Raw genomic sequence first — 144,179 nt, 5'->3', positions numbered from 1 at the left:
GCGCACTGCTGATAGGCTGAGAGATTGCACCGCCCCACTGTAAATGCGGGAAAGAAAAAAAAATGGAGGTCGGCGTTATTTCAGCACAGATCTATCCCCCGTCCCCCCCCGCCCACTATACACTGAAACAGTCTATTAACATTGATAAACAGTTTTAATGTGCAAATCAAGCGAGGCTTTTGGTGAACGAACAGTTATCGACAAGAAACTCGAACAGCCGAATTTTAAGCAAATTGTTCGGGTTCGTCGAACGACTTGAACACCGCCCAAAACAGCTCGAATTTGAAATTGGCGAACAGTTTGACTTGAACACCGCTCATCTCTATTCAATAGTTTTGTTCATAATCATTGAATCATGTTCAATTCATAAATTGTATGTAAGTGTCAACGTCAACATCGTGACTTTATGATGTAGTGAGATCTGGCCTGGATATGGCCTAAAGTCCTGGCATATAATGAAGAAGCTCAGGATGCGGCATGTGACGGCACAAAGAAGATGACCAGATGGCAAGCTGAGAGGCTTCCAGAGAGGTATTTTTTTTTATGAATGCTCACTTTTCCAGCCTTCCCACTACTTAATATTCTTATCAAAGAACTTGGCACTCAGCTATGTAGTACAAAGTCCAGACATTTCGGTCAAATAGTGACACTTCATCAGTGTTCTATAATATAAGTATAAAAAAAGAATGCAAATAAAATCAATAATAAAGTAAGACTTCTGGAAAATACGGAATAGTTTAACCCTTTCACAGAACATTTCACATGAAAAAAAATGATACAGTTAAAAAAAAAGGCCAGATTTTTCTGCGCACTCACATCTAATGCCTGGGACAATTTTTTTTTTTAATTGTTAGATTTTCACGCTCTTGTATTGCAAAGACCTTGCTGTAGTCTGCAGTGTGACCAAGCAAATAAATGTAGAAAAAATGGTGCTTTCTAATAAAATTAGCAGGTATAAGGTGCAAAAAAAAATTGCCACGGATGCCATTGCCTGCAGCTACATATATATAAAATACGCAGCAGCAGACAGGAATGGAGCTTTTGGATCGCCCTCCCAGGTGAGTATAATCTACCCTCTTTTTCTCATCTTTCAGGTTACATCGGGGGCTTATCTACAGCATTCCAGAATGCGGTAGATAAGCCCCTGATGCCAGCGGGCTTAGCTCACCTTCGATTTTGGGGGTGACAGGTTCCCTTTAAAAGCAAGACTGAGGGCCTCACCCAATAAGTATGGGATCAACCAATAGCACAACACAAGGAACTATATAGAAAAAATAAATAAATGTGCAAAAAAATTGGGATCACCAAAATATAATATAATAAAAGTTCAAACTAATGAACAATGAGAACATTTAAAACAAAAACTTTTAAAAAGAGGAAAGACTACTACACATAATGTATTTCACCAGATGTGTCCACAATAAAACTAACACCTCTCCTCCAGTGTTACCTTAAGCTTAAAATCCTATTTAGACCTTATATTAGGGAACCCGATGCTCTTGAAACTTGCACATATAGCTATATCTGTATAGGGAAAAAATCTGTAACAATATCAATATTCCCCTGTATGTCCATCTACTATATAATTGTCTATGGGTCACTTCCGTCTGTCTGTCCTTCTGTCACGGATATTCATTGGTCGCGGCATCTGTCTGTCATGGAAATCCAAGTCGCTGATTGGTCGTGGCAAAACAGCCACGACCAATCAGCGACAGGCACAGTCCGGAAGAAAATGGCTGCTCCTTCCTCTCCGCAGTCAGTGCCCAGCGCCTGCATACTCCTCTCCAGTCAGCACTCACACAGGGTTAATGGCAACGTTGACCGCGGTGTAACGCACTCGGTTAACGCTGCTATTAACCCTGTGTGACCAACTTTTTACTATTCATGCTGCCTATGCAGCATGAATAGTAAAAAGATCTAATGTTAAAAATAATTTAAAAAAAATGAAAAATAGTTATATACTCACCCTCCGGTGGCCCCCCGGACCGAAGCGGTTACCGACGCTCCTCGCGAGGCCCCGGTGACCGCTCCATGCATTGCGGTCTCACGAGATGATGACTTGCGGTCTCGCGAGACCGCTACATCATCATCTCGCGAGACCGCAATGCACTCTTCAGACCACTCCGCACGAGGAGCATCGGTAACCGCTTCGATCTGGGGGGCCAACGGAGGATGAGTATGTAACTATTTTTTATTTAAATTCTTTTTTTTAACAGGGATATGTTGCCCACATTGCTATAGGCTGTGCAATATACTATGTGGGCTGTGCAATATACAACGTGGGCTGCGCAATATACTACGTGGGCTGCGCAACATACAACGTGGGCTGCGCAATATACTATGTGGGCTGCGCAATATACAACGTGGGCTGTGCAATATACTACATGGGCTGCGCAATATACTACGTGGCTGTGCAATATACTATGTGGGCTGTGCAATATACAATGTGGGCTGCGCAATATACTAAGTGGGCTGCGCAACATACAACGTGGGCTGCGCAACATACAACGTGGTCTGCGCAATATACTACGTGGTCTGCGCAATATACAACGTGGGCTGTGCAATATACAACGTGGGCTGCGCAATATACTACGTGAGCTGCGCAATATACAATGTGGGCTGCGCAATTTACTAAGTGGGCTGCGCAATATAGTACGTGGGCTGCGCAATATGCTACGTGGGCTGTGCAATGTACACCGTGGGCTGGGCAATATACTACGTGGGCTGCACAATATACAACGTGGGCTGAGCAATATACAACGTGGGCTGCGTAATATACTACGTGGGCTGCCCAATAAACAACGTGGGCTGTGCAATATACTATGTGGGCTGGGCAATATACTACGTGGGCTGCGCAATATACTACGTGAGCTGCGCAATATACAATGTGGGCTGCGCAATATACTACATGGGCTGCGCAATATACAATGTGGACTGCGCAATGTAATACGTGGGCTGCGCAATATACAATGTGTACTGCGTGGGCTGCGCAATGTACTGCGTGGGCTGCGCAATGTACTGCGTGGGCTGCGCAATGTACTGCGTGGGCTGCAGAATGTACTGCATGGGCTGCAGAATGTACTGCGTGGGCTGTGCTATACACTATGCATACATATTCTAGAATACCCGATGCGTTAGAATCAGGCCACCATCTAGTTGATTTATAAGTGATCTGGACATCTTTGAAATATGTGCTTGTGCTTGACCCCATTTCACATGTATTATTTATTTACTTATATTTTGTTTATATTTTTCCACAGATTTCTTTCACCTGTATATTTTTTACCACAGTAGAATTATCACTCAATGACTGTGTCTTATCTTATCTCGCTTGGATGAACAACCCTCCTCACTTTTTATGAAGACCAAGCAGATCTTTGAAAAATGTCCAGATCACATATATATCAATGGACAGCATATATAGTTCTTTAGAAACTGCTAACATGCCTCTGCCTTGTTATTCCACTGAGCCCCTGCTGTCAGGTGAAAAAGAAATTAGTAGTTTTTCTACCATCGTGTGCTTGTATTCACACATTTTGCAATCCCTCTTCAGTGATGGAAGTATTGATGGTATGGTATCCATCAAGGTGGCCACCCAGTATTCTGAACTGGTAACAATACAGGCAGCTTGGTTGTCATTCCACTGGCACTGCAGCATGTATTGGCTGATATGTGTCAGGCTGCCCAGAGACCATGACAAACTGTCCTCCATGGGAGGTATATCGTCTGGGTACTCTGTATCCCCTAGCCATGCTCCAGTGATGCCTGTGAGCTGATCTGAGTGCCACCTTGCTGTGAACACAATTGTTCTTCTCCCTGCTTCCTGATCCTCCTTATCATCACCATCATCCTCCCAAACTGTCCCCTGGCTGTACAGTTGCGTACCTGGCTGAAGTTGGGACAGTAAGCCATCCTCTGAGACCTGTGTGAATAACAGACCTGATAATGGTGGAAATTGTTCCTCTTCCTCCTTATCCACCACCTCATCCATCATGACCTGAATTATTTTTACAAGCAGGTATATAAGTGGTATAGTAAGGCTGCTGATGGCATCATCAGCACTGGCCATATTTGTGCAATAGTTGAAGCAGCACAACACAGCACACACGTTCCGCATGGAGGCCCTGCCATTGAAGGAGAAGTGGTGTTGGTCTTCAGAATGACTTAGTTGTGCATGCTGCAGCTGAAACTCTCCAGCATATGCAAGTTGGACTTCTACCTTGTTGGTACGTTGCATATCAGCCGGTGACTGGGAAGACAAAAGTGACACTGCAGCGCAGGCAGCTGGGTGAGAATGACCAAAGTGCGCACACACTACCTGCACTTTCAGCAGCAACTCTAACATGTGTGAGTAGTTTTTCAGGATGCTCTGCACCACCAAGTTTAGTACATGCACCAAGAAAGCAGGCTAGGTCCAGAGCTGCTGTGAGATTTTGCCCATTATCGCACACTACAAGGCCAGGCTTGAGGCTCACTGGCACCAACCACTCATCTGTCTGCTGTTTGATCCCAGTCCACTGCTCCTGCCCTTTGTGTGATTTGTCCCATAAAACGAGGAGTTTAAGAACAGCCTGCTGTTGTTTCCCCTTGGCTGTGCTCAAGTTGGTTGTACAGATCTTCCTGTGACCAAATGAGGAGGCGGTGGATGAAGAAGTGGAGGAGGAGGAAGCAACCTGGACAGATAAACGTCCAGCAATACTAGATGATGGTAGGACATGAGCTAGAATGCCTTCCACCTTTGTCCCAGCCACCACTATATTACCCAGTGAACTGTAAGTGAGATGTGACATCCCTGACCATGTTTACTGGTCCCCGTAGCAGTGGTTATGTGAACATTGCCACTAGTGGGTTGCACAGTGCACATTTTTTTATTTCGTCCGCAACATGTTTGGGCAGGGCAGGGATGACCCGCCTGCAAAAGTAGTGGCAGCTGGAAACAACGTATTGCTGGACGGTCACCATTTTGTCATGCTAGGCAGCCAGTGTTCTTTCAGAATGTGTCTTTAGTGCTGCTGGGGTAGTACTGAAGGATAAGAGCATCCGGCGGTCCTCTGAAAGTGTAGACCACCCTAGCTTTCATCAAGATGAACAAGTCCTCGGTCTCTAATGACTTTTGCACCCCGGTCGCATACATGGCAGACTACATGATGGTGTAATTTTTAGAGTAATGCATAGATCTCACGCTATTGCAGTCTGTAACACTTTTGTGATGGCTTCTATGCCTGCTTTTTCTACTGCTGCTGATGTTACTAACAATTCTATGAAGTGTGGAGACTCCAAGTTAGGTCTCCATCTGGTGGGCTGCCTGTAGTGGAAGTAGTGTCAGAGCCCCATTTTACTATTTCTATTCTGGGTAAATTGTTAATGTCTGTAAAGTGCTGTGGTATTTATGGTGCAATATAAGTGAGTAAGAAAATAAATAAAATAAATAGATGCCATTTTAGTGGTGACTATGCCTAATTTTTGGAAATGTGTGAACTCAAAGTTGTCTCCTTCATGTGTGTTGCCCGAATTTGCCAGGGCTCTCAGACCAATAGGCCTACACTTGTTACTCATCCACCTGTTATTGATCAGTGTTTAACCCCTTTCTGACATCTGACGTACTATCCTGTCGAGGTGGGGTGGACCCGTATGACCACCGACGGGATAGTACGTCATAGCAATCGGCCGCGCTCACGGAGGGAGCACGGCCGATCGTGGCCGGGTGTCAGCTGCCTATCACAGCTGACATCCGGCACTATGTCCCAGGAGCGGTCACGAACCGCTCCCGGCACATTAACCCCCAGCTCGCCGCGATCAAACATGATCGAGGTGTGCCGGCGGTATAGGGAAGCATCGCGCAGGGAGGGGGCTCCCTGCGGGCTTCCCTGAGACCCCCACAGCAACGCGATGTGATCGCGTTGCTGCGAGGGTCTCTTACCTCCTCCTTCTCCTTGCAGGCCCAGGTCCAAGATGGCCGCGGCATCCGGGTCTTGCAGGGAGGGAGGTGGCTTCACATCGCCTGCTCAGAGCAGGCACTGTGAAGCCTGCAGCTGTGCATGTCAGATCGCTGATCTGACACACTGCATGGCAAAGTGTCAGATCAGCGATCTTACACTATAACATGATGCTCCCCCTGGTGCAATGTTATAGTGTAAAAAAAAAAATATTCACATGTGTAAAAAAATTTGAAAAAAATTCCCCCCAAAATCCCCCTCCCCCCCAAAAAAAATAATGTTCCTTTAAATACATTTCTTTATCTAAATAAAAAAAACAATAAAAGTACACCTATAAAACTGTCCCACTAGTTAACCCCTTCAGTGAACGCAGTAAAAAAAAAAACGAGGCAAAAAACAACGCTTTATTATCATACCGACAAACAAAAAGTGGAATAACACGCAATCAAAACGACCGAAATAAATAACCATGGTACCGCTGAAAACATCATCTTGTCCCGCAAAAAACGAGCCGCCAAACAGCATCATCAGCGAAAAATAAAAAAGTTGTAGTCCTCAGAATAAAGCGATGCAAAAAAAATTATTATTTCTAGAAAATAGTTTTTATCATATAAAAGCGCCAAAACATAAAAAAAATGATATAGATGAGGTATCGCTGTAATCGTACTGACCCGAAGAATAAAACTGCTTTATCCATTTTACCAAACGCTGAACGTTATAAACGCCTCCCCCAAAAGAAATTCATGAATAGCTGTTTTTTGGCCATTCTGCCTCACAAATATCGGAATAACAAGCGATAAAAAATTGTCACATGCCCGAAAATGATACCAATAAAAATGTCAACTCGTCCCGCAAAAAACAAGACCTCACATGACTCTGTGGACCAAAATATGAAAAAATTATAGCTCTCAAAATGTGGTAACGCAAAAAATATTTTTTGCAATAAAAAGCGTCTTTCAGTGTGTGACGGCTGCCAATCATAAAAATCCGCTAAATAACCCACTATGAAAGTAAATAATACCCCCCTTCATCACCCCTTAGTTAGGGAAAAATTAAATTTTTTTAAAAAATATATTTCCCTTTTCCCATTAGGGTTAGGGATAAGGCTAGGGTTATGGTTATGGCTAGTGTTAGGGTTAGGGTTAGGGCTAGGGTTAGAGTTAGGGCTAGGGTTAGGGCTAGGGTTAGGGTTTGGCTAGGGTTAGGGTTAGGGCTAAGGTTAGGGTTAGGGTTTGGGCTAGGGTTAAGGCTACAGTTAGGGTTGGAACTAAAGTTAGGGTTAGGGTTGGGGCTAATGTTAGGGTTAGGGTTGGGGCTAAAGTTAGGGTTAGGGTTTGGATTACATTTACAGTTGGGAATAGGGTTGGGATTAGGGTTAGGGGTGTGTTTAGGGTTACTGTTGAGATTAGGGTTAGGGGTGTGTTTGGATTAGGGTTTCAGTTATAATTGGGAGGTTTCCACTGTTTAGGTACATCAGGGGCTCTCCAAATGCGACATGGCATCCGATCTCAATTCCAGCTAATTCTGCGTTGAAAAAGTAAAACAGTGCTCCTTCCCTTCCGAGCTCTCACGTGTGCCCACACAGGGGTTTACCCCAACATATGGGATATCAGCGTACTCAGGACACATAGGTACATTAGGGGCTCTGCAAACGCAATGTGACGCCTGCAGACCATTCCATCTAAGTCTGCATTCCAAATGGCGCTCCTTCCCTTCTGAGCTCTCCCATGCGCCCAAACGGTGGTCCCCCCACATATGGGGTATCAGTGTATTCAGGACAAATTGGACAACAACTGCTGGGGTCCTATTTCTCCTGTTACCCTTGGGAAAATACAAAACGGGGGGCTAAAAAATAATTTTTGTGGGAAAAAAAGATTTCTTATTTTCACGGCTCTTCGTCATAAACTGTAGTGAAACACTTGGGGGTTCAAAGTTCTCACAACACATCTAGATAAGTTCCTTGGGGGGTCTAGTTTCCAATATGGGGTCACTTGTGGGGGGTTTCTACTGTTTAGGTACATTAGAGGCTCTGCAAATGCAATGTGACGCCTGCAGACCATTCCATCTAAGTCTGCATTCCAAATGGCGCTCCTTCCCTTCCGAGCTCTCCCATGCGCCCAAACGGTGGTCCCCCCACATATGGGGTAGCAGTGTACTCAGGACTAATTGGAAAACAACTTTTGGGGTCCTATTTTTCCTGTTACCCTTGGTAAAATACAAAACTGGGGGCTAAAAAATAATTTTTGTGGGAAAAAAAAGATTTTTTATTTTCACGGCTATGCGTTATAAACTGTAGTGAAACACTTGGGGGTTCAAAGCATTCACAACACACCTAGATGAGTTCCTTAGGGGGTCTACTTTCCAAAATGGTGTCACTTGTGTGGGGTTTCAATGTTTAGGCACATCAGTGGCTCTCCAAACGCAACATGACGTCCCATCTCAATTCCTGTCAATTTTGCATTGAAAAGTCAAATGGCGCTCCTTCCCTTCCGAGCTCTACCATGCGCCCAAACAGTGGTTTACCCCCAAATATAGGGTATCAGCGTACTCAGGACAAATTGTACAACAACTTTTGGTGTCCAATTTCTTCTCTTACCCTTGGGAAAATAAAAGATTGGGGGTGAAAATTCATTTTTGTGAAAAAATATGATTTTTTATTTTTACAACTCTGCATTATAAACTTCTGTGAAGCACTTGGTGGGTCAAAGTGCTCACCACACATCTAGATAAGTTCCTTAGGGGGTCTACTTTCCAAAATGGTGTCACTTGTGGGAGGTTTCAATGTTTAGGCACATCAGTGGCAATCCAAACGCAACATGGTGTCCCATCTCAATTCCTGTCAATTTTGCATGGAAAAGTCAAATGGCGCTCCTTCCCTTCCAAGCTCTGCAATGCGCCCAAACAGTGGTTTACCCCCACATATAGGGTATCAGCGTACTCAGGACAAATTGTACAACAACTTATGGTGTCCAATTTCTTCTCTTACCCTTTGGAAAATAAAAGATTGGGGGTGAAAAGATCATTTTTTGAAAAAATATGATTTTTTATTTTTACAGCTCTGCATTATAAACTTCTGTGAAGCACTTGGTGGGTCAATGTGCTCACCACACATCTAGATAAGTTCCTTAGGGGGTCTATTTTCCAAAATGGTGTCACGTGTGTGGAATTTTAATATTTAGGCACATCAGTGGCAATCCAAATGCAACATGGCGTCCCATCTCAATTCCTGTCAATTTTGCATGGAAAAGTCAAATGGCGCTCCTTCCCTTCCGAGCTCTGCCATGCGCCCAAACAGTGGTTTACACCCACATATAGGGTATCAGCGTACTCAGGACAAATTGTACAACAACTTTTGGTGTCCAATTTCTTCTCTTACCCTTTGGAAAATAAAAGATTGGGGGTGAAAAATCATTTTTTTGAAAAAATATGATTTTTTATTTTTACAGCTCTGCATTATAAACTTCTGTAAAGCACTTGGTGGGTCAAAGTGCTCACTACACATCTAGATAAGTTCCTTAGGGGGTCTACTTTCCAAAATGGTGTCACTTGTGGGGGGTTTCAATGTTTAGGCACATCAGTGGCTCTCCAAACGCAACATGGCGTCCCATCTCAATTCCTGTCAATTTTGCATTGAAAAGTCAAATGGCGCTCCTTCCCTTCCGAGCTCTGCCATGCGCCCAAACAGTGGTTTACCCCCACATATGGGGTATCAGCGTACTCAGGACAAATTTTTCAACAATGTTTGTGGTCCAATTTCTTCTCTTACCCATGGAAAAATGCAAAAATTGGGGGTGAAAAGATCATTTTTGTGAAAAAATATGATTTTTTTATTTTTACGGCTCTGCATTATAAACTTCTGTGAAGCCCTTGCTGTGTCAAAGTGCTCACCACACATCTAGATAAGTTCCTTAGGGGGTCTACTTTCCAAAATGGTGTCACTTGTGGGGGGTTTCAATGTTTAGGCACATCAGTGGCTCTCCAAACGCAACATGGCGCCCCATCTCAATTCCCGTCAATTTTGCATTGAAAAGTCAAATGGCGCTCCTTCCCTTCCAAGCTCTGCCATGCGCCCAAACAGTGGATTACCCCCACATATGGGATATCAGCCTACTCAGGACAAATTTTACAACAAAATTTGGGGTCCAATTTCTTCTCTTACCCATGGGAAAATAAAAAATTGGGAGCGAAAATATCATTTTTTGAAAAAATATGATTTTTTATTTTTACGGCTCTGCATTATAAACTTCTGTAAAGCACTTGGTGGGTAAAAGTGCTCACCACACATCTAGATAAGTTCCTTAGGGGGTCTACTTTCCAAAATGGTGTCACTTGTGGGGGGTTTCAATGTTCAGGCACATCAGGGGCTCTCCAAACGCAACATGGCGTCCCATCTCAATTCCTGTCAATTTTGCATTGAAAAGTCAAATGGCGCTCCTTTGCTTCCGAGCTCTGCCATGCACCCAAACAGTGGTTTATCCCCACATGTCGGGTATCAGCGTACTCAGGACAAATTGTACAATAACCTTTGGGGTCCATTTTCTCCTGTTACCCTTGGTAAAATAAAACAAATTGGAGCTGAATTAATTTTTTTGTGAAAAAAAGTTAAATGTTCATTTTTATTTAAACATTCTAAAAATTCCTGTGAAACACCTGAAGGGTTAATAAGCTTATTGAATGTGGTTTTGAGCACCTTGAGGGGTGCAGTTTTTAGAATGGTGTCACACTTGGTTATTTTCTATCATATAGACCCCTCAAAATGACTTCAAATGAGATGTGGTCCCTAATAAAAAATGGTGTTGTAAAAATGAGAAATTGCTGGTCAACTTTTAACCCTTATAACTCCCTAACAAAAAAAAATTTTGGTTCCAAAATTGTGCTGATGTAAAGTAGACATGTGGGGAATGTTACTTATTAAGTATTTTGTGTGACATATCTCTGTGATTTAATTGCATTAAAATTCAAAGTTGGAAAATTGCAAAATTTTCAAAATTTTCGCCAAATTTCCGTTTTTTTTCATAAATAAACGCAGGTAATATCAAAGACATTTTATCACTATCATGAAGTACAATATGTCATGAGAAAACAATGTCAGAATCACTGGGATCGGTTCAAGTGTTCCAGAGTTATAACCTCATAAATGGACAGTGGTCAGATTTGTAAAAATTGGCCTGGTCATTAACATGCAAACCACCCTTGGGGGTAAAGGGGTTAAGCTATAAATGCTGGTATAAGCCCTGGACAAAAATATTTATCAAGTAATGGTAAACTGACTGAACAGAGAACTAGTCTGAACTGGTGCATAACCAAAAACAACTTACATAGCAAATAGATAAATGGCTGCACTCAATTGTGCTAAAGCAAAGGGATGTGTGATACATGAAATGTGAATAGCGCAATGGCTTGTGAAATCTATGAAAAAACACATGAGATGCTTAGCACAAAATTTGGCCAAAAAATGTGAGCCCATCCACCAATGTCAAGGTATTCTCATGGATCGGATGGGTCGCACATTCCCTTGCTTTAGTACAATTGAGTGCAGCCATTTATCTATTTGCTATATACGGTAAGTTGTTTTTGGTTATGCACCAGTTCAGACTAGTTGTCTGTTCAGTCAGTTTACCATTACTTGCTATGTACTATTTTTTTCTGACTTGAACACCCCACCCTTTACCATGTTGTGATTTTAATTATATCCAAACACATTTGGTTCCGACCTTCCTATAAATGCAGGCTTTACCACAATATTAACCAGAGGTAAGTGTTCACACTAGGCAGTCAGGTCAGGGACCCATTCGATCCATGAGATTACTTTGACCTTGGTGGATGGGCTCACATTTTTTGGCCAAATTTTGTGCTAAGCATCTCATGTGTTTTTTTCATAAATTTCACAAGCCATTATGCTATTCACATTTCTTGTATCACACATTCCTTTGCTTTAGTACTATTGAGTGCAGCCATTTATCTGTTGGCCAAAAATATTACCAGCACAATATATTTTTATGCAAAAATGTGGTCTTGTTTCAGGACCACTGAATTAGCACAAAGGCTTTACATGTTCAAATGTGGACGTCTTCCTGGCCCAAAATTTTACCAGCACCACATATTTTTATACTGAAATGTGACCTTGTTTCGGGACCAAGCTATTAGCACAAATAATTTTTATTTTCAATTGTGGACTCCTGCCTAGTCCATTATATTACCAGTAAAAATATTTTTCTTAAGAAATGTGGCATGCTTTCTATAGCACGCTATTAGTACAAATAATCTAGATTCTCAAATGTGGACTCCTGGACAGAGAAAACATATGACCACAAAATTATTAAATACTGAAATGTGGCCTGCTTTCTGGAGCACGATATTAGAACAAGCAATTTAGATTCTCAAATGTTGGCTCCTGGCTCAAGCACAATATTAGCAGCACAAAAGAGTTATATGCTAAAATGTGCCCTGTTTCTTGACCACGCAATGAGCAAAAACGATTGATCTATTGGAAATTCGATTTAACATCCACACAGAATCCTATGTATCTGAATGAGATGACTGACTTTCAACCGCCTAGATAACGATCCAGCAGCAACAGGAGCTGTCTCTCTGTGCTATTACACTGACAAAATGGTGCCAAAACAACATCTCTGCTCTTTATATGGTGAAGGACATGTGACTTCAGCAGCCAATGACACAATCCCTTGTGTCTGGACATTGTAAATGTTTTATGTGCCCTGATTGGCTGCAGGAATCTCCACACATTAAATTAAGGAAAAAAATAAAAAGTTAAGAATAACAGTCCACTGCTCTTCCAACCTCTCCCCACGCACTCTCCTCATCAAACGTTCCCCCAGCTTATCATACAACATCACTATCCTAAACAAAATCGAAAAAAGTGTTAAGGCCCGTCACACTTAGCGACGCTACAGCGATCCCGACAACGATACGACCTGTCAGGGATCGTTACTGCGTCGCTATGTGGTCGCTGGTGAGATGTCAAACTGTGAGATCTCCCCAACGACGCAGCAGCGATGCGGCGACCTGTAGCGACCTGTACAACGATGTCACATGGCAGCTATTTCATGACGATTAACAGACCTCAATGAGGGACGTCCTGTCATGAGGTCGTTGGTAAGATGTCAAACACAGCGATGTGTGCTACCCAGCGGGACCTCAACGATCAAAAAAAGGTCCAGGCCATTCCGACACGACCAGCGATCTCACAGCAGGGGCCTGGTCGCTGCTACGTGTCACACATAGCGAGATCGCTACTGAGGTCGCTGTTGCGTCACAAAACTTGTGACTCAGCAGCGATCTCGCTAGCGATCTCGCTTTGTGTGACGGGGGCTTTAGTGGAAAAGTGATCATGTAACACATTTTGGCGGAATTTTGCTGATTTTTAGTGAAAATGCTAGTGGGTCTGAACACAAATCCAGATGTGCAATGTTCGTGACAATTTGAGATAAGCAAATGTTTTCCGAACAAATTTGCTCATCTCTATACATAACTTTCTAATAGCACCGAACTGTCTGGCTGCAGATATAACGTTTCCTTTCAACTCAGGATGTGCTTCCTGGGGACAAAAGAGACTTTTCCACTTCTTCATCTATGGGTAAATATCACTGGTTTACCATGACAAAGAGGAGCCAGAAGACTTCACCATCATATTAAGCTGTGCAAGTTTAGTTTAGCACTGCAGGGGTTAATCTGCTCAGTTGAGAGCTCCTGTAAATTTTCCTGCTTAAGACTCAGCTGTGAACTGTTAGTCGCTCATGTTTCCTAATGTATATAATTGGGGGTCCTGGTCAGATATAGCTTAAGCTGCATGGCTAGACATTGTTGGTGGTTGTTAATGGAAAAGCGTTGGGTGGATTTATTTGTGACTGTTGCTAGGTTTAGCGTGTGTGTGATAATTCCCTTTCTTCTCCAACTTTGGTTTAACATCGTCCTCCACTCCCCGGTGCATTCCTCTCTTGTATGTATGAGTATATTTGTATGTTTGGTATTTTTCGTTACCATGTTTGTATTACCTTGTTAGTCTGATTTATGTATTACTGTACACTAGGGTTGAGCGAAACGGGTAGGCAATTTTCAGAAGTCGCCGACCTTTGGCAAAGTCGGGTTTCATGAAACCCGACCCGATCCCTGTGTGGGGTCGGCGATCTTCGCGCAAAAGTCGCGTTTCATTCCGATACTGCAAGTATCGGATATCGGCCGATATTTGCGGTATCGGAATCCTTATTTATGTGTAAAATAAAGAATAAAAATAAAAAATAGGGATATACTCACCCTCGGACGCGCGCTGGTACTAACCGCTGTAACCGGCAGCTTCCATTCCTAAGTATGAGCACGTGAAGGACCTTCGATGACGTCGCGGCTTGTGATTGGTCGCATGAGCGGTCACATGAGCGGTCACGCGACCAATCACAAGCCGCGACGTCATCGAAGGTCCTTCACGCGCTCATTCTTAGGAAGGAAGGCTGCCGATTAGTACCAGGGCGCGTCCGAGGGTGAGTATATCCCTATTTTTTATTTGTATTTTTTATTTTACACATAAATATGGATCCCAGGGCCTGAAGGAGAGTTTCCTCTCCTTCAGACCCTGGGAACCATTAGTATCCCATTGCACTACATTGGGTTTCGTATTTCGGCCGACCCCGACTTTTTAATAGGATCGGCCAATTTCACTCGACCCGACTTTTGAGAAAGTCGGGTTTCGTGAAACCCGACCCGACCCTAAAAAAACAAAAGTTGCTCAACCCTACTGTACACCACTATTCCCCTCTTCCCTGAATGGGGGAAAGGTATACAGGTCCTTCTCAAAAAATTAGCATATAGTGTCAAATTTCATTATTTACCATAATGTAATGATTACAATTAAACTTTCATATATTATAGATTCATTATCCACCAACTGAAATTTGTCAGGCCTTTTATTGTTTTAATACTGATGATTTTGGCATACAACTCCTGATAACCCAAAAAACCTGTCTCAATAAATTAGCATATTTCACCCATCCAATCAAATAAAAGTGTTTTTTAATAACAAACAAAAAAACCAACAAATAATAATGTTCAGTTATGCAAGCAATACTTGGTCGGGAATCCTTTGGCAGAAATGACTGCTTCAATGCGTCGTGGCATGGAGGCAATCAGCCTGTGACACTGCTGAGATGTTATGGAGGCCCAGGATGCTTCAATAGCGGCCTTAAGCTCATCCAGAGTGTTGGGTCTTGCGTCTCTCAACTTTCTCTTCACAATATCCCACAGATTCTCTATGGGGTTCAGGTCAGGAGAGTTGGCAGGCCAATTGAGCACAGTAATACCATGGTCAGTAAACCATTTACCAGTGGTTTTGGCACTGTGAGCAGGTGCCAGGTCGTGCTGAAAAATGAAATCTTCATCTCCATAAAGCATTTCAGCCGATGGAAGCATGAAGTGCTCCAAAATCTCCTGATAGCTAGCTGCATTGACCCTGCCCTTGATGAAACACAGTGGACCAACACCAGCAGCTGACATGGCACCCCACACCATCACTGACTGTGGGTACTTGACACTGGACTTCAGGCATTTTGGCATTTCCTTCTCCCCAGTCTTCCTCCAGACTCTGGCACCTTGATTTCCGAATGACATGCAAAATTTGCTTTCATCAGAAAAAAGTACTTGGGACCACTTAGCAACAGTCCAGTGCTGCTTCTCTGTAGCCCAGGTCAGGCGCCTCTGCCGCTGTTTATGGTTCAAAAGTGGCTTTACCTGGGGAATGCGGCACCTGTAGCCCATTTCCTGCACACGCCTGTGCACGGTGGCTCTGGATGTTTCCACACCAGACTCAGTCCACTGCTTCCTCAGGTTCCCCAAGGTCTGGAATCGGTCCTTCTCCACAATCTTCCTCAGGGTCCGGTCTCCTCTTCTCGTTGTACAGCGTTTTCTGCCACATTGTTTCCTTCCAACAGACTTACCATTGAGGTGCCTTGATACAGCACTCTGGGAACAGCCTATTTGTTGAGAAATTTCTTTCTGGGTCTTACCCTCTTGCTTGAGGGTGTCAATGATGGCCTTCTTGACATCTGTCAGGTCGCTAGTCTTAAGGTACCTTCACACATAACGATATTGTTAACGATATCGTTGCTATTTGTGACGTAGCAACGATATCGTTAATGAAATCGTTCTGTGTGACAGCGACCAACGATCAGGCCCCTGCTGGGAGATCGTTGGTCGCTGAACAAAGTCCAGAACTTTATTTGGTCGCTGGACTCCCTGGAGACATCGCTGGATCGGCGTGTGTGACACCGATCCAGCGATGTCTTCACTGGTAACCAGGGTAAACATCGGGTAACTAAGCGCAGGGCCGCGCTTAGTAACCCGATGTTTACCCTGGATACCATGCTAAAAGTTAAAAAAAACAAACACTACATACTTACCTACCGCTGTCTGTCCTCCAGCGCTGCGCTCTGCACTCCTCCTGTACTGTCTGTGAGCCGGAAAGCAGAGCGGTGACGTCACCGCTCTGCTTTCCGGCTCACAGACAGTACAGGAGGAGAGCAGAGAAGCAGAGCGCAGCGCTGGAGGACAGACGGCTGTAGGTAAGTATCTAGTGTTTGTTTTTTTTAACTTTTAGCATGGTATCCAGGGTAAACATCGGGTTACTAAGCACGGCCCTGCGCTTAGTTACCCGATGTTTACCCTGGTTACCGGCATAGTTGGTCGCTGGAGAGCGGTCTGTGTGACAGCTCTCCAGCGACCAAACAGCGACGCTGCAGCGATCCGGATCGTTGTCGGTATCGCTGCAGCGTCGCTTAATGTGAAGGGGCCTTTACCCATGATGGGGGTTTTGAGTAATGAACCAGGCAGGGAGTTTATAAAAGCCTCAGGTATCTTTTGCATGTGTTTAGAGTTAATTAGTTGATTCAGAAGATTAGGGTAATAGGTCGTTTAGAGAACCTTTTCTTGATATGCTAATTTATTGAGACAGGTTTTTTGGGTTATCAGGAGTTGTATGTCAGTATTAAAACAATAAAAGACCTGACAAATTTCAGTTGGTGGATAATGAATCTATAATATATGAAAGTTTAATTGTAATCATTACATTATGGTAAATAATGAAATTTAACACTATATGCTAATTTTTTGAGAAGGACCTGTATACTGAGGTTGGATTCAGGAGCTAAGGGTACCGTCACACTATAACATTTCGATCGCTACGACGGTACGATTCGTGACGTTCCAGCGATATCGTTACGATATCGCTGTGTCTGACACGCAGCAGCGATCAGGGATCATGCTGAGAATCGTACGTCGTAGCAGATCGTTTAGAACTTTCTTTCATCGCTGGATCTCCCGCTGTCATCGCTAGATCGGTGTGTGTGACACCGATCTAGCGATCTAGCGATGCGATCCAGCGATGCGTTCGCTTGTAGCCAGGGTAAACATCGGGTAACTAAGCGCAGGACCGCGCTTAGTTACCCGATGTTTACCCTGGTTACAAGCGTTAAACTAAAAAAAAAAAAACAGCACATACTTACATTCTGGTGTCCGTCAGGTCCCTTGCAGTCTGCTTCCAGCACTGTGACTGCCGGCCGTAAAGTGAAAGCAGAGCACAGCGGCTGTGCTTTCACTTTCACTTTACGGCCGGCAGTCACTGAGTGCGGGAAGCAGACTGCAAGGGACCTGACGGACACCAGAATGTAAGTATGTGCTGTTTTTTTTTTTTTAGTTTAACGCTTGTAACCAGGGTAAACATCGGGTAACTAAGCGCGGTCCTGCGCTTAGTTACCCGATGTTTACCCTGGTTACCCAGGGACCTCGGCATCTTGGTCGCTGGAGAGCTGTCTGTGTGACAGCTCCCAGCGACCACACTACGATTTACCTACGATCACGGCCAGGTCATATCGCTGGTCGTGATCGTAGGTAAATCGTATAGTGTGACGGTACCCTTAGGCAAGATATGTGGCCCCGGCGTCTTCATCATTAGAAGTAATCTGAGAAACAGGTCGAACTAGGGCGCCCCTGGTGCTATTGACAGAGAATGTGCCCTTGGCACAAATCAGGATACCTGACAAAGAGTCATAACAGTAAACACATGTACTTTTGTTATCTTAACCTCAGAAAAAGAACTTTTTTGTTGAATTACCTGTCCTCTGTAGGGAGTTTAATTAGTTTTGTCACTTCTCAGATTTACGTAATTTCCTCTCTTCCCTATGTCAACTGTGCAATTCTATTTTAAGGGCAGCACGGTGGCGCAGTGGTTAGCACAGCAGCCTTGCAGCAGGACATCATCTGCAAAGAGTTTGTATGTTCTCTCCGTGTTTGCGTGGGTTTCCTCCGGGCACTCTGGTTTCCTCCCACATTCCAAAGACATACTGATAGGGAATTTAGATTGTGAGCTTCATCGGGGACAGTGATGATAATGTGTGCAAACTGTAAAGCGCTGCGGAATATGTTAGCGCTATATAAAAATAAAGATTATTATTATTATTATTATTATTTAAGGAGACTCTCAGATTGCCAGCTCTTTTCTCCTTGAGACATTCTGTGTGAGAGAAGAGAGGGGTGAATGCCCCCCTCCCTGGAGATGGTTTATGGATTTTACAGCTTTCTATGACACATAGGCTGTTAAGGTACCGTTACATTTAACGATTTACCAACGATCACGACCAGAGATACGACCTGGCCGTGATCGTTGGTAAGTCATTGTGTGTCATTGTGTCACACAGACAGCTCTCCAGCGACCAACGATGCCGAAGTCCCCGGGTAACCAGGGTAAACATCGGGTTACTAAGCGCAGGGCCGCGCTTAGTAACCCGATGTTTACCCTGGTTACCATTGTAAAAGTAAAAAAAAAACCACTACATATATACTTACTTACATTCCTGTCGCGTCCCCCGGCCTCAGCTTCCCTGCACTGTGTAAGCGCTGGCCGGAAACCAGAGCAGTGACGTCACCGCTGTGCTCTGCTTTACGGCCGGCCGGCGCTGACGCTGAAGGACGTTACAGGAATGTAAGTATGTAGTGTTTTTTTTTTACTGTTACAATGGTAACCAGGGTAAACATCGGGTTACTAAGCGTGGCCCTGCGCTTAGTAACCCAATGTTTACCCTGGTTACCAGTGAAGACATCGCTGAATCGGCGTCACACATGCCGATTTAGCGATGTTAGCGGGTGATCCAGCGACGAAATAAAGTCCTGATCATTCCCCAGCGACCAACGATCTCCCAGCAGGGGCCTGATCGTTGGTCGCTGTCATGCATAACGATTTCGTTAACGATATCGTTGCTACGTCACAAAAAGCAACGATATCGTTATGTGTGACGGTACCTTTAGTTGCCATTGCTTACCACAGATTTTCCCTTGCCAGATAATTTAATAATAATCTTTATTTTTATATAGCGCTAACATATTCCGCAGCGCTTAACAGTTTTCACACACATTATCATCACTGTCCCCAATGGGGCTCACAATCTAAATTCCCTATCAGTATGTCTTTGGAATGTGGGAGGAAACCGGAGTACCCAGAGGAAACCCACGCAAACACGGAGAGAACATACAAACTCTTTGCAGATGTTGTCCTGAGTGGGATTAGAACCCAGGACTCCAGCGCTGCAAGGCTGCTGTGCTATCCACTGCGCCACCGTGCAGATCAATTTGACATTGCAGATCAATTGGACATTATTAAGGATGTGTTTACATTAAAGGGACACTGTCACCTGAATTTGGAGGGAACAATCTTCAGCCATGGAGGCGGGGGTTTTGAGTGTTTGATTCACCCTTTCCTTACCCGCTGGCTGCATGCTGGCTGCAATATTGGATTGAAGTTCATTCTCCGTCCTCTGTAGTACACGCCTGCACAAGGTGCAATCTTGCCTTGTGCAGGCGTGTACTATGGAGGACGGAGAATGAACTTCAATCCAATATTGCAGCCAGCGGGTAAGGAAAGGGTGAATCAAACACCCAAAACCCCCGCCTCCATGGCTGAAGATTGTTCCCTCCAAATTCAGGTGACAGTGTCCCTTTAAAGACATAAAAGGGGTTTCAATATTGTCCTAGAAGATCACAGAATATTATGCATGTAATTGTTGTCAAAAAGAGAGAAGCCAGCGCTTCTGTTGTCGTGCGGGCTTGGGTCATTTACGCCATTCTTTCTGTTTTCATTGTGATTGATCTAGGTTTCTGTACACACTTACAGCAGCCCTGCCCTGCCCGGGCTCTGTTTTAATTAGTGCACCTGTGCCTGGGCCTGTCTCTCTCTCTTTAGCCATGGTGCTGGTCAGGCATTGTGGAGGTCAGGTCTGAAATGTCCATGCTTGGACCTGGTCGACCGTTATTGTCGCATATCCTTTCTGGCGCCATGGGAGTGATTCAGAAAAGCTACAGGTATGGTTTGCATTCAATATGGTCCTGCTTTTAAGACATTTAGGAGGCCGTAATGGCACAGTGAGTAAAACATAAAAAAAAGTACAGCGGGACTAACGTGGTCTTTCTCCTAACATATTAAGGAGGCCGTAATGGCACAGCAAATATAAAAAACGTAGAGCAGGACTGCCCCAAGAGATTGCCGTGACGTGGCGGGGTGGCTCAAAGAATTGATCAATTGTTTGCTAAATATCTCATTTTGATATACAGTCAGAAATTAATATGTGCATTTGCACTTTTCAAATTGCGTTCTGACCACAAGCAGCGCTGGCTTCTCCCCTTTTGTTATGTAATTGTTGTGCAATACAAGACTTTACAGTATAGATATTCATAACTAATTTATTCTCTAGAAACTAAATTTTGGGGAAAAACGTGCGAAAGTTGGTGAATTTGAATTTCAAAAGATCCACTGCTCTCTACTAAGATACTGTGACTCCTATTCTCTGCAATAATGCTCAGATGACTCTTGGTTAGCTGTGAGTAAATATCACACAAAGATCTCAGACCCTCCTTTTTTCTCTAATCTGAAAGTATATACTATGTCATGTTGCCTGTTTAAATATGAAAACTCTGGTGTCAGATTCCGCTTTACCCCTTCCTGACATGTGGCATACATATACTGATCTGTGGAAGGTGCGTTCCCACAAAAAGCAGTATAAGTATATTGCCACCTTTTATAGTCACTGCGCTGCATCACGCGGTGACCGGGTTAAGATCGCTGTTGTCCCTGACAACAGACCATCCCTGCACATCGCCCTGAGAGTCTGTACCGCCCACCCCCGCATCGGCGATCGCTGTGATTGGCTGGTCGATTCTGACTAACCAATTCTCACAGCAATATGTCAATACAGTTAACAAAAAACATATGACATGGGTGGGGGGATTGTGACATCACCTCACCTGATTAACTCCTTTGGTGCTGATTGGCTGGACAATAGTTTCTGATCAATCAGCACCAATGGGGCTAATCTAAAATAGCGATCACCGCTCTGCACGTCTTTATCTGAGATTTGGCGTCCAGAGTTGTTGTGAGTCCCTTGTGAGCAACTGAGAGAAAGATTCATTGGTGGCCAGCGCGATCCCCCCCTTCGATCTCCTGCCTCCTGCTCCAGTGTCCTTCTCTGCTGAGATCTTCCGTCTATCTGTGCTGTACTGTGTGCTGGCTTCTGTGTGACTCATCTGTGATAACAGCAATCCCCCATCCCTGTCCCAGTCCCCCCATTCCTGTTCCAGACCCCCTTACCATCTCCCCTTCCAATTGAATTTTTAGCACACTTTTTTTTGCATTTTTTTCATATGTGCAGTTTCCTGCGCAGAGCATTCATGCTCTTCCTGTGCGCAGATCAGAGACTGCGCCATGGGACTTTTTCTTTTTTTAGTTAGCTAGCGTCGCGGACTTTGCACTGTAAGCGACCTCCAATTTGTTTTTTAGAAAAAAATAATAGGTAGTACAGCATAGTTTTAGAGGTAGCGAGGCAGCATGTTATTGTAGCCAGCGTTACAGTGTTAGTGACAACCGATCTAGTTTTAGAGAAATAAAACGGTACAGAGTAGTTTTATAGGTTTGCAAGGTAGCGTGTTAGTTTATCCGCCATCAGTGTTTGATGACGTCTGATCTTGTTTCAGAGAAAAAAAACTTGTACAGAGTAGTTTTATTGGTAGCGAGGTAGCGTGTTAGTCTAGAGAGCGTGAAAGTTTGGTGACTAACGATCTTGTTTTAGAGAAAAAAAAAACGTACAGAATGGTTTTATAAGTAGGGAGATAGTGTTTTTTATTGCATAAAAAAACTGATATCGCTAGGTAATTTCTAGTGCATTAGGGGAGAGTACGTCACATTGTTGGTGAGGTTCGTTTTTCTTTTGGAAAAAAAAATTATTACTTGCGTCGAGTAAATTTTTAGGTAGTACATTAGGGGAGCGTACGTTACAGTGTTGGTGACATCCTTTTTCTTTTGTAGCAAAAATAATAATTTGCGTGAAGTAAATTATTAGGTAGTGCATTAGGGGAGCGTACGTTACAGTGTTGGTGCTGTTCTTTTTTCTTTAGCAATAAAATAGTTATTTGTCATGATGAGTAAATTTTTAGGTAGTACATTAGGGGAGCGTACGTTAGTGTTGTTGACGTCCGTTTTTCTTTTGTAAAAAAAGGATAATTTGCGTAGAGTAAATTTTTATAGGTAGTACATTAGGGGAGCAAATATTACAGTGCTGGTGACATCCATTTTCTTTTGTAAAAAATTATTATTTGAGTTGGGTAAATTTATAGGTATGGCATTAGTGTAGTGAATGTCTTTAATTTTTTTTACAAAAAAAGAGGCTAAATTTCTGACAATAACGGCCCAGTAAGATGGACAGGTACTGAATTAAACTGTACAAACTGTGCAATAGTACCTCCGGGTACACCCACAGATTTAGGGTCCACGAGGGTAAGGACACCCACATTAACCCCCTGAATGCCCTCCTGTCCTGGGGGTGAGTGGGGAAATTTTGTGGGAATTGCTGCACCCACTGCTGGATGAGGGTTATCATTTCTACATTGCAAAATTTTACACCTGTATCCCTCTTCAAGACCCTCACCGTTAGTGGTACAGTTGCATGTGGCCCTGAGTGAAAAAAAATCAGCGAGGCCTCCCTAAGCTGCTAATTAGGCAAATGCTGAGAAAACTTAAAAGCAGAGCCCAATGCAGTGACAACATGCTGGTGGTCAAGTATAAGGACAAAAGGGATGTCCTTATCTTGACCATCATACACCATGACAACTGTTGTGAATTCTGTGGCAGAGCTCCCTCCTGTGGTCACAAGTGGTACTTCGGCTGATTCTCTCTGTGAGCTTCTGTTGGTGGAGGGAAGTGGTACTGCGGCTTCTGAGTTTCCTCCCTCAGGTGATCTGGTGAGGTCGTTAGGTGCTTCTCTACTTAACTCCACCTAATGCTTTGATCCTGGCTTCCTGTCTATGTTCCAGTGTTGGACTTGCTTTTCCCTGGATCATTCCTGTGGCCTGCTGCTCTGCATAGCTAAGTTCTTCTTTGCTATTTGTTTGCTATTTTTTCTGTCCAGCTTGTCTAATTTGTTGCTGGAAGCTCTGGGACGCAAAGGGTGTACCTCCGTGCCGTTAGTTCGGTACGGAGGGTCTTTTTGCCCCCTTTGCGTGGTTTTCTTTAGGGTTTTGTGTAGACCGCAAAGTTACCTTTTCTATCCTCGATCTGTTAAGAAAGTCGGGCCTCACTTTGCTGAATCTATTTCATCTCTACGTTTGTCTCTTCATCTTAACTCACAGTCATTATATGTGGGGGGCTGCCTTTTCCTTTGGGGTATTTCTCTGAGGCAAGGTAGGCTTATTTTCTATCTTCAGGCTAGTTAGTTTCTCTGGCTGTGCCGAGTTGCATAGGCAGAGTTAGGCGCAATCCACGGCTGCCTCTAGTGTTGTTTGGAGAGGATTAGGAATTGCGGTCTGCAGAGTTCCCACGTCTCAGAGCTCGATCTATGATTTTGGGTTATTGTCAGATCACTGTATGTGCTCTGACCGCTATGTCCATTGTAGTACTGAATTGCCTTTCATAACAGTACAGGAAGCCAAAAGTACTAATGATGCTCAATAGAGGGAAAAAAGAAGTTCTGAGACCATATTTTTTTCTTTGCACTGTGTTTTGCCTTTTTTTCCCCTAGACATTTGGGTGGTTCAGTACACAGGTGTAGCGATGGACATTAGAAGTCTGTCTTCATTTGTGGATCAGCTCTCGGCAAGAGTACAAAAGATTCAAGACACTATTGATCAGAAAGCTATGTTGGAACCAAGAATTCCTATTCCTGATTTGATTTTTGGAGATAGAACTAAGTTTCTGAGTTTCAAAAATAATTGTAAATTATTTCTGGCCTTCAAACCTCGCTCCTCTGGTGATCCAGTTCAACAGGTTTTGATTGTTATTTCTTTTTTGCGCGGCGACCCTCAGGACTGGGCATTTTCTCTTGCGCCAGGAGATCCTGCATTGAGTAATATCGATGCGTTTTTCCTGGCGCTCGGATTGCTGTACGATGAACCTAATTCAGTGGATCAGGCAGAGAAAAATTTGCTGGCTCTGTGTCAGGGTCAGGATGAGATAGAGGTATATTGTCAGAAATTTAGAAAGTGGTCCGTGCTCACTCAATGGAATGAATCTGCGCTGGCAGCTATGTTCAGAAAGGGTCTCTCTGAAGCCCTTAAAGGGAACCTGTCACCCCGTTTTTGAAAGATGAGATATAAATAGTGTGAAATAGGGGCAGAGCTGGGCTTTACATTAGTGTCCTTTTGGTGCCTTTATTCCCCCGGGATGCTGCTGAAATACCTTTGTGAAGTGTCCGTTTTGTCCTGTCAGTCAAGTTGGTCAGGTCGAATGGGCGTTGTAAAATAGCGGTTCCTCCCCCACCTCATGCAATTCCCTGCGAAGTTTAGTTCCGCCGTTGGCGTTATGTTTAGCGCTTGCGCAGTGAATTTGCCTCCGGCAATCTGTGGGCAAAGCATAATTGACATCATTGCGCATGCGCGGGCCTTCACTTTAGCCGGGGTGCCCCGGAAGTTGTCATATCGGCAAAGTGTTATTCTGGATGCCGTATCTCATCCCACACTGCGAGCGTAAGTTTTGTGCCAAGATCGCTCGCCTGCCTTACGCTCGCAGTGTGGGATGAGATACGGCATCCAGAATAACACTTTGCCGATATGACAACTTCCGGGGCACCCCGGCTAAAGTGAAGGCCCGCGCATGCGCAATGATGTCAATTATGCTTTGCCCACAGATGGGCAAAACATAATGCGCAGGCGCCGGAGGCAAATTCACTGCGCAGGCGCTAAGAAAAAGCGCGATCTGTGCTATTCACAGATCGCGTTTACGAAAGACAAGCCGAGAATCAGGGGGAGGAACCGCTATTTTACAACGCCCATTCGACCTGACCAACTTGACTGACAGGACAAAACGGACACTTCACAAAGGTATTTCAGCAGCATCCCGGGGGAATAAAGGCACCAAAAGGACACTAATGTAAAGCCCAGCTCTGCCCCCTTTTCACACTATTTATATCTCATCTTTCAAAAACGGGGTGACAGGTTCCCTTTAAGGATGTCATGGTGGGATTTCCCATGCCTGCTGGTTTGAATGAGTCTATGTCTTTGGCCATTCAGATCGGTCGACGCTTGCGTGAGCGTAAATCTGTGCACCATTTGGCGGTATTACCTGAGCTTAAACCTGAGCCTATGCAGTGCGATAGGACTTTGACCAGAGTTGAACGGCAAGAACACAGACGTCTGAATGGTCTGTGTTTCTACTGTGGTGATTCCACTCATGCTATCTCTGATTGTCCTAAGTGCACTAAGCGGTTCGCTAGGTCTGCCACCATTGGTACGGTACAGTCAAAATTTCTTCTGTCCGTTACTTTGATCTGCTCTTTGTCATCGGATTCTGTCATGGCATTTGTGGATTCAGGCGCTGCCCTGAATTTGATGGACTTGGAGTATGCTAAGCGTTGTGGGTTTCTCTTAGAGCCCTTGCAGTGTCCTATTCCATTGAGAGGAATTGATGCCACGCCTTTGGCCAAGAATAAGCCTCAATACTGGACCCAGCTGACCATGTGCATGGCTCCTGCACATCAGGAGGTTATTCGCTTTCTGGTGTTGCATAATCTGCATGATGTGGTCGTGTTGGGGTTGCTATGGCTACAAGCCCATAATCCAGTATTAGATTGGAAATCCATGTCGGTGTCCAGCTGGGGTTGTCAGGGGGTACATGGTGATGTTCCATTTCTGTCAATTTCGTCATCCACCCCTTCTGAGGTTCCAGAGTTCTTGTCTGATTACCGGGATGTATTTGATGAGCCCAAGTCCGATGCCCTACCTCCGCATAGGGATTGTGATTGTGCTATCGATTTGATTCCTGGTAGTAAATTCCCAAAAGGTCGACTGTTTAATTTATCCGTGCCTGAGCACGCCGCTATGCGCAGTTATGTGAAGGAATCCCCGGAGAAGGGGCATATTCGCCCGTCATCGTCACCATTAGAAGCAGGGTTCTTTTTTGTAGCCAAGAAGGATGGTTCGCTGAGACCTTGTATAGATTACCACCTTCTAAATAAGATCACGGTTAAATTTCAGTACCCCTTGCCATTGTTATCTGATTTGTTTGCTCGGATTAAGGGGGCTAGTTGGTTCACCAAGATAGATCTTCGTGGTGCGTATAATCTGGTGCGATTCAGGCGAGGAGATGAATGGAAAACTGCATTTAATACGCCCGAGGGTCATTTTGAGTATCTAGTGATGCCATTCGGACTTGCCAATGCTCCATCAGTGTTTCAGTCCTTTATGCATGACATCTTCCGAGAGTACCTGGATAAATTCCTGATTGTGTACTTGGATGACATTTTGATCTTCTCGGATGATTGGGAGTCTCATGTGAAGCAGGTCAGAACAGTTTTTCAGGTCCTGCGTGCTAATTCTTTGTTTGTGAAGGGATCAAAGTGTCTCTTTGGTGTGCAGAAGGTTTCATTTTTGGGGTTCATCTTTTCCCCTTCTACTATCGAGATGGATCCTGTTAAGGTCCAAGCCATCCATGATTGGACTCAGCCGACATCTCTGAAAAGTCTGCAAAAGTTCCTGGGCTTTGCTAATTTTTATCGTCGCTTCATCTGCAATTTTTCTAGTATTGCCAAACCATTGACCGATTTGACCAAGAAGGGTGCTGATTTGGTCAATTGGTCTTCTGCTGCTGTGGAAGCTTTTCAAGACTTGAAGCGTCGTTTTTCTTCTGCCCCTGTGTTGTGTCAACCAGATGTTTCTCTTCCGTTCCAGGTCGAGGTTGATGCTTCTGAGATTGGAGCAGGGGCTGTTTTGTCGCAGAGAAGTTCTGATTGCTCGGTGATGAAACCATGCGCTTTTTTTTCCAGGAAGTTTTCGCCTGCTGAGCGAAATTATGATGTGGGCAACCGAAAGTTGCTGGCCATGAAGTGGGCATTCGAGGAGTGGCGTCATTGGCTTGAAGGAGCTAAGCATCGCATGGTGGTATTGACTGATCATAAGAACTTGACTTATCTTGAGTCTGCTAAGCGGTTGAATCCTAGACAGGCTCATTGGTCGCTGTTTTTTGCCCGTTTTGACTTTGTGATTTCGTACCTTCCGGGCTCTAAAAATGTGAAGGCGGATGCTCTGTCTAGGAGTTTTGTGCCCGACTCTCCGGGTTTGTCTGAGCCGGCGGGTATCCTCAAGGAAGGAGTAATTGTGTCTGCCATCTCCCCTGATTTGCGGCGGGTGCTGCAAAAATTTCAGGCTAATAAACCTGATCGTTGTCCAGCGGAGAGACTGTTTGTCCCTGATAGGTGGACCAATAAAGTTATCTCTGAGGTTCATTATTCGGTGTTGGCTGGTCATCCTGGAATCTTTGGTACCAGAGAGTTGGTGGCTAGATCCTTTTGGTGGCCGTCTCTGTCACGGGATGTGCGTGTTTTTGTGCAGTCCTGTGGGATTTGTGCTCGGGCTAAGCCCTGCTGTTCTCGTGCCAGTGGGTTGCTTTTGCCCTTGCCGATCCCGAAGAGGCCTTGGACACATATCTCTATGGATTTTATTTCTGAGCTTCCTGTTTCTCAAAAGATGTCAGTCATTTGGGTGGTCTGTGATCGCTTTTCTAAGATGGTCCATCTGGTACCCTTGTCTAAATTACCTTCCTCCTCTGATTTGGTGCCATTGTTCTTCCAGCATGTGGTTCGTTTACATGGCATTCCAGAGAATATTGTTTCTGACAGAGGTTCCCAGTTTGTTTCAAGGTTTTGGCGAGCCTTTTGTGGTAGGATGGGCATTGACTTGTCTTTTTCCTCGGCTTTCCATCCTCAGACTAATGGCCAGACCGAACGAACCAATCAGACCTTGGAAACATATCTGAGATGCTTTGTTTCTGCCGATCAGGATGACTGGGTGTTAGGACTGGCGGAACGCACCAAGACAGATGATAAAGGTGCGTTCGCAGTCCGGGGTCCACCGTGCAGGTGGAGACCTGCTGCTAGTAATTGGCAGACAATATGGCGGTACACTAAAGTATACACGCGTGGGTTAAACCTCACCCAGCGTGAAGAAAGCGATCCTGTTAACTCACAGGACCGCAGTACCGCACTAGAGCGCGAGCAAGTGGTCAGCGGACTTAACCCCAGAAGGGATTGAAGCCCGATTAGACCCTTGCTGGCGTAACACCGCAACTGGGTGTGTAAAGAACCTTAGGACAAATATGTGCACAAGAGTGCGAGCGATGCCGCACTAACGGATGCCACTAACCACCCAGACTCGGGTATGGAAAGCGCAAGGCAAGCGCACGGCGCCGTACTGGCAGGCACAGCTATAGGACGCTGAGATGTGTGTATCGTGTAGATGGCAAGTCGGGCGCTAGATAGCTACCATCATCCGCGAACAGTCAACAACACTAGGGAGGGATATTTAGGAGCTTTCATCCTTCGACATACATCCATCTACACACACACATAATAACAAGACAATACTAGCGCATGGCCGTGCGGTCATGCGCAGTTTATATAGGAGCAGCACAGGAAGTGGCCACAGCACTTTTGCCCTTCTAGGACCTGCCAAGAGGACCAATGGAATGTGCTGCAGAGCCTGAGCACATGACCCTCGATCTCCAACGGGAGACCTTACGCTGGGCATGCTCAGTACATGCAGACAAGGACTTAGTCCCAGAGAAGTCCGCTCGCTGCTGACCAGTACTGACTTTAATGGCAGAGACTGGAGAAGCAGCACTAACTCTCTGAACAGAGTGAGAATGAGCAAGACGCTGGGACCGACGTCCTTGCTGAGCAGGCTCCACTGCGGCTGGACAAGAATGGGAGACCGCAGCGGAAGTGGCTCGAGATTCCCCCAGTGCAGAAGCGGGAACTCGACCCCTAACATTACCCCCCCTCCTAGGGCCCCCCCCTCCTTGGGCCTCGCTACGTTCAAAGGCAGCAATGAGCTGCGGAGCCCGAATGTGCTCCACAGGCTCCCAGGTTCTATCCTCTGGACCATGACCCTTCCAATCCACCAAATAAAATCTTTTGCCACGTACCACCTTGCTTCCCACAATAGCATTCACCTCAAATTCATCCGTGGATGAACCCGATGTCCCAGCAGATGACTCAGAAAACCGAGACAAGCGAACGGGCTTTAAGAGGGAAACGTGAAAGGTATCGGTGATACCAAGGCGTGGAGGAATGGCCAAACGGTAAACCACAGGGTTGACCTGTTCCAGAACTTTAAACGGGCCAATGTAGCGAGGAGCAAACTTAGTGGACTCAACTCGCAGCCTGATGTTACGGGCGGAGAGCCACACTAAGTCGCCGGGAGCAAAGACCGGAGCGGGGCGCCGGTGTGTATCAGCCGAAACCCTCATTCTCTCCTTGGAGGCCCGGATAGCATCCTGTGTGCGGTCCCAGATGTCACGTGCCTCCACCGCCCAGTCTGCCACCCTAGAATCGGTGGAGGACACGGGCATGGGCACAGGGACACGCGGATGCTGGCCGTAATTAAGGAGAAAAGGAGTTTGACCAGTGGAATCGGCTACGGCGTTGTTCAGGGCAAACTCCGCCCAAGGTAGCAAAGATGCCCAGTCATCCTGCCTAGCAGAGACGAAATGTCGCAAATATGTCACCAGAGTCTGGTTGGTTCTCTCCACCAACCCATTCGTCTCGGGATGGTAAGCAGAGGAGAGGTTTAACTCTATGCTGAGTAAACGGCAGAGCTCTCTCCAAAACCGAGATGCGAACTGGGGACCCCGATCGCTGACAATTTTATCAGGCATACCATGCAAACGGAAAACGTGTTTAACGAACAACACCGCCAAGGCCCGTGCTGAGGGTAACCGAGGAAGCGGCACCAAATGCACCATCTTAGAGAAATGGTCAGTGACAACCCAAATAATGGAGCAGCCACGCGACTTGGGTAGACCCACCACAAAGTCCATTCCGACCATCTCCCAGGGCCTGTCTGCCACTGGTAGAGGGTAAAGCAACCCAGCAGGCCGTTGCCGAGGAGACCGATTCTGGGCGCAAGAAACGCACGCCTGAATGTAGTCCCTGACATCTCGGGCCATATGCGGCCACCAGTATGTTCTCGCCAAAAGCTCTGATGTCCTCTTGGTCCCAAAATGCCCCCCCACTCTGGAGGAGTGAGCCCAAGAGAGAACCTCCGGTCGCAAGTTAGCTGGCACGAAAGTCTTGCCCGGGGGCACAGACTCTAGCGAAACCGGAGCTACAGTTCTCAGGCTCTCAGAAGGGACAATAAGCCGAGGCTCCTCCTCCTCCTCCTCAGATGACACTACGGAGCGGGAGAGGGCGTCGGCACGAACGTTCTTCTCCCCGGAGAGAAAATGGAGAGTAAAATGGAACCGGGAGAAGAACAGGGACCATCTAGCCTGGCGAGAATTCAGCCGCTGGGCCGTCTGTATATACACCAAGTTCTTGTGGTCAGTGAAGACTTGGAAGGGAAAGCGAGCTCCCTCCAAGAGGTGTCTCCACTCTGAAAAAGCCAACTTCATGGCTAGCAACTCCCTGTCCCCGATGGAATAATTCCTCTCCGCTGGTGTGAAGGTCTTGGAGAAGAAGAAGCAAGGATGCTTCCGACCTTGAGCATCCTTTTGGAAAAGGACTGCTCCAGCACCAACGGATGAGGCATCCACCTCCAAGATGAATGGTTTATCTACATCGGGGCGATGTAGGATGGGAGCGCTAGCGAAGTGTGACTTAATCGAGAGAAAGGCCTTGGAGACCTCCTCTGACCACAACTTGGGATTTGCTCCCTTCTTGGTGAGGGCGACCAAGGGAGCTACCAAAGTTGAGAAGTGTGGAATGAACTGGCGATAATAATTAATGAACCCCATAAAGCGCTGCACCGCTTTAAGAGAATGGGGTTCCTGCCAGTCCATTACAGCCTGTAGCTTGGCAGGATCCATAGCCAAACCCTGGGCAGAAATGATATATCCAAGGAAAGGCAAGGACTCCTGCTCAAACACACACTTCTCCAACTTAGCGTAGAGGGAGTTTGCCCGTAAGAGGTCGAAGACTTTGCGAACATCTCTCCGATGGGAGTCTATATCTGGAGAGTAGATGAGAATGTCATCCAGATAGACTACGACCGAGGTGGTGAGCATATCCCGAAAGATGTCGTTCACAAAGTCTTGGAAAACGGCTGGGGCATTACAGAGCCCAAAGGGCATCACTAGATATTCATAGTGCCCATCCCTGGTGTTAAAAGCCGTCTTCCATTCATCCCCCTCACGGATGCGAATCAGGTTGTAAGCACCCCGCAGATCTAACTTTGTAAATACCTTTGCTCCCCGTAGCCTATCAAAGAGCTCAGATATCAGGGGTAATGGGTACTTGTTCTTAACGGTAATGGCGTTAAGACCCCTGTAGTCGATGCATGGACGTAAGTCTCCAGTCTTCTTCTGTACGAAGAAGAACCCAGCCCCTGCCGGTGACACTGACTTCCTAATGAATCCTCTTGCCAGATTCTCCTGAATATACTGGGACATTGCCTCCGTCTCCGGGAGAGATAACGGGTAGACTCGACCCCGGGGAGGCTCAGCACCAGGCAAGAGGTCAATAGGACAGTCATAGGGGCGGTGAGGCGGAAGGGTCTCCGCAGCTCTTTTGGAGAACACGTCTGCATGGGACCAATAGTGCTTGGGGAGAGAGGAAAGATCTGCGGGTACCTGTGTAGTAGCAACCTGAACGCACTCCCTCTGACATCTACCCTCACAGGATTTACTCCATCCCAAAATTCTCCCAGAGGACCACTCAATATGAGGAGAATGGTAGCGAAGCCATGGCATCCCCAACAGGACCTCATCAATTCCCTCAGGAATGACTAATAGGGAGATTATCTCCTGATGTGATGGAGACACAGATAGGGTGAAAGGAATGGTTTGGTGGGTAATCTGTGAAGGTAGTGTTGACCCATTTACCACTCGAACGGACACTGGCTGGGCGAGCATCACCAAGGGTATTGCGTGACGCTGGGCAAAGGCGGAGGACATAAAGTTACCCTCTGCCCCAGAGTCCAAGCATAGCTCGACCGTGAGAGTGGATGGGCCTATGGTAATTGTCCCCTTGAAGGACAACTTTGAGGCAAACGTCGCCGTGTCTAGTGTACCTCCTCCAACTGCCACTAGACGCTGACGTTTCCCCGACCGCTGAGGACTCTTGGAGGCAAGACGTCCTGACTGCTGGCAAACATGACGAACCTTATGTGCACGAGCGGACTGAGACTTGGATCCCGCTCGTGTCACCTCCAAGGTCTCATGTGACTCAGATGCCTGGACTGGAGATTTCAAAGGTTTGGCGAAGGTAGGAGCCAGCCGAAACCTCTGCCTACACTGGGCTCGTTCCAACCTCCGCTCGTTAAAACGGAGGTCTATACGAGTAGAAATAGATATTAACTCCTCCAGTGTGGCAGGAATCTCCCTAGTGGCCAGAGCGTCCTTAACATGGTCAGCCAGGCCCCTCCAGAATATGGGGATAAGGGCTTTATCCGACCACTCCAGCTCGGAAGCTAAAGTACGGAATCGGACGGAAAAATGGCTGACCAAGGACTCACCCTGAGTTAATGCCAGTAGTTGGAGCGCTGTATCATGGGTGAGTTGAGGTCCTAGAAAGACCTTTTTCAGCGTGCCCAGAAACAACAGAGCACTCTGCACCACATGATCATCACGCTCCCACAGCGGCGTAGCCCACTCCAACGCCCTGCCCGACAACAGCGAGACAATAAATCCCACCTTAGCCCGCTCTGTAGGAAAACGTGCAGCCAGGAGCTCGAGATGGATAGAGCACTGGCTCACGAATCCACGACAATGTTTGCTCTCTCCAGCAAACTTGTCAGGTAGTGGGAGACGGGATAAAGTCGGAGCAGGGGTGGCAGTGGACAAACTGGCTGCGGCTACACTTGCAGCCTGCACAGCTACAGCAGTGACATCCACAGCTGAGGTTGTACGCTCAAGAGCCGCCAACCTTCCCTCCAGCTGCTGGATGTACCGCTGTAAACGCTGGTCGTCCGCCATTTTACTAGCCAGACCCTGGCGCTAGTATTCTGTTAGGACTGGCGGAACGCACCAAGACAGATGATAAAGGTGCGTTCGCAGTCCGGGGTCCACCGTGCAGGTGGAGACCTGCTGCTAGTAATTGGCAGACAATATGGCGGTACACTAAAGTATACACGCGTGGGTTAAACCTCACCCAGCGTGAAGAAAGCGATCCTGTTAACTCACAGGACCGCAGTACCGCACTAGAGCGCGAGCAAGTGGTCAGCGGACTTAACCCCAGAAGGGATTGAAGCCCGATTAGACCCTTGCTGGCGTAACACCGCAACTGGGTGTGTAAAGAACCTTAGGACAAATATGTGCACAAGAGTGCGAGCGATGCCGCACTAACGGACGCCACTAACCACCCAGACTCGGGTATGGAAAGCGCAAGGCAAGCGCACGGCGCCGTACTGGCAGGCACAGCTATAGGACGCTGAGATGTGTGTATCGTGTAGATGGCAAGTCGGGCGCTAGATAGCTACCATCATCCGCGAACAGTCAACAACACTAGGGAGGGATATTTAGGAGCTTTCATCCTTCGACATACATCCATCTACACACACACATAATAACAAGACAATACTAGCGCATGGCCGTGCGGTCATGCGCAGTTTATATAGGAGCAGCACAGGAAGTGGCCACAGCACTTTTGCCCTTCTAGGACCTGCCAAGAGGACCAATGGAATGTGCTGCAGAGCCTGAGCACATGACCCTCGATCTCCAACGGGAGACCTTACGCTGGGCATGCTCAGTACATGCAGACAAGGACTTAGTCCCAGAGAAGTACGCTCGCTGCTGACCAGTACTGACTTTAATGGCAGAGACTGGAGAAGCAGCACTAACTCTCTGAACAGAGTGAGAATGAGCAAGACGCTGGGACCGACGTCCTTGCTGAGCAGGCTCCACTGCGGCTGGACAAGAATGGGAGACCGCAGCGGAAGTGGCTCGAGATTCCCCCAGTGCAGAAGCGGGAACTCGACCCCTAACACTGGGTGTCCTTTTTGCCTTTGGCTGAGTTCGCCCTTAATAATCGGGCCAGTTCGGCTACCTTGGTTTCGCCATTTTTCTGCAATTCTGGATTCCATCCTCGTTTCTCTTCAGGACAGGTTGAGTCTTCGGACTGTCCTGGTGTGGATACTGTGGTGGACAGGTTGCAGCAGATTTGGACTCATGTAGTGGACAATTTGACCTTGTCCCAGGAGAAGGCTCAACGTTTCGCTAATCGCAGACGCCGTGTGTGTCCCCGACTTCGTGTTGGGGATCTGGTTTGGTTATCTTCTCGTCATATTCCTATGAAGGTTTCCTCTCCTAAGTTTAAACCTCGTTTCATTGGTCCGTATAGGATTTCTGAGGTTCTTAATCCTGTGTCTTTTTGTCTGACCCTTCCAGATTCTTTTTCCATACATAACGTATTCCATAGGTCATTGTTGCGGAGATACGTGGCACCTATGGTTCCATCTGTTGATCCTCCTGCCCCGGTTTTGGTGGAGGGGGAATTGGAGTATATTGTGGAGAAGATTTTGGATTCTCGTGTTTCTAGACGGAAACTCCAGTATCTGGTTAAATGGAAGGGTTATGCTCAGGAAGATAATTCCTGGGTTTTTGCCTCTGATGTCCATGCTCCCGATCTTGTTCGTGCCTTTCATGTGGCTCATCCTGGTCGGCCTGGGGGCTCTGGTGAGGGTTCGGTGACCCCTCCTCAAGGGGGGGGTACTGTTGTGAATTCTGTGGCAGAGCTCCCTCCTGTGGTCACAAGTGGTACTTCGACTGATTCTCTCTGAGCTTCTGTTGGTGGAGGGAAGTGGTACTGCGGCTTCTGAGTTTCCTCCCTCAGGTGATCTGGTGAGGTCGTTAGGTGCTTCTCTACTTAACTCCACCTAATGCTTTGATCCTGGCTTCCTGTCAATGTTCCAGTGTTGGACTTGCTTTTCCCTGGATCATTCCTGTGGCCTGCTGCTCTGCATAGCTAAGTTCTTCTTTGCTATTTGTTTGCTATTTTTTCTGTCCAGCTTGTCTAATTTGTTGCTGGAAGCTCTGGAACGCAAAGGGTGTACCTCCGTGCCGTTAGTTCGGTACAGAGGGTCTTTTTGCCCCCTTTGCGTGGTTTTCTTTAGGGTTTTGTGTAGACCGCAAAGTTACCTTTTCTATCCTCGATCTGTTAAGAAAGTCGGGCCTCACTTTGCTGAATCTATTTCATCTCTACGTTTGTCTCTTCATCTTAACTCACAGTCATTATATGTGGGGGGCTGCCTTTTCCTTTTTTCTCTGAGGCAAGGTAGGCTTATTTTCTATCTTCAGGCTAGTTAGTTTCTCTGGCTGTGCCGAGTTGCATAGGCAGAGTTAGACGCAATCCACGGCTGCCTCTAGTGTTGTTTGGAGAGGATTAGGAATTGCGGTCTGCAGAGTTCCCACATCTCAGAGCTCGTTCTATGATGTTGGGTTATTGTCAGATCACTGTATGTGCTCTGACCGCTATGTCCATTGTAGTACTGAATTGCCTTTCATAACAGACAACAGCTTCCCTTGTTACTGTTCATGGTACCACAACACAAGTCCCAAAAATTGTATCTTGCATTATATCTATAATCAATACATGAGGGGGTGTAGATCTCTCAGATCAGGTCCTCAAACCATACAGTACCATGCGATAAGCTAACATATGGTACAAAAAATTGGCCATGCACATTGTACAGATGGCACTGTGCAATGCTTTTTCGCTGTTCCGATCTGCAGGCAATATGGGGACGTTCTTTCAGTTTCAGAAGGTAGTCATCAAGGCCCTAATGTTTGGCATTCAGGAAGGTGAGGGTCCCAGTACTTCTGAAACTGATAGTGACCATATTGTCCCGAGCAGAGGCGTAGCTAGGGTTTTGGTTCATGGGGGGCGAAACTTCTGAGTGGGCCTCTACCCAGGTAACCTTGATTACAACTCGGTGATGCACCCTAATAGTAATAATAATAATTTTATTTATATAGCGCCAACATATTCCGCAGCGCTTTACAAATTATAGAGGGGATTTGTACAGACAATAGACATTTCAAACACACAGTTCAAAATAGATACCAAGAGGAGTAAGGGCCCTACTCGCAAGCTTACAATCTATAGGAAAAAGGGAGATACGAGAAATGGATGGTAACTAGTGTTGAGCATTCCGATACCGCAAGCATCGGGTATCGGCCGATACTTGCGGTATCGGAATTCCGATACGGAGATCCGATATTTTTGTGGTATCGGGTATCGGTATCGGAGGTGTAAAATAAAGAATTAAAATAAAAAATATTGTTATATTCACCTCTCCGGCAGCCCCTGGAACATCACCGCGAGTCACCGGCGTCCGGCAGGCTTCTTTGTTCAAAATGAGCGCCTTTAGGACCTGCGGAATGACGTCGCGGCTTCTGATTGGTCGCGTGCCGCCCATGTGACCGCCACGCGACAAATCAGAAGCCGCGACGTCATTCCTCAGATAAATTCCTAGAATGAGCGCCTTTAGGACCTGTGGAATGACGTCGCGGCTTCTGATTGGTCGCGTGGCGGTCACATGGGCGGCACACGACCAATCAGAAGCCGCGACGTCATTCCGCAGGTCCTAAAGGCGCTCATTTTGAAAAAAGAAGCCTGCCGGACGCCGGTTCCTCGTGGTGATGTCCCAGGGGCCGCCGGAGAGGTGAATATAACAATATTTTTTATTTTAATTCTTTATTTTACACATTAACCCCTTCACCCCAAAGCCTGTTTTCACCTAAGTGACAGGGCCAATTTTTACAATTCTGACCACTGTCACTTTATGAGGTCATAACTCTGAAACGCTTCAACGGATCTTGGTGATTCTGACATTGTTTTCTCGTGACATATTGTACTTCATGAAAGTGGTAAAACTTCTTCGATATGACTTTCATTTATTTGTGAAAAAAACAAAAATGTGTCAGAAATTATGAAATATTAGCAATTTTGAAACTTTTAGTTTTTATGCCCTTAAATTAGAGAGTTATATCACACAATATAGTTAATAAACAACATTTCCCACATGTCTACTTTACATCAACACAATTTTGGAAACATTTTTTTTTGTTAGGGAGTTATAAGGGTTAAAAGTTGACCAGCGATTTCTCATTTTTGCAACAAAATTTGCACAACCATTTTTTTTACGGACCACCTCACACTTGAAGTGACTTTGAGGGGTCTATATGACAGAAAATGCCCCAAAGTGACACCTTTCTAAAAACTGCACCCCTCAAGGTACTCAAAACCACATTCAAAAAGTTTATTAACCCTTCATGTGCTTCACAGGAATTTTTTGAATGTTAAAAAAAAATTTAACATTTAACTTTTTTTTCACAAAATTTTTACTTCAGGTCCAATTTGTTTCATTTTACCAAGGGTAACAGGAGAAATTGGACCACAAAAGTCGTTGTACAATTTGTCCTGAGTACGCCGATACCCCATATGTGGGGGTAAACCACTGTTTGGGCACATGGCAGAGCTCGGAAGGGAAGGAGCGCCATTTGACTTTCCACTGCAAGATTTGCTGGAATTGAGATTGGAGCCCATGTCACGATTGGAGAGCCCCTGATGTGCCTAAACAGTGGAAACCCCCACACGTGACACCATTTTGGAAAGTAGACCCTCTAAGGAACTAATCTAGATGTGTGGTGAGCACTTTAAACCTCCACGTGCTTCACAGAAGTTTATAATGTAGAGCCGTAAAAAAAAAATTCTTATTAATTTTCACAAAAAATGATCTTTTTGCCCCCAATTTTTTTTCCCCAAGGGTAACAGGATAAATTGGACCCCAAAAGTTGTTGTGCAATTTGTCCTGAGTACGCCGATACTTCATATATAGGGATGAACCACTGTTTGAGCGCATGGCAGAGCTCGGAAGGGAAGGAGCGCCATTTGACTTTTCAATGCAAAATTGGCTGGAATTGAGATCGGAACCCATGTCGCATTTGGAGAGCCCCTGACGTGCCTTAACAGTGGAAACCCCCCACAAGTGACCCCATTTTGGAAAGAAGACCCCCTAAGGAACTTACCTAGATGTGTGGTGAGCACTTTTAACCCCCAATTGTTTCACTAAAGTTTAGAATGTAGCGGTGTGAAAATTAAAAAATCATTTTTTCTTTCCACAAAATGATGTTTTAGCCCGCAATTTTTTTTTTCGCCAAGGGTAACAGGAGAAATTGGACCACAAAAGTTATTGTCCAATTTGTCCTGAGTATGCTGATACCCCATATGTTGGGGGGAACCACCGTTTGAGTGCATGGCAGAGCTCGGAAGGGAAGGAGCGCCGTTTGAAATGCAGACTTAGATGGATTGGTCTGCAGGTGTCATGTTGCATTTGCAGAGCCCCTGATGTACCTAAACAGTAGAAACCCCCCACAAGTGACCCCATATTGGAAACTAGACCCCCCAAGGAACTTATCTAGATGTGTTGTGAGAGCTTTGAACCAACAAGTGTTTCACTACAGTTTATAACGCAGAGCCGTGAAAATAAAAAATATTTTTTTTCCACGAAAATGATATTTTAGCCCCCACGTTTTTATTTTCCCAAGGGTAACAGGACAAATTAGACCCCAAAAGTTGTTTTCAAACTTGTCCTGAGAATGCTGATACCCCATATGTTGGGGGGAACCACTGTTTGGGTGCACGGCAGAGCTCGGAAGGGAAGGAGCGCCGTTTGAAATGCAGACTTAGATGGATTGGTCTGCAGGCGTCCTGTTGATTTGCAGAGCCCCTGATGTACCTAAACAGTAGAAACCCCCCACAAGTGACCCCATATTGGAAACTAGACCCCCCAAGGAACTTATCTAGATGTGTTGTGAGAGCTTTGAACCAACAAGTGTTTCACTACAGTTTATAATGCAGAGCCGTGAAAATAAAAAAAATATTTTTTTTCCACGAAAATGATATTTTAGCCCCCAGGTTTTTTTTTCCCCAAGGGTAACAGTACAAATTGGACCCCAAAAGTTGTTGTCCAACTTGTCCGGAGAACGCTGATACCCCATATGTTGGGGGGAACCACTGTTTGGGTGCACAGGAGAACTCGGAAGGGAAGGAGCAGTGTTTTAGTTTTTCAAAGCAGAATTGGCTGGAATTGAGATCGGACGCCATGTCGCGTTTGGAGAGCCCCTGATGTGCCTAAACAGTGGAAACCCCCCAATTCTAACTGAAACCCTAATCCAACAACACCCCTAACCCTAATCCCAATGGTAACCCTAACCCTAGCCCCAACCCCAACCCTAACCTTAGCCCTAACCCTAACCCTAGCCCTAACCCTAGCCCTAACCCTAATGGGAAAATGGAAATAAATACATTTTTTTTACATTTTATTATTTTTCCCTAACTAAGGGGGTGATGAAGGGGGGTTTGATTTACTTTTATAGCGGCTTTTTTGGCGGATTTTTAGGGTTGGCAGCCGTCACACACTAAAAGACGCTTTTTATTGCAAAAAATAGTTTTTGCATCACCACATTTTGAGAGCTATAATTTATCCATATTTTGGCCCACAGAGTCATGTGAGATCTTGTTTTTTGTGGGACGAGTTGACGTTTTTATTAGTAACATTTTCGGGCAGATGACATTTTTTGATCGCTTTTTATTACGATTTTTATGAGGCGGAATGAACAAAAACCAGCAATTCCTGAAATTCTTTTAGGGGGGGCGTTTATACCGTTCCACGTGTGGTAAAATTGATAAAGAGGCTTTATTCTTCAGGTCAGTACGATTACAGCGATACATCATTTATAAAAATTTTTTATGTTTTGGCGCTTTTACACAATAAAAACTATTTTATATAAAAAAAATAATTGTTTTTGCATCGCTTTATTCTGAGAGCTATAACTTTTTTATTTTTCTGCTGATGATGCTGTATGGCGGCTTTTTTTTTGCGGGACAAGATGACGTTTTCAGCGGTACCATGGTTATTTATATCCGTCGTTTTGATCGCGTGTTATTCCACTTTGTGTTCGCCTGTATGATAATAAAGCAATGTTTTTTGCCTTGTTTTTTTTTTTTTTTTTGCGGTGTTCACTGAAGGGGTTAACTAGTGGGATAGATTTATAGAGCGGGTCGTTACGGACGCGGCGATACCAAATATGTGTACTTTTATTGTTTTTTTTTAATTTACATAAATAAATGGATTTACTGGGAAATTTTTTTTTTCTTTATTTGGCGATTTTTTTTTTTTTTTTTTTTTTTAATTTTTTTTATACATTCTATTTTTTTTTTTTTTTTACTTTGTACCATTGTCCCAGGGTGGGACATCACTGTATTAGATCAGATCGTTGATCTGACAGGGTGCATAGCACTCTGTCAGATCAACGATCTGACAGGCAGCTTAGCTGGCTTTCCGGCGCCTGCTCTCAGCAAGCGCCGGTTAGCGGCGGCCATCTTGGATCCGGGGACTCCTTCCGGGTCACCGGAGCAACGTGATCTCATCGCGTTTCTCCGGTGGGAGAGCGCAGGGAGCCCCCGTCCCTGCGCGATCCCCCTCTATGCCGCTGTCACTACTGACAGCAGCATCAGAGGGGTTAAATGCCCACGATCGGCGCTACCGTCGATCGTGGGCATTGCTGCGGGGTGTCAGCTGTCATATACAGCTGACACCCGCACCCGATCACCGTGGCGCTCAGCGCGAGACCGCGGTGATCGGTGCGCCGTACTAGTACTGCTGCTGGCACAAATGCAGTGCCGGCAGCGCAGTACTAGTACGGCGCATGTCGCGAAGGGGTTAATATGGATCCCAGGGCCTGAAGGAGAGTTTCCTCTCTTCAGACCCTGGGATCCATCAGGATACCTTCCGATACTTGGTGTCCCATTGACTTGTATTAGTATCGGATATCGGATATCGGCGATATCCGATACTTTTCGGGTATCGGCCGATACTATCCGATACCGATACTTTCAGTATCGGACGGCATCGCTCAACACTAATGGTAACGATTGCTTTTGTTGTTCGGACCAGCCATAGTGTAAGGATCGGGTGTTCATTTAAAGCTGCATGAACCAGTTAATAGCCTAAGTATGTAACAGTACAGACACAGAGGGCTATTAACTGCATTAAGTGTATGAGAACATGATGTGAGGAACCTGATTATGTTTTTTTTTTTTTAATGGGTCACACAGGCATAGTTAGGTTAATGCGTTGAGGCAGTAGGCCAGTCTGAACAAATGCGTTTTTAGGGCATGCTTAAAACTGTGGGGATTAATCGTATTAACCTGGGTAGTGCATTCCAAAGAATTGGCGAAGCATGTGAAAAGTCTTGGAGACGGGAGTGGGAGGTTCTGTTTATTGACGATGCTAACCTCAGGTCATTAGCATAATGGAGAGCACGGGTAGGGTGGTAGACTGAGACCAGGGAGGAGATGTAGGGTGGTGCTGAGCCATGGAGTGCTTTGTGGATGAGGGTAGTAGTTTTGTACTGGATTCTGGAGTGGATGGGTAACCAGTGTAATGACTGGCACAAGGTAGAGGCATCTGTGTAACGGTTGGTGAGGAATATAATCCTGGCAGCAGCATTCAGGACAGATTGGAGCGGGAGAGTTTGGTAAGAGGGAGGCTCATAGTGGAGGAGAACCTCAGCGGATGACCATGCTGTTACTGAAGATAATCTCTATATAAAGATAAACAAACATGGATATTACCACCATATGGTCAGTAGTAGATAACAGTCCTACAGAACATATAAGAGACACAGCACAGTTGCAGATAGTGACTTACCGCTGGCATTCTTTCTAATGGAATCGTTCACTTTTCCCATCTTTTCCATCTTGCCCAGGCTGACATGACAACTTCTTCCAGCCACAACTCGTCTGCAGAGAATACAACAAAGAAATATTTCACTTCTCATATTCCAGCCCCATCACATCTATCCCCAACCTGCACAAACTCCTCATCCTGCTGATATCCCAAATATTGAGCCGCTGCTGCCCTATGTGACCCTTTTACTGCACTTTCTGTGTGGTTCTCTGTGCCTTCTAAATTCTAAAGCAACTCTCTATAATATAGTAATGCTGGGTGCAAGTTCCCTAGAAAACCGTGCCCATATTTTGACCCCTAGAAAGAAATAATGCCCTCTGTGTGCCCCTTTGACTGTCACAGTAACCTGAGTTCCTCTATGACAATAAGTGCCCACTTTACATTTAATAATGTCCCGAGTCTCCCCCCATACAGCTCAGCTATACACAGTATGATGCTCTCTTATTCAGAGTATAATGCCCCCTCACTGTATAGTACCACCCACACAGTATACTGACCCCTTAGTAGCCCCCAAACTGTTTGATGGCTCCAACATTGTATGATGGCCCCTTTACTGTAATCCCCACACTGTACGATGACCCCTCACTGTAATCTCCACATTGTATGATTGCCCCTAAATAGCCTCCATATAGTATAATGCACAAGATCATCCTAAATATGGTATAATGCACTCCCCGTAGGCAGACTCAATAGCACAAGGCAGCAACCATAGGCAGACTCTATAGCACAAGGCTGCACCCATAGGCAGACTCTAAAGCATAATGCAGCCCCCATAGGCAGACTCTATAGCACAAGGCAGGACCCATATGCAGACTCTATAGCATTAGGCAGCACCCATAGGCAGACTCTATAGCATAATGCAGCCCCCATAGGCAGACTCTATAGCACAAGGCAGCCCCCATAGGCAGACTCTATAGCATAATGCAGCCCCCATAGGCAGACTTTATAGCACAAGGCAGCACCCATAGGCAGACTCTATAGCGCAAGGCAGCACTCATAGGCAGACTCTATAGCATAATGCAGCCCCCATAGACAGACTCTATAGCACAAGGCAGCACCTATAGGAGGACTCTATAGCACAAGGCAGCACCCATAGGCAGGCTCTATAGCATAAGGCAGCACCCATAGGCAGACTCTATAGCACAAGGCAGCACGCATAGGCAGACTCTACAGCACAAGGCAGCACCCATAGACAGAATCTATAGTACAAGGCAGCAGCCCATAGGCATACCCGGTGGTAAAAGGCAGCACGCCATAGGCATACCCTATTGTATAAGGCAGCACTCCATAGGCAGACCCTGTAGTATAAGCGAGCACCTTCAAAGGCACACACTGTAGCATAAGCAAGCACTCCCATAGGCAGACTCTGTAGTATAAGACAGCACCCCCTTAGGTAGACACTGTAGTATAAGGCAGCACCCCATAGGCAAACTCTGTAGTATAATGCACCCCTATAGGCAGACCATGTAGTATAAGATAGCACCCCATAGGTATACCCTGCAGTATAAGGCAGTACCCCCATAGGCAGATTCTCTTGTATAAGGCAGCACCCCCATAGGCAGACCATTTGGCATAAGGCAGCACCCCATAGGCAGACCCTGTAGTATAAGGTAGCACCCCCATAGGCAGACCCTGTAGTATAAGTATAAACAATCCTTTTGCAACAGAAAATATATTATTCCTCACAAACCGTCAAACCCAATACCAAGTGGTGAGGGGGCCATGAGAGCCAGGTATACTCCTATAATACAAGACAAAACCAAGAGGAAGAAAGGAGAACAAAAACATCCCATAATATATAAAAGTATCAATTTTATTCCAAAGAACATGTAAAACGCGACAAAAATATATTAGTAAACAAGTCAAAGACAAATTAGGATAAATGACGTTTCAGGTGTGAAACACAGTGTCCACCTACATTAGGTATTGGGAAGAAGAAGATAGCAGCAAATGAAAAAGTGCAAGTGCTTATAGTCAGTGTTTGTTCCCCCAAAGGTTTATGAGGATTCAATATGACCCCAAAATATAAATATATAAAAATATACCACCTCAGGCTACCCACCAAATAATTATATTATTAAATCTAATTAAAGGTACTCTATCATATAGGGGGCTGCCAAAAGTAGGGGGAGGATGGTGAAAAAAGAAAAGAAAAAGAATCACCTAAATATAGCATTTAATTCAAGTGAAACACATGTGTACAACTTTAAGGGAACGAATGCATGCTGGTGAGTGCTAACAGCTGCTCTTACCCATGATCTCCACTGGAGGACGAGTATACAGACCCTGTAGTATAAGGCAGCACCCCCATAGGCAGACCCTGTAGTATAAGGCAGCACCCCCATAGGCAGACTCTGTAGTATAAGGCAGCACCCCATAGGCAGACTCTGTAGTATAAGGCAACACCCCCATAGGCAGACCCTGTAGTATAAGGCAGCCCCCATGAAAAAACACAATAAATAAATACTCACCTCTCTTCCTCCTTGTTTATGTGGTGCTCCAAGCTCCCACTCATCTCCTGACAGCAGGCACCAGGTGTTGGTGTCATCGTGCCCGCTGTCAGTGTAGGTGTTGGTGACGTCAGATGCTGACAACAGGAGGATGATGAGAGAAGGAGTGTAGCTCTCTTTCCTTCATTAATGCGGTCAGCTGTATCGGATAAATGCCAAAACAGCTGACCTTGCGATGATGGGCGGGGTGCTCACTGCTGGCACCGAGCCCCCCCACCTGCTCATGGGCCCCATAGCAGCAGAGCATGGAGATCAATTCTTCCTGCTCTGCCGCAGAATGCAACTGTATCTGTGTACTGTGCATGCCAATACAGTTACAGTAGTGTAGCTCTGGGTGGGCACCCTCTGAGAAATGGGCCTGGAACCACTGGCCCCTGGTAGCTATGCTACTGGTCCCAGGTCAGCATTTTCCAGGAGAGATTCCCCAAACCGCAAGAAAAGGACGATCACAAAAACAGTGCACAGTGCTCAAAGAGGGGAATCTAAAAGGACACAATTTACCATTGTGAAACCTGCCCTGAGAAAACTTGCCTTTGCATTAAGGATTGCCTCAAATCATGCAACTCATCCACAAATTAAAAACATTTGTTTTTACCCTGTGGATACAACACACTTTTATAATTTGATACACTCTATACAACTTACACATGCCGCCACATTATAAATTCATAAACCAATAAAATCAAAAGCATTATAATATTATAAATTCCTTCAGGGGTGTAGATTCCAAAATGGAGTCACTTGTGGGGTTTTCCACTGTTTAGGCACATCAGGGGCTCTTCAAACACGACATGGCGTCCGCTCTCAATTCCAGCAAATTTTGCATTCAAAAAGTAAAAAGGTGATCCTTCCGTTGCGAGCCTTGCCGTGAGCCAAAAACGTGGTTTTCACCCACATATGTGGTACTGGCGTACTCAGGAGAAATTGTACAACAACTTTAGTGGTCCATTTTCTCGGGTTACCCTTGTGAAAATTAAAAAAAAACATTGCCAAAATATCATTTTGGGGAGAAAATTAGATTTTGTTTTCACAGCTCTACGTTATAAACTTCTGTGAAGGACCTGGAGCTTCAAACTGCTTACCACACAGATAGATACTGTAAGTTCCTTGACATGTCTAGTTTCCAAAATCTGGTCAATTGTGGAGGTTTTCCATTGTTTAGGCACATCAGGGACTCTCAAAGCATGACATGGTTTCCGCTCTCAATTCCAGCAAATATTGTATTCAAAAAGTCAAAAGGTGGTGCTTCTCTTCCGAGCCCTGCTGTGCAACCAAACAGTGGTTTTCCCCCACATATGGGGTATCAACGTACTTTGGAGAAATTGCACAACAACTTTTGTGGTTCATTTTCCTCTGTTACCCTTGTGAAAATAAAAAAAATCGCTGCTAAACGTTCAAGTTTTTTTTCCAAAAAATGTGATGTTTTATTTTCATTGATCTCTGTTATAAATGTTTGTGAGGCATCTGGGGGTTCAAAGTGCTTAACACACGGATAGATAAGTTCCTTGAAGGGTTTAATTTCCAAAATAGGGTGTCTTGTGGGGATTTCCACTGTTTAGGCACGTCAGGGTCTCTTCAAACACAGCATGGCATCCATTCAATTCCATTCAATTTTGCATTCAAAAACTTAAAAGGTGCTTCTTCCCTTCTGAGCCCTGCCGTGCGACCAAACATTGGTTTTCTCCCATATATGGAGTACTCAGGAGAAATCGTGCAACATCTTTTTTGGTCAATTTTCTCCTGTTACCCTTGCGAAAAAAAAAATTGGCGCTGAAAGATCATTTGTATCACTAAAAAATGTAATGTTCATTTTTTCCTTCCACATTACTTCAGCTCCTGTGAAGCACATGAAGGATTAATACACTTTTTGAATGTGGTTTTGAGCACCTTGAGCGGTGTAGTTTTTAGAATGTTGTCAATTCTAGGTATCTTCTATCATATAGACCCCTCAAAGTGAATTCAAACATGATGTGGTCCTTAAAAAAACGTTTTCGTTAATTTTGTTGAAAAAATGAAAAGTCACTGGTTGAGTTTTAACTCTTATAACTTCCTAACAAAAAATAAATTTGGTTCCAAAATTGTGCTTATGCAAAGAACACATGTGGTAAATTTTATTTTTTAACTATTTTTTTGTGATATAACAGTCTGACTTAAGGGCATAAAAATTACCATTGTCATAAAGTACAATATGTTTCAAGAAACCAGTCTCAGAATCAGTGGAATCCATTGAAGCGTTCCAGAGTTATTATCTCATAAAGGGACAGTGGTCAGCATTGAAAAAAATGGCCTGGTCAGGAAGGTGAAAAGAGGCTTCGGGATGAAGGGGTTAAGGTCGATTTTCTAATCATGATTTTAAAATGTAGCAATCTTAAATTACAGTTTAAGATGAAAAAATATATTTTATTTAGAAATGATCTGAAATTAAATGATTCTTCTTAGCCGAATTGGCTAAATCATTATCAAGTACATAAATTACATCTAATTTCTCTGCTCAAAATGTAGTATTTATTATTTTCAAAATAAATCTAATGTTCCTTTCCTGTATCATCTTACAAGATGTTTTTTCCAAATTTCATTAAAATCCAAATGGTGTTGTTTTACAATTTGAAGAAAAGGTAAGATAAAGTACAAAGTGTTTTTTATTCCTTTATTAAATGCTTGGGGTTGATGCATTGATCTAAATAGCTTTTATCCCAAGAAACCTTGTATAGCTAATTGTTCAAGATATAATTGTTATAATTATTCCTCTATTATCATGCTACATTAGCCCAATATAGTTGCACAACAATGTGTAGGCCTTATATTCATTCATATTATAACTGATCTCATTAGACTTAATTTTCCTACCACATGACCACACAATGGAATCGTTTACTTTCATCAGTTATTTCACACATATAATCTTGGACTGTGAAGGGAAATTTCAGTACTAAGAAGAACTGCTTGAATTAAAGAGGTATAACAATAGAATGCAGTCCACAATATTTCCTAATAAAATCTGCTTTTAATGGTGAAATATTTCTTTATCTCTTCTGGCTTCTTCAAAATATAATAGTCATCCTAATAAATTGCTTAACACTTATATGATTTAAAATTGGTGATAAGTTAATTAGGAATCAGTCCATGACTAGAAAACATTGATACAATTGTTTCCCTTTAGAGGGTTCCAATCTGATGCTCCCTAATGCACTTACCACATTGCTGCTTATTTCTGTGCTAATGATTGATGATCCTGAACATCAGCCTTCTTACATAATTGTCATGCTCATATCTGCTCTAAACATTGGATTCAAAGACCCTTAAATGATGATTGCGATGATCAAGAATGTGACCGATAGGATACCAAAGCTCTTCAGCTCCAAGGACGTCCACCCATTTCTTCTGATACATGTTGGCACCAATGACACGGCAAGGAAGGACCTACCGACAATCTGCAAGGACTTTGAAGAGTTGGGGAAGAAAGTAAAGGAACTGGATGCACAGGTAGTTTTTTCTTCTATCCTTCCAGTAGACGGGCATGGCACCAGGAGATGGAACAGGATCCTTGATGCAAACAACTGGCTAAGACGATGGTGCAGACAACAAGGATTTGGATTCCTGGACCACGGTGTGAATTACTGGTATGATGGACTCCTCGCCAGAGACGGACTACACCTCAACAAACCTGGGAAACACACATTCGCCAGAAGACTCGCTACACTCATCAGGAGGGCGTTAAACTAGAAGAAGAGGGGACGGGAAGAAAAACATTAGACTCGAACAAAGACGACCCAGGAAAACATACTCAGAAGGGAGGTAAGAACATTTCTAAAACAATCCACAGTGAGGAGATTGGAACAAAACAAAATCCTCTAAACTGCATGCTCGCAAACGCCAGAAGCCTGACAAACAAGATGGAAGAACTAGAAGCAGAAATATCTACAGGTAACTTTGACATAGTGGGAATAACCGAGACATGGTTAGATGAAAGCTATGACTGGGCAGTTAACTTACAGGGTTACAGTCTGTTTAGAAAGGATCGTAAAAATCGGAGAGGAGGAGGGGTTTGTCTCTATGTAAAGTCTTGTCTAAAGTCCACTTTAAGGGAGGATATTAGCGAAGGGAATGAGGATGTCGAGTCCATATGGGTTGAAATTCATGGAGGGAAAAATGGTAACAAAATTCTCATTGGGGTCTGTTACAAACCCCCAAATATAACAGAAAGCATGGAAAGTCTACTTCTAAAGCAGATAGATGAAGCTGCAACCCATAATGAGGTCCTGGTTATGGGGGACTTTAACTACCCGGATATTAACTGGGAAACAGAAACCTGTGAAACCCATAAAGGCAACAGGTTTCTGCTAATAACCAAGAAAAATTATCTTTCACAATTGGTGCAGAATCCAACCAGAGGAGCAGCACTTTTAGACCTAATACTATCTAATAGACCTGACAGAATAACAAATCTGCAGGTGGTTGGGCATTTAGGAAATAGCGACCACAATATTGTGCAGTTTCACCTGTCTTTCACTAGGGGGACTTGTCAGGGAGTCACAAAAACATTGAACTTTAGGAAGGCAAAGTTTGAACAGCTTAGAGATGCCCTTAATCTGGTAGACTGGGACAATATCCTCAGAAATGAGAATACAGATAATAAATGGGAAATGTTTAAGAACATCCTAAATAGGCAGTGTAAGCGGTTTATACCTTGTGGGAATAAAAGGACTAGAAATAGGAAAAACCCAATGTGGCTAAACAAAGAAGTAAGACAGGCAATTAACAGTAAAAAGAAAGCATTTGCACTACTAAAGCAGGATGGCACCATTGAAGCTCTAAAAAACTATAGGGAGAAAAATACTTTATCTAAAAAACTAATTAAAGCTGCCAAAAAGGAAACAGAGAAGCACATTGCTAAGGAGAGTAAAACTAATCCCAAACTGTTCTTCAACTATATCAATAGTAAAAGAATAAAAACTGAAAATGTAGGCCCCTTAAAAAATAGTGAGGAAAGAATGGTTGTAGATGACGAGGAAAAAGCTAACATATTAAACACCTTCTTCTCCACGGTATTCACGGTGGAAAATGAAATGCTAGGTGAAATCCCAAGAAACAATGAAAACCCTATATTAAGGGTCACCAATCTAACCCAAGAAGAGGTGCGAAACCGGCTAAATAAGATTAAAATAGGTAAATCTCCGGGTCCGGATGGCATACACCCACGAGTACTAAGAGAACTAAGTAATGTAATAGATAAACCATTATTTCTTATTTTTAGTGACTCTATAGCGACAGGGTCTGTTCCGCAGGACTGGCGCATAGCAAATGTGGTGCCAATATTCAAAAAGGGCTCTAAAAGTGAACCTGGAAATTATAGGCCAGTAAGTCTAACCTCTATTGTTGGTAAAATATTTGAAGGGTTTCTGAGGGATGTTATTCTGGATTATCTCAATGAGAATAACTGTTTAACTCCATATCAGCATGGGTTTATGAGAAATCGCTCCTGTCAAACCAATCTAATCAGTTTTTATGAAGAGGTAAGCTATAGACTGGACCACGGTGAGTCATTGGACGTGGTATATCTCGATTTTTCCAAAGCGTTTGATACCGTGCCGCACAAGAGGTTGGTACACAAAATGAGAATGCTTGGTCTGGGGGAAAATGTGTGTAAATGGGTTAGTAACTGGCTTAGTGATAGAAAGCAGAGGGTGGTTATAAATGGTATAGTCTCTAACTGGGTCGCTGTGACCAGTGGGGTACCGCAGGGGTCAGTATTGGGACCTGTTCTCTTCAACATATTCATTAATGATCTGGTAGAAGGTTTACACAGTAAAATATCGATATTTGCAGATGATACAAAACTATGTAAAGCAGTTAATACAAGAGAAGATAGTATTCTGCTACAGATGGATCTGGATAAGTTGGAAACTTGGGCTGAAAGGTGGCAGATGAGGTTTAACAATGATAAATGTAAGGTTATACACATGGGAAGAGGGAATCAATATCACCATTACACACTGAACGGGAAACCACTGGGTAAATCTGACAGGGAGAAGGACTTGGGGATCCTAGTTAATGATAAACTTACCTGGAGCAGCCAGTGCCAGGCAGCAGCTGCCAAGGCAAACAGGATCATGGGGTGCATTAAAAGAGGTCTGGATACACATGATGAGAGCATTATACTGCCTCTGTACAAATCCCTAGTTAGACCGCACATGGAGTACTGTGTCCAGTTTTGGGCACCGGTGCTCAGGAAGGATATAATGGAACTAGAGAGAGTACAAAGGAGGGCAACAAAATTAATAAAGGGGATGGGAGAACTACAATACCCAGATAGATTAGCGAAATTAGGATTATTTAGTCTAGAAAAAAGACGACTGAGGGGCGATCTAATAACCATGTATAAGTATATAAGGGGACAATACAAATATCTCGCTGAGGATCTGTTTATACCAAGGAAGGTGACGGGCACAAGGGGGCATTCTTTGCGTCTGGAGGAGAGAAGGTTTTTCCACCAACATAGAAGAGGATTCTTTACTGTTAGGGCAGTGAGAATCTGGAATTGCTTGCCTGAGGAGGTGGTGATGGCGAACTCAGTCGAGGGGTTCAAGAGAGGCCTGGATGTCTTCCTGGAGCAGAACAATATTGTATCATACAATTATTAGGTTCTGTAGAAGGACGTAGATCTGGGTATTTATTATGATGGAATATAGGCTGAACTGGATGGACAAATGTCTTTTTTCGGCCTTACTAACTATGTTACTATGTTAAATGCCTGGTAACTCTCCAAGGAAAATGTCATATTTGGAAAGGACATGTTTTATTTCTATCAAGACTATTGTTTTCAGATAAAAACTCTGTCATTTCCTAGTACATAAGAGTCAGAAATAATCCAACTCTTTCGGCTATAATTGGCCAATTATAGTACATACAGAATCAGTCATTTAACAAATACAATTCCCTACAACTTTTTTAGACTTGTCTATGAATTCTCGTGAGTGATTTTTCAATCCATGTAACAGAACTTTTAATGATTGTACCTCAGACAATGGTTTGATAGTTACATAGTTAATACAGATAAAAAAACAAACAAATTAAGATTAAATTAATTAAATTAAGATGATCACTAAAAGGTTTTTAAATAGATTGGGCATTAACGTTGATGAGTGAGTGGATTAACATGTACGAAATACAACTTTAGCCTAGAAGTGCATGTGATGGTTAGTCTACGTTCACACTAGCGTTGTGCGCCGCTGCGTCGGCGACGCGACGCACAACGCACCGAAAAACGCGTGCAAACGCACGCAAAAACGCTGCGTTTTTCGACGCGTGCGTCGTTTTTTGACAAAAATCGGACGCAAGAAAAATGCAACTTGTTGCGTTTTCTTGGTCCGACGCTAGCGTCAAAAAAGACGCACGTGTCGGAAAACGCAACAAGCAAAAACGCATGCGTCCCCATGTTAAACATAGGGGCGCATGACGCGTGCGTCGCCGCTGCGTCGCCCGACGCTAGCGCGACGCACACTAGCCGAACGCTAGTGTGAACGTAGCCTTACATACAGTTTTGTTTTATACAATTTTATTTTAATGATTTTAACAGAAATTTCCCGTCTATTATTTTGTTCTAGTTGAAAGCATAAACATTTTTAAGAAACCCCAAATTGTATTTGCAAATGTCAAGACATGTATGTTCAGAAACAGGAAAAGGTATAATGCTAGAGAAAAGTCTCTTATTAATGTTCATAAGGTTGATGATCCAGTAAGAGCAGATACTTTGGGTCTTGAAGTATATAAATGTTTCAAGTACATGTTAAAAGACTCAGGTATCTTTCAGAAGCTGCACTCATCTGGGGAGGAACAAAACTCAAGGGAATAAAACATAGCTTGAAATGTGAAGAAGACAAGCAACTTGAAAAGTCTTGAAGGAACCTTGAGAGTTATGAGAACCGTACAACAAAAATGATGCATATGAGGAAACTTTAATTGTTTGGACTAGAGAGCGGAGCAAAGCTACACTAAGAGAGTGTAGCACATGAAAATCTGAAAAGTTGTCCAATTAAATCAAGAATTTAAAGTAAAAATGATTGAATTTATCTTGCACCAAAAAATTGATTCTTTCATTGCATCTGGGATATTAACCATTTATTTTTATTTCGTTCCTGACTTAGCCTCAGTAACAATGTAGTGAACATTATCACAGAGAACTATAGGTACTAGAAATTGCACATAACTTGAATGTTACAAGGCTCAAGAAGAGGGAAAACGGATATGGCATTGTAGAGCTCAGATTCACTTTGCTTCTAACAGTGTTAACTTCATTGCTTAACTCAATAACTAAGTGACCCACAGTGATCATGCACAGAGGCATCAAAAATTATCATTGATGTCACCAAAGCTTCCTTGAAGGTCCAGAAAATAAATTGCAAAGAGAACAGAAATCAGAGAGAAGATGCGCTCTTTGGGTTAGTTAGTTACAGTAGAAATAACAAAATTGCAAAGTCAAATGCTCTGCTTTAATGCTTGCACTGCAATGGACAGAACTCCAAGGAGAACATGAAACTGCATAGAACTACTGCCAACGTCCTTTTCGAGGGTAGTAACTCCTAGTCTTCATTTAGGAGGAGAGATAAAGCAATATCGCACAGCTGTAATTACACCCTTATCTGGTTCTTGGACAACAGTGTGCATTCCCCATTCAGTCAAAATTACTGCAGGATGAGATAGAAGGAAAACTTTATTCGACCAAGTCTCAAAGTACAATGCGTATCAGGGCTGTCAGCCCTACTTATCAAGTAATAGAGAAAAGTATGAAGTGAACAAGAGGACATTGGTTTAAAGGGACTCTTTCAGTACGGTTAACTCTTTGACTATAAGGCTGCCGTCACACTAACAGTATTTGGTCAGTATTTTACATCAGTATTTGCAAGCTAAAACCAGGAGTGGGGGATAAATGCAGAAGTGGTGCCTATGTTTCTATTATACTTTTCCTCTATTTGTTCCACTCCTGGTTTTGGCGTACACATACTGATGTAAAATACTGACCAAATACTGCTAGTGTGACGGCAGCCTTAGACATCTATACGGGAACTGAGGTCATAAGAATCTGAATGAAATGATACCTTGATAATTACAATCACGTCTTATTCCAGAAAAATCCACATTTTTCTTATAAGTAAATGAGCTGTTCAGAACTATGAACAGGGCCCTATTTTTTATGAGAATAAGTTTAATTTTCTTGCTTTAAATAAAATGAGACACTGTAAGGTTGCCGTCACACTAGCAGTATTTGGTCAGTATTTTACATCAGTGTTTGTAAGCCAAAACCAGGAGTGGAACAATTAGAGGAGAAGTATAATAGAAACATATGCACCACTTCTCAATTTATCACCCACTCCTGGTTTTGGCTTACAAATACTGATGTAAAATACTGACCAAATACTGCTAGTGTGACGGCAGCCTAAGTGTAATATGTAATGACTGACCTCTGCTTTTCTAATCTCGCTGCAGTGCTGTGTGTAATTATAACTGGTGCATCTGCAGGTTCCTATCAGCTTCAGATTCCATCTCACAAGCAGCCTTTGTTGTAATTGTGTTGTAATACAACAGAGCTGTGAGAGCTGCAGCAAATGTGTATGTAAGGAGAATAAATTAACTTCTTCTGCACCGTGCTAGTTAAATGTCTCACACTGGTAACCTCCCTTTTTATTTAAAACAATCTGCGGAGACAGATTCCCATAGAGATCAAGAAACACATTTTGCTAAGCGTGACAGCATATATTTCTAAGCAGTTGTCATGCTCAGGTCAGGAGAGCAGACGGCCAGAACAAAGATCGAACAGCGATCCTCAGGCTGGCCATCTAGTCTCCAGACCTCAGTGTAACAGCATGTATTTCTATGCAGTTGTCAATCACAGGTCAGGAGAGCACATGGCCAGCCCAGGATTTTGATGCAATTTTCGGCTGAGTAATAGGACAGTCTGACTGCATCACTGACTGACTGAAACATTTCGTATTAACATATGCTTGACTTGCCGACTCTTGACTAAAAATTTTCCTTGACAGCAAACACAACGGGACAATGCACAGAAATAAAAGTTACACATCCTGAAAGAGCTGCCAAAGCTGTATTTCAGGATACTGTTAGTATGGTACGCAAAAATTACCTGGCAGATTCCCTTTAACAATGGTAAGAAGATACTGGGAGCTATTGCTATCAGTCATCATCAGACTGCGGACCATACAGGAACTATAGTACTGGTGAGAATTAGTCAGTATCACAAAAATGTGCCAGGGGTGATGAAAGTATCCTGTGTAGAGATGAGCGAGCTAGTTCAGAAAACATTCGCCAATCTCAAATTTGGCACGAATGTAGTACGTTCGGATTAGTTTTCGCTACCACAAGCTTTTTTTAACTCAATATCAGCAAAATTCAGGCACAGTTCGGTAAATCATCGTATTTCCACTAATGCTTTTGTTATTACTTTGTCTAGGATAGTGGTGCTGTATGATAAGCGGTGAGGATGGAGTGTCGTGTTTGATTTTGATGAGGGGAGGGGGTGTGGAGAAATTAGAAAAGCGGCACTTTTTTATGTGTGTTGATTCCCGCAGCCAAACAGGGCACAGAAACCATGCACAAAGTCATGACACAAGGTCTTCTGTGATTGGCTGCTGAAGTCACATGTGCCTGGCCATATAAAAATCAGACAACTTGTTATGCAGGCACCATTTTCTCAGTGTCACAGTGCTGACAAGTTGCTCCTGATAGTGCTGCAAGTGAACTTATCAGTTAGGATAGGTTCACATTAGCGTTTTTGTGCACAGCGTATCATCTGCATACACAAACGCATGCCAAAACGCATTCAAAAACATGCTTATACCTGTGCATGATCTTGCACATGATGCAAGCAAAAACGCTGCATGTGAATGCATTTACATGCATTTTGGCATGCGTTTGTGCTTATGCACATAGTGGAGGTGGTGACATAATTTTCTGGACATGCGCAGTCTAAAGAATACATGAGTACGCATGTCATTGCATACCAATGCATTCCCATAGACAGTAATGAATTTTTTTTTAGGACACTCATCCGCAATCATCGGCATGCGCATGATTGCGCAATATTTGACGCCTCAAAAAATGCAACAGAAACTGCCGCACACCGTGAAACGATGCATGCGTACACATCAGCATGTGAGCACATGCAAACGCATTACCCTGCATACACCATGCTAATGATATGTACGCATGACGCATGTGGATGTATGCGGATTATACGTTGTACACAGAAATGCTGATGTGAACCTGGCCTTAGCTAGATAGGTTCCTTCACAGACTTGAAAACACAAATACTATGGTGCCACCTATGTTTGAATCAAGTCATATCGAAATATTTGAGGAATTGGACACAAGAGCTTTAGGGAATGTCAAGGGAGAGAAGGGGAGGGATAATATAACAACCCCTGATTTGCAAGCCTTCCTAGTCTGGATAAAGATCCAACAATTACAGTGAAGCCTTCAGACAAAGGAGGGAACATTGTAAATATGGACAGGTCACAATTAGTGTTGAGCGATAACTTCCGATATATGTATCCTCGATGGCTCCCAGGGTCTGAAGGAGAGGAAACTCTCCTTCAGGCCCTGGGATCCATATTAATGTAAAAAATAAAGAATAAAAATAAAAAATATGGCTATACTCACCCCTCCGAAGGACCCTGGCTGTCACCGCTGCAAGCGTCTGCCTCCGTTCCTGAGAATTGCAGAGAGTGAAGGACCTTCGATGACGTTGCAGTCAGGTGACCGGTCACCTGACCGCTCACGTGACCGCTCACCTGACCGCGACGTCATCGAAGGTCCTTCACTCACTACATTCTTAGGAACAGAGGCGGACGCTTGCAGCGGTGACAGCCAGGGTTCTTCGGAGGAGTGAGTATAGCCATATTTTTTATTTTTATTCTTTATTTACATTATTATGGATCCCAGGGCCTGAAGGAGTTTCCTCTCCTCCAGACCCTGGGAACCATACTCACCGCACACTCCAATACCGATTTCCAATATCACAAAAATATCGGAACTCGGTATCGGAATTCCGATACAGCAAGTATCGGCCGATACCCGATACTTGCAGTATCGGAATGCTCAACACTAGTCACAATATAGAGAAATGGATTTGTATCTGTTGTGAGTAGTGATAAGCGAATATACTGGTTACCCGAGATTTCTGGAGTATGCTAGGGGGTCCTATGAGTGTTTTTTAGTGCTCTGAGTTTTAGTTTTTCTTGCCGCAGCTGAATGATTTACATCTGTTAGCCAGCTTAAGTACATGTGGGGATTCCCTAGCAACTAGGCAACCCCCGCATGCTCGAGAAATCTCGAGTAACGAGTATATTCGCTCATCACTAGTCGTGACTGCTATGACATTTTGGAGGGTCTTCCCACAAAAAAAAATCTACAGCAACTTGAGGGGATACTATGTAAAGCATTTGAAGGAAAGTTGATAAATAAGGCCGGCCTCACACTAGCGTGTTTTACGGACGTAAGAGAGGAGCTAAAAATATGGATTGCATACGGTACAATGCATCTCTATGCCCCAGCTACTATCAGCCGTGTTTTACTGATCCGTATTATACGGTGTTCTACGGCCGTAGAAAAACGCAGCATGCTGCGTTTGTCCCCGTATTGCGCAAAAAATACGCCAATGAAAGTCTATGGGGGCCAGAAAAATACAGATTACACACGGACCAACAGTGTGACTTGCGAGAAATACGCAGCGGTGTTCTAGCAAAAAGCCGGCAATTCAGTGCGGTGTACAATAAAATCACAGTGACAGGTTAGAATAGAATAGCTAAGATAAATGTCTACACATAGTATAGGGATATATATATATATATATATATATATATATATATATATATATATATATATATATATGTGTGTGTATATGTCAGGGAGACACATATATGTATATATATTAAGATTTCATACAGCACTAGATAGCTTAAAAGCCGGTAATTCAAATGCCGGCTTTTGCTATCTCCTTACCAAACCCGACATGATATGAGACATGGTTTACATACAGTAAACCATCTCATATCCCCTTTTTTTTAGCATATTCCACACTACTAATGTTAGTAGTGTGTACGTGCAAAATTTGGACACTCTAGCTATTAAGTTAAAGGGTTAAATCACAGAAAAAATTGGCGTGAGCTCCCGCGCAATTTTCTCCGCCAGAATGGTAAAGCCAGTGACTGAGGGCAGATATTAATAGCCTGGAGAGGGTCCATAATCATTGAACCCCCCACCCTCCCCCCTGGCTAAAAACATCTGCCCCCAGCCACCCCAGAAAAGGCACATCTGGAAGTCCTACTTCCACTTGGCTACTCTCTTCCCACTCCCGTGTAGTGGTGGGATATGGGGTAATGAAGGGTTAATGTCACCTTGCTATTGTAAGGTGACACTAAGCCAGATTAATAATGGAGAGGCGTCAATTATGACACCTATCCATTATTAATCCAATAGTATGAAATGGTTAAAAAACACACACACACATTATTACAAAGTCTTTTAATGAAATAAATACACAGGTTGTTGTAATATTTGATTATACTGGTAATCCACCTAAAGACCCTCGTTCTGTAAAAAAGGTAAAAAAAAAACAACAATATCCCAAAAATAGCTATGAAAATTGTACATTCACACTGAAGGCATCAAAACAATGAATACACATGTGGAATTATATACTTAACAAAAAAGTGTGAAACAACAAAATTTATGTCTTATATTCTAGGTTCTTAAAAGTAACCTTTTGCTTTGATGACTACTTTGCACACTCTTGGCATTCTCTTGATGAGCTTCAAGAGGTAGTCACCGGGAATGGTTTTCAATTCACAGGTGTGCCCTGTCAGGTTTATTAAGTGGGATTTCTTGCCTAATAAATGGCGTTGGGACCATCAGTCGTGTTGTGCAGAAGTCTGGTGGATACACAGCTAATAGTCCTACTGAATAGACTGTTAGCTGCTTTTTTCTTGCCATAATACAAATTCTAAGTAAAGAAAAACGAATGACCATCATTACTTTAAGAAATGAAGGTCAGTCAGTCCGAAAAATTGAGCAAACTTTGAAAGTGTCCCCAAGTGCAGTGGCAAAGATCATCAAGCGCTACAAAGAAACTAGCTCATATGAGGACCGCCCCAGGAAAGGAAGACCAAGAGTCACCTCTGCTTCTGAGGATAAGTTTATCCGAGTCACCAGCCCCAGAAATCACAGGTTAACAGCAGCTCAGACTAGAGACCAGGTCAATGCCACACAGAGTTGTAGCACAGACACATCTCTACAATAACTGTTAAGAGGAGACTTTGTGCTGCAGGCCTTCATGGTAAAATAGCTGCAAGGAAACCACTGCTAACGACAGGCAACAAGTAGAAGAGACTTGTTTGGGCTAAAGAACACAAGGAATGGACATTAGACCAGTGGAAATCTGTGCTTTGGTCTGATGAGTCCAAATTTGAGATCTTTGATTCCAATCACCGTGTCACCTTGAAGCATGGAGGAGGAGGTGTGATGGTGTGGTGGTGCTTTGTTGGTGACACTGTTGGGGATTTATTCAAAATTGAAGGTATACTGAACCAGCATGGCTACCACAGCATTTTGCATCGGCTTGCTATTCCATCCGTTTTGCGTTTAGTTGGACCATCATTTATTTTTCAACAGGACAATGACCCCATACACACCTCCAGGCTGTGTAAGGGCTATTTGACCAAGAAGGAGAGTGATGGGGTGCTACACCATATGTCCTGGCCTCCACAGTCACCAGACCTGAACCCAATCGAGATGGTTTGGGGTGAGCTGGACTGCAGAGTGAAGGCAAAAGGGCCAACAAGTGCTAAGCATCTCTGGGAACTCCTTCAAGATTGTTGGAAGACCATTCCTGGTGATTACCTCTTGAAGCTCATCAAGAGAATGTCAAGAGTGACAAGAGTGTGACAAGAGTGTGCAAAGCATTCATCAAAGCAAAAGGTGGCTACTTTGAAGAACCTAGAATATAAGACAAAATTTCAGTTGGTTCACACTTTTTTGTTAAGTATATAATTCCACATGTGTTAATTCATAGTTTTGATGCCTTCAGTGTGAATGTATAACTTTCATAGTCATGAAAATACAGAAAAATCTTTAAATGAGAAGGTGTGTCCAAACTTTTGGTCTGTACTGTATATTCCTCTCGGGTGGACGGATCGGTGGGAAACATGGTGGCGTGTCTTGAGGGATTGGAGCTCCCAAGATTGAGTGACACAGATAGAGAAGACTTGGAGGCTCCCATCACGGAGGAGGAGCTGGGTTGGGCATTGCAATCTATGGGTAATGGAAAGGTGCCTGGTGTAGATGGATTTCCTGCCGAAATTTATAAAAATATGAGGGAAGTACTGATCCCTAGATTAAAGGCGGTCCTGGAGGAGGCTAGGAGTGGAGAAAATCTGCCGGCATCCATGCGAGAGGCCATAATAGTGGTGATTCCTAAGGAGGGGAAGGACTTGAAACAGCTGGATTCATACCGGCAAATGTCCTTGCTCACTATAGATGTCAAACTCCTGGCTAAGGTGTTGGCGATGAGGTTGATGAGTGTCATTTCCGGCCTGGTGCACTCAGACCAGTCTGGCTTTATGCCTGATAGGTCCACTGTGATTAACTTACGGAGGCTATTTATGAATCTGCAACTCAGATCCGATAACTGTGGCCAGAGAGTTATTGCATCTTTAGACGCCCATAAGGTGTTCGATAGTGTGGAGTGGGGGTATCTCTGGCAGGTGTTGCGGAGTATGGGGTTTGGCCCGCAGTTCGTATCTTGGATTCGGCTGATGTAATCGATGGCGAGGGTCAGGGTGAAAGGGGAGTTATCACGGACCATACAATTAGCTAGAGGGATGAGGCAGGGATGTCCACTCTCTCCTCTTTTGTTTGCTCTGGCTGTGGAACCACTGGCTGCTAAGCTTCGACGGTCTGATGAGGTGTCTGGGTTTAAGTATGGGATGACTGAAGAAAGGGTGGTGTGGTATGCGAATGACATTCTGCTATTTCTGGCTGACCCAGTTACTTCTTTGGAGGGAGCCATTGGGATTATTGAACAATTCGGCTCGGTGTCGGGACTAAAGATAAATTGAAGTAAGTCTTATCAAAATGTTTCTGATGCCGAAAATACTATATATTCTTCATAATGCACCGGTTTGGATACCGCGTGGGAAATTTAGGCAGATTAACTCTCTGTTTAGGAATCTGATATGGGGGAGACAACATCCGCATATCAAACTGGAGACACTTCAGCGACCCAAGGAAGATGGGGGCAAGGCAATGCCTAACCCTGAAATATATTTTCTTGCAGCCCAAAGTCAGCATCTAAAGGACTGGGTGCATGAAGGGTCATCTAGAGCGGTACGGCAGTTGATGGAAGCGGTGACAAAATGAAGGCCAGTAGTACAATGCCTGGAGGATGGATACCTGGTAGCTCTGGGGAAATTATACCCGACTGTGTTGTTGATATGTAAGCTGTGGGGTAGGCTGAGATATATGCGAGGGATTACGGACTTGACTAGATTCTCACCGCTATGGCATAACAATAATTTTCAGGAGTTTGAGGCATTGGGGGTATTAACAGAATGGCAGGTCAAAGGGATTCAGTACGTGTATCAGATAATTGAGCGAGATGAGTTGAAATCCTTTTCCCGGTTGCAGGCGGAATTTGGTCTTGGGCCTGCGGAGGAATATCAGTATTTGCGGATGAGGCATGCTTTTGAACCTCAGAATAGGGACGGAGGTATTAGAATTCAAAGGGATAGAGAGTATGTGTGAAATGAAGAGACTACTAGGGGGGTTATTTCTACTCTGTATAAAGACCTGTTATATACTTTCCTATTGGGGTTTCCAAAAATGGCGAGAGCTAAGTGGGAGAGGGATCTGGGTCCAAAGGAGAACGAGACTTGGGAGTTGGTGCTAGAATGGGTCCCACGACTGTCAGTGAGTGAACCGTATAGGCTGTCACAGCTTTACGTAATACACAGGGTTTATAGGTCTCTGAAAGTGCTATACAAGGCAGGTTTGCGTGATGATTCTGAGTGCCTGAGGTGTAAATCTACAGATGCTGATATATTTCATCTGATGTGGACGTGTCCGACACTGGCTGCCTTTTGGTTGGTAGTTTTGAGTCGTATGGAAGGTGCGTATGGATGCACGGTGCCAAGGGATCCGGTGGTGTGCCTGTTGGGGTGCGTGGATGAGATTGGAGTGGATAACAACCTGAAGATAGCTATTGCTAGATTGCTGTACATGGCAAGGAAGGTAATAGTGCGAAATTGGATCAGGGAAGAACCATCTTCAAGAAGAGAATTCCTTCAGTATGTGAATCAAGGCCTGACACTGGAAAAGGGGTTTTATAAGAAAAGAGGGAAAATTGAAATGTTCAATAAATTATGGTTTCCGTGGATTGCCATAGGATAGGGGTATTATAGAAATTGAGTGAATTGGGGTCTCAAATTGATGGCAATGTGACATGTGGCTTACATTCTTGGTTGAGGGATTAGCTACTCTATAGTTTTAATGATGCAGTTGTTAAGCAAGGGGAGTTGTCTTGTTGGGTGGGGGGACGTTGGGATTGATGGGGATTGTTTGAAGGGGAAAACTTTGTATCGAAAATAAGAATTTAACATGTCAATTATCTTGTTATTCTTAAGAAAATCTATTTGAATAAAAAAAATAATAGTTAACCCCTTCAGATGGATTTACATCGTTGGACATGACAGAACGACGGAAGGTATGGGATATTTTTGTTTTTTTATTTTACCTTTTTTACAGAACGAGGGTCTTTAGGTGGATTACCAGTATAATAAAATATTACAACAACTTGTGTATTTATTTCATTAAAAGACTTTGTAATAATGTGTGTGTGTGTGTGTTTTTTAACCATTTCTTACTATTGGATTAATAATGGATAGGTGTCATAATTGACGCCTCTCCATTATTAATCTGGCTTAATGTCACCTTACAATAGCAAGGTGACATTAACCCTTCATTACCCCATATCCCACCGCTACACGGGAATGGGAAGAGAGTGGCCAATTGCCAGAATAGGCGCATCTTCCAGATGTGCCTTTTCCTGGGTAGCTGGGGGCAGATGTTTTTAGCCAGGGGGGTCCAATAACCATGGACCCTCTCCAGGCTATTAATATCTGCCCTCAGTCACTGGCTTTACCATTCTGGTGGAGAAAATTACGCAGGAGCCCACACCAATTTCTTCCGCGATTTAACCCTTTAATTTAATAGCTAGAGCGCCCAAATATTGCACATACACACTACTAACATTAGTAGTGTGGAATATGCAAAAACAAAGGGATAGGAGATGGTTTACTGTATGTAAACCATGTCTCATATCATGTCGGGTTTGAGAAGGAGATAGGAAAAGCCAGCAATTGAATTACCGGCTTTTAAGCTATCTAGCGCTGTATGAAATATTAATATATATACATATATATATGTGTCTCACTGGCACACATATATATATATATTTATATATATATATATATATAGACAGTATATATGTTTTTACGATTTTTTGAGCACATGGATCCATTGTATGTCCGTATGTCGGTTTTGCAAGCCTGCGAGAAAATCTCGCAGTACGGATGCCTTACAGATTACATATGGAGGATGCCATGCGCAAAATACGCTGACACACCCTGCCTACGGAGTACTTACGGTTCACCATTTTTTTAATTTAGTGGCGTATTATGGCCATAAAATACGGACCGTATTTTTATACGCTGAGTGTGACGCCGGCCTAAGAAAGAATTGTCTTTTTTTTTAAACCAAAGTGTCCACTGGTTGCATCCTTTTATAGCCTCCGTAAGCTGCACAAAGCGTGTAGCACTCTAAAGGGACATCCTATTGTGTCAGGCATAGGAAACATCACACAGGGCATTAGCACGTATATCAAAACAATATTAAGATTGTTCATCTTGGCACTTTCATCTCATGTCCAAGACATGATGGATGCCCTAAGGAAATTGGAGGGCATCCAGGTTGTAGATGGAGCATTCCTTACAAGCCTGGATGTGGAGGCACTTTATAGTTCGATTCCACATGAGGCTGGCTGTAGTGCAGTGGAACACTTTCTAAGTGTTACGGGGAAGCACTTCAGGCGACATAACTCTTTGGTGATGGACCTCCTATGGTTTGCTCTGTGTCAGAACTATTTTACTATTTTCTCTTTGATGGGCAGTACTTCCACCAGCTCAAGGGTACTGCTTGCACAGTCTCTCCAGCCTATGCAAGGTGGGAGGAGAAGGAAGATTCTGAGACAGCAGCACAAGAGGAAGGAGTGTACTTCACTGCAGCTTGTGGTTTGTATTCAGATGCAGATGGTGCTCAGGCTAATAACATTAATGCCTTAATTCAGTCTCTGATGGCACAGCGTGCAAACCATCTGTGTATTGCACCCTTCTCCCTCTTTTTCTGTGCTGCTGAGTCAGCGTGACCAAGACCTCTTCCTCTGAACTGCCCACGTCAGTCGGATGGCTGTGGTCATGAATGGTACTTCGGCGAGTTCTGTCCATGGACTCCCTCTGGTGGCTGTGAGTGGAGCTGCTGCTTCTGAGGTTCCTTCCACAGGTGATGGAGTTTATTCGTTGGCTGGCTGCTCTATTTAACTCCACTCAGATCGTTACTCCATGCCAGCTGTCAATGTTCTTGTATTGGTTCAGTTCGCTCTTGGATCTTTCTGGTGACCTGTCTACTCCAGCAGAAGCTAAGTCGCTGCTAGTTAATTATTTGTTCATTGTTTTCTTGTCCAGCTTGCTTTAATGATTTTGCCTTGCTAGCTGGAAGCTCTGGGATGCAGAGTGGCACCTCCGCACCGTGAGTCGGTGCGGAGGTCTTTTTGCACACTCTGCGTGGTCTTTTGTAGTTTTTTGTGCTGACCGCAAAGATACCTTTCCTATCCTCTGTCTGTTTAGTAAGTCGGGCCTCCCTTTGCTGTAACCTGTTTCATTTCTGTGTTTGTGACTTCATCTTAACTCACAGTCAATATATGTGGGGGGGTCTGCCTTTTCCTTTGGGGAATTTCTCTGAGGCAAGGTAGGCTTTATTTTCTATTTCTAGGGCTAGTTAGCTCTTAGGCTGTGAAGAGGCGTCTAGGCCAAGTTAGGTACGCTCCACGGCTATTTCTAGTTGTGTGATAGGATTAGGGGTTGCAGTCAGCAGAGTTTCCACTTCCCAGAGCTTGTCCTGTGAGAGTTTAACCATCAGGTCGTTCCGGGTGCTCCTAACCACCAGGTCCATAACAGATGGCCTGGACTCCATGTGGGGTCTAGGACCTCATCATCATCTATCCCATCATCACATTTCTCCAGTCTGTCCTCAATTCTGCTCCATACTAATCCACTCCTGTTATTACTACTCCTCCGCATCTACCCTCTGCAAATCCGTTCATTTTCTCCCAATTCCACAACATATCCACTTCAAACTGCTAACATTGTCCTACAAAACTGGACATAATCTTTCTCCTCCATATAACTATCAACTAATCTCCCACCACGTAATCTATTTTTCTCCAATACCTCCTTCTCTCCTCCCCAATCCTCATCTGCAAGACTTCTCTCTATTATCCCCATCCTATAAAATTCTGTGGCCCAACACATCCGATTATCCCCTACATGTGGAACTTTCAAGAGAAACTCATGTCTTCAGAACAGCTTACAGGCTGCAATGACCCTGCTGCAACCTCATCCACTCCAGAGCTGCTGCAACCTCGGAAACTTCTATCTCCTTCCCCATTATCCTGTAGAATGTAAGGCCATAACGGTAGGGTCCTTTTCCCTCTGAACCTGTCTGTTCCATTAGTTTGTTCATTGTAATTTCTATTTATATTTGGTATGCAACCCCTCCTCGTGTACAGCACCATTGATTAATCGGTGCGTTAAAAAAATAATAATTATCCTCAACATGAACATGTTCCACCCAGTCCTCACCCCTACCCTCCTTGCTGGACTACACACAGCAGAAAGCTGTAACAATTGGCACCTGTGTTTTATCACCATCATCACCATCATCGGAGATGTGCTGTGGGGGTCCTTTGACTGTTTGCACCTCCTCTCCCACATACTCATCTTCAAACAGAATAAGTGGTTGGGCATCAGCGCTGTCAATCTTTTATACTTGTGGGGCAGGGCCAGGTGGATGGCCCATGGAACCACAGCCAGCAGAGTGATCAAAAAACAGAAGTGACTTGGGTCTTAGACTGCTTGCCTGATTTGAAAGGGGATGTGGTGGAAGAGAGATGCCCATGGGTCACAGTTGTAAACTCTGCACTTTCAGCAGGGGACTGGAAGACAAAGCAAAGGAACTTAACCAATCTAAACCATCTCTACTTGTTCGGCCTCACCTTTCATCCAGCGGTACTTGGGCCTATGAAATTACACAGAACATCCTGTCTCCTGCATGAACCTGAGGAATGTGTTTAATTTGAGTGCATAACAAGTACAGATAGACCACAGCATCTCTCTTCCTGCAGCAGCTTCACCACCACCACTAGCAACCACATCCCCCATTTGATGCTCTCCTCTTTGTTTCACCATAAAGAAGTGCAGAGTATTACACAGTCTGTATACAGAGAGTGTGTAGCCAGCAGATTAATACACTGACTGTTTTTAGAGTACCCCAAAAAAATCAATAAAAAAAGCAAAACACAAAACAAGTGTTGGCTACCTCCTCCTCTTCCACCTACACATACACCATTTCCACTTCAACCTCCTCCTCCAAATAGACCTCTGCCTCCTGGTTCTATATTAATTTTTCTTTTTTTATTCTGCTATATTATAATAATCTTTATTTTTATATAGTGCTAACATATTCCGTAGTGCTTTAGAGTTTGCACACTTTATCATCGCTGTCCCCATTGAGGTCACAATCTAGATCTCCTATCAGTATGTCTTTGGAATGTGGGAGGAAACCCACGCAAACATGGGGAGAAGATACAAACTCCTTGCAGATGTTGTCCTTGGTGGGATTTGTACCCAGGACCTCAGCGCTGCAGTGCTATCCACTGAGTCACCGTGCTGCCCAATTTTAAATCGGTTTACTATCTAAATGTGTTTGCAGGGCACTTGTTCTGCTTTTACAACCATTTACCTTCCTTTTGCAGCCTCCTAGCCTTTACTATGACCATTTTACAGCCATTTTAAAGCAATAAAGTTTGGGTAGCTATAGGGTATGTGCACACGTATTCTGGAGGACTGCGGATTTTTCCGCAGCGGATTTGGAAAAACCGCAGTGCAAAACCGCTGCGGTTTTTCCTGCGGATTTATCGTGGTTTCTACTGCGGATTCCGCTGCGACTTTACACCTGCAGTTTTCTATTGGAGCAGGTGTAAAACCGCAGCGGAATCCGCACAAAGAATTGAGTTGCTACGGAATATAAACCGCTGCATTTCCGCGCGTTTTTTTCTGCAGCATGTGCACTGCGGATTTCGTTTCCCATAGGTTAACATGGTACTGTAAACTCATGGGAAACTGCTGCGGATCCACAGCTGCGGAAGCGCTGCAGATCCGCAGCGTGTGCACATAGCCATAGACTTCTATTAGGTTCAGGGTCAAGTTTGTATATGATACCGAATTTCTAACCCTAGCTAACATCCATCCCAACTGATGACTGATATAGATGAGCAGATATTTTGAAATTTGAGTTTACCAGCTTCAGTGAATTCCCCCCCCACCAAAAGGAAAAAAAAAAAGATTCCCAGAGAATCACAGTACTATGAAAAAAAATCTTATTGCCCTGAAAACACAGGCTGAGGTTTCCTATGTCTGTATTGCACTCTTTATGAACACTTAAATGCAAACTCAACATAGCAATGTGCTATAAAGCTCAACCTATTTGGCTATGAGAAAATACAGTGGGTGCAGAAAGTATTCAGACCCCTTTCAATTTTTCACTTTTTTTTGTAAATTCCAAAAAGTTCATTTTTTTCTCATTAATGTACACTCTGCACCCCATCTTGGCTGAAAAAAAAAACAGAAATGTAGTAATTTTTGCAAATTTATTTTAAAAGTAAAACTAAAATATCACATGGTCATAAGTATTCAGACCCTTTGCTCAGTATTGAGTAGAAGCACGCTTTTGAGCTAGTACAGCCATGAATCTTGTTAGGAATGATGGAACAAGTTTTTCACACCTAGATTTGGGGATCCTCTGCTATTCTTCCTTGCAGATCCTCTCCATTTCTGTCAGGTTGGATGGTGAACAGCCATTTTCAGGCCTCTCCAGAGATGCTCAATTGGGTTTAGGTCAGGGCTCTGGCGGGGCTAGTCAAGAATGGAGAGTTGTTCTGAAGCCACTCCTTTGTTATTTTAGCTGTGAGCTTAGGGTCATTGTCTTGTTGGAAGGTGAACCTTCAGCCAAGTCTGAGGTCCAGAGAACTCTGGTAGAGGTTTTGATCCAGGATATCTCTGTACTTGGCCGCATACATGTTTCCTTCAATGACAACCAGTTGTCCTGTCCCTACACCTGAAAAACACACCAATAGCATGATGCTGCCACCACCATGTTTTACTGTTGTGATTGTATTGGGCAGGTGATGAGCAGTGCCTAGTTTTCTCCACACATACAGCTTAGAATTATCACCAAAAAGGTCCATCTTCATCTCATCAAACCAGAGAATGTTATTTCTCATAGTCTGAGAGTCCTTCATGTTTTTTTTTAGCAAACTATGTGGGCTTTCATATGTCTTGCACTGAGGAGAGGCTTCCATCGAGCCACTCTGCAATAAAGGCCTGACTGGTGGATGCTGCAGTGCTAGTTGACTTTGTGGAACTTTCTCCCATCTCGCTACTGCATCTCTAGAGCTCAGCCACAGTGATCTTGTGGTTCTTCTTTACCTCTCTCACCAAGGCTCCTCTCCCAAGAATGCTCAGTTTGGCTGGATGTCTAGGTCTAGGAAGACTTCTGGTGGTTCCAAACTTCTTCCATTTAAGGATTATGGAGGCCACTGTGCTCTTAAGAACCTTGAATACTGCAGAAATTATGTTTTAACCTTGGCCAGATCTGTGCCTTTCCACAATTCTGTCTCTGAACTCCTTGGCCAGTTCATCTGACCTCATGATTCTCATTTGGTCTGACATGCACTGTGAACTGTGAGGTCTTATATAGACAAATGTGTGCCTAAATCAAGTCCTATCAGTTTAATTAAACACAGCTGGACTTCAATGAAGTAAAAACATCTCAAGGAGGATCACAAGGAAATAGACAGCATGTAACTTAAATATGAGTGTCTGAGCAAAGGGACTGAATACTTATGACCGTGATATTTCAGCTTTTCTTTTTTATTAAATTTGCACAAATTTCTACAGTTCTGCTTTTTTCAGTCAAGATGGGGTGCAGAGTGTACATTAATGTGAAAAAAATAACTTTTTTGAATTTACCAAATGGCTGCAATGAAACAAAGAGTAAAAAATTTAAAGGTGTATTTACCACCTGAGGAAAGTTGCAGTCCGCTGCCGAAACGCGTAGTGGTTCAATAAAAGGTTTGTTTACCACTAATCTATTGAATTGTGCTCTATAGCCATAGTGCTACTGGAAGAGGTATAGGAAGAGTTACATAACTGCCTCTTGCTGGTGTTAACTGACATAATTCCCATTTGGGGAGTTTGTACCACCTGTCCCAGTTGTGGTAGTGCATCGCAGCTACTCAACTCATTCACTCAATTAGCTGTAACACTCATGTATTGTCTCTGCCTATTATTTCTCCTCCACGTATCTACAGTGCAGTGCACTTTGAAAAAAAATTTGAGAGTGGTTTGTGTTCTCCTGCATGTGAGAGCACAGAGGAAGAATCCCATTCTGTGAGAAATAACGGCAGCAGGGTATATTTCACAATGGCTGAGCAAAGTGATATGGCAGCAACTGCAAAACCATTAAATTTATTAGGTGAAGTTTATTTGGCACACAGATGGATGAATGGGAGCTTGTTTCCTGATACCATTATCAGGAATGGATATCTGCCAGTGTGCCAGAGAAGAATGAAGAGTATGCCAAGCAGTAGTGATGGATAAAGATCATAGTGATGGTGACACCAACCATGTAGGTGCGGCTTGGTTTACAGATAGGCAAGCGTGAAGAAAAGTAGGAGGAAGAAAACTTGGGGCTTGCTTTGATTGCTTATAAGCTTGCTTTTCCTAAATGAGCAAGTGATATCACTTCATGTGCTGATAGAGATACGCATTTCCTAGTCTATATGGCCGAGACATCTATAGCTTGTTTTCCACTTGCAGGACCTCCAGACTGTTGAAGAATTCTCTGGTGAAATTGTGTTAAAGAACTTCCACATATAAAATGTCTCCACATACTCATCACCACCGTTGAATTTCTTCAACCAACAGGATGTCCGGCATCAATCACAAGCTCCAGAGTTTAATGCAGAATAAGCAGATTTCTCCCAGAGGATCTTTTAGCTGCAAATTCCCTATGCTGTGACTACTGAGGCCAAGACTCTCTTCTACAGATTAAATCATCTTCTTGGTAACCCGATCTAGTTTCCTGGTCTTGACCAATACAGAATCTTCATCATCATTGTCATCCCTGATTTTTCTGACATTTGCCTCATTGTTGGAATTTACCTGAACTCCTTGCCCTGCCTGATTTTCACCTTGAGATTTGACCTGGTTAACCTTCCTCTAGTGTTAGCTTTCTGTTACTCTTTCTTATGTTAACGGGTCGGTTTTGACCCGTGTCTTAAATCACCCCTAGGATACCCTAAAACAGTTATTTATGATCCAATTTGTTTCTTACCTCTTAGTTACCTTGTTAGGGTTTCTCATCCATGGAAGGATTGATTTTAATATTTTTGTTGTGGCCCCCTGGGCCTTTCATTTGAGAGCATACCCTTCATTTTCAATATAAAAATATTGTCAAATGAACCTCAAGAGAATATTATTATTATTATTATTATTATTATTATTGAGGGGTATACATAATATAAACAAGTACAATAATCTTAATCAATACAAGTCATTACTGGTACAGGAGGAGTGAGGACCCTGCCCGCGAAGGCTCACAATCTACAAGGGATGAGGGAGAATACAGTAGGTGAGGGTAGAGCTGGTCATGCGGAGGTTTGGTCTATCGGTGGTTACTGCAGGTTGTAGGCTTGTCAGTAGAGGTGGGTCTTCAGGTTCTTTTTGAAGGTTTCGATGGTAGGCGAGAGTCTGATGTGTTGTGGTAGAGGGTTCCAGAGTAGGGGTGATACGCGAGAGAAACCTTGTATACGATTGTGGGAAGAGGAGATAAGAGGGGAGTAGACAAGGAGATCTTGTGAGGATCGGAGGTTGCGTGTAGGCAAGTACCAGGAGATGAGGTCACAGATGTATGGAGGAGACAGGTTGAGGATGGATTTGTACGTCATGGTTAGGGTTTTGTAGTGGACTCTGGGCAATGCGGAGCCAGTGAAGGGATTGAGAGAGGGAAGTGGCCGGGGAATGGCGGGGGGACAAGTGGATTAGTCAGGCAGCAGAGTTTAGAATAGATTGGAGGGGTGCGAGAGTGTTAGAGGGGAGGCCACAGAGCAGGAGGTTGCAGTAGTCAAGGCGAGAGATGATGAGGGCATGGACTAGGATTTTTGCAGATTCTTGGTTGAGGAATGTACGGATTTGTGAAATATTTTTGAGTTGAAGTCGGCAGGAAGTGGAAAGGACTTGGATATATGGTTTGAGGGAGAGATCAGCGTCAAGGATTACCCTGAGGCAGCGAGCTTGTGGGACTGGCGAGAGTGGGCAGCCACGCACTGTAATGGATAGATTCGTTGGGGGGGTCACATGAGATGGGGAAGGATGATGAATTCTGTTTTGGCCATGTTAAGTTTCAGAAATCTAGCGGAGAAGAAGGATGAAATAGTGGACAGACATTGAGGGATTCTGGTTAGTGGGGAGGTGATATCTGGTCCAGAGATGTAGATCTGTGTGTCATCAGCATAGAGGTGATACTGAAAGCCATGAGATTAAATGAGCTGTCCCAGGCCAAAGGCGTAAATGGAGAAGAGCAGGTCCCAAGGACTGAACCTTGTGGGACTCCGACAGATAGGGGGCGAGGTGAGGAGGTGGTGTGTGAGTGGGAGACACTGAATGTCCAGTCTGTTAGGTATGATGAGATCCAGGATAGGGACAAGTCTGTGATGCCAAGGGATGAGAGGGTCTGTAGTAATAGGGAATGGTCCACTGTGTCACAGGCAGCCGACAGGACGAGGAGGAGGACAGAGTAGTGTCACTTGCTCTTGGCTGTTAAGAGGTCATTGGTGACCTTAGTTAGGGCAGTTTCAGTGGAATGGTGTGACCGGAAGTGAGATTGTAAGCGGTCAAAGAGGGAGCAAGAAGAGAGAAGGGAGGACAGTTCAAGGTAGACGTGTTGTTTCAGTAGTTTGGAGGCATAAGGGAGAAGTGATATAGGGCAATAGCTAGATACAGAGGATGGGTCAAGAGAGGGCTTTTTGAGGATAGGTGTTATTGAGGCATGTTTAAAGCTTGAGGGGAAAACACCAGTTGTTAGTGACAGGTTGAAGAGATGGGTTAGGGTTGGGATGAAGACTGGTGAGGTTTGGGATGAAGTGGGATGGGATCGGGTCAAGTGTACAGGTGGTGAGATGTGATCTTGAGAGTAGAGTGGAGAGTTGATCTTCTGTAATGGTGGAGAAATTGGTTTTGGAGGTGGAGGGCTGGGAAGTCGGGAGGAAGGGCTCTGGGGGTTGTTGACCAAAACTGTCTCTGATGCTATCAATCTTCTGCTTGAAAAATGAGGCAAAGTCTTCAGCTGAGATAAGTGGGGAGGGAGGAGGTGCTGGGGAACGGAGGAGAGAATTGAAGGTGTTGAATAACTGTTTAGGGTTGTGAGACAGGGAGGATATGAGAGATGAGAAGTAGGTTTGTTTAGCTGTGGCGAGTGTGGTCTTGAAAGTAGTGAGGGACTGTCTGAATGCGATGAAGTTCTCGTTGGAGTGGGATTTTTTCCATCTGCGCTCAGCAGCCCTGGAAGCTCGCCTCAGTTCTTTGGTCAGGCTGGTGTGCCAGGGCTGTCTGTTGATTTTGCGAGCTTTGGTATGTGTTAGGGGGGCAGCAGATTCCAAAGCTACAGCTATTGTGGTGTTATATAGAACGGCAGCGTCATCCGCATTGTGTATGGAACTTATGTCTGTGAGAGAGAGGAGGGATTCAGAGAATGAATGTAGGTCAAGATGTTTAAGATTTCTGCGAGGGTGTGAAAATTTGTGGGGTGGGGATTGTAGACATGGAGTGGAGAGAGATGGGAATGTGAGAAGTTTGTGGTCAGAGAGAGGAAGAGGTAAGTTAGAAAGGTTAGATAGGGAGCAGAGGCGGGTGAAGATGAGGTCCAGTGTGTGACCATCTTTGTGGGTGGCTGCAGAAGACCATTGAGTGAGGCCGAAGGAGAAAGTGAGAGATAGAAGTTTAGTGGCAGCTGAGAGGGAAGTGTCAATGGGGATGTTGAAGTCGCCCACGATGATAGTGGGGATGTCTGTGGAAAGGAAATGAAGTAGCCAGGTGGTGAAGTGGTCAAAGAAGGTGGTGGCTGGCCCTGGGGGGCGGTAAATGACAGCCAGTTGGAGGTTGGAGGGGGAGTAGATGCGCACAGAGTGCACCTCAAAGGAAGGGAGGGTAACAGAGGGTGGCAGTGGGATAGGGGTGAAGGAGCAGTTATGTGACAGGAGAAAACCAACTCCTCCGCCATGCTTGCTGCTGGGGCGGGGTGTGTGAGAAAGGTGGAAGCCACCGTAAGAGAGTGCAGCAGGGGAGGCTGTGTCAGAAGGGGTGAGCCAGGTTTCGGTGATGGCGAGGAAGTAAAGTTTGGTAGTAACAAAAAAATCATTGATGTAGGAAAGCTTGTTGCAGACAGAGCGAGCGTTTCACAGAGCTCCTGTTAGTGGGACTGGGGAAGCGGGGGCTGGGTGAATGGGTATAAGGTTAGAGAGGTTACGGAAGGTTGTGATAGAGCATGGATGGGAGGTAGAAATGACTGTGGGAATGTGGTGAGGAGGACCAGAATTTGGAGAGATATCACCAGCAGTGAGAAGGAGCAGAGAAAGTGTTAGCAGGTGGGAGCAGGAGAGGGCATGAGGTGGCTGCCTGTGTTTGGAGACAGAGGATTGTATGTTAAGGAACAGTTTTGAGGAGAAGGTGAGGTGGATGGGTAGGATTGAAGCAGAGATAAACAGTTCCTTACTTGGTGTGGGGATTGGGGAAGGTAGCAGAAAGTAAAGAATTATAGGGGTGAAAGTGAAAACAAATAGAAACATTGTTTACATTGACTGGACAGTTACCTTCAGTTCCCTTCAGGTTCAATTCAGGTTTTAATTCTACTCTAATACACACTTTTAGGACACACTTATAGGAATCACACTGCAGACTGAAGTCTATGCAGACTTGAGCTATGTAATATATGGAAAACTAAGTGCGTTCAGGTGTGAAGCAGAGAGGAGTGGTCTCTGCTCATCTTGGTCAGAGAATTAAGAGTGGACCAGATGCATACAATCAAGCCTGAGTAAACAAGGTCATGAATAACACTGGGGTAAGCTGGGGTTAGCTGATAGGCATACCATGAGAATGCTAGAAGCAGAGGAAAGTCTGTGTGCAAAGCTGGGTGATGTACTATGTGCACTTCATAGACAGACAGCAGGACAGCAGGAGAGCTGGGTGGATGAACATACCATGAGAATGCTAGAAGCAGAGGAAAGTCTGTGTGCAAAGCTGGGTGAGGTACTATGTGCAATTCATAGACAGACAGCAGGAGAGCAGGAGAGCTGTGTGGATGAACATACTTGTTAGAGTGTGATGGTGGCAGGTAGCAGGGCACAGTCTGTATACATCTTTCAGGTTTTAATTCTACTGTAATCCACACTTTTAGGACAAACTTATAGGAATCAAACTGCAGACTGAAATATAAACTATACTCTGCAAAGTACCAACTCTAAGCTGATTTGGCTATACATGCCTGAACATGTCCCTAACTCAAGTTGTTGGAGGTAGAGCTGGCTGTGGGCTGTTGGTTTATATTGTGTTTATGAGTTCAGTTTTGGGACTTATTATTGTTTTTGTACTCTTATATTAGACCTAGGTCGAAATTGACCAGAACAACACAAATGTTATAATTTTAATAAGAGCATTTTACAATTTAGTAAAATAGATTTATTTTATTGTATTTTGTTTAACAATAAGTTCCTGAAAAAGTCAAAAAGTCTTGATGCAATAAACAAATGTATGTAGAATTTGTATGCATTTAAAACCTAAAACGGGTCGGTCATGACCCTAACACTAGAGGAAGGACTCCTACAACTGGTTGTGCCCCTAGCACTAAGGCTTACAGAGCCAGCAACATAGCTTCCTGTTATAATGGTGTCATCTATCTCCTATAGCTCCAAATCATCTGAGTACAAAGGCTGACTGTTCATCTATTGGAATAAGTCAAATGGAGGAAGTTATTCTGATGTAGCACCTTTCTTAGCCCTCAGGGTGCTGTTAGGTGGACGATTAACCCCTTCCCGACCTGTGACACAGCGTATGCGTCATGAAAGTCGGTGCCAATCCGACCTGTGATGCATATGCTGTGTCACAGAAAGATCGCGTCCCTGCAGATCGGGTAACATAGTAACATAGTTAGTAAGGCCGAAAAAAGACATTTGTCCATCCAGTTCAGCCTATATTCCATCATAATAAATCCCCAGATCTACGTCCTTCTACAGAACCTAATTGTATGATACAATATTGTTCTGCTCCAGGAAGACATCCAGGCCTCTCTTGAACCCCCCGACTGAGTTCGCCATCACCACCTCCTCAGGCAAGCAATTCCAGATTCTCACTGCCCTAATAGTAAAGAATCCTCTTCTATGTTGGTGGAAAAACCTTCTCTCCTCCAGACGCAAAGAATGCCCCCTTGTGCCCGTCACCTTCCTTGGTATAAACAGATCCTCAGCGAGATATTTGTATTGTCCCCTTATATACTTATACATGGTTATTAGATCGCCCCTCAGTCGTCTTTTTTCTAGACTAAACAATCCTAACTTCGCTAATCTATCTGGGTATTGTAGTTCTCCCATCCCCTTTATTAATTTTGTTGCCCTCCTTTGAAAAGGGTTAACTCCCATTTCACCCGATCTGCAGGGACAGGGGGAGTGGTAGTTTAGCCCAGGGGGGGTGGCTTCACCCCCCCCCCCCGTGGCTACGATCGCTCTGATTGGCTGTTGAAAGTGAAGCTGCCAATCAGAGCGATCTATCTCTATATATAATTGTCTAAGGGTTTTTCCGTCTGTCTGTCTGTCTGTCTGTCCTGGAAATCCCGCGTCTCTGATTGGTCGAGGCCTGGCGGCCTCGACCAAATCAGCAACGGGCACAGCGACGATGATGTCATAATGGTTGCCATGGCGACGATGATGTCATAAAGGTTGCCTCGACCAATCAGCGACGGGCACAGCGACGATGATGTCATAATGGTTGCCATGGCGACGATGATGTCATAAAGGTTGCCTCGACCAATCAGCGACGAGCACAGCGACGATGATGTCATAATGGTTGCCATGGAGACGATGATGTCATAAAGGTTGCCTCGACCAAACAGCGACGGGCACAGCGACGATGATGTCATAATGGTTGCCATAGCGACGATGATGTCATAATGGTTGCCATGGCGACGATGATGTCATAAAGGTTGCCTCAACCAATCAGCAACGGGCACAGCGACGATGATGTCATAATGGTTGCCATGGCGACGATGATGTCATAAAGGTTGCCTCGACCAATTAGCGACGGGCACAGTCTGCCTTGAATTCTGGAATCATCATTGTCCATATACTACGGGGACATGCATATTCTAGAATACCCGATGCGTTAGAATCGGGCCACAATATATATATAATTGTCTAAGGGTTTTTCCGTCTGTCTGTCTGTCTGTCTGTCTTTCTGTCTGCTTGTCTGTCTGTCCTGGAAATCCCGCGTCTCTGATTGGTCGAGGCCGGCAGTATCGTCGTAGATGTCATAATGGTTGCCATAGCGACGATGATGTCATAAAGGTTGCCTCGACCAATCAGCGACAGGCACAGTCTGCCGCGAATTCTGGAATCATCATTGTCCATATACTACGGGGACATGCATATTCTAGAATACCCGATGCGTTAGAATCGGGCCACAATCTAGTTTGTAATATTTCACCTAAAAAACTGGTGAAATATTACAATTCAGCCATGGCCGATGCTGCAATATCATCGGCCATGGCTGGAAACACTGATGTGCCCCCACCCCACCCCACCGATCGCCCCCTCAGCCCTCCGAACTGTGGTCCGCTCCCCTCCATCCTGTGCTCCGCTCCCCCATCCTCCTGTCCGCTCCCCCCGTGCTCCAATCCCACCCCCGTGCTCCAATCCCACCCCCCTGCACTCCGATTCACCCCCCCGCATTGCGATCCACCCCCCCGCACTGCGATCCACCCCCCCGCACTGCGAACAACCCCCCCGCACTGCGATCCACCCTGCCGCACTGCGATCCACCCCCCCGCACTGCGATTCACCCCCCCATGCTCCGATCCACCCCCCCGTGCTCCCCCCACCCCATCATACTTACCGAGCCTCCCGGGGTCCGTCCGTCTTCTTTCCTGGGCGCCGCCATCTTCCAAAATGGCGGGAGCATGCGCAGTGCGCCCGCCGAATCTGCCTGCTGGCAGATTCGTTTCAAGTGCATTTTGATCACTGTAATAAAACCTCACAGTGATCAAAATAAAAAAAATACTAAATGACCCCCCCCTTTGTCACCCCCATAGGTAGGGACAATAATAAAATAAAGAATTTTTTTTTTCTTCCACTAAGGTTGGGGTTAGAACTAGGGTTAGGGTTAGGATTAGGGTTACGGTATGTACACACGTATTCTGGTCCTCTGCGGATTTTTCCGCAGCGGATTTGATAAATCCGCAGTGCTAAACCGCTATGGATTTATCGCGGATTTACCGCGGTTTTTCTGCGCATTTCACTGCGGTTTTACAACTGCGGATTACTATTGAAGCAGTTGTAAAACCGCTGCGGAATCCGCAGAAAGAAGTGACATGCTGCGGAATGTAAAGCCCATTTCCGTGCAGTTTTTCCACAGCATGTGTACAGCGATTTTTGTTTCCCATAGGTTGTCATTGAACTGTAAACTCATGGGAAACTGCTGCGGATCCGCAGCGTTTTCCGCAGTGTGTGCACATACCTTTAGAATTAGGCTATATGCACACGGTGCGGATTTGGCTGCGGATCCGCAGCAGATTGGCGGCTGCGGATTCGCAGCAGAGTTCCATCAGGTTTACAGTACCAAGTAAACCTATGGAAAACCAAATCCGCTGTGCCCATGGTGCGGAAAATACAGCGCAGAAACGCTACGTTGTATTTTCCGCAGCATGTCAATTCTTTGTGCGGATTCCGCAGCGTTTTACACCTCTTCCTCAATAGGAATCCGCAGGTGAAATCCGCACAAAAAACACTGGAAATCCGCGGTAAATCCACAGGTAAAGCGCAGTGTCTTTTACCCACAGATTTTTCAAAAATGGTGCGGAAAAATCTCACACGAATCCGCAACGTGGGCAAATAGCCTTAGGGTTAGGGTTGGAATTAGGGTTGTGGTTAGGGTTGTGATTAGGGTTATGGCTACAGTTGGGATAAGGGTTAGGGGTCTGTTGGGGTTAGTGTTGGAGGTAGAATTGAGGGGTTTCCACTGTTTAGGCACATCAGGGGTCTCCAAACGCAACATGGCGCCACCATTGATTCCAGCCAATCTTGTATTTAAAAAGTCAAATGGTGCTCCCTCACTTCCGAGCCCCGACGTGTGCCCAAACAGTGGTTTACCGCCACATATGGGGTACCAGAATACTTAGGATAAACTGCGCAACAATTATTGGGGTCCAATTTCCCCTTTTACCCTTGTGAAAATAAAAAATTGCTTGCTAAAACATCATTTTTGAGGAAAGAAAAATGATTTTTTATTTTCACGGCTCTGCGTTGTAAACGTCTGTGAAGCACTTGGGGGTTCAAAGTGCTCACCACATATCTAGATAAGTTCCTTGGGGAGTCTAGTTTCCAAAATGGGGTCACTTGTGGGGGGTTTCTACTGTTTAGGCACACCAGGGGCTCTGCAAACGCAACGTGACGCCCGCAGACCATTCCATCAAAGTCTGCATTTCAAAAGTCACTACTTCCCTTCTGAGCCCCGACGTGTGCCCAAACAGTGGTTTACCCCCACATATGGGGTATCGGCGTACTCAGGAGAAACTGGACAACAACTTTTGGGGTCCAATTTCTCTTGTAACCCTTGGGAAAATAAAAAATTCTAGGCTAAAAAATTATTTTTGAGGAAAGAACACGTATTTATTATTTTCACGGCTCTGCATTATAAACTTCTGTGAAGCACTTGGGGGTTCAAAGTGCTCACCACACATCTAGATAAGTTACTTTCGGGGTTTAGTTTCTAAAATGTGGTCGCTTGTGGGGGTTTCTACTGTTTAGCCACATCAGGGTCTCTGCAAATGCAACATGACGCCCACAGAGCATTCCATCAAAGTCTGCATTTCAAAACGTCACTACTTCACTTCCGAGCACTGGCATGTGCCCAAACAGTGGTTTACCCCCACATATGGGGTATCACCGTACTCAGAAGAAACTGGACAACAACTATTGGGGTCAAATTTCTCCTTTTACCCTTGGGAAAATTAAAAAATTCTGGGCTAAAAAATTATTTTTGAGGAAAGAAAACGTATTTATTATTTTCACTGCTCTGCGTTATAAACTTCTGTGAAGCACTTGGGGCTTCAAAGTGCTCACCACACATCTAGATAAGTTCCTTTGGGGGTCTAGTTTCCAAAATGGGGTCACTTGTGGGGAGTTTCTACTGTTTAGGCACATCAGGGGCTCTGCAAACGCAACATGACGCCTGCAGAGCATTCCATCAAAGTCTGCATTTCAAAACATCACTACTTCCCTTCCAAACCCCGACGTGTGCCCAAACAGTGGTTTACCCCCACATATGGGGTATCAGCTTACTCAAGATTAAATGGACAACAACATTTGGGGTCAAATTTCTCCTGTTACTCTTGGGAAAATAAAAAATTGCGGCCTAAAAATCATTTTTGAGAAAATAATTTTTTTTTTTATTTTCATGGTTCTGCGTTATAAACTTCTGTGAAGCACTTGGGGGTTCAAAGTGCTCACCACACATCTAGATTAGCTCCTTTGGGGGTCTAGTTTCCAAAATGGGGTCATTTGTGGGGGATCTGCAATGTTTAGGCACACAGGGGCTCTCCAAACGCGACATGGTGTCCGCTAATGATTGGAGCTAATTTTCCATTTAAAAAGCCAAATGGTGTGCCTTCCCTTCCGAGCCCTGCCGTGCGCCCAAACAGTGGTTTACCCCCACATATGGGGTATCAGCGTACTCAGGACAAACTGGTCAACAACATTTGGGGTCCAATTTCTCCTAATACTCTTGGCAAAATAGGAAATTCCAGGCTAAAAAATAATTTTTGAGGAAAGAAAAATTATTTTTTATTTTCATGGCTCTGCGTTATAAACTTCTGTGAATCACCTGGGGGTTTAAAGTGCTCAATATGCATCTAGATAAGTTCCTTGCGGGGTCTAGTTTCCAAAATGGGGTCACTTGTGGGGGAGCTCCAATGTTTAGGCACACAGGGGCTCTCCAAACGTGACATGGTGTCCGCAAACAATTGGAGCTAATTTTCCATTCAAAAAGTCAAATGGCGCGCCTTCCCTTCCGAGCCCTGCCGTGTGCCCAAACAGTGGTTTACCCCCACATGTGAGGTATCGGCGTACTCGGGAGAAATTGCCCAACAAACTTTACGATCCATTTTCTCCTATTGCCCATGTGAAAATGAAAAAATTGAGGTGAAAAGAATTTTTTTGTGAAAAAAAAGTACTTTTTCATTTTTACGGATCAATTTGTGAAGCACCTGAGGGTTTAATGTGCTCACTAGGCATCTAGATAAGTTCCTTGGGGGGTTTAGTTTCCAAAATGGGGTCACTTGTGGGGGAGCTCCAATGTTTAGGCACACAGGGGCTCTCCAAACATGACATGGTGTCCGCTAACGATGGAGATAATTTTTCATTCAAAAAGTCAAATGGCGCTCCTTCCCTTTCGAACCTTACCATGTGCCCAAATAGTGGTTTACCCCCACATGTGAGGTATCGTTGTACTTAGGAGAAATTGCCCAACAAATTTTAGGATCCATTTTATCCTGTTGCCCACGTGAAAATGAAAAAATTGAGGCTAAAAGAATTTTTTTGTGAAAAAAAAGTACTTTTTCATTTTTACGGATCAATTTGTGAAGCACCTGAGGGTTTAAAGTGCTCACTATGCATCTAGATAAGTTCCTTGGGGAATCTAGTTTCCAAAATGGGGTCACTTGTGGGGGAGCTCCAATTTTTAGGCACACGGGGCTCTCCAAACGCGACATGGTGTCCGCTAAAGAGTGGAGCCAATTTTTCATTCAAAAAGTCAAATGGCGCTCCTTCCCTTCCAAGCCCTGCCGTGCGCCCAAACAGTGGTTTACCCCCACATATGAGGTATCAGCGTACTCAGGACAAATTGGACAACAACTTTCGTGGTTCAGTTTCTCCTTTTACCATTGGGAAAATAAAAAAAATTGTTGCTAAAAGATAATTTTTTGTGACTAAAAAGTTAAATATTCATTTTTTCTTCCATGTTGCTTCTGCTGCTGTGAAGCACCTGAAGGGTTAATAAACTTCTTGAATGTGGTTTTGTGCACCTTGAGGGGTGCAGTTTTTAGAATGGTGTCACTTTTGGGTATTTTCAGCCATATAGATCCCTCAAACTGACTTCAAATGTGAGGTGGTCCCTAAAAAAAATGGTTTTGTAAATTTCGTTGTAAAAATGAGAAATCGCTGGTCAAATTTTAACCCTTATAACTTCCTAGCAAAAAAAAAATTTTGTTTCCAAAATTGTGCTGATGTAAAGTAGACATGTGGGTAATGTTATTTATTAACTATTTTGTGTCACATAACTCTCTGGTTTAACAGAATAAAAATTCAAAATGTGAAAATTGTGAAATTTTCAAAATTTTCGCCAAATTTCCGTTTTTATCACAAATAAACACAGAATTTATTGACCTAAATTTACCACTAACATGAAGCCCAATATGTCATGAAAAAACAATCTAAAAAATGCTAGGATCCGTTGAAGCGTTCCTGAGTTATTACCTCATAATGGGACACTGGTCAGAATTGCAAAAAACGGCCAGGTCATTAAGGTCAAAATAGGCTGGGTCATGAAGGGGTTAAAGGTCAGAACAGAAACAGGTGTCATCGATTAAATTGATATTCCAAAATGTGCAACATTAAAGAAGATGTCCATGACTTGGACAACCCATTCTCATAACCCACGCTGAATCCCTATAATATAAAAATGTTTATATTCACTTCCCGTGCCAATGCCGTTCCAGCCTTGTCGACACTCATGTTCCCAGTTAATATGACACGTGAGCCTGCATCCAATCAGCGCTGGCATCATTGACCCCATCTTTGGACAATTCGAACACCAAGGTGAAGTCAGGACTGTGGCTGCTCTCTCACTTCCTCTGGATGTTCAATTAGTACAAAGGCATAGACAGTGACGCTAGTGCTAATTGGGCGTCAGGCTTGGGAGCCTTGAGAACGCAAGTGACAACACCACAGGTAAAGCACTGGCATGCGAGTTGAATATAAGTTTTTTAATTTTAATCGACACCAAACATTTACATCAAGAAGGGGTTGTCCTAGTAGTGGAAAGCACCTTTAAGAGTGAAAGATACGAGAGGGAGGACTGAGCAGAACAGTGATTGTCTTTCACTCACAAGCTACATAAGTACTGGTAGTGTGCTACTACATGCAACAGTGCACATTCAGTTGAACTACTTTATGGAGTAGAGAGCCAGTGATCTGCAGCACATTAACTACACAAGGCACCAGCTTAACAGAGGCTGACAGCTAATGTTGACATGCCCGTTCTGTACAGCGTATGACATCTTCTGTGTCAAATATGGATGATAAAGGGAACTCTGCTCATTGTGAGAGTGGAGACAAGTAATGATTATTTTTTTTCTTTTCTATTGTGTATGTGAAAATCGACAGGACAAAGGAAAGTATTACAGATTGGGGACCAGGATGAAGGACATTTCTACAAGATGGGGTACATTATTACAGAATAGTCATGATTATATTAGAACGAGGGACCTTATCACAGGATAGGGGCTAAGATGGAGGACATTATTACAGCATGGGGGTTATTTTTACAGGATAATTGCCAGGACAGAGGACATTATTACAGGATGATGGCCAGGACAGGGGGCATTATTACAGGATGAGGGCCAGGATGGAGGAAATTATTACTGCGTATGTGCAAGAATAATGGAAATTATTACAAGACGGGGGCCAAGACAGAGTACATTATTACAGGATATGGGCGTGGAGGGCAGACATTAATATAGGAGAGGGGTCATGATGGAGGACATTATTAGAGGGTTTGTGGAAATTCTTATAGGTTGGGGCCAAAATAGGGGACAATATTACAGGATAAGGCCAAGATGGGGGACATTATTACAGTTTAGGTATTAGGAGAGGGACTGTATGTTAGGGTTGGCAGATTGCATTAAATAAAATATAAAGTGCAATCGCGGGTACACCGTGCAGAGATGTAACCTGCTGCAAGTGTGAACAATGGCAGTACCGAGCAGTGAGCGTTTCCTTAGACACACTGAGTTAATGGCAGACAGTGCGTACGGAACACGGAGTACCAAGCTCAGTTACTTCACCGAGAGGTACTACACTTAGAATGTTAAGTGCTAAACCCTGCTCACGACACAGTGAAAACAGAACGTGAATTAGACTTGCTCTGCAACTAAACTGTGTCAATCGCACAAATGAATGAAGCAGATACTAAGCCAATAGAAAGAACTCATATGACGCTAGATACCGTACCCTGTTGCCTTCATAGAGAAACATCGCATGAGGGTTGAACTTGCTCTGCGACTGCAACTGAACTTTGTCAATTGCACACATGAACGAAACAGATGCTAAGTCAAGAGGCTGGTACCCCTTAGTCCTGATACTACAGAACCTGCGCCTATCCGGCACCCTAAACATGTAGCAGACTAGAGTCTCTTGAGTGAACCATAGGAACGAGACCGCATACGTGTGCAAGCTGCCTGATAATGTGTACAGGCTTAAAGCAGAGACAGACATACAACACGTGCAGACAGAGTGGTAGAGCATCCACCCACACACACCAAAACTTAAATGATAGTAGCGTGCCAGCGAGCGGCATTGAGGGCTTTTTGTACATTAGGTTCCACCCCAGACACTCACACCCAGTCGGCTGAGACGTCGCTCGCGGACCAATAAAGAGTTGCCACCTCACCAGAGCAGCAAAATCCAACCACCATTGAGCAGATGTCACATCACGGACATGCTCAGTCAGGTGAACTCTGGACTTAGACTCTCAAGCGTCAGGCTGCACCTGTGTATCGCTGGTTACCATAGACTTGACTGGAGAGCCAGCAGTAACCAAATGAATACCATGAGCCTGAGCAAGACGCTGGAAATGATGTCTGTCCTGAGCAGCACTAGCAGCGGCCGGGCCAGAATGGGAGACCACAGCACCAGGCAATGCTTGGTATCTATCCCGTACAGCGGGAGAGTCCTGACATCTAACACTGTATTTTTTACAGAACGGAGGTCAGGACGTTTAGCATTATTAAAGGATGGGGACTAGGACTGAGGATTTTATAACAGAATGGGGGCCAGGATAAAGGACATTATTAAAGGTTGGTGTCAAGATGGGTGACTTTGTTAGCCTCCAGGCATGGTATAATTCCCAACAGCTTCCTACACACAATATTATACACCTCAGACTCCTTTGTACAGTATGATGGTATAAACAGGACCGTATTTGCCACTAGGCACTCAAGGGCACGTGCCTAGGGCGGGGACGATGCGGGGGGCGGCTAGTGAGCAAGGGTTTTTTTTTCACCTCCCAACGCATATCCATGACCTTAATAAGCGTTATCACATGACCGCTCACTCAGGAAGAAGGTGCTGCAGCGGGAGTCGGGACAGAGCCAGAGGGATGTCGGCGCAGCCGCGTGGTGTGGCCGTGGGACAGTTGACAGGTGAGTATGAGGGACAGGGGGGATAAAGGAGGACAGTAAGCCACCTGCGCCATGCAAGATGGGAGAAGGAGCGGGGGGTGGAGAGATGAGCCATGCATACGGGGGAATATGAGCCATGCATACAAGAGGTGGAGGGGATATGAGCCATGCAAACAGGAGGGGGTGGTGGTGGAATATGAGCCATGCATACAGGAGGTGGGGGGAATTATGAGCCATCCATACAGGGGGGGAATTATGAGCCATGCATACAGGAGGGGGAATATGAGCCATGCATACAGGAGGGGAGAATATGAGCCATGCAAACAGGAGTCAGGGGAATATGAGCCATGCATACAGGAGGAGGGGGGAATATGAGCCATGCATATGGGATGGGAGGGAGATGTGCCATGCATACAAGATGGGAAGGGGGCATTATACACTATTGAGCATCAAGTGGGGTCATTATACAGTATGGAGCATCATGTGATGCCATTATACAGTATGGAGCATCATGTATGGCCATTATAAAGTATGGAGCATCATGTGTGGCCATTATACAGTATTGAGCATCATGTGTGGCCATTATACAGTATGGAGTATCATGTGGAGTCATTATACAGTATGGAGCATCATGTGTGGCCATTATACTGTATGGAGCATCATGTGTGGCCATTATAAAGTATGGAGCATCATGTGTGGCCATTATACAGTATAGAGCATCATGTGGGGTCATTATACCGTATGGAGCATCATGTGTGGCCATTATACAGAATGGAGCATCATGTGTGGCCATTATACAGTATTGAGCATCATGTGTGGCCATTATACAGTATTGAGCATCATGTGGGGCCATTATACAGTATTGAACATCATGTGTGGTCATTATACAGTATGGAGCATCATGTGTGGCCAATGGCCATTATACAGTATTGAGTATCATGTGTGGCCATTATACAGTATTGAGCATCATGTGTGGCCAATATACAGTATGGAGCATCATGTGTGGCCATTATACAGTATGGAGCACTGTGTGGACATTATACAGTATGGAGCATTATGTAGGGCCATTATACAGTATGTGGAGCACTGCATAGCCATTATACAGTATGGAGCATCATGTGGGGTCATTATACAGTATGGAGCATCATGTGGGGTCATTATACCATATGGAGCATCATGTGTGGCCATTATACAGTATGGAGCATCATGTGTGGCCATTATAAAGTATGGAGCATCATGTGTGGCCATTATACAGTATTGAGCATCATGTGTGGCCATTATACAGTATTGAGCATCATGTGGGGCCATTATACAGTATTCAGCATCATGTGTGGCCATTATACAGTATTGAGCATCATGTGGGGCCATTATACAGTATTGAACATCATGTGTGGTCATTATACAGTATGGAGCATCATGTGTGGCCAATGGCCATTATACAGTATTGAGCATCATGTGTGGCCATTATACAGTATTGAGCATCATGTGTGGCCATTATACAGTATGGAGCATCATGTGAGGCCATTATGCAGTATGGAGCACTGTGTGGCCATTATACAGTATGGAGCATCATGTGTGGCCATTATACAGTATGGAGCATCATGTGTGGCCATTATGCAGTATGGAGCACTGTGTGGCCATTATACAGTATTGAGCATCATGTGTGGCCATTATACAGTATGGAGCATTGTGTGGCCATATTTTTTTGGGTTATAATTATTGTATATGAAACATTGTGATCAGCAGTGCTAAATGGGTATGGTTGGGACTTGGATATGGGTGTGACGAGTTGAAATGGGTATGGTCAGAGGCGTGGCCTAAAGTTTGCCACGGCGCACTGCGTGCGCCACAACCTTTAGACCTCTTTCCCTTCTTCAAAAGTTGGGAGCTATGATACCGCATTTGCCAAATCACAGCAAGTGCGGCAAATTCCATAGGGAATGAATGAAGCCAAACGCAGTGTTGCCGTAAGTGATCCGTTACTCGGCAGATGCGGAAAAACTGCCCAATCTGCTGCAAAAGGCTACTTTCACAACAGCGATTCTTGACAAAGTCACTGCCGATAGTGTCAAACTCACCAAAGGGGAGGCAGCACTAAAAGTGCCTAGGGCAGCAGAAACTCTAAATACGGCCCTAGGTATAAAGACCCAAATCAATATACAGTAAAGCATTAGCATGAAGAGTACATAGCTTCATATGATTGCCCTCCTGATTTCCAATCCTCATAATAATAGTAATAATAAAAAGAATAAACACAAAGGTCCAATGCATTGCAGTGATGTATTTGTGCTGGTAGATGTCCCATACATAACCGTGGCTTTCAAAATGCCACAGGCTGGAAGTAAGTTGCCGAACTTTTAGCCTATTATTATTATTATTTATTGTAGCGCCATTTATTCCATGGCGCTTTACATGTGAGGAGGGGTATACATAATAAAACTAAGTGCAATAATCTTAAACAATACAAGTCGCGACTGGTACAATAGGAGAGAGGACCCAGCCCGTGAGGGCTCACAATCTATAAGGGATGAGTGAGGATGCAATAGGTGAGGGTAGAGCTGGACGTGCAGTGATTTGGTCGATCAATGGTTACTGCAGGTTGTAGGCTTGTCGGAAGAGGTAGGTCTTCAGGTTCTTTTTGAAGGTTTCGATGGTATGAGAGAGTCTGATATGTTGTGGTAGAGAGTTCCAGAGTAGGGGTGATGCTTGAGAGAAATCTTGTATGCGATTGTGGGAAGAGGAGATGAGAGGGGACTAAAGAAGGAGATCTTGTGAGGATCAGAGGTTGGGTGCAGGTAAGTCCCAGGAGACGAGGTCACAGATGTATGGAGGAGAAAGGTTATGGATGGCTCTGTATGTCATGGTTAGGGTTTTGTACTGGAGTCTCTGGGCAATGGGGAGCCAGTGAAGGGATTGACAGAGGGGAGAGGCCAGGGAATAGCGAGGGGACAGGTGGATTAGTCAGGCAGCAGAGTTTAAAATAGATTGGAGGGGTGCGAGAGTGTTTGAGGTGAGGCCAAAGAGCAGGAGGTTGCAGTAGTCAAGGCGAGAGATGATGAGGGCTTGGACTAGTTGGTTGGTTTAGGAATGTACGGATCTGTGAATTATTTTTGAGTTGAAGGTGGCAAGAAGTGGAAAGGGCTTGGATATGTGGTTTGAAGGAGAGATCAGAGTCAAGGATTACCCCGAGCCTGCAAGCTTGTGGGACTGGGGAGAGTGGGCAGTCGTTTACTTTAATGGATATGTTCGTTGGGGGGGTTGTGTGAGATGGGGGAAGGATGATGAATTCTGTTTTGTCCATGTTAAGTCTTCAAAATCTGAAGGCGTTAATCAGCCGCACTCAAGAGGATGCAAAGTGAAACATTTAATTCTTGTATGAAAAGGTCACATCACGAAATAAAGTAATGTCAAAATTGATGAATGACAATATGCTAAGCAGTGAGCGTAATGTTTCGACCTAGTCTTGGTCTTTTTCAAACATCGCTAAACTTAACCTTGGGCTGGAAGGTACAGTTGTTGATCCTGGAGTGGAGGGAAAATGGGGAGGGGAGGCTTAGACTCCTGTTCATTAGGTTACTGCCACTCTGCTTCTTAGGCAAGTTGAGGGCTGAGGTATGGATCCGGTGGCTGAATAAGGCTGTCCTGCAGAGTGATGCAGCGGTTGTGGTGTGTTTTAGAAATCTAATGGAGAAGAAGTATGAAATAGCGGACAGACATTGAGGAATTCTGGTTAGTAGGGTGGTGATATCTGGTCCAGAGATGTAGATCTGTGTGTCATCAGCATAGAGGTAATACTGAAAGCCATGAGATTCTATTAGCTGTCTAAGGTCAAAGGTGTAAATGGAGAAGAGCAGTAGCCCTAGGACTGAACCTTGAAGGACTCCAACAGATAGGGGGTGAGGTGAGGAGGTGGTGTGTGAACGGGAGACGCTGAATGTCCAGTCTGTTAGGTATGATGAGATCCAGGATAGGGCCAAGTCTGTGATGCCAAGGGATGAGAGGGTCTGTAATAATAGGGAATGGTCCACTGTGTCAAAGGCAGCCGACAGGTCCAGGAGGAGGAAGACAGAGTAGTGTCGCTTGCTCTTGGTGGTTAATAGGTCATTGGTGACCTTAGTTAGGGCAGTTTCAGTGGAGTGGAGTGACCGGAGATGTTGAATAACTGTTTAAGGTTGTGAGACAGGGAGGATATGAGAGATGAGAAGTAGGTTTGCTTAGCTGTGGCGAGTGTAACCTTGAAAGTAGTGAGGGACTGTTTAAATGCGATGAAGTGCTCAATGGAGTGGGATATTTTCCATGTCCGCTCAGCAGCCCTGGAAGCTCGCCTAAGTTTTTTGGTCAGGCTGGTGTGCCTATCACTTTCTTCTCAACTACAGCTGTAACTAGTATTGGCACCTGGAGGACATCAATACTTAGAAAAGTTTTGAATGGCAAGGAGGCCCACTGATGGACCAGATTATTTGTAATTTACTAGATTTGACCAGTAACCCCTTCCCAACATGCACCGTACTAGTACTGCTCTGGGGGAACTGAGAGCGCGGTCTCACGGTAAGCACCACGGGTAAGCATCGCGTGCGGGTGTCAGCTGTATGTGACAGTTGACACCCCGCAGCAATGCCCACGATCAGTGCTAGCGCCGAACGTGGGCATTTAACCCCTCTGTTGCCGCTGTCAGTAAAGACAGTGATATAGAGGGGTTAATGTTTGCCTTTAATTGTCTTTTGCCTTTAATTGCTAGAATGTATTCTTATGACACTGTAGTCTGTTAGTCTCCTTTTCAAGAATTTTATACTTCTTATCGTATACGTTTTCAATAGTCAGCAAACAGCATGTTCTGGGTATGTGAGAAATAAAGGTCAGTATGACTTGGGGTAATGGGCGAGGGCTACATGAATTACATTGAGAGTTACATTTGTTGTAAATGGTATAAAATACTGCCTCTTGCTGCATTACATCAGATAAAAGTGACTTGCTCACAACCTGTGTGCAGTTTCCTTTTTCCCCAAGCGCGCTTGTAAATGACGGGCGTAACCTCCTGATTTGGCCTCACTGGTGATCTGACATGTCTGACATTGGGTCAGAACACAAACAGCTAGGCTGAGTGAACCTTGCATGTATGTCTATGAGAACCTCTGAATGAGATGAGAGGAGAGTAATTGAGTATAAAGGATAAATAAATAAATCCCTGATTGATGAGGGATTCCACTAGGTGTGGTCCTCTGTATGTGACAGAAGACATTATTCAACTCAATTTGAGCTCAATTAGGTGGAGTCATTGAGATAAGGGATTTTCTTCTTGTAAAAATCAACTGAAAAGTGAAAGGAAAAAAAACATCCCTGAATGAGCATGTATGAATGAATGATCACATAAGTACCATTACTTATCTAACTGTTGTTGAGGGTCCAGGATGGATGAATTGTGGATATGTACATTTAATTTACATCTGAGATTCAGTGTTATATATGGTTTGACACATAGGATAGGTTTCTATATTTGTTTTGGCCGGACGCGGTCAGGATCAGCTTATTCAAGTTGTGCAGTGATCTGCCTGTATAGAGAAACTGTTTTTAATTCCGAGAGGATGAATGTTTTATAGAGATTAAGTCTGAAAACTGCTGCATTCTGTTTCTGTGTGAAAGACACTAAGCTCTCATCTCTGCTGAATACCTGATGGGAGGGGTGAATCAAACCCTTTGAGCCTAGTCAATTCAATGGCCTTGAGCAGGGATATTAAAGAGTATGTTAAGGCAGGAGTTCTAGTGCAGAGATCTTCCCCCTGCAACACCCCTTTGTATTCCATTACGAAGAAAAAGGACCCAAGGGTTCACCTGACACTTACAGAATAGTTCATGACTTACAGGGTATTAATGATGTTACATTGAGTGTGACCTCAATTGTCCCTAATACACACACCGTACTGTCACAGATCCCAGCGATGTCAAAATGTTTCACAATCACTGAGTTGGCAAATGCATTTTCACCTCATCCACAGATTGTACTATTTCAGTACGTGGATGACCTCCTGCTCTGCTGCCCGGACCAGATGTCCTTGCTGTAGCTTTTTAGCAGAAAAGGGTTGCAAAGTCTCATGTGACAAACTACAGTATTGCAAACTAAAGGTGACATTTTTAGGCTACAATATTGCTAAAGGTACATGACGCCTGATTAAAGCAGAAAACAGGCAGTGCTGACACTACATCATAGAGGGAAACAGAGACCGATAGCTTACTACTCAACACAGTTAGACCCAGTGATTAGAGGGTCTCCTACGTGTGTCCATGCTGTAAGAGCTGCTGTATTACTGCAAGGCATGTGAGCTCACACTGACTTTTCCTTTGACAATTTATACCCCACATGACATTAATGCCATACTCATACAAGTTCAACCAAAACACCTTTCTATGGCTAGACAGATCAGACTTGATTGTGCTCTAATACTAATTCCTGAATACATCACCCTAAAAAGATATAATGTTCTGAATCCAGCCACTCATCTGCCTGTGAATTCAGAAACGGGGGAATTGGTGACAGCATTGGCAGGTAAAAAAAGAGTACTCTGGTACTTTGACATGACGCACGAACATGACTGCATAGGAACTGATGAGTCAGGAGACAGTGGGTTTTACATATGTTCATGGAAAAAACCTGTACCTAATGCATATTCTGAGGTTTTTATTTTTGTAGATGGCTCCAGATACCACCAGAATGGGCGGTTCTACACTGGATATGCAGTAGTATCCTCACATGAGGTAATCCGAGCTGATCCACTCCCTCCTCACATGTCGGTGCAGGAGGCAGAGTTGAAGGCACTCACTGAGGCGTGTAGAGCTGCTGCAGGTACAGTCGCTAATATTTGCACAGATTCGAATTGTGCATGGGGAATATCCCATGATTATTGCCCTATCTGGAGAAGCAGAACGTTTGTTACATCAGCCGGTAAGCCCATTAAAAATGCAGAGCTGGTGAAACAATTAGTGGAGGCATTGATGTTACCAGTCCAGGTTGGCATCGTCAAGGTAAAAGCACACACGAACGGTGACTCTGTGGAGGTAGAGGGCAACAGAAGGGCGGATGAGGCTGCTAAAGTAGAAGCAAGGCGGCCTAGGGAGCAGTGGACGGTGGCGGGGAGCAAGCGTATTCCAGCTACACTGAGCCTAGATGTCCTGAAATCCCTCCAGCTGCCCAAACAGAGAAGGAACACTGTGGAAAAATGGGAGCTGAGCTGAACTCAGAAGGAGTATGGGAGAATAAAGATAAATTGTATATACCAAGGTCCCTGCTCCAAATTATAGCACAAGCAACACATGGCCCCAGTCACGCCTCAAAATGTCACATGTGTCCATGGTAGATGTCTTCTGGATCGCTTCTGGTTTCAGTTGTGTAGCCGCAAATCTCATACAGTCATGCCTCATCTGTGCACAGCAAAAACCCAGGTAAAACAGTAAAAATCCCAAAGAAAGCGACACTCAGGCCTCTCTACCCGTTTCAGAGACTGCAGACTGACTACATACAGCTAACCAAGGTAGGAGTGTGTGAAAAATGTCCTAGTATGTGTAGATCTCTTCTCTGGTTGGCTGGAAGCCTATCCGGTAAAATGTGCAAATGCTAAAACGACTGCAGACAAACTGATGAAAGAACTGATCTTCAGGTATGGTGTCCCAGAAACCATAAAAAGTGATAGGGGTACACACTTCATGGGAGAAATAATGAGGGAAGTCATGCTGGCCCTGGGAGTACAGCAAGCATATCATGCACCATATAGACCACAAAGTAGTGAGAAAGTGGAGAGACTAAATGGGACACATAAACTGAAAATTCAAAGGCCATGGCAGACACAGGAAAGAGTGGGGTACAGTGCCTGCCTCTTGCACTCTTTTCCGTCAGACACACTCCAAATAGAAAGATAGGCTTGTCTCCTTTTGAAGTCATGTTTAGTAGTTTGCCAAAGACTGGTCTGTACTTCCCACAGGTGCTACAAATGCAACACGGTGCTATGACAGCCCATGTCCAGTCATTCCAGATCCTAATGCCAGTGCAGACGTGCATCAGCTGAATCCAGGTGATTGGGTGGTTATACTCAGACACCTGAGAAGGAGCCTAGATCCACGGTTTGACGGCCCATTTTAAAGTCCAGCTGACCACATTCACCTCAGTGAAACTTGAGGTAAAGCCCACCTGGATCCATGCCAGTCACTGCTAAAAGATCTTTTCACCAGGAGAATGACTGTTCTCCTAATCACCTTGCTGGCAGTGGTAGGATTTTTGCACCCTACAGAGACACTGGATAAACTTTTAAGGCCATGTTCACACGATCCTTTTTTTCATGCGGAATTGCCGCGATTTTCCCGCTGCGGGTCCGCAGCTGTTTTCCATGCAGGGTACATTACATTGTACCCTATGGAAAACAGGAACTGCTGTGCCCACAATGCGGAAAATAAAAAAAAAAGCCGCGCTGAATAGCTGCGGGAAAAAAGAAGTACCATGTCACTTCTTTTTTCGGAGCCGCAGCGGTTCTGCACCCATTGACCTCCATTGTGAGGTCAAACCCGCAGTAAAACCCGCAGATGAAAAAAATATCTGCGGGTTTTACTGCGGTTTGTGGTGCAGAACCGCTGCAGCAGGAAGTGCGGGGAAGCGGGCGGAAGTGCGTGGGCGGAGTGTGGTTGCCCCCCCGTGCTCCGATCCCACCCCCCCGTGCTCCAATCCCACCGCCCCGTGCTCCGATGCCCCCCCAGTGCTCCGATGCCCCCCCCATGCCCTAATCTCCCCCCCTTATACTTACCCGGCGTCCCGGTGTCCGTCCGGCCGTCTTCTCCCTGGGCGCCGCCATCTTGCAAAATGGCGGGCGCATGCGCAGTGCGCCCGCCGAATCTGCCGGCCGGCAGATTCGTTCCAAAGTGCATTTTGATCACTGAGATAGATTATATCTCAGTGATAAAAATAAAAAAAAAAATAGTAAATGACACCTCCCCCCTTTGTCACCCCCATAGGTAGGGACAATAAAAAAAATTAAGAATTTTTTTTTTCCCCACTAAGGTTAGAATAGGGTTAGGGGTAGGGTTAGGGTTAGGGGTAGGGTTAGGGTTAGGGGTAGGGTTAGGGTTAGGGTTAGGGTTAGGGGTAGGGTTAGGGTATTTTCAGCCATTTTAACCCTAAAAAACTTCCTAGAAAACACACAGACTCTGCATAGAAAACTGCATAAAAAAAGGATAAAGAAAAGGATCAAAAAACGCATCAAAAAACGCATCAAAAAAGGACAAAAAAAGGACCAAAAAAAGCACCTGCGTTTTCTGCCAAGAGCTGCAGTTTTTTAAAAAACAGTCCTGAAAAAAAAAGGATGGAAATCAGGAACGTGTGAACATACCCTAAATGTTGACATCATGCTTTTCTTATAAAAAACGTGGAAGGACAAAAACTGCTGGGCTGTTGGATCTGTAAACACAGCCCAGTATCTGCAAGGACTACGATATACTTAAGGTACCTTCACACTCAGCAACTTTACAATGAGAACGACAACGATCCGTGACGTTGCAGCGTCCTGGATAGCGATCTTGTTGTGTTTGACACGCAGCAGCGATCTGGATCCTGCTGTGATATCGCTGGTCGGAGCTAGAAGTCCAGAACTTTATTTCGTCATCAGGTCGGCGTGTATCGTCGTGTTGGACATCAAAAGCAATGATGCCAGCAATGTTTTACATGGAGCTAACAACCAGCTACAATGATAAGTGAGTCGCCGTTACGTCACAGGATCGCTCCTGCATCGTTCTGGAGCTGCTGTGTTTGACGTCTCTACAGCGACCTAAATAGCGACGCTCCAGCGATTGGCTCGTTGTCTATATCGCTGCAGCGTCGCTGAGTTTGACGGTACCTTTAGCCTTACCCCAGAAGCCAAGGAAGGTATTAACACCACACTACATACACAATGAGACTTGGACTCAGATTTTCAAGGTTCCTTAAGGCTGTTAATGAGACTAATACAATATAGAGACTCTTTTTAAATCCAGCCAATTGGCTTAGCGGGATGAATTATTTTTGGTATTTTACAGACTTTCATGCAATTTTTATTGTTTATTTTGTTTATTGCTTTATGTAGCTGAAAAAGCGCTAATATATGCATTACATAATTATTGAAGAGTGTATGTTTAAGGATGGAATCTAAGGCTGTGCCATCCATAGTGTATCATAGACCCCGGATAACCACTGCTGACTGTGAGTGTCCACACTGAGGGTGGATGGGCGAAGCAGGTAGAAAGCCCCCTTATGGGTACTAGACCCATGAGACAGTAGCACCTTTGTGGACATTAGCTGACCCTGTGGCAGAGGTTATACCATTTACAAAAGGGGGAAATTGATATAGAATGGTTAATGTTTTGCCTTTAATTGTCTTTTGCCTTTAATTGCTAGAATATATTCTTATGACACTGTAATCTGTTAGTCTCCTCTTCAAGGATTTTATACTTCTTATCTTATATGTTTTCAATAGTCAGCAAACAGCATGTTCTGGGTACATGAGAAATAAAGGTCAGTATGACTCGGGGTAATGGGCGAGGGCTACATGAATTACATTGAGAGTTACATTTGTTGTAAATGGTATAAAATACTTGCAGTATACGAAAACGTGGAAACTCCAGCTCCAATAAATTGGCAAAATTCTTTATTAGTCCAACTTCATTAAAACGGACATCCTTACAGAGTAAACAGGGCGCAGGTGGTTACATGAATATAGGCTACGCGTTTCGATCACACAGGATGTTATTCATGCCCATGGGCATGAATAAGATCCTGTGTGATCGAAACGCGTAGCCTATATTCATGTAACCACCTGCGCCCTGTTTACTCTGTAAGGATGTCCGTATACTGCAATTGCTTGGCGTCTTGGTCTGGACGAATCTCAGTGCTCAATTATCTATGGTCTGGTTGGTGAGCTGGCTGCGGCTTATAGCCGATTTTTTTCTATTGGGTATAAAATACTGCCTCTTGCTGCATTACATCAGATAAAAGTGACTTGCTTACAACCTGTGTGCGGTTTCCTTTTTCTCAAAGCGCGCTTGTAAATAACGGGCGTAACCTCCTGATTTGGCTTCACTGGTGACCTGGCATGCCTGACATTGGGTCAGAACGCAAACAGTTACAACAACAGCGACATAGAGGGGCACCATGCAGGGATGGGGGCTCCATGCACTCTCCCACCAGAACAACGTGATGCGATCGCGTTGTTCCGATGTTCTCCAAGGAGTCTCCGGATCCAAAATGGCTGCGGAACTCCTTCCGGGTCATGAAGTGTGGTGGCTTCCTGGCGCCTGCTGAGAACAGGTGCCGGAAAGAATCCGGCACTGCCTGTCAGATCGCTGATCTGACACAGTGCTATGCAAAGTGTCAGATCAGTGATCTGGTGTAATATAGTGATGTTCCACCCTGGGACAATGCTATAAAGTATATAAAAAAAATCCCCAAATAAAGAAAATAATAAATATTTTCCAATATATCCATTTATTTATGTAAATAAATAAAAAAAAAACACATATTTGGTATCGCTGCGTCTGTAACGACCCGCTCTATAAAATTATCCCACTAGTTAACCCGTTCAGTGAACACCGCAAAAAAAACGAGGCAAAAAACAATGCTTTGTCATCATACTGCTGAACAAAAAGTGCATTAAAATGTGATCAAAAAGACGGATATAAATAAGCATGGTACTGCTTAAAATGTCATCTTGTCCCGCAAAAAAAAGCCACCATTCAGTATCTTCAGCAGAAAAACAAAAAGTTATAGCTCTCAGAAAAAAGCGATGCAAAAACAATAATTTTTTATATAAAATAGTTTTTATTGTGTAAAAGTGCCAAAACATAAAAAAATTATATAAATGAGGTATTGCTGTAATCGTACTGAACCCAAGAATAAATCTGCTTTATCAATTTCACAACATGCGGAACGGTATAAACACCCCCCTTAAAAGAATTTCAGGAAATGCTGGTTTTTGTTCATTCTGCCTCACAAAAATCGGAATAAAAAGAGATCAAAAAATGTTATGTGCCCGAAAATGGCACTAGTAATAACGTCAACTGATCCCACAAAAAACAAGACCTCACATGACTCTGTGGGTCAAAATATGGATAAATTATAGCTCTCAAAACGTGGTGATGCCAAAACTATTTTTTGCAATAAAAAGCATCTCTTATAGCGTGTGACAGCGGTCAAACAAAAACCCGCTATAAAATCCCTCTATAAATAGTAAATCAAATCCCCTTTATCCTCCTTAGTTAGGGAAAAATAATAAAATTAAAAAAAATGCATTTATTTCCATTTTCCCATTAGAGTTAGGGTTGGGGGTAACATTAGAGTTAGGGTTGGGGCTAAAGGTAGGGTTAGGGCTAAAATTAGGGTTTGGATTATGTTTACGGTCTGGTTTAGGGTTGGGATTAGGGTTCGGGGTGTGCCAGGGTTAGGGGTGTGCTTAGGGTTATGGTTAGGGATGAAATTAGGGCTGGTATTAGAGTTAGGGGTGTGTTGGAGTTAGGGGTGTGGTCAGGGTTATGGTTAGGGTTCGGATTAGGGTTAGGGAAGTGGTTAGGGTTATGGTTCGGGTTATGCTTAGGGGTGCATTGGGGTTAGGGTTGGAGTTAGAATTGGAGGGGTTTCCACTGTTTAGGCACATCAGGGGCTCTCCAAAAACGCGACATGGCGTCCGATGTCAATTCCAGCCAATTCTGCGTTGAAAAAGTAAAATGTTGCTCCTTCCCTTCTGAGCTCTGCTGTGCGCCCAAACATTGGTACTCAGGACAAATTGGACAACAACTTTTGCAGTCCAATTTCTCCTAATACCCTTATGAAAATAAAAATTTGGGGGATAAAATATCATTTTCGTGGAAAAAAATATATTTTTTATTTTCACGACTCTTCGTTATAAACTTGGGGGTTAAAAGTTCTCACAACACATCTAGATAAGTTCCTTGGGGGTCTAGTTTCCAAAATGGGGTCCCTTGTGGGGGTTTCTATTGTATTGTACATCAGAGGCTCTGCAAACACAACGTGACGCCCACAGGCCATTCTATCAAAGTCTGCATTCCAAAACAGCACTCCTTCCCTTCCGAGCTCTGCCATGTGCCCAAACGGTGATTGCTCTCCACATATCGGGTATCAGCGTGCTCAGGACAAATTGCAAAAGAACTTTTGGGCTCCAATTTCTCCTGTTACCCTTGGGAAAATAAAAAAATTGGGGCAAAAAAATCATTTTTGTGAAAAAAATGATTTTTTTTACGGCTCTACATTATAAACTTCTGTGAAGCACTTGGGGGTTCAAAATGCTCACCACACATCTAGATTAGTTCCTTTGGGGTCTACTTTCCAAAATGCTGTCACTTCTGGGGGGTTTCCACTGTTTGGGCATATCCGAGGCTCTCCAAACGCGGCATGGTGTCCGATCTCAATTCCTGCAAATTTTGCATTGAAAAGTCAAATGGCGCTCCTTCCCTTCCGAGATCTGCCATGTGCCCAAACAGTGGTTTACCCCAACATATGGGTTATCGGCGTACTCAGGACAAATTGACCAATGACTTTTGTCATCCAATTTCTCCTGTTACCCTTGGTAAAGTAAAACAAATTGGATCTGAATAAAAATTGTGAAAAAAAGTTAAATGTTCAGTTTTTTTTAACATTCCAAAAATTCCTGTGAAGCACCTGAAGGGCTAATAAACTTTTTGAATGTGGTTTTGAGTACCTGGAGGCGTGCAGTTTTTAGAATGGTGTCAATTTTGGGCATTTTTTGTCATATAGGCCCCTCAAAGTCACCTCAAGTGTGAGGTGGTTCCTAAAAAAATGGTTTTGCAAATTTTGTTGTAAAAATGAGAAATCGCTGGTCAACTTTTAACCCTTATAACTTCCTAACAAAAAAAATTATGTTTCCAAAATTTTGCTAATGTAAAGCAAACATGTGGGTAATGTTATTTATTAACTATTTTGTATGATATGACTCTCTAATTAATTTAAGGGCATAAAAACTAAAATTTTAAAAATTGCAAAATTTTCACCAAATTTTGTTTTTTTTCACAAATAAACGCAAGTCACATAGAAGAAATTTTACCACTATAATAAAGTAGAATATGTCACGAGAAAACAATCTCAGAATCATCAGGATCCGTAGAAGCGTTTCAGAGTTTTGACCTCATAAAGTGACAGTGGTCAGAACTGAAAAAAATGGCCTGGTCAGGAAGTTGAAAACAGGCTTCAGGGTGAAGGGGTTAACCAGTCATACTTTGGATAGGGGAGGTACCAGCAAAAGTGACAAACAGTGTAATTGATCATTGTAATGATGTAGCTGGCATCTGCCCTACTGCAGTTGAAGTAAAATTACAAATCAGGAAAAAGACACCATAACATTTTTTCATGAAAAAAAATTCTGAAATTAGTATCAGACGGTGGGCTTCCTTGTCACAAGTTAATGCAGTGAGCTTCTTGTGCAGTCATTTTCATGAGGATAAGTAACTCTTATTTTTTAAATATTCAAGAGAAAATATGCTGTCACTGTTTGACTCACAAAGTGTACATGTTGGAAGGGTTTTAATAAATATATATATATATATATATATATATATATATATATATATATAGTTCACACCAAACGTTTGGACACACCTTCTCATTTAAAGATTTTTCTGTATTTTCATGACTATAAAAATTGTAAATTCACACTGAAGGCATCAAAACTATGAATTAACACATGTGGAATTATATACTTAACAAAAAAGTGTGAAACAACTGAATTTATGTCTTATATTCTAGGTTCTTCAAAGTAGCCAGCTTTTGCTTTGATGACTGCTTTGCACACTCTTGGCATTCTCTTGATGAGCTTCAAGAGGTAGTCACCGGGAATGGTTTTCACTTCACAGGTGTGCCCTGTCAGGTTTAATAAGTGGGATTTCATGCCTTATAAATGGGGTTGGGACCATCAGTTGGATTGTGCAAAAGTCTGGGGGATACACAGCTGATAGTCCTACTGAATAGACTGTTAGAATTGGTATTATAGCAAGAAAAAAAGCAGCTAAGTAAAGAAAAACGAGTGGCCATCATTACTTTAAGAAATGAAGGACAGTCAGTCCGAAAAATTGGGAAGACTTTGAAAGTGTCCCCAAATGCAGTGGCAAAAACTATCAAGCACTACAAAGTAACTGGCTCACATGAGGACAGTCCCAGGAAAGGAAGACCAAGAGTCACCTCTGCTTCTGAGGATAAGTTTATCCGAGTCACCAGCCTCAGAAATTGCAGGTTAACAGCTGCTCAGATTAGAGACCAGGTCAATGCCACACAGAGTTCTAGCAGCAGACACATCTCTACAACAACTGTTAAAGGGAACCTGTCACCTGAATTTGGCGGGACTGGTTTTGGGTCATATGGGCGGAGTTTTCAGGTGTTTGATTCACCCTTTCCTTACCCGCTGGCTGCATGCTGGCTGCAATATTGGATTGAAGTCCATTCTCTGTCCTCCATAGTACACGCCTGCACAAGGCAAGATTGCTTTGCGCAGACGTGTACTATGGAGGACAGAGAATGAACTTCAATCCAATATTGCAGCCAGCATGCAGCCAGCGGGTAAGGAAAGGGTGAATCAAACACCTGAAAACTCCGCCCATATGACCCAAAACCAGTCCCGCCAAATTCAGGTGACAGAGTCCCTTTAAGAGAAGACTTTGTGCAGCAGGCCTTCATGGTAAAATAGCTGCTAGGAAACCACTGCTAAGGACAGGCAACAAGCAGAAGAGACTTGTTTGGGCTAAAGAACACAAGGAATGGACATTAGACCAGTGGAAATCTGTGCTTTGGTCTGATGAGTCCAAATTTGAGATCTTTGGTTGCAACCACCGTGTCTTTGTGCGACACAGAAAAGGTGAACGGATGGACTCTACATGCCTGTTTTCCACCGTGAAGCATGGAGGAGGAGGTGTGATGGCGTGAGGGTGCTTTGCTGGTGACACTGTTGGGGATTTTTTCAAAATTGAAGGCATACTGAAACAGCACAGCTACCACAGCATCTTGCAGCGGCATGCTATTCCATCCGGTTTGCGCTTAGTTGGACCATCATTTATTTTTCAACAGGACAATGACCCCAAACACACCTCCAGGCTGTGTAAGAAGGAGAGTGATGGGGTGCTATGCCAAATGACCTGGCCTCCACAGTCACCAGACCTGAACCCAATCGAGATGGTTTGGGGTGAGTTGGACCAAAGGGCCAACAAGTGCTAAGCATCTCTGGGAACTCCTTCAAGATTGTTGGAAGACCATTCCCGGTGACCACCTCTTGAAGCTCATCAAGAGAATGCCAAGAGTGTGCAAAGCAGTCATCAAAGCGAAAGGTGGCTACTTTGAAGAATCTAGAATATAAGACATAATTTCAGTTGTTTCACACTTTTTTGTTAAGTATATAATTCCACATGTGTTAATTCATAGTTTAGATGCCTTCAGTGTGAATATACATCTTTCATAGTCATGAAAATACAGAAAAATATTTAAATGAGAGGGTTTGTCCAAACTTTTGGTCTGTACTATATATATATATATATATATATATATATATATATATATATATATATATATATATATATATATATATATATATATATATATATATATATATATACATACAGTGTGTATATATATATACATACATACATACATACATACATACATACATACATACATACATACAGTGTGTATATATACAGGGTGGGCCATTCATATGGATGCACCTAAATAAAATGGGAATGGTTGGTGATATCAACTCCCTTTTATTGGCACATTAGTATATGGGATGGTGAAAACTTTTCAAGATGGGTGATGACCATGATGACCATTTTGAAGTCTGCCATTTTGTATCCAACTTTTTTCAATGGGAGGAGGGTCATGTGACATATCAAAGTTATTGAGAATTTCACAAGAAAAACAATGGTGTTCTTGGTTTTAACGTAACTTTATTCTTTCATTAGTTATTGACAAGTTTATAGCCACTAATAAAATGTGTTCAAAGTGCTGCCCATTGTGTTGGATTGTCAATGCAACCCTTGTCTTTCACTCTTGACACACTGGTAACAACAGTGAAGAAGAAATGCTAACACAGACTTGCAGTATCCGTTGTTTCAGATGCTGTACATCGCGTATCTTCACAGCATAGACAATTGCCTTCAGATGACCCCAAAGATAAAAGTCTAAGAAGATCAGATCGGTAGACCATCGTGGTCATTCAACTGGCCCACGATGACCAGTCCACTTTCCAGGAAATTGTTCATGTAGGAGTGCTCGGACCTGACACCCATAATGCAGTGGTGAACTTTCCTGGAAAGTGGATTGGATTTGAGCTAAAAAAGTTGGTCCATGCCAATAATAAATTGGACGTATGATTACTCTACTTATTCTCACTTACTTTTTAGCTAAGATGCAAAGATTTGAGTTTGGCATATTTACGCATTTGCTTTTTAGATTTAAACATTACAAATCTGTCCAGAATTTGGATGCAATGTACACTAAAAAACCATTGCAACATGTTTATTAACGTTGGTTTATGTTTATGAATATAAGCTTGCGGAATATAAGAGGCACAACATAACAAAACTGTTGTGTACTACACGCTGTCAACAATTGCCATGACATTTCTATGAAATTCATTATTTTATTATATAATATAGAAACCCACTAGTAAGGGCCATGTTTACATGTAGTACATGTCGCAGTGTAATAAAGTCCAAAAAGAATCAGCTAAGGGCAATGAAAACTTTTGCTTCTGATAAAAAACCATCTAGAAGGTGTTTACATAAGGTAGAACCTTTCTGCCACTGGACATTTCTTGAAATGAGGTTTAAATCACATCCTGGCAGGTGGAATAAGGAGGTCACTGTACTGAACTAGGTGCAATAATTGCATTTTACAACTACCATTGTACAGATCAAACTTGAAAGGTAAAGCCAAGCGCAGTGTACAAGGCACTGTAACTGAAAGAGTTGATGCATGTAAAGATTAAAGGAATCAGCAAAGCAACGTGTAAGGGTCACATAGGAAATCTTTTTGCATTTGTAACTTTTATCCCCTTATTCCTTGATGTTTGAAGTTTCTTCCTTGGTTCGAAGCCTGGGGAATTGCTCTGGCAAAGGTTAAAGGAATAGGTGTAATATAATTTATTTGCTTTCAAAGTCACAGGTTGAGTCATCAGGGACCCTGTATACATAGCATATTTGCTGAGCATGCAGGCGGCTTTGTGTTTTTCCAGACACATTACATTAGGGACAGTTTAATTTTCCTGAAGCATCAATATAAACAGTAGGGAATAGAAGTAGGGTGAATGAGAGGGAAAGGGAAATGCATAATAGCTACTGATGTTTCATTGAACAATACAAGCAATGATGTGCTCTCATTAAAACCTCATGTCAGCACATTTATTAATATCTGGAGATTATATCTGTGAGTCAACTATTTTAAATCTCATACGTTTATAGCCATTATAATAAAGAGTCTCGCCGGTGTGTCTTATTTTGCAATATGCCATGCTGTTCTTGAATCATGGAAACAAAACCCAGTACCAGATATCAGGAGTGTTCACGACAAAATAGTCCTGGGTTTCTATAAGCTATTAAACTACAAGAATTCTAAATCATGTTCCCCGCTGATAACTTTCTTTGATAGAGACATGAATAGAAAAAAAAATATTCATACATGTATATTTCACTCTATGTATAAATTACAATTGTGGCGCACAAACATCTATGGAAATTCAAGTGTTGTGATATTGACAGCATAATGTATAATTTACATTTCACTGCTATTTTTCATTGCTTTTCTGAAGAATATACATTCAGCTTCCAGGAAAAGCACATGTGCACAGTGGTAGATGAAACAGTTGGACAGATTTCGTAATAAGCTGTAAGTGAAAAGGTCTGCAGTAAGAGATTTCTGAGAACTGTCACACGTGGCTTGTGCCATCAACAGTTGTTTTAGTTTTTGAGACTACTACAACATCTAATACATCATGCACACAGCATGCTTCATAATATGCATAAAGCATGTCACGGTTCTGCATTACCAATCCATACAACAAGAACCTTTAAAAATTCGTTGTTTGCACACAGTCTTGCCATTTATGCCTTTTAGAATAGAAATTACATTATTTTCATATGTCAGACATTTCGGTACAACCATTTATGAATTGCAAAAATTTGAAAAATTAATCATATACACAACATGTTAAATGTTGTGACCAGATAATGAATAAATATCTGTCAATGTAATGCAAGGATGACTTGAAACTGCCAGAAAATGAACATCTCACACCGATTTCTTAGGTTATCACTAGGGTTGAGCGAAACGGATCGGTCACTTTCATAAGTCGCCGACTTTTGGCAAAGTCGGGTTTCATGAAACCCGACCCGATCCCTGTGTGGGGTCGGCCATGCGGTACGCGACCTTCGCGCCAAAGTCGCGTTTCATATGACGCGTTCAGCGCCATTTCTCAGCCAATGAAGGAGGATGCAGAGTGTGGGCAGCGTGATGGCATAGTTCTCGGTCCCCACCATCTTAGAGAAGGTCATGGCAGTGATTGGCTTGCTTTCTGCGGCGTCACAGGGGCTATAAAGGGGCATGCACGCCGACCGCCGTCTTACTTCTTCTGATCTGAGTATAGGGAGAGGTTCCTGCCGCTTTGTCAGAAGCAGAATTAGCGTTAGGCAGGGAATATAAACCCCCAAACCGCTTGTGCTGTAGCGATTTCCACTGTCCAACACCATCTTTTGTTTGCAGGGACAGTGGAGGCTAGATTTCAGTGCATCAGCTCTGTAGCTTATAAGGCTCCCTGATGGCTGCATTGCTGTTTGTACACCGCTGTGCAAACCAACTGCTTTTTTCAAAGCACAAATCCTGTTTTTCCTTCCTTTCTGCACAGCTATCTTGTTTGTTTGTCCACACTTTTGTGGCAGCAGTCCTTCTTATTGCTGCCTACCATACTTTTCTGAGATTACTGTAGGGAGATAGTAATTGTAGTACAGTCCATGTTTTTTTATATATCTTCAAGCCACTTTCTGCCCCTGAAACTGTGTAGTGTGAAACAGTGGGCCTGTATTTTTCTGCACTGTCCCACACCTAAAAAGGGAGATTTATATTGCCAATTAGTGCATCTGTGCCAGTCCAGTCTGTTGTATCTGTCAGTCATTTTGTGGCACAGAAACCATACTGTAAAACAGTGGGCAAGATTTATTCACTAGTCTTCTATATAAAAACAAAAAGGGGAGATTAATATTGGCAAATCTGTGCATCTGTGCCAGTCCAGTCTGTGGTATCGGTCTGTCATTTTGAGCCACAGAAACAATACTGTAAAACAGTTGGGCCAGATTTATTCACTAGTCTCCCATCCCCCCAAAAAAGAAGGGGAGATTAATATTGGCAAATCTGTGCATCTGTGCCAGTCCAGTCTGTGGTATCGGTCTGTCATTTTGTTCCACAGAAACAATACTGTAAAACAGTGGGCCAGATTTATTCACTAGTCTCCCATCCAAAAAAAAAGAAAGGGAGATTAATATTGGCAAATCTGTGGATCTGTGCCAGTCCAGTCTGTGGTATCGGTCTGTCATTTTGTGCCACTGAAACACTACTGTAAAACTGTGAGCCAGATTGATTCACTAGTCTCCCATCCCCCCAAAAAAAGAAGGGGAGATTAATATTGGCAAATCTGTGTATCTGTGCCAGTCCAGTCTGTGGTATTGTTCTGTCATTTTGTGCCACTGAAACACTACTGTAAAACTGTGGGCCAGATTGATTCACTAGTCTCCCATCCCCCCAAAAAAAGAAGGGGAGATTAATATTGGCAAATCTGTGCATCTGTGCCAGTCCAGTCTGTGGTATTGGTCTGTCATTTTGTGCCACTGTAACACTACTGTAAGGGTGGTTTCACACTTGTGTTTTTGTCTGCAGCGTTTTTTGCTCAAAAAACGCATGCGTTTTTTTTCCTATACTTAACATTGAAAACGCATGCTTTTTTTGTGTACGTGTTTGGTCGCGTTTTCAATCGCATGCGTTTTTTTACTGCATGCGTTCATTTTCAAAAATGCAACTTGTAGTATTTTTGAGGGGCGTTTTTTGGACACAAAAAACCGCATGCGTTTTCATGCGTTCTTTTTTGGACCAAAAATACATTGGCGTCAATGGGGACGCATGCGTTTTTTTGTACATGCGTTTGCATGCGTTTTTTTGACGCATGCATTTTTTTAAACAAAGGTTGAATAGACTGTAGATAAGGTTGTCTAGACACTGATAAGCCTCCCCCATAGCAGCAGGGTTATAAAAGGAAGGTTGGGGGAAGTTTTTGGTCACTTCTCATCAAACTCCAAAGAAGACAAGACCCTGCTCGGACGCATTGGTGGACAAGACCCAGAGCAATGTGAGCATATCCTAGCCAATGCATTTATTTTTAATTTTTTGGATCTACACGTCCTAATTTCTTCTTTTTTTTTATTTCAACATGCATCAGAATGTCTTCTGCGGAGTCTTCATCTGATGAGGAGTTTGAGCCACGTCAGTCAGAAGTGGATCATGTCAGTGAGGTTAGTTTTTTGTCCTTCAGCTTGGTAAGTATTGACTGTCACATCGACACATGAGACAATTTGATTTTTTTTTTTTTTGTAGAGCACTTCAACTGAGGGACAGAGAGGGACGGAGCAGCGGAGTCAAGGTCCGGTGGGAAGACGTCAGCGGGTATGTATACAAGGCAGACTGTCCTCATTGTAATATTCTTGAATCTTCCTTTCTGTACCCTTGATTTTCTTTTAATTTTTTTTGTATGATCCTTTCCTGAAAGTTGATTTTCATATTCCTGCCCTTTCTCATCTTCTTTTTTTTTCTTGTTTCCCAATGTGATTGAGCAAACTTATATGATTTTCTTTTACTTTTAGGTTTCACAACGGGACGATGACCGGATCGATAATGATCTCCTGATCACCCTGGTCCAGGAGCGAGTCCCGTTGTGGGACGGTCGGGATCCACAGCACGCAGTCAATAGTACGCTCCGTTGGTTGTGGAGTGAGGTGGCCCAAGCGTTGTGGGATGGCTGGGAGAATGCCCCACCACGGGTCCGTAATGCATTTGGTAAGTATTGCACTGCAGTGTGAAGCAGCAGAAACCTTGGCCGGGCTCTCTTGACTGTGTGTGATGAAAGAAACTTTTGGGAGTTTCTGTCATCACACACAGTCAAGAGAGCACGGCCAAAAGTACTTTTTCTGACCATTATATGTTTTTGTTATTTCACAGTGGACAAAATAAGAACACGTTGGCGTTCCATGAAGGACCGCTTCAACAAGGACCTTCGTGCAGAGAATCGTGCAGCTAGTGGTTCCGGAGCAAGGCACCAGCTCTACAAATACCACCGTGTGCTGGCCTTTTTAAGACCGGTCCTTCTCATGAGAACGTAAGTATTTCTCACATGCTTCCGGTTGTATTGCATTGACATAATCTGTAATTTTAAATTCCATAGGATGTACCGTCTTGTTATATTTTGGTATTAATTTTCTGTGTTCTTTTTCACAGCACACACTGCACGACTGTCGCAACAGGTTCTGGAGCGGTCCTTCAGCCGGCAGCCACGGACCCGTCCCAGCCATCCAGCAGCGCAGCAGCAGGTGGGTCTTCCACACTCACTGGAGATCAGGGGGCTGGCCCATCAGGTCTTCCCCTTTCGCAGTCCTCTTTCACTGCACCCATTTTTGCGGGCTCATCCCGGCAGCGACAGAAGGCTTCGGATAGGTCCCTCATGCCCGAGTTTTTACACTTGAGCTCGGTTTTACACGAAGCAATCAAGGCTTTAGGTGACAGAATGGATGTGTCCCATAATCTCTTAGATTGCCGCATCCAGGATGTCGCCAACAGCATTGATCAAGTTAAAGCCGACCTCCAGAAGCCAGCTCATCATTTTTTTAATCAAATACAACAGGGCATGTCGGAACACCTTAGCCCTGATCTCCAGCTGAGTGTGATGCAGGCCTGCAATGTTGCTTTTGTGCAGGCTATGCAGCAGAGTCAGAGTTGTAATGTGGCGGCATATCCAACTGTGCCGTCACTGTCATGTTTAACCACCATTCCTACCTCTGCTGCATACCACTGCACGGCCACCTCTATTCCCTCCACAGGTGTACTCCACTACAGCGCCAACACGATGACGAGTGCTGTTGGACATCCCACTGCCAACACCGTGACAACCGCTGCTCCGGCTTGGACCTCCTCCGCTGACACCACGATGACGCAGGACCCTGGCGTGGCTTATTGGCCCGGCCCCCTCCCGATGCAGCAGGACCCAGGCATGGCATATCGGACCCCCTTCCCCCCCGATGCAGCAGGACCGAGGCATTGCTTTCCGGGCAGGACACCCCCCGATGCAGCAGGACCCAGGCCAGGCGTATAGGACGGCCCCCACCCCCATGCAGCAGGACCCAGGCATGGCGTATCGCACCGGCCCCCCCACAATGCAGCAGGACCAAGCCATGGCTTTCCGGGCAGGACCCACCCCGATGCCGCAGGACCCTGCCAGGGCTTTATGTTCCCCCCCACCAGCAATGCAGCAGGACCCTGGGAGGGGTTTAGGTCCCCCCCAACGATGCACCAGGACCCTGGTATGGGCTTATGTTCCCCCCCCAACGATGCACCAGGACCCTGGGAGGGTTTTATGTTCCGCCCCCCAAACAATGCACCAGGACCCTGGGAGGGTTTTATGTCCCCCCTCCCCAACGAGGCACCAGGACCCTGGCAGGGCTTTATCTTCCCCCCCACTGCGATGCAGTTGGACTCTGACGTTGCCGAGCGCTCCACAATGGAGACGGACTGTGTTATTGTGGAGCCGGATCCTGACGTGTCTCCCGCCAACACTCAACATCCAAGTAGCCAAAGAAGACATCCCCCTACAAAAAAAACCAAAAGAAAACCCCCAAAACACACAAAAAACTCTGAGTATTCCTCCCCCATCACCTACCGATGTGTCTGTATTGTCTGTTGTGTCTCACCCTTCCAGTGAATCTCAAGCCCCTCATGTTTTAAGCCCCATCCCCGAACTTCCAGACCCTTCAAGTTTTATTGCCCCTTCTCCTGCCACCTCTGCCTCCTCCACGGTGAGCCAGGCTTCAGTTCTCAACACCCCCCGGTTACGTCACTCAACCCCAAGCCGTCGCGGTACAACCCGTCGCGGTACCAAAAAATTAATTTGGTTGTTAAAACTCAATAAAAAAAAAGTTTATTTGCAACAATTATGCTTGGTTTATTGTGTCTTTCACCGCTCTCAATACACACCAATAAACTTCACCACACACTTATTCTTTTGGCCAAAACATATCTCCAGTAGTATAAAATACAAGACTACATCTATATGTGTTTCTTCAGTATACAGATATGAGTTGGCCAAAAAAATATTAGTTATTTCCATACTCTTATTATTGTACCTAGTGTAGTGTCACTGTACAAAGAGAAGATGGTGGAAATCAAGTTCAGTACTCAACTGAACCGGTCAGATGTCAAAATAGACACCTGACCTATTTAGTTGAGTACTGCCTTGTATATTCACTATATTCTCTTATTTATATAGCACATTATGTGACAATGGTTGTCAAACTGATGGGACAATGGTTGTCACACGCTACATATCTATGCTCACCTGGCCAGGTGTAAGAAATTGTGAATTCATGAGCATGTATATGTTTATCATGAATTCATTATTTCTTACACTTGACTTGATGGGTATAGAGAGCGTTACAGTCTTGACGCAATGATATCAAGAAGATTACCAATAAATCAACATTTTTTTCCATTATTATAAGTATGCGGCCTGTGTTTTATATCATTATTTGTAAACCAAAATAGGGAGTGCAACAAGAGGTCAATTATGATAAAAAAAAAAATTACCTCATCATCTATCACCCACTCCTGGTTTTGGATTACAAAATATGATATACATATCTACTGCCCATCTTTGGTCAACCTTTGTTTAGAGAGGAAAAAGATAGGAGACATGGTCAACACAACCAACACTCAAGTTTATTAATTTTTAAAATTTGGATCAGTATTTAATAATTTGTAAAGATAAACATACAACAGGACATTTAAACAACATTGTCCTGCCATGACACCCGTCCAATATCGGACACAAAATAGGCCGCAAATTGGTCCCGCATAAGACCAACGGCTGCAGTTGACCGCATCGGGTGATGCTGAAAATCAGGCAATGGGTGTGAAACTGGTTCATCAAGTTCAATGTGGGGTCGCTCCTCAGCAATGAGGTAATTGTGTAGAACCACACAGGCTTTGACCACCTCGTCCACTGTTTCCACTTTTAGATTGATGGCTGTTGCAAGAATGCGCCATTTAGCAACCAGAATGCCAAAGGCGCACTCTAAGGTTCTTCTGGCCCTGGTCAGTCTGTAGTTGAATATTCTTCTAGTGTGGTCCAAGTCCCTACTAGAATATGGCTTCAGGAGATTTTCACACATCTGGAAGGCCTCATCCCCAACCATAACAAATGGCAGCGGTGGGCCTTCAGTGTTGGGGAGAGGCTGTGGAGTGGGAAAATTAAAATTGTTGCCATACACACGACGGCCCATATCCGAGCTCTTAAAAGTCTGGGAATCATTGCCACGGCCAAAAGCTCCAATTTCCACGGCGATGAAGCGACACTCCGCATCCGCTATTGCCATGAGAACTACAGAAAAATATTTTTTGTAGTTAAAAAACTCAGATCCGGTTCTGGCAGGTTTTATAATGCGGATGTGCTTTCCATCCACCGCTCCTATACAGTTGGGGAAATCACACACGTTGAAAAATTTTTCAGAAATTTCCCGCCACATGTCCACGGTGGGTACTGGTATAAACTCCTCACGGAGTACATTCCATAACGCACGACAAGTGTCCACAACAATTCCGGACAGGGTTGAGATTCCAAGGCGGTATTGGAAGTGGAGGGAAGATAAACTCTCTCCTGTGGCAAGAAATCTAGAAGAAAAAGAAACAAGAAAAAACATTTAAAATCGGCTCTTTTAACCCCTTCATGACCGGGGGATTTTTCGTTTTTCCGTGTTCGTTTTTCGCTCCCCTCCTTCCCAGAGCCATAACTTTTTTATTTTTCCGTCAATTTGGCCATGTGAGGGCTTATTTTTTGCGGGACGAGTTGTACTTTTGAACGACATCATTGGTTTTAGCATGTCATGTACTAGAAAACGGGAAAAAAATTCCAAGTGCGGTGAAATTGCAAAAAAAGTGCAATCCCACATTGGTTTTTTGTTTGGCTTTTTTGCTAGGTTCACTAAATGCTAAAAATGACCTGCCACTATGATTCTCCAGGTCATTACGAGTTCTTAGACACCAAACAGCGATCAGGTTAATACTTCTTTTTATTTGATAGATCGGGCAATTCTGAGCGCGGCGATACCAAATATGCGTAGATTTGATATTTTTTTTTATTGAGTTATTTTGATTGGGGCGAAAGGGGGGTGATTTAAACTTTTATGTTTTTTTTATTTTTTTCACATTTTTTTAAACTCTTTTTTTTAACTTTTGCCATGCTTCAATAGCCTCCATGGGAGGCTAGAAGCAGGCACAGCACGATCGGCTCTGCTACATAGCAGCGATCTGCTGATCGCTGCTATGTAGCAGAATTGCACGTGTGCTGTGAGCGCCGACCACAGGGTGGCGCTCACAGCGACGGGCAATCAGTAACCATAGAGGTCTCAAGGACCTCTATGGCTACAATGGAGACGCATCGCCGACCCCCGGACATGTGACGGGGGTCGGCGATGACGTCATTTCCGGCCGCCCGGCCGGAAGCGGTAGTTAAATGCCGCTGTCTGCGTTTGACAGCGGCATTTAACTAGTTAATAGGTGCGGGCAGATCGCGATTCTGCCCGCGCCTATTACGGGCACATGTCAGCTGTTCAAAACAGCTGACATGTCCCGGCTTTGGTGCGGGCTCACCGCGGAGCCCTGCATCAAAGGGGAGCCGGCATCGGACGGTATAGTACGTCCGATGCCGGTAAGGGGTTAATGGTGTGTTTAAAAAAAAAAAACAACATAAAAAACAGGTCATAACCAAAAATTTGACGGTCATTGGTTTAGTTTTGGAATGTACCGTAATGTCACTAACAGACGTTCCTCAGGTGGAATCGCTCTACGGAGCCGTGTGTCCTGTCGCCGTATGGATCCTTCGACACGGGACAGTAAATCCCGGAAAGATTCTTGTGATATTCTCGTGTAATCCTGGAACTTCTCCGTTTTGGCATTCAGCTCCGCATAGAGCGTGTGATATGCTCCACGGCTCTCACGCACTTCAATGATGGGGTGCCTCCGAAAACGCCGACGCTGTCTCCTTCTCCATCTTTGGCGGTTTCGGTCTTGCTCCCAAGCAAAAACACAGGCAAGGAAAATCTTGAAGCTGAACTCCAGTTTGAAATAAAAGTTCTCCATTGAAAGATCCATCATGACACCGGAAACAGTAGCAAGCTCTGAACATTTCTGTACCCCTAGGGTCTATATATTGAGAGACAATCATATACGCCCTCTCTATTCCCATTGGTTGTGTCTGGTAACCTTTTTTTTTGCAAAATGCTCAAAAAAACGCAAACGCATGCAAAAACGCATGTAAACGCGTGTAAACGCTGCGTTTTTTGATGCATGCGTTAAACGCGTGCATCAAAATAACGCAGCGTTTACACGCGTTTACATGCGTTTTTGCACCATGCGTTTTTTTTTAAATAACGCATGCGTTCAAAAACGCAAGTGTGAAACCAGCCTAAAACTGTGGGCCAGATTGATTCACTAGTCTCCCATCCCCCTTTAAAAAAGAAGGGGAGATTAATATTGGCAAATCTGTGCATCTGCGTCAGTCCTGTTAGTGGCATATCTGTCAGCCACTGAAACACTACTGTAAAACTGTGGGCCAGATTGATTCACTAGTCTCCCGTCCCCCAAAAAAGAAGGGGAGATTAATATTGGCAAATCTGTGCATCTGCGTCAGTCCTGTTAGTGGCATATCTGTCAGCCACTGTCTGCAAATGAAACACTACTATATAACTGTGGGCCAGATTGATTCACTAGTCTCCCATCCCCCCACAAAAAGAAGGGAGAATAATATTGGCAAATCTGTGCATCTGCGTCAGTCCTGTTAGTGGCATATCTGTCAGCCACTGTGTGCCGCTGAAACTGTGTACTATATTACAGTGGGCCTGATTTTCCCTGCACTCTCACACACCTATAAAGGGGGATTTAAATTCACAACAATTTTGCGTCCACCTTGTAACTGGTTTTACAATACCAAATTACGTTTGTAAGTTTGGTTACATATTTCCAAGAATGAGGAAGTCTGGTGGAAGAGGTCGTGGCCATAGGCGGTCATTGCCAGCTGGTAATGATGGTAGTGGTGGTGGATAGTGTTGAGCGATACCTTCCGATATCGGAAAGTATCGGTATCGGATAGGATCGGCCGATATTCAAAAAATATCGGATATCGCCGATACCGATACCCGATCCCAATGCAAGTCAATGGGACCAAAATATCGGAATAAAAATAAACCTTTCTTGCCTTGTAGGTTCATTCTACATGAAGGAAAACAACTAAGAATAATGTAGGATGTATTGTGGGAGGTGGCGGAGACATTAAAGGCAATGAGGTTTAGCCCAATCAAATAGAATAGCATGTTTTTTTTTTTTTTTAAGACGTTCGGAGTGAAAAAGATATTGAGTATGTAAATTTTTTTTTATTTTGTCAGATATTGATGTTTCACTATTCCACGCCCTTCCCCTTCTTTTTTTTTCTTTTTTTTTTTTTACTTTTCCCACACTTTCATCTTCATCATCATCAGCATCTTTGACATCAACTTCTTCTTCACCTTATTCATCTTCTTCATCATCTTCTACCTATTTTTTTTTTTATTACATTCTTCATATTCATTTTATTCAACTATTATTATTCTTCCTATTCTACATATTCTTTTTATTCCACTGTTATTATTCTTCCTATTCTACTTCTTCATCATATTCTCATTTGTGACAGGCATTCCCGTAGTTGTTATCTATAAAAGTTGGAAGATTACACCTTCCGTTCTGCCAGTCACAAAAGTTACATTTGTCCGCGTTCAGTTTGGCCTGCAGCATCAGGCTTTATCCAGGGGCACCACGAGGAGGAACGGACTCACCCCCATACACTGCTTAGTCTTCTTCTGCATATAATTTAGATAATATCTTTTGCTCTGATATTAAGTCTTATGCTTAATGTTCTTCTGCTCTTTGTTCTGCAGCCTCTTGTTCTTCTGCTTCTCGGTCTTCCATGTCGTCGTCTCCAGGGTCGTCGTCTCCAGTGTCGTCATCTCCGCCGTTGTCGTCTCAGCCGTCGTCGTCTCCGCCGTCGTCGTCGTCGTCATCGGGGTGGTTTTCCGGGTCGTCGACTTTAGGGTCTTCAACTTGGAAATGTAGCAGAAGGTACAAGAAGGCTGAGAAAATGCCAAGAACCAGCTGATGGAACTGGAACTCGGATGGCTACCCGAAGGTTCAAGAGCCTATGGAACTACCGAGGACCAGCTGACGTTACTGGAACCCGGTTACTAAGCAGGAGGTACCCGTGCTAAAAAGCACTACCAAGGACCGCCTGACGTTGGCGGAACTCGGATACCCAGAAGGAGGCACCTAAGCCAAAGGCTCTGCCCGGAACCAGCTGACGGTACTGGAACCAGGATGGGGAGCAGAAGGTACAAGAGCAAAAGACACTGCCGAGAACCAGCTGACGGTACTGGAACCCGGATGGGTAGCCGAAGGTCCAAGAGCCAATGGAACTACCGAGTACCAGCTGACGTTACTGGAACCCGGTTACTAAGCAGGAGGTACCCGTGCCCGAAAGCACTACCAAGGACCACCTGACGTTGGTGGAACTTGGATACCCAGAAGGAGGCACCTAAGCCAAAGGCTCTGCCCGGAACCAGCTGACGGTACTGGAACCAGGATGGGGAGCAGAAGGTACAAGAGCAAAAGACACTGCCGAGAACCAGCTGACGGTGCTGGAACCAGGTGGTGGACCTGAAGGTCCACAGGAGAGGAGAGAACAGCTAGGCCGCGAGGCAGCCGCAGTTACCGAACCCCAACAGTCCTACAGGGGGAGCTGGGCCTACTGGCACTACAGAACCAGCCTTGACTGCCAGTTCACGCAGCCCACATAGGAAGCTCCTAAACTGGAGGCACCCTGGAGTTGGCTAACCCGACCGCACCACGACGGGGCAAGCATAGGCGTCTCAGTGAGCTTGACACAACCCGGAAACAGCTGGCGGTGCTGAAACCAGGCTTGGCACGAGGGAGTACCTGTGTCAAGAACACTGCCGAGAACCAGCTGGCGGTGCTGGAACCCAGATGCGTTGCCCCAGTGTGCAAGAGCCAATGGCACGACCGAGGACCAGCTGGCGGTGCTGGAACCCGGTTACTAAGCTGTAGGTGCCCGCGCTTAAAAGCACTACCAAGGACCGCCTGACGTTGGCGGAACTCGGATACCCAGGAGGAGGCACCTAAGCCAAAGGCTCGGCCTGGAACCAGCTGACGGTGCTGGAACCAGGTGGTGGACCACAAGGCCCACAGGAGAGGAGAGAACAGCTAGGCCGCGAGGCAGCCGCAGTTACCGAACCCCAACAGTCCTACAGGGGGAGCTGGGCCTACTGGCACTACAGAACCAGCCTTGACTACCAGTTCACGCAGCCCACATAGGAAGCTCCTAAACTGGAGGCACCCTGGAGTTGGCTAACCCGACCGCACCACGACGGGGCAAGCATAGGCGTCTCAGTGAGCTTGACACAACCCGGAAACAGCTGACGGTGCTGAAACCAGGCTTGGCACGAGGGAGTACCTGTGACAAGAACACTGCCGAGAACCAGCTGGCGGTGCTGGAACCCAGATGCGTTGCCTATTAAAGATTGTCTTCCTAGAGCCCCAACTAGCGGTGTTGGAGCTAAGGGTAAGCAGGGGGAGCAGAGTGTAGGCCGAAGCCTGCACTGGAGGCAGCTTTGTGTCTGCGTTGCGTTTGCAGGACACTTTGCCGGCTACACAGTGGGGGAACAGCTGGCGTTGCTGAACCCCACTAACACAATGGCGTGTGTTTTTCTCTGTGCAGCTAGCACTTGCGGTCAAAAACTAGCGATGTTAGAGCCCGTGTTGAAGCAGGAGGAGGAGTAGAGGAGCAGAGTGTAGGCCGAAGCCTATTTGAACCAATTTCAAAGGAAACCTTTAACCCCCCCTCAGGTGTTACAAAGTACAAGAGACACACCTTGTGCAGTATTAATGCTGCACAAGTGAAAGGTTGCTCTATTAATTTGTCTACTTGCACACGCTGAATGAAAGACGTACACAATTTAGCCCATTCTACAGTCAAACTGTAGTGGATGCGTGACTTGGCTTTTTAAGGAGACGCAGCACAGGTGTCCCAAATAACGCCTTGGTGCTTGGCGCAGCTTCCTGAGCGTTGTTATTTGCTGTACAGGAGTCTGCGCTCTTGTGTTATCCCTTGGCAATGCCCTGTTAGAGCTACCCGTCTTATGACCTCATTTCATGTTGGCCGGTGCGGTTAACGATGGCCATAAATCCCAGACCCACAGTGCCTTTTCATAAAATCACACTGTGGTGCTGTGATTCGTGGCCTTGAGCAGTAAATATTTTGGCCGCTCACACACGTCCTTACACCTGCTTCAGACTGGGCGTCCTCTGCTGATCCCTTCTCGCATGCCGCGGCCATGAGGCTGCACAGTCTGAAGAAGGCGGAAGGAGATGAGTTAAGACAGGTGAAGATATGCACTGCTCGTGCCCATCAATCACACCCTCGCAGTCAAAATAAGACAACGAGGAGCATTGTTTCAGGCAGGGCGGACGCACAGGCGCAACAAGCCAACCAATGATGTCAGAAGACGGGAAGCGCTACCAAGGGGGGTGCTGCGTATCATTAGAAAGGAAAGTCACACCTCAGGGACAGTGGAATGGTCTCAATGAGACACATTTTGTACGTTTTGAGTTCCACGTGGGCAAGGACAAAAAGTCAGCCACCTTGTACAAATGCAGCAGTACTGCTGTACAAGGTGGCTGTTATACATAGAAACACCTGGGGGTGGGGGGCAGGCTCCCTTCAATTTCAGTTCATGTGCCTGCGTGGCGTTTGCAGGACACGTTGCCAGCTACACAGCAGGGGAACAGCTGGCGGTGCTGAACCCCACTAACACATTGGCTGGTGTTTTTCTCTGTGCAGCTAGCATGTCCGGGCAGAAACTGGCGTTGTTTGAGCCCAGGGTCAGCAGGAGGAGGAGAGGAGCAAAGTGTAGGCCGAAGCCTGCACTGGTGGCAGCTTTTGTTCAGTTGTGCCAGCGTGGCTTGTGCTGGACACGATGCCGACTACACAGCAGGGGAACAGCTGGCGGTGCTGAACCCCACTAACACATTGGCTGGTGTTTTTCTCTGTGCAGCTAGCATGTCCGGGCAGAAACTGGCGTTGTTTGAGCCCAGGGTCAGCAGGAGGAGGAGAGGAGCAAAGTGTAGGCCGAAGCCTGCACTGGTGGCAGCTTTTGTTCTGTTGTGCCAGCGTGGCTTGTGCTGGACACGTTGCCGACTACACAGCAGGGGAACAGCTGGCGTTGCTGAACCCCACTAACACATTGACTGGTGTTTTTCTCTGTGCAGCTAGCAGTTCCGGGCAAAAACTAGCGGTGTTTGAGCCCAGGGTCAGCAGGAGGAGTAGAGGAGCAGAGTGTAGGCCGAAGCCTAGTTGAACCAATTTCAAAGGTTACCTTTAACCCCCCCCTCAGGTGTTGCAAGGTACAAGAGCCACACCTTGAACAGCATTAATGATGCACAAGTCAAAGGTTGCTCTATTTAATTTTGCTCCTTGCACACGCTGAATAAAACACGTACACTATTTAGCCCATTATACTGTCAAACAGTAGTGGAGGCGTGACTACTAGTCTTTTTAAGGAGATGCAGCACAGGTGTCAAAATTTACACCTAGCTGCTGTGCGCAGATTCCTGAGCGTTGTTATTTGCTGTACAGGAGTCTGCGCTATTGGGATCCCTTGGCCATGCGCTGTGAGCGCTTCCTGTCTTCTGACCTCATTTAATGTCGGCCGTTACGGTTAGCGATGGACATGAATCCCAGACCCACAGTGTGTTTTCAAAAAATCACACTGCGTGGCTGGGATTCGTGGCCTTGTTCAGTAAATATGTTCGCCGCTCACACATGTCCTTACACCTGCTTCAGACTGGGCGGCCTCAGCTGATCCCTTATCGCATGCCGCGGCCATGAGGCCGCACAGTCAGAAGAAGGCGGAAGGAGGGGAGTGAAGACAGGGGAACATATGCACTGCTCGTGCCCATCAATCACACCCTCGCAGTCAAAATATATGAGACAACGGGGGGCGTTGTGTCGGGCAGGGGGGACGCACAGGCACAGCCAGCCAACCAATGATGTCAGGAGACGGGCAGCGCTAACAATGGGGGTGCTGCGTGTCATTAAAAAGGAAAGTCACACCTCAGGGACATTGTAATGGTCTGTAATGAGACACATTTTGTACTTGTTGAGTTCCACGTGTGCAAGGAGAAAAAGTCAGCCACCTTGTACAAATGCAGCAGTACTGCTGTACAAGGTGGCTGTTATACATAGAAACACCTGGGGGGGTGGGGGGCAGGCTCCCTTCAATTTCAGTTCATGTGCCTGCGTGGCGTTTGCAGGACACGTTGCCAGCTACACACCAGGGGAACAGCTGGCGGTGCTGAACCCCACTAACACATTGGCTGGTGTTTTTCTCTGTGCAGCTAGCATGTCCGGGCAGAAACTGGCGTTGTTTGAGCCCAGGGTCAGCAGGAGGAGGAGAGGAGCAAAGTGTAGGCCGAAGCCTGCACTGGTGGCAGCTTTTGGTCAGTTGTGCCAGCGTGGCTTGTGCTGGACACGATGCCGACTACACAGCAGGGGAACAGCTGGCGGTGCTGAACCCCACTAACACATTGGCTGGTGTTTTTCTCTGTGCAGCTAGCATGTCCGGGCAGAAACTGGCGTTGTTTGAGCCCAGGGTCAGCAGGAGGAGGAGAGGAGCAAAGTGTAGGCCGAAGCCTGCACTGGTGGCAGCTTTTGGTCAGTTGTGCCAGCGTGGCTTGTGCTGGACACGATGCCGACCACACAGCAGGGGAACAGCTGGCGGTGCTGAACCCCACTAACACATTGGCTGGTGTTTTTCTCTGTGCAGCTAGCATGTCCGGGCAGAAACTGGCGTTGTTTGAGCCCAGGGTCAGCAGGAGGAGTAGAGGAGCAGAGTATAGGCCGAAGCCTAGTTGAACCAATTTCAAAGGTTACCTTTAACCCCCCCCTCAGGTGTTGCAAGGTACAAGAGCCACACCTTGAACAGCATTAATGATGCACAAGTCAAAGGTTGCTCTATTTAATTTTGCTCCTTGCACACGCTGAATAAAACACGTACACTATTTAGCCCATTATACTGTCAAACAGTAGTGGAGGCGTGACTACTAGTCTTTTTAAGGAGATGCAGCACAGGTGTCAAAATTTACACCTAGCTGCTGTGCGCAGATTCCTGAGCGTTGTTATTTGCTGTACAGGAGTCTGCGCTATTGGGATCCCTTGGCCATGCGCTGTGAGCGCTTCCTGTCTTCTGACCTCATTTAATGTCGGCCGTTACGGTTAGCGATGGACATGAATCCCAGACCCACAGTGTGTTTTCAAAAAATCACACTGTGTGGCTGGGATTCGTGGCCTTGTTCAGTAAATATGTTTGACGCTCACACATATCCTTACACCTGCTTCAGACTGGGCGGCCTCATCTGATCCCTTATCGCCTGCCGCGGCCATGAGGACACCCAGTCTGAAGAAGGCGGAAGGAGATGAGTGAACACAGGCAAACATATGCACTGCACATGCCCATCAATCACACCCTTGCTGTTCAAAAAAATAAGACACCGAGGGGCATTGTTTCGAGCAGGGCAGACGCACAGGCGCAGCCAGCTAACCAATGATGTCAAAAGACGGGCAGCGCTAACAAGGGTGGTGCTGCGTATCATTAGAAAGGAAAGTCACACCTCAGGGACAGTGGAATGGTCTCAATGAGACACATTTTGTACGTGTTGAGTTCCACGTGGGCAAGGAGAAAAAGTCAGCCACCTTGTACAAATGCAGCAGTACTGCTGTACAAGGTGGCTGTTTTACATAGAAACACCTGGGGGTGGGGGGCAGGCTCCCTTCAATTTCAGTTCATGTGCCTGCGTGGCGTTTGCAGGTCACGTTGCAAGCTACACAGCAGGGGAACAGCTGGCGGTGCTGAACCCCACTGACACATTGACTGGTGTTTTTCTCTGTGCAGCTCGCATGTCCGGGCAAAAACTGGCGGTGTTAGAGCCCAGGGTCAGCAGGAGGAGGAGAGGAGCAATGTGTAGGCCAAAGCCTGCACTGGTGGCAGCTTTTGGTCAGTTGTGCTAGCGTGGCTTGTGCTGGACACGATGCCAGCTACACAGCGGGGGAACAGCTGGCGGTGCTGAACCCCACTAACACATTGGCTGGTGTTTTTCTCTGTGCAGCTAGCACTTCCGGGCAGAAACTGGCGGTGTTTGAGCCCAGGGTCAGCAGGAGGAGGAGAGGAGCAGAGTGTAGGCCGAAGCCTGCACTGGTGGCAGCTTTTGGTCAGTTGTGCCAGCGTGGCTTGTGCTGGACACGATGCCGACTACACAGCAGGGGAACAGCTGGCGGTGCTGAACCTCACTAACACATTGACTGGTGTTTTTCTCTGTGCAGCTAGCAGTTCCGGGCAAAAACTAGCGGTGTTTGAGCCCAGGGTCAGCAGGAGAGGAGCAGAGTGTAGGCCGAAGCCTAGTTGAACCAATTTCAAAGGTTACCTTTAACCCCCCTCGGGTGTTGCAAGGTACAAGAGCCACACCTTGTGCAGCATTAATGCTGCACAAGTAAAAGGTTGCTCTATTTGTTTTGCTCCTTGCACACGCTGACTAAAACACGTACACTATTTAGCCCATTATACTGTCAAACAGTTGTGGAGGCGTGACTTGTCTTTTTAAGGAGACGCAGCACAGGTGTCAAAATTTGCACCTAGGTACTGGGCGCAGATTCCTGAGCGTTGTTATTTGCTGTACAGGAGTCTGCGCTATTGTGATCCCTTGGCCATGCGCTGTGAGCGCTTCCTGTCTTCTGACCTCATTTCATTTCGGCTGTTGCGGTTAGCGATGGACATGAATCCCAGACCCACAGTGTGTTTTCAAAAAATCACACTGCGTGGCTGTGATTCGTGGCCTTGTGCAGTAAATAGGTTTGCCGCTTACACATGTCCTTACACCTGCTCCAGACTGGGCGGCCTCAGCTGATCCCTTATCGCCTACCACGGCCAGGAGGCCGCACAGTCTGAAGAAGGCGGAAGGAGATGAGTTAAGACAGGCGAACATATGCACTGCTCGTGCCCATAAACCACACCCTCGCTGACAAAATAAATATGACAACGAGGGGCGTTGTTTCTAGCAGGGCGGATGCACAGGCGCAGCCAGCTAACCATGATGACAAAAGACGGGAAACGCTATCAAGGGGGGTGCTGCGTATCATTAGAAAGGAAAGTCACACCTCAGGGACAGTGGAATGGTCTCAATGAGACACATTTTGTACGTTTTGAGTTCCACGTGGGCAAGGAGAAAAAGTCAGCCACCTTGTACAAATGCAGCAGTACTGCTGTACTAGGTGGCTGTTATACATAGAAACACCTGGGGGGGTGGGGCCAGGTTCCCTTTAATTTCAGTTCATGTGCCTGCGTGGCGTTTGCAGGTCACGTTGCCGGCTACACAGCAGGGGAACAGCTGGCGTTGCTGAACCCCACTAACACATTGGCTGGTGTTTTTCTCTGTGCAGCTAGCACTTCCGGGCAAAAACTAGCGGTGTTTGAGCCCAGGGTCAGCAGGAGGAGGAGAGGAGCAGAGTGTAGGCCGAAGCCTGCACTGGTGGCAGCTTTTGTTCTGTTGTGCCAGCGTGGCTTGTGCTGGACACGTTGCCGACTACACAGCAGGGGAACAGCTGGCGGTGCTGAACCCCACTGACACATCACCTAGTGTTTTTTCTGTGTAGACAACACTTCCAGGTGGCAACTGACAGTGTTGAAACCCAGGGAATCAAAGAGGAGCAGAGTGTAGGCCGAAGCCTGCAGTGGAGCAAGTTGAAAGGGAACCTTTAACCCCCCCCCCAGGCATTTGTTGCTGAAAGAGCCATCTTGTACAGCAGTAATACTGCACATGGAAAATGGTGGCTCCGAAAATTATGCTCCTTGCAAACGCTGAAGTACACACTCATATAATGTGTCCCCTCACACCGTCAAACCATCCCGGAAGTGGGACTTTCCTTTGTAATGTGACACAGCACAGCCGTCATTCCAACCCCCTTGGTGCCGGGCGCCACCTCCTCAACGTTGTTTGGTTCTGTCACGGAGCCCGCGCTGTAAGGTTATCCCTTGGCCATGCACAGTTAGCGGTGCCCGTCTTCTGACATCATGTAGGTGTCAGGCTGGCAGTGCCTGTGCATCCAAGCTGCCCGAGATCCAACCTTGCAGTGTCATCTAATGTAGTCCCACTGCGGGCCAGGGATCCATGGGCATGCGCAGTGCATATCATCGCCTCTCACTCACCTCCTTCCTGCTTCTTCAGACTGTGCGGCGTCACGGCCGTGGCATGCTATTAGGGATCAGCTGACGCCGCCTAGTCTGAAGAAGCGTGAAGAAGGGGAGTGATCGGCTAGTATATGCACTGCGCATGGCCATGGATACCAGGCCCACTGTGGGATCACATTAGACGACACTGCGAGGTGTGATTTCGGGCAGCGTGGACGCACAGGCGCAGCCAAGACGACAACAAATGATGTCAGAGGACGGGCAGCGCAAACTGTGCATGGCCAAGGGATAACATAACAGCGCAGGGTCCATGACGGAATCAAACAACGCTAAGGAGGCAGCGCACGGTGCCAAGGGGGTAGCAATGACGGCTGTGCTGCGTCACATTACAAAGGAAAGTCCCACCTCCGGGACGGTTGGACGGTGTGAGGGGACACATTACATGAGTGTGTAGTTCAGCGTTTGCAAGGAGCATAATTTCAAGAGCGACCTTTCCCTTGTGCAGTATTAGTGCTGCACATGGTGGCTCTTTCAGTAACAAACGCCTGGGGGGGGGGGGACAGGTCCCCTTACATTTTAGTTGTGCCAGCGTGGCGGTCGCATGACACGTTGCCGGATACACAGCTGGGGATCAGCTGACGTTACTGAACCCCAATAACAGAGGAGCGACTGTTGACTGTGCACACAGCACTTCCAGGCACCAACTGGCGGTGTTAGAGCCCAGGGACAGCAGGAGGAGCAGATTGGAGGTATTGCCGCACACACAGCTGGGGATCAGCTGACGTTACTGAACCCCAATAACAGAGGAGCGACTGTTGACTGTGCACACAGCACTTCCAGGCACCAACTGGCGGTGTTAGAGCCCAGGGACAGCAGGAGGAGCAGAGGAACAGAGTGTAGGCAGAAGCCTGATTGGAGCAAGTTGAAAGGAAACCTTTAACCCCCCCCCCAAGACGTTTGTAGCTGAAAGAGCCATCTTGTGCAGCACTAAGGATGCAAAAGGAAAAGGTTGATCTTTTAATTATGCTCCTTGCAAACACCGAAGTAAACACTAAAAATGTGTCCCTTTATACCGTTAAACCGTTCCGGAGGTGCGAATTTCCTTCGTAATGGGACACAGCACAGCTGTCATTCCTATCCCCTTGATGCCGTGCGCTGCCTCCTCAGCGTTGTTTTAAGCTGTCACGGAGCCTGCGCTGTTCTGTTAGCCCTTGGCCATGCCCAATTAGCGCTGCCTGTCTTCTGACATAATTTGGTGTCACGCTGTCAGTGCCTGTGCGTCCACGCTGCTCCAGATCCCACCTCGCAGTCTCGTCTAACGTAATCCCACTGCGGGCCTTGGAACCATGGGCATGCACAGTGCATAACCTCGACTCTCACTCCCCTCCTTCCCTCTTCTTCAGACTGTGCGGTGTCACGGCCGTGGCATGCTAGGGATCAGCTGACGGCGCACAGTCTAAAGAAGGCGGAGGGAAATGAGCGAGAGCCCGAGGGGAAGATATGCACTGCGCATGCCCATGGATCCCAGGCCCGCAGTGTGACTCAATCAGAAGACACTGCGAGGCGGGATCTCGGGCAGCGCGGCCGCACAGGCGCAGCCAGCCTGACACCAAATTATGTCAGAAGACAGGCAGCGCAAATAGGGCATGCCCAAAGGATAACAGAACAGCGCAGGCTCCGTGACAGCTTAAAACAACGCTGAGGAGGCAGCGCATGGCACCAAGGGGGTAGGAATGACGGCTGTGCTGCGTCACATTACGAAGGAAAGTCCCAGCTCCGGGACGGTATAACGGTATCAGTGAACACATTTTATAAGTGTTAAGTTCTGCGTGTGCAAAGAGCTAAAAAAAAAGAGCTACCTTTTCCTTGTGCAGCATTACTGCTGCACAAGATGGCTCTTTCAGTAACAAACGACGGGGGGGGGGGGGCGGGACAGGTTCCCTTACATTTAGGTTGTTGTGCCAGCGTGGCGGTCGCAGGACACATTGCCGGCTACACAGCTGGGGATCAGCTGACGTTACTGAAACCCAATAACACTGGGTCGTATGTTTTTACTGTGCAGCCTGCACTTCTGAGCCGCAACTGGCGGTGTTGGAGCCCAGGAATAGCAGTTCAGGTGGTAGAAAGATGAACACAGCAGGAGACCTGGATGACACCCAATTACTTAATCAGGCAGAGGAGTGGCAAATTCCTGCGAGATCCAGGCCTGGTTCATTTTCAGGAAAGTAAGCCGGTCAACGTTATCGGAGGATAGTCGCATGCGACGGTCTGTTAGTACACCACCTGCGGCACTAAAGACACGTTCCGATAAGACACTAGCCGCAGGGCAAGCCAGCACCTCCAATGCATACTGGCTTAGCTCTGGCCATGTATCCAGCTTAGAGACCCAAAACTTGAAAGGGGAAGAGCCGTCTGGGAGTACAGTAAGAGGGCACGCCATGTAGTCTGTCACCATCTGACGGAACCGTTGCCTCCTGCTGACTGGAGCCGCCGGTGATGGTGTAGACATTTGGGGCGGGCACACAAAAGTGTGCCAGAGTTGTGCCATACTGGGCTTGCCTTGGGCAGAGGCACTGCTTCTGCTCCCTCTTTGGGCAGAGCCTCCCCCACTGCCTCGACGCACTGAGCTGCTTTGTAAAGCACTAGCAGCACTCCTCTCAGTTGGACAGGAGAAGATGATGGAATTCACCAGTGTGTCGTGGTACTCCCGCAATTTACGCTCCCGGGTCAACGCAGGGATGAGGTTTTGGACGTTGTCCCGGTAGCGAGGATCGAGGAGGGTGAACACCCAATAATCAGGCATGTTGAGAATGTGGTCGATGCGGCGGTCGTTTCTCAGGCACTGCAGCATGAAATCCACCATGTGCTGCAGAGTGCCAACTGGCCCAGAAACGCTGTCCCCTGCTTGAGACATGATCTCTGCCCGCTCGTCATCACCCCACCCTCGCTGTACACACTGACCACTGGACAATTGTGTCGCTCCCTCCTCTGGACGGAGCTCTTCCTCCTCCATTGACTCCTCCTCATCCTCCTCACAAATTGGCCCCTGCGTACCCCTTTGTGAGGAACCACGTGGCGCTGACTCTCCAGAAGCTGATGGAAAAGGTGACTCCTCATCCTCCACCTCTTCCACCACATCATCCCTTAACCCTTGCAAAGTTTGCTGAAGCAGGCAGATAAGGGGGACAGTCATGCTGACTAGTGCATCATCTGCACTTGCCATCCACGTGGAATAATCAAAAGGACGCAAAACCTGGCAGACGTCCTTCATAGTGGCCCACTCTGTGGTTGTGAAGTCTGATCGGCGCTGACTGCGACTTCTTTGCGCCTGATGCAGCTAGTACTCCATAACTGCTTGCTGCTGCTCACACAACCGCTCCAACATATGTAACGTGGAATTCCACCGGGTAGGTAGGTCACATATGATGCGGTGTTCCGGAAGGCGGAATCGGCGCTGCAGAGCAGCAATGCGGGATCTGGCCAAGCTGGAACGCCGCAAGTGAGCACACTCTAGGCGGACCTTGTGCAGCAGGGCATCAAGATCCGGATAGTCCCTCAGAAAACTCTGCACAACCAAATTGAGCACATGTGCCAGACATGGGATGTGAGTGAGGTTGCCAAGGGCCAAAGCTGCCACCAGATTTCGGCCATTGTCACACACTACCATGCCTGGCTGGAGATTCGCTGGCAGTAACCACACATCGCTCTCCTGCTTGATGGCATTCCAGAGCTCCTGCGCTGTGTGGCTTCGATGCCCCAATGAAACTAGTTTCAAGACGGCCTGCTGACGTTTGGCCACGGCTGTGCTCATGTCGGTCATAGGTAAACGTTCACGGGTCCATGTGGAGGTGGACTGTGACGTATCCTGCAGAGAGGAATCAGAGGAACTGGTGTAAGAGGAGGAGTCGATGCATACAGACTGGATTCCTGCAATCCTTGGAGTGGGCAGGACACGTCCTGCGCCACTCGCACGATCTGTACCTGGCTCAACAACATTAACCCAATGGGCAGTGAGGGAAACATATCGCCCCTGTCCATGCTGACTGGTCCACGCATCGGTGGTGAGGTGGACCTTGCTACTGACGGCGTTCAGTAGCGCATGTTTTATGTTTGCCTCAACATGCCTGTGCAGGGCAGGGACAGCCTGCCTGCTGAAGTAAAAGCGGCTGGGCACCTTGTACTGTGGGACTGCCAATGCCATCAAGTCACGGAAGCTGTCAGTCTCCACCAGCCTGAACGAGAGCATTTCCAGGGACAACAGTTTGGCAATGCCTGCATTCAGAGCCTGTGCTCGGGGGTGGTTGGCCGAGAATGCCCGCCTTTTCTCCCATGCCTGGACTACCGATGGCTGTAGAGTAGACTGGGAGTGTGAGGATGACTGGGAAGGTGGTGCTGTGGGTGGAATTACACTAGGTCTCTGGACAACAGTGGAGGAAGAGGCAACACGAGATGAAGAGGTGGTAGCTGCCGCTGTTGGTTGGCCTACGTCTTCACTGTGTTTCTGTAACTCCACCGCGTGCCTGTTCCGCACATGTTTCCACATATTTGTGGTATTGAGGTTGCTGACACTTTTACCTCTTTTTACTTTCTGATGACACAGCTTGCATTTGACAAAACAAATGTCATCTGCAACTGTGTCAAAAAAGGACCAGGCACTGCAAGTCATGGGAGCGCCCTTTTTGGCTTTGGAAAGAGACAGGCTCCTAACGGGTGCCAAAGTGGAGGCTACAGGCTCCGCAGTCTTCCCCCTCCCTCTCCCTCTTTGGCCCGTAAGGGGAAGCTCTTCCTCAGAGCTGCTCCCACCACCTTCCTGTTCCTCACGCCACGATGGGTCAAGGACCTCATCATCTCCACTACCCTCTGCCACCAACTGCTCCTCCTGGGTAGTCTCGGCAGCACAGTACGCATCAGAAAGCGGCACCTGAGTTTCATCATCAGATGCGTACTGCGCTGTGGTCACCGGAGGCACTGGCCCACCTGCCTCTTCAGAGTCAGAGAGATAAAGCTTTTGGGCATCACTGCACACTGCCTCTTCTTCCATTTCTCCAATGCTGCTTGGCTGGCCCCCTGTTTCCAAGCCAAGAGATTCAGAGAACAGAAGTAGAGACGGCTCCTGTCCTGGGCTCTCTGACTGCCTGGCCAATTTGGCAGGTGGTGAAGAGACAGATGGCTGCTCTCCAGTGCTCTGTGCCTGAGAGGATGTGGCACTAACTGAAGTTGATGCCGAGGCGTTAGCTGCCATCCATCCGACAACGGCTTCAATTTGGTCTTCACGTAGCAGCGGTGCACGGCGATCTCCGACAAAGCTGCGCATGAAGGACTGTTCCCTGCTGAAACTGAGTGACGACGAGTCACCGGCGCCCGCAGCAGGCACAGAATCACCACGTCCTCTCCCTGCTCCTCTCCCTGCTCCGCGCCCACGCCCACGTGCCTTACTCCCTGCCCTCTTCATCTTGGTTGACAGATAAAGATAAGCAGAAAAGTACTAAGGCCTTAGTGTGCTTATTCCTGAAATGCTCCTCCTAACAGGTGTAAGAAACACTAATGTTGTAAATTGTGGACTAAACTTTATTATTTTTCAAATGTGGCCTACACAAGTGTTAAATTGTGTTTGGTGAACTTAACTTTTTTTTTGGTGCAGATCGGGCTACAGAGCTAGTTTAAATCACACGGAGACCGTGTAGACAGCCGTAAACGGCGCTGCAAGGCCAAAAAACCCTCCTCTCGGTTATCCTATATAGTGTTTTTCCACTATTTAGCTGGATACGAGTGGAAAGACACTAATAGGAATTTTTGTTTTTCAAATTTTAAACAGGCTGCACTATTTGAAAAAAAGTAAAATTTTTCTCTAGGTATGAGCCAGTAACGAACCCTGAGCTGAATCCAACCGGCTATGGCTGCACACAGACTACAGGGCGAGCTGGGCTCACACGGAGACCGTGCAGACAGCCGTAAACGGCGCTGCAAGGCCAAAAAACCCTCCTCTAGGTTATCCTATATAGTGTTTTTCCACTATTTAGCTGGATACGAGTGGAAAGACACTAATAGGAATTTTTGTTTTTCAAATTTTAAACAGGCTGCACTATTTGAAAAAAAGTAAAATTTTTCTCTAGGTATGAGCCAGTAACGAACCCTGAGCTGAATCCAACCGGCTATGGCTGCACACAGACTACAGGGCGAGCTGGGCTCACACGGAGACCGTGCAGACAGCCGTAAACGGCGCTGCAAGGCCAAAAAACCCTCCTCTAGGTTATCCTATATAGTGTTTTTCCACTATTTAGCTGGATACGAGTGGAAAGACACTAATAGGAATTTTTTTTTTTCAAATTTTAAACAGGCTGCACTATTTGAAAAAAAGTAAAATTTTTCTCAAGGTATGAGCCAGTAACGAACCCTGAGCTGAATCCAACCGGCTATGGCTGCACACAGACTACAGGGCGAGCTGGGCTCACACGGAGACCGTGCAGACAGCCGTAAACGGCGCTGCAAGGCCCAAAAACCCCCCTCTAGGTTATCCTATGTAGTGTTTTTCCACAATAGAGCTGGAGACTGGTGGAAAAACACTAATAGGAAATTTGAGAAAAAATGTGCAGCAGGCTGCACTAAGAGCAAAAAAGGACAACTGTGTGAGGCAGTGTGAACCCCCCCTGAGCTGAATACAACCGGGTATATGGCTGCACACAGACTACAGAGTGAGCTGCACACACACACACACACACACACACACAGAGACCTTGCAGAACGCTGTTAAAACAGCGCTGCAAGGCAAGAGCAAGGTGAACAGTGAAGAACACACAGCGTTTTGCTAAATTAGCCTTTGGAAAGGAAAATAAAGCAATTAGCTAGCTCGACTGGCCCTCAGTTAGAACACAGCGTCCTGTCCCTAACTGAAATCACAGCAGAGTGAGCGCAAAATGGCAGCAGCGTTTTTTATAGTGCAGAGTGACATCATTTCAGCAGCCAATCCAAGCCTTGCCAGTACTTACATGCCCACCATGCTAAACAGGATGTGCCCACACTTCCAATCATTCCTCATTGGCTGCTGCGTTCAGTTTGAATTCTGGGAATTTCCGATTCCGGTATCCGATACGCGGGAAGTATCGGAATTCGGTATCGGAATTCCGATACCGCAAATATCGGCCGATACCCGATACTTGCGGTATCGGAATGCTCAACACTAGTGGTGGAGCATCAGGTGGTCGTGGGAAAAGCAATATAGCACCTAATTCTCGAGTTGTTCAGCCACCGTCATCGTCTGGCAACACAAGGCCTCAAACGCTCCCTTTTTTTGTGAGTAGGAAAACTGCTTTTAAAGCCAGAGCTGCAGGAACTAGTTTTGGCTTTCCTTGCTGACTCTGCCTCTAGCTCTTTTGCCTCCTCTTCGGAAAGTGCAAAATGTAAAAGCAGCGCGTCGTCAGTGGATGTTCCCGGTCAGGGAAAGTCGCTTCCTTGCGTTCTTCACCCAGAACAACAGAGAAGGATGCGTCAGGCGACACAACGGGTTACTCCATGGAGCTCTTTACACATACCGTTCCTGTGTTAGAAAGGGAAATTGTTAACAGGTCATGCCCATTACAAGATGAATCGGACATGGAGTGCACAAATGCACAGCCACAGCCAGATTCTTATGCTGTTCCTTTGACTCAGATCACAACATTGCCCTCGCAGTGTACTGATCCAGAATCTGACCCAGATGAGACTATGGAGCCCCGTCACGAACGCTATAGCACCGGCTTACACGGTGACACAGAGGAAGGTGCACAGGACATAGAAGAGGAGGTCATAGATGACCCAGTTGTTGACCCCGATTGGCAGCCATTGGGGGAACAGGGTGCAGCCGGCAGTAGCTCTGAAGCGGAGGAGGAGGAGCCGCAGCAGGCATAAACATCGCAACAGGTTCCATCTGGCAGGCCCGTATCTGGCCAAAAACCTGTGGCTAAACCAAAACCAGTTGTAGGACAGCATGGCCATCCGGTTAAAGTAGCTCAGTGTGCAATGCCTGAAAAGTTATCCAATAGTAGGAAGAGTGCAGTCTGGCATTTTTTTAACCAACATCCAAATGATCAGTGCAAAGTAATCTGTAAGAAATGCTCAAGGACCTTCAGCAGAGGTCAGAATGTTAAAAGTCTAAATACAAGTTGCATGCGTAGACATTTAAACACCATGCACTTGCAAGCCTGGACTAACTACCAAACATCCCTTAACATTGTTGCACCCTCTCACAATGAAGCTAGTCAGCAACGCTACATCCCTTCCCCCACTGTAAGCCCAACGTTTACCACACAACCTGCAGCAAATGTGGAGGTTTCATCGCAAGGCCAAAGCAGTCAGGGAATCACCAGGTTCTTGGTAGGAAACACTGTATGTAGGCCAACAGCAAGGATATCATCCCCAACCCTCTCTCAGTCTGCCATGTCCACCGGCACCCCCGCTAGTACCACCATATGCAGCTCTCCAGTCCAGATCACCCTACAAGAGACTCTTGTTAGGAAAAGGAAATAATCATCCTCTCATCCGCATACACTGGGTTTGTACGCCCATATTGCTAGACTAATCTCGTTAGAGATGATGCCCTACCGGTTAGTTGAAAGCGAAGCTTTCAAAGCCCTGATGGGCTACGCTGTACCATGCTACGAGTTACCCAGTCAACACTTCTTTTCGCAAAAAGCCATCCCAGCCCTCCACCAGCACGTAAAAGACCGCAATGTCCATGCACTCAGGCAATCTGTGAGTAGAAAGGTGCACCTGACAACAGATGCATGGACCAGTAGGCATGGCCAGGGGTGTTACGTGTCCATCACTGCACACTAGGTTAATGTGGTGGATGTCGGGTCCACAGGGGACAGCAATATTGGGACAGTTCTGCCTAGCCCACGGTCTAGGAAACAGTTGGCTGTAGGCATTGGCCCCCCTCCTCCTCCTCCTCATCCTCCAGCAGAAGTGACAGCTCATCCACAGGCCGCAGTCGCATGACCACTCCATCCGCAGCACCTACTGTTGCAGAAGAGGTGTCCCATTATGGAACAGCTAGTGTCAAGCGTCAGCAGGCTGTATTGGCAATGAAGTGTTTGGGCGACAACAGACACACCGCGGAAGTTCTGTCTGAGTTCTTTCAGCAAGAAACTCAGTCATGGGTGGGCAGTGTACATTTTGAGGCAGGCAAGGTAGAGAGTGATAACGGACGGAATTTTATGGCTGCCATAGCGCTTCACAACTGAAACACATTCCTTGCCTGGCTCACACCTTAACCCCTTAGCGACCGCCGATACGCCTTTTAACGGCGGCCGCTAAGGGTACTTAAACCACAGCGCCGTTAATTAACGGCGCTGTGGAAAAAGTAAATAGCGCCCCCCAGAGTCGGATTTTCTCCGGGGTCTCGGCTGCCGGGGGTAGCCGAGACCCCAGAGAACATGATTCGGGGTTTTTTTAACCCACCCCGCATTTGCGATCGCCTGTAATTAACCGTTTATTGGCGATCACAAAAAAAAAACGCGATCTCTTTTTAATTTCTCTGTCCTCCGATGTGATCGCACATCGGAGGACAGAGAAAAGGGGTCCCAGGTAGCCCCCCAATACTTACCTATGTCCCCCGATGCTCCTCGTGGCTCCCGGTGGGCGCCGCCATCTTCCGGCCGGCCCCGCGAGAATCTTTGGGGTCTCGGCAGCCGGGGGTAGCCGAGACCCCAAAGAACATGATCGGGGTCGGTTTTACCGACCCCTGTTTTGCGATCGCCGGTAATTAACTGTTTACCGGCGACAGCAAAAAAAAAAAAAAAAAGTGTAATTCTCTGTCCTCTGATGTGATCGCACATCAGAGGACAGAGAAATAGGGGGATTCGGGGACCCTGCCATACTCACCTGTGTCCCTGGGTTCTCCTGCTGCTCCTCCTGGCCGCCGGCAAAAGAAAATGGCGGGCGCATGCGCAGGAGAAGAGCAGTTGGGGCTAAAATTAGGGTTAGGGCTAGGGTTAGGGCTAGGGTTAGGGGTAGGGTTAGGGGTAGGGGTAGGGGTAGGGTTAGGGGTAGGGTTAGGGGTAAGATTAGGGGTAGGGTTAGGGTTAGGGGTAGGGTTAGGGTTAGGGGTAGGGGTAGGGGTAGGGGTAGGGTTAGGGTTAGGGCTAGGGTTAGGGTTAGCGTTAGGGGTAGGGTTAGGGTTAGGGGTAGGGTTAGGGCTAGGGTTAGGGCTAGGGGTAGGGGTAGGGTTAGGGGTAGGGTTAGGGCTAGGGGTAGGGTTAGGGGTAGGGTTAGGGCTAGGATTAGGGTTAGGGCTAAATTTAGGGTTAGGGTTGGGGCTAAATTTAGGGTTAGGGTTGGGGCTAAATTTAGAGTTAGGGTTGGGGCTAAATTTAGGGTAGGCTTCTTTCACACTTACGTCGGTACGGGCCGTCGCAATGCATCGGCCCGACATACCGACACACGTTGTGAAAATTGTGCAGCGGATGTAGTTTTTCAACGCATCCGCTGCCCAATCTATGTCCTGGGGAGGAGGGGGCGGAGTTACGGCCACGCATGCGCGGTCAGAAATGGCGGATGCGACGTACAAAAAAACGTTACATTGAACGTTTTTTGTGCTGACAGTCCGCCAAAACACTGATCCAGTGCACGACAGACGCGACGTGTGGCCATCCGTCACGATCCGTCGGCAATACAAGTCTATGGGCAAAAAACGCATCCTGCGGGCACATTTGCAGGATCCGTTTCTTGTCCAAAACGACGGACTGCGACGGATGCCAAACAACGCAAGTGTGAAAGTAGCCTTAGGGCTAGGGTTAGGGTTGGGGCTAAAGTTAGGGTTAGAGTTTGGATTAGGGTTAGGGTTTGGATTAGGGTTGGTATTAGGGTTAGGGTTGGCATTAGGGTTACGCTTGGGATTAGGGTTAGGTTTGGGATTAGGGTTAAGGTTAGGGTTGTGATTAGGGGTGTATTGGGATTAGGGTTAGGTTTGAGGTTAGGATTGAGATTAGGATTAGGGGTGTGTTGGATTTAGGGTTTTGATTAGGGTTATGGAAAGGGTTGACATTAGGGTTGTTTTGGGGTAAGGGTTGTGATTATGGTTAGGGTTTGTGACTAGGATTATGGATCATGTTGGGATTAGGGTTAGGGGTGTGTTGGGGTTAGGGTTAGAGCTAGAATTGGGGGGTTTCCACTGTTTAGGTACATCAGGGGGTCTCCAAACACGATAGCCAATTTTGCACTCAAAAAGTCAAATGGTGCTCCCTCCCTTCTGAGCTCTGCCGGGCGCCCAAACAGTGGGTTACCCCCACATATGGGGCATCAGCATACTCGGTATAAATTGGACAACAACTTCTGGGGTCCAATTTCTCTTGCTACCCTTGTGAAAATAAAAACTTGGGGGCTACAAAATCCTTTTTGTGGAAAAATATATATATATTTTTTTATGACTCTGCATTATAAACTTCTGTGAAGCACTTGGGCATTCAAAGTTCTCACCACACATCTATATAAGTTCCTTGGGGGGTCTAGTTTCCAAAACGGGGTCACTTGTGGGGGGTTACTACTGTTTAGGTACATCAGGGGCTCTGCAAACACAACATAACACCCACAGACCATTCTATCTAAGTCTGCATTCCAAAACAGCGCTCCTTCCCTTCCGAGCTCTGCCGTGCGCCCAAACAGTGGTTTACCCCCACATATGGGGCATCAGCATACTCAGGATAAATTGGACAACAACTTTAGTGGTCCAATTTCTCCTGTTACCCTTGTGAAAATAAAAACTTGGGGGCTACAATATCTTTTTTGTGAAAAAAAAATATTTTTTATTTTCACGACTCTGCATTCTAAACTTCTGTGAAGCACTTGGGCATTCAAAGTTCTCACCACACATCTAGATAAGTTCCTTGGGGGTCTAGTTTCCAAAATGGGGTCACTTGTGGGGGGTTACTACAGTTTAGGTACATCAGGGGCTCTGCAATCGCAACATAATGCCCACAGACCATTCTATCAAAGTCTGCATTCCAAAAAGGCGCTCCTTCCGTTCCGAGCTCAGCCGTGCGCCCAAACAGTGGTTTACCCCCACATATGGTGCATCAGCGTACTCGGGATAAATTGGACAACAATTATTGCAGTCCAATTTCTCCTGTTACCCCTGTGAAAATAAAAACTTGGGGGCTACAATATCTTTTTTGTGGAAAAAAAAATATTTTTTATTTTCACGACTCTGCATTCTAAACTTCTGTGAAGCACTTGGGCATTAAAAGTTCTCACCACACATCTAGATAAGTTCCTTGGAGGGTCTAGTTTCCAAAATGGGGTCACTTGTGGAGGGTTTCTACTGGCTAGGTACATCAGGGGCTCTGCAAACGCAACATAATGCCCGCAGACCATTCTATCAAAGTCTGCATTCCAAAACGGCGCTCCTTCCTTCCGAGCTCTGCCGTGCGCCCAAACAGTGGTTTACCCCCACATATGGGGTACCAGCATACTCAGGACAAATTGGACAACAATTTTGGGGTCCAATTTCTCTTGTTACCCTTGTGAAAATAAAAACTTGGGGGCTAAAAAATCTTTTTTGTGGAAAAAAATTTTTTTTTTATTTTCACGACTCTGCATTATAAACTTCTGTGAAGCACTTGGGCATTCAAAGTTCTCACCACACATCTCGATAAGTTCCATGGGGGGTCTAGTTTCCAAAATGGGGTCACTTGTGGGGGATTTCTACTGTTTAGGCACATCAGGGGCTCTCCAAATGCGACATGGCGTCCGATCTCAATTCCAGCCAATTCTACATTGAAAAAGTAAAACGGCACTCTTTCTCTTCCAAGCTCTGCGGTGCGCCCTAACAGTGGTTTACCCCCACATATTGGGTATCGACGTACTCAGGAGAAATTGCACAACAACTTTAGTGGTCTAATTTCTCCTTTTACCCTTGTGAAAATAAAAATTTGTGTGCAAAAAGATCATTTTTGTAGAAAAAATGCGATTTTTTTTTTTCACGGCTCTACGTTATAAACTTCTGTGAAGCACATGGGGGTTTAAAGTGCTCACCACACATCTAGATAAGTTCCTTATGGGGTCTAGTTTCCAAAATGGTGTCACTTGTGGGGGGTTTCTACTGTTAAGGTACATCAGGGGCTCTCCAAACGCGACATGGCGTCCAATCTTAATTCCAGCCAATTCTACATTGAAAAAGTAAAACGGCACTCCATCTCTTCCAAGCTCTGCGGTGCGCCCCAACAGTGGTTTACCCCCACATATTGGGTATCAACGTACTCAGGAGAAATTGCACAACAACTTTTGTCGTCTAATTTCTCCTGTTACCCTTGTGAAAATAAAAATTTGTGGGCAAAAAGATCATTTTTGTAGAAAAAATGTGATTTTTTTTTTCACGGCTCTACATTATAAACTTATGTGAAGCACATGGGGGTTCAAAGTGCTCACCACACATCTAGATAAGTTCCTTAAGGGGTCTAGTTTCCAAAATGGGGTCACTTGTGGGTGGTTTCTACTGTTTAGGCACATCAGGGGCTCCCCAAACGCGACATGGCGTCCAATCTCAATTCCAGCCAATTCTACATTGAAAAAGTAAAACGGCGCTCCTTCACTTCCAAGCTCTGCGGTGCGCCCAAACAGTGGTTTACCCTCACATATGGGGCATCGACATATTCAGGAGAAATCGCACAACAACTTTTGTGGTCTAATTTCTCCTGTTACCCTTGTGAAAATAAGAATTTGTGGGCAAAAATATCATTTTTGTGTAAACAAAAGCGTTTTTTTTATTTTCACGGCTCTACGTTATAAACTTCTGTGAAGCACTTGGGGGTTCAAAGTGCTCACCACACATCTAGATAAGTTCCTTAAGGGGTCTAGTTTCCAAAATGGTGTCACTCGTGGGGAGTTTCTACTGTTTAGGCACATCAGGGGCTCTCTAAACGTGACATGGCGTCCGATCTCAATTCCAGCCAATTCTGCATTGAAAAAGTCAAACGGCGCTCCTTCACTTCTAAGTTCTGCAGTGCGCCCAAAAAGTGGTTTACCCCCACATATGGGGTACTGGCATATTCAGGAGAAATTGCATAACAAAATTTATGGTTACATTTTTGTTTTTACACTTGTGAAAATAAAAAAATGGTTCTGAATTAAGATGTTTGCAAAAAAAAGTTAAATGTACATTTTTTCCTTCCACATTGTTTCAGTTCCTGTGAAGCACGTAAAGGGTTAATAAACTTCTTGAATGTGGTTTTGAGAACCTTGTGGGGTGTAGTTTTTAGAATGGTGTCACACTTCATTATTTTCTATCATATAGACCCCTCAAAATGACTTCAAATGTGATGTGGTCCCTAAAAAAAAATGGTGTTGTAAAAATGTGAAATTGCTGGTCAACTTTTAACCCTTATAACTCCCTAACAAAAAAAAATTTTGTTTCCAAAATTGTGCTGTTGTAAAGTAGATATGTGGGAAATGTTATTTATTAACTATTTTTCATGACATATCTCTCTGATTTAAGGGCATAAAAATACAAATTTTGAAAATTGCAAAAGTTAAAAAATTTTCGCCATATTTCCATTTTTTTCATAAATAATTGCAAGTAGTATCGAAGAAATGTTACCACTATCACAAAGTATAATATGTCATGAAAAAACAATATCAGAATCAGCGGGATCCGTTGAAGCGTTCCAGAGTTATAACCTCATAAAGTGATAGTGGTCAGAATTGCAAAAATTGGCTCGGTCATTAAGTACCAAATTGGCTCTGTCACTAAGGGGTTAAACCTGGTGGTGCAGTGCTTCCTGAAAAGTTATCTGGGATTACCCGACCTGATCTTGATGGTGTGCAGACTTTGCTCGCACATCCGCCGTTCGCCCATACACTCCAGCCATATGCAGAACCATCAGCGATCTTTGAACCTTCCCCAGCATCGCCTAATCATCGACGTTGCAACAAGGTGGAAATCCACACTGCACATGCTTCAGAGACTGTGCGAACAGAAGCGTGCTGTTATGTATTTGTGGGAGGATACACATACACGGACAGGCAGTTGGATGGCAGACATGGAGTTGTCAGGTGTGCAGTGGTCGAAGCTACAAGATCTCTGTCAAGTCCTTCAGTGTTTTGAGGAATGCACAGGGCTGGTTAGTGCAGACAATGCCATAATAAGCATGAGCATCCCCCTAATATGTCTGCTGATGCAAAGTTTGACGCACATAAAGGAGCAGGCGTCTGCAGCCGAGGACAAGGGAAGCCATGATGACAGTCAGCCATTGTTTGGTCAGGGAAGTCTACTGGACGAGGTGGCGGGTGAAGAGGATGAGGACGAGGAGGATGATGGGGATGAGTATTTTTTGGATGAGGAAGCTTCTCAGGGGGCAATAGAAACTGGTGGCGTTGCAAGGCCAGGTTCAGGGTTTTTGAGGGAGGCAAGTGACGTTGATTTGCAAGAAAGTGCTCCTCAACCCAGCACAAGCAGTGAATTGACAACTGGAACATTGGCCCACATGGCGGATTATGCCTTGCGTATCCTAAAAAGGGATCCCCGCATTATAAAAATGATGACCGATGACGATTACTGGTTGGCCTCCCTCCTGGATCCACGCTATAAGGGGAAAATGCAAAACATCATGCCACATGAGAACCTTGAACAAATATTGGCAACCAAACAAGCAACTCTTGTTGACCGTTTGATTCAGGCATTCCCAGCACACAGCGCCGGTGATGGTTCTCACACGAGCTGCAGGGGGCAACAGGGCAGAGGTGTTAGAGGTGCAGAAATCAGAAGTGATGTTGGACAGAGTGGTTTTCTGACCAGGTTGTGGAGTGATTTCGCAATGACCGCAGACAGGACAGGTACTGCAGCATCAATTCAAAGTGACAGGAGACAACATTTGTCCAGTATGGTTACTAACTATTTTTTTTTTTTCTATCGATGTTCTCCCTCGTCCATCATTCCCATTTGATTACTGGGCATCCAAAATAGACACCTGGCCTGAATTGTCCGAATATGCATTGCAGGAGCTCGCTTGCCCAACAGCTAGTGTGCTATCAGAAAGAGTATTCAGTGCTGCTGGTTCAATATTAACCGAAAAAAGGACTCGTCTGGCTGCCCAAAATGTTGATGATCTAACCTTCATTAAAATGAACCACTCATGGATTTCTAATTATTTTGCCCCACCTTTCCCGGCTGACACCTAGCTTTCCTTTAAAAAGGTCTTGCTTTTAGACTGGTCTTACTGAGTGTTTCAATTTCTCCATTTGCAGCTGCTGTATGTCCAGCATACGACATATTTACACCTCCCTAAATGGGCTGACTCCCCCCACGGGGCCGTGGTCTCGCCACTTGGCAAAAGCACCCGTGAGAGTGCCTTTTTTTTCTGAAGAGGTGGGTGTGCCCACTTTTGGTCGTCAGCACTGGCACCGGGTCCCTCATAGTACAATGAAGTGTCTCTGGCGGTGGTGGTGCGCACCTAACGTCAGACACACAGTTGTAACCTGAGGGGCCTTGGGCCAGTACCGCCGGGCACGAGAGAGTGCCCCCACCCCCCAGCTCAAACTGTGCTCTACCACTTGCAAAATTATCTGTCACTGCTCCACTGCTGTTTAGTCTATGTGGTGAAATCCTTCAATGCCTGGCACTGACTATACCAATTTGTTGACATGTATGATGCTACTTAAAATATTCAGTGGCTGTGTCCTACATTTACACCAGTAAATACTATGCTGAAAGTCAGCAGAGGAGCCCACCTCTGTACCTAAGTATGCTACCCTTTTTTTGTTTTGTTTTGTTTTTTTTTTTGCAAGAAATTAACAACTATGTATTCTCTTGGAGTACTAACTGTGTCAGACACTCTTTCCAATAGTCCTCCGCTGACCACGCCAATGCTGTCTGTGTACCCCTGCAAGATAACTCAAACTGCATTGTGCCTACTTTTTTAATGTTAGGCCCACTAAGTCTGTCTGTGGTCCCTCCTTCCAATAGTCCTCCGCTGACCACACCAATGCTGCCTGTGTACCCCTGCAAAATAATTGAAACCGCATTGAGCCTCCTTTTTTTAATGTTAGGCCTACTAAGTCTGTCTGCGGTCCCTCCTTCCAATAGTCCTCCGCTGACCACACCAATGCTGCCTGTGTACCCCTGGATCCTATTTAAAAGTGCATAGAGCCACTTATTTTTATTTTAGGCCTACTACGTCTGTCTGCGGTCCCTCCTTCCAATAGTCCTCCACTGACCACACCAATGCTGCCTGTGTACCCCTGGATCCTATTTAAAAGTGCATAGAGCCACATTTTTTTATGTTTGGCCTACTAAGTCTGTCTGCGGTCCCTCCTTCCAATAGTCCTCCGCTGACCACACCAATGCTGCATGTGTACCCCTGCAAGATAATTGAAACTGCATTGAGCCACCTTTTTTTATCTTAGGCCTACTTAGTCTGTCTGCGGTCCTTCCTTCCAATAGTCCTCCGCTGACAACACCAATGCTGCCTGTGTACCCCTGCAAGAAAATTGAAACTGCATTGAGCCTACTTGTTTTTATGTTAGGCCTACAAAGTCTGTCTGCGGTCCCTCCTTCCAATAGTCCTCCGCTGACCACACCAATGCTGCCTGTGTACACCTGGATCCTATTTAAAAGTGCATAGAGCCACCTTTTTTTATTTTAGGCCTACTAAATCTGTCTGCGGTCCCTCCTTCCAATTGTCCTCCACTGACCACACCGATGCTGACCGTGTACCCATGTAACCTTTTTTAAACCTGCATCGAGCCAACTTTGCGGTGTAAGGCCTACTAGCAGTGTCTGTCTGCGCCACTCAATACAGCTGTCCTCTTCAAAAAAATTACCTGCAATTATCAGGTTTTCAGCCTATCGGAATTTTAAAACTGCAGTGGGGCTACTAGCTTGGTCGGGGCCTACTAACAGTGTCTGCCACTCCAAGGTGTTCTACTGGTTGACTTTCCTGACCTTCTATCTTCAGGCTCTTGTTAAATAGTTGTTAAATTGAACAAATGAAGGGGCTACTAGTTTGGTTGGGGCCTACTAACAGTGCCTGCTGCTCCTTGCTGTTCTCCTGGTTTCCTGTCCTGAGATTCGATCTTCAGGCTCTCATTAAGTAGTTGTTAATATAACACTGCATTTGACCTACTAGTTGGGTTGGGGCCTACTAACGGTGTCTGCCGCTCCTTGCTGTTCTCCTGGTTTCCTGTCCTGAGCGTCGATCTTCAGGCTCTCATTAAATAGTTGTTAATATAACACTGCATTTGGCCTACTAGTTGGGTTGGGGCCTACGAACGGTGTCTGCCGCTCCTTGCTGCTCTCCTGGTTTCCTGTCCAGAGCTTCGATCTTCAGGCTCTCATTAAGTAGTTTTTAATATAACACTGGATTTGGCCTACTAGTTTGGTTGGGGCCTACTAACGGTGTCTGCTGCTCCTTGCTGTTCTCCTCCACTGAACAAAACAGTGCCGTCTGTTTACTACTGTTACCAATTTTGAACTGCATTTAGACTTCTTACTGATTTGGGCATTCTCACTGTGTCAGACTCTCATTACATTTGTCCTCCACTGAACAAAGCAATGCCGTCTGGTTAGTCCTGTTACCAATTTTGAAATGCATTTAGCCCACTTTATTATTTGGGCCTATATCTGTGTTTCCTCCTCATCCTGCCCATTGCCCAGCCAGTGCTAGATGAGTCTGCTGGTACATTGACCCAGACTGCTACATTCCCCTTGCATGCTACACAGCCAGATTCTGAGCCTGCTGAAAGTGAGGTTCCCCTTCCCGCATACTATACCACCTTACACGGGGACAAAGAGGAAGGTGCAGATGAAAGTGCAGGTTCCTTCATCAGGTGGGGGGGAATACTCGTTGGCGACGTCACTGGCACAGGACTACTCATAGTATGCAAAAGTGTCGCTGCCGGTGGGAGGCGCCCCTGCCGTGCAAACACACCGCCGTACTTTGAGGGGCCCTGTGCCAGTGCCAATATCAACGAGTGGGCCCCCCTGCTTGCTCAGGATCACAGCACTTGCAAAGTTGAAATACTTACCTCTCCCTGCTCCACTGCCGTGACGTGGTCCACGTTTCCTGGGCCCACTAAATACTTGAACCACCATACCCCCCACAACTTTAGCCAAATGACTCCCAATTTCCAATGCCTAACTATTATTATAAGGTAAATTAAGATTGACAAGCTTCAGTACCAAGAATGGATGTTTTTGCCATTAAAATGGGCACTGTAGGTGTTTTCCTGGCCTCCACTCACTGCCGACTATGCTCCCCCATTGACTTTCATTGGGTTTCGTGTTTCGGTCGATCCCTGACCCCGACTTTTCGCGATAATCGGCCAATTTCACTCGACTCAACTTTTGAGATAGTCGGGTTTCGCAAAACCCGACTCGACCCTAAAAAAGTAAAAGTCGCTCAACCCTAGTTATCACCATTCTCTTTTAGAGCAATGGGATAGACGTTGTCTTTTTTAAGAAAACTGCTTCAATGACTGACGTTAAAGGGAGAAGGCAGGATAATTATATAGAGTAATATATTTTGATTGCATTGCATCACTGTTAGGAGCAGATGGGTCTCAATTATGATTGGTTCTCTATTTTACTCAATGCTGTAAATTTATGGTGCAATACATTCTAAAGTGGAATAAATTAATTTAAGACTCTTGTTTCTTTAATGATTTTGTATTGTAGTAGATCGACTCTTCTGCACATAGAGGTAGACACCGGAACGCGTTCTCTTTAAATCTTTCATTAGTGTATTGAGGTACTGAATAAACCAGTGCAGAGTTAGAAAAATAAAGGTGGCCTTTCTTGCTCAATGGGAAAAAAAATAAATATAGCAAATGGCACAGTAAGTGTTGTTGCAGGGATCCATCCGACTGCTCAGTAAACAAATATAATGTTCAGCTTTCTTTAACATAAGCACAGCTCCGGAGAACTCAAATCCAGAGAAACCGAACACTATGAGCCAGAAGCCTGTGTATTTATCCTCCAGACTCCACCCTAGGGTGGAGATATGATGAACAGCTTCCCATTCACTCTTCAGATGTTCACTAAATATAGCCCTAAACATGGCTTATTTTAGTGTGCTGGAGCGTTTTCCTAGGTTCATATCACTGAAGCTAATAACCTCAGTGATACATATCTCCCCTCCAGTACTTTGGCAGTGACTGTGTGTGTGTACACAAGCCCAGTTCTATCTATATTACTGATATGATACATAACTTGATGTTGTAAAACACAAAAGACATATAGAGGATCACAAAAGATAATTCAGCTGCTAAAGAAAGGGATGAGCGAACCAAAAACGTAAAAGTTCTGGTTTCATACTGGACAGTTAGTATATGGTGCTAAAAACTCCGAACAAAGAATTTTCACAGAAGTCAATTGCAATGTTTGGAGTCCCGGGGAAAGTCTGCGAGGAGAGAGAGAATTTTCCAGCTCAAAAGTTTGAGTCCCCTTATTCATTTATTTCAGTTACTGTTCAAGTTCAAATACAGTTCCGGTACCTGAACTAAACTTTCTAAAGTTGGGTACCAGAACCTGAACTTCCACGGGTCCACTCATCCCTAGGTAAAGATTATTGACTTGGCCGATGGATTGAAGTCCGGCAAATTGATTCACCTAACTCAAGTTAAAATAGCTAGTTTTGTCTTTTGATATATAAAGCTTTGATAAAAAAAAAATTAAACAGTAAATCCTACACTGCTCGCATCAGAAGGTGATGTGGCCCCCTGTTTCCAAGCCAAGAGATTCAGAGAACAGAAGTAGAGACGGCTCCTGTCCTGGGCTCTCTGACTGCCTGGCCAATTTGGCAGGTGGTGAAGAGACAGATGGCTGCTCTCCAGTGCTCTGTGCCTGAGAGGATGTGGCACTAACTGAAGTTGATGCCGAGGCGTTAGCTGCCATCCATCCGACAACGGCTTCAATTTGGTCTTCACGTAGCAGCGGTGCACGGCGATCTCCGACAAAGCTGCGCATGAAGGACTGTTCCCTGCTGAAACTGAGTGACGACGAGTCACCGGCGCCCGCAGCAGGCACAGAATCACCACGTCCTCTCCCTGCTCCTCTCCCTGCTCCGCGCCCACGCCCACGTGCCTTACTCCCTGCCCTCTTCATCTTGGTTGACAGATAAAGATAAGCAGAAAAGTACTAAGGCCTTAGTGTGCTTATTCCTGAAATGCTCCTCCTAACAGGTGTAAGAAACACTAATGTTGTAAATTGTGGACTAAACTTTATTATTTTTCAAATGTGGCCTACACAAGTGTTAAATTGTGTTTGGTGAACTTAACTTTTTTTTTGGTGCAGATCGGGCTACAGAGCTAGTTTAAATCACACGGAGACCGTGTAGACAGCCGTAAACGGCGCTGCAAGGCCAAAAAACCCTCCTCTCGGTTATCCTATATAGTGTTTTTCCACTATTTAGCTGGATACGAGTGGAAAGACACTAATAGGAATTTTTGTTTTTCAAATTTTAAACAGGCTGCACTATTTGAAAAAAAGTAAAATTTTTCTCTAGGTATGAGCCAGTAACGAACCCTGAGCTGAATCCAACCGGCTATGGCTGCACACAGACTACAGGGCGAGCTGGGCTCACACGGAGACCGTGCAGACAGCCGTAAACGGCGCTGCAAGGCCAAAAAACCCTCCTCTAGGTTATCCTATATAGTGTTTTTCCACTATTTAGCTGGATACGAGTGGAAAGACACTAATAGGAATTTTTTTTTTTCAAATTTTAAA

This window comes from Ranitomeya imitator, chromosome 3 (genome assembly GCF_032444005.1).
Source record: "Ranitomeya imitator isolate aRanImi1 chromosome 3, aRanImi1.pri, whole genome shotgun sequence".
Classification (NCBI taxonomy): Eukaryota; Metazoa; Chordata; class Amphibia; order Anura; family Dendrobatidae; genus Ranitomeya; species Ranitomeya imitator.
The sequence above is the reverse complement of the archived record's forward strand: the minus strand, read 5'-3'. Positions refer to the sequence as shown.